This window comes from Vitis vinifera, chromosome 1 (assembly GCF_030704535.1).
Source record: "Vitis vinifera cultivar Pinot Noir 40024 chromosome 1, ASM3070453v1".
Lineage (NCBI taxonomy): Eukaryota > Viridiplantae > Streptophyta > Magnoliopsida > Vitales > Vitaceae > Vitis > Vitis vinifera.
In genome coordinates this window covers 25,251,349-25,356,453 of record NC_081805.1, presented here as the reverse complement: position 1 = coordinate 25,356,453, position 105,105 = coordinate 25,251,349, and the positions used below count along the sequence as shown (strand labels likewise).

At 33.9% G+C, this 105,105-nt stretch overlaps 6 protein-coding genes, 2 long non-coding RNA genes and 1 other non-coding gene across 16 annotated transcripts; 7 read left to right on the top strand and 2 right to left on the bottom strand.

Moving 5' to 3' along the window:
• Positions 1-20,277: 20,277 nt before the first annotated feature.
• Positions 20,278-21,717, top strand: LOC132252814 (receptor-like protein EIX1). Its single transcript, XM_059734123.1, has one exon. The coding sequence runs from the start codon at positions 20,316-20,318 to the stop codon at positions 21,711-21,713; it is 1,398 nt and encodes a 465-aa protein (XP_059590106.1). The 5' UTR covers positions 20,278-20,315; the 3' UTR covers positions 21,714-21,717.
• LOC100241971 (receptor-like protein EIX2) lies at positions 21,717-24,561 on the top strand. The gene is made up of 3 exons (XM_019223404.2): positions 21,717-23,343; positions 23,468-23,511; positions 24,207-24,561. The coding sequence occupies exon 1, from the start codon at positions 22,455-22,457 to the stop codon at positions 23,337-23,339; it is 885 nt and encodes a 294-aa protein (XP_019078949.2). The 5' UTR covers positions 21,717-22,454; the 3' UTR covers positions 23,340-23,343; positions 23,468-23,511; positions 24,207-24,561.
• Positions 24,562-28,454: 3,893 nt separating this feature from the next.
• LOC100259196 (hydroxyproline O-galactosyltransferase HPGT1) lies at positions 28,455-32,433 on the bottom strand. 8 transcript variants are annotated; one of them, XR_002030793.2, is made up of 5 exons: positions 32,079-32,433; positions 31,834-31,897; positions 31,395-31,480; positions 31,088-31,282; positions 28,455-30,092 (listed from the first exon to the last, which is right to left on the bottom strand). XR_002030793.2 is itself a non-coding variant. In XM_019222020.2 (4 exons), the coding sequence occupies exons 1-4, from the start codon at positions 32,188-32,190 to the stop codon at positions 29,908-29,910; spliced, it is 501 nt and encodes a 166-aa protein (XP_019077565.1). In that variant the 5' UTR covers positions 32,191-32,433; the 3' UTR covers positions 28,455-29,907. The 8 variants fall into 8 exon arrangements, 2 of the variants coding, with proteins under 2 accessions (XP_019077565.1, XP_010655709.1); XR_002030792.2 differs by lacking the exon at positions 31,834-31,897 and having other exon boundaries at positions 28,455-28,777; positions 29,254-30,092; positions 31,110-31,282; positions 31,395-31,425; XR_009464599.1 differs by having other exon boundaries at positions 31,110-31,282; positions 31,395-31,425; positions 32,079-32,432.
• A 6,444-nt stretch (positions 32,434-38,877) lies between these two features.
• On the top strand, positions 38,878-41,823 carry LOC132253824 (receptor-like protein 33). The gene is made up of 2 exons (XM_059737055.1): positions 38,878-39,138; positions 40,900-41,823. Exons 1-2 carry the CDS (start codon positions 38,878-38,880, stop codon positions 41,821-41,823), a joined length of 1,185 nt encoding a protein of 394 aa, XP_059593038.1.
• Positions 41,824-57,214: 15,391 nt separating this feature from the next.
• LOC100266020 (uncharacterized) lies at positions 57,215-58,108 on the top strand. Its single transcript, XR_009465594.1, has 3 exons — positions 57,215-57,310; positions 57,393-57,777; positions 58,054-58,108. It is a non-coding gene; the product is annotated as an uncharacterized LOC100266020 (transcript).
• Positions 58,109-58,189: 81 nt separating this feature from the next.
• LOC132252582 (serine/threonine-protein kinase ATG1c-like) lies at positions 58,190-60,080 on the top strand. The gene is made up of 3 exons (XM_059737050.1): positions 58,190-58,598; positions 58,713-59,080; positions 59,981-60,080. The coding sequence occupies exons 1-3, from the start codon at positions 58,190-58,192 to the stop codon at positions 60,050-60,052; spliced, it is 849 nt and encodes a 282-aa protein (XP_059593033.1). The 3' UTR covers positions 60,053-60,080.
• Positions 60,081-60,928: 848 nt separating this feature from the next.
• Positions 60,929-62,815, top strand: LOC104880525 (uncharacterized). The gene is made up of 3 exons (XR_786779.3): positions 60,929-61,176; positions 62,055-62,240; positions 62,362-62,815. It is a non-coding gene; the product is annotated as an uncharacterized LOC104880525 (long non-coding RNA).
• An 8,462-nt stretch (positions 62,816-71,277) lies between these two features.
• LOC109123127 (uncharacterized) lies at positions 71,278-75,245 on the bottom strand. Its single transcript, XR_002030798.1, has 2 exons — positions 72,080-75,245; positions 71,278-71,882 (listed from the first exon to the last, which is right to left on the bottom strand). It is a non-coding gene; the product is annotated as an uncharacterized LOC109123127 (long non-coding RNA).
• Positions 75,246-86,945: 11,700 nt separating this feature from the next.
• Positions 86,946-88,899, top strand: LOC109123485 (receptor-like protein EIX2). The gene is made up of 3 exons (XM_059737046.1): positions 86,946-87,846; positions 87,960-88,014; positions 88,737-88,899. Exon 1 carries the CDS (start codon positions 86,946-86,948, stop codon positions 87,840-87,842), a length of 897 nt encoding a protein of 298 aa, XP_059593029.1. The 3' UTR covers positions 87,843-87,846; positions 87,960-88,014; positions 88,737-88,899.
• The last annotated feature ends 16,206 nt before the right edge of the window (positions 88,900-105,105 follow it).

Genomic DNA, 105,105 nt, shown 5'->3' with positions numbered 1-105,105 from the left:
TGAAAACTAAAATTTTTGTCTTTCTTATTTTTTCCCAAATTAAAAATAAAAAAATTCATAAATTAATATCGACAATATTCATAAATCTGATAATACATTACATATGTATAAGTTTTAACTTAGAAAATTTCTAACATTTTCTTAACAACCAAGCATAATTAAAAATCTTAATAATTATCTAATTATAAATTTTTACTAATTACATAATTAATTATTATAAAATATTTATTATGGTGATAAATTATTATATTTTGAGATATTTGTAAATATATTAAATTACTATTTCTTAAATTATTAATTTTAAAATAAAAATAAAAATAAAAACAATTAATAATTAATTTTATAGTTATTTTTAATGTGTAGATATAAATAAGTTTAACCCATAATCCATTAAGGCTATGTTTGGTTCCCGGAAAATTTGAGGGAAAATGCGAGGGAAAGAAAATACAAAGGAAAAGTAGAAGGAAAGAAAAAATGAAGGAAAATAAAAAAATAGATTGAAAGTTGATAAATTATTTTTTTTGTTACTTCAAACTCATTTTATTTATTTTAACTCATCAATATAAAAATTAAATAATTTAAAAATACATAAGTTTTTAATTAGTTTTAATTATATTTGATTTTCTTTGATATTTTTCATAGGACAACCAAACATGAGAAAATCATTTTCCTTAGCATTTTTTTTCTTTCCTTTGTACTTTCCGGGAACCAAACATAGCCTAAAAATATTTATATGTTAAGAAAAAATAAATGGCCTAAGTATTTAATAATATTCAGCTCTATTAGATTTAAGTCAAATTTAGGTTTATTTAGGTTTTAGGCAAAAAATTAAATACCACTTAGGCTTGTTATGCAATTTTCCAACCCTTTAATCTCTCCTATGCAGCATTTGGTGGAATGATTCCTCCTCATCTTGGAAATTTATCTCAGTTACGTTATCTTGACCTTCATGGAGGCTATTACTACAACTTTCCTGCTCCATTAGTGAGGGTTCATAATTTAAATTGGCTTTCTGGTCTTTCTTCTTTAAAATACCTTGATCCCCACAGATTGGATGCAAGCTGTAAACATGCTTCCATTTTGGTCAGAATTACATTTTTCCGGTTGTGATCTCTATGAGTTCCCTCACCTTGTTCCGTTTGTTAATGTTACTTCTCTTTTGGTCATTGATCTCTCCTTCAACAATTTCAACACTACATTACCTGGCTGGTTGTTTAACATCAGCACCCTTACGGATCTTTATTTAATTGAAGCTAGAATTAAAGGTCCTATTCCCCATGTTAGCTTGCGAAGCCTTTGTAACTTGGTGACTTTAGATCTCTCATTCAATAATATTGGAAGTGAAGGAATTGAATTGGTGAACGGTTTGTCAATCTGCAGTAATAATTCCTTGGAAGGGTTATACTTGGGTGGTAATGAATTCAGTGGTCAGTTGCCACATTCATTAGGACACTTTAAGAATTTAAGATCCCTGTACATCCCTTCCCCAATTCAATTCAACACCTTACCAACTTAGAGAGTCTTTATTTGAGTGGAAACTCCATCTCAGGTCCAATTCCAACATGGATTGGAAACTTGCTGCGGATGAAGAGACTTGGCTTGTCATTCAATCTAATGAATGGGACGATTCCAGAAAGTATTGGACAACTTAGAGAGCTGACTGTGTTGTATCTTGATTGGAATTCTTGGGAAGGGGTAATATCTGAAATTCATTTCAGTAATCTTACAAAACTGGAATATTTCTCTTTAAGCTTATCACTCAAAAAGCAGTCTCTCCGCTTTCATCTGAGACAAGAATGGATTCCTCCCTTCAGTGTCAATTCTATTATGATTTCCAACTGCTATTTATCTCCCAAGTTCCCCAACTGGCTTAGAACTCAAAAGAGACTAAAAATAATAGTTCTTAAAAATGTGGGGATTTCAGATACAATACCAGAATGGCTTTGGAAACTAGATTTTGAATGGTTAGATCTTTCTAGAAACCAATTGTATGAAAGGCTTCCCAACTCATTATCCTTTAGCTCAAAAGCATACCTGGTGGATTTAAGCTTCAACCGCTTGGTGGGCCGATTACCACTTTGGTTTAATGTGACATTGCTCTTTCTCGGAAACAATTCATTTTCAGGTCCAATTCCCTTGAACATCGGGGAATCATCGAGTTTGACAGTCCTTGATGTTTCTGGTAACTTGTTAAATGGCAGCATTCCTTCATCAATTAGTAAACTAAAGTATTTGGGAGTAATTAATCTCTCAAACAATCATTTATCTGGAAAGATTCCAAAGAATTGGAATGATTTGCACGTGCTTTGGACCATAGATCTATCCAAGAACAAACTGTCTGGTGGGATTCCGAGTTGGATGTCTTCAAAATCTTCACTTGAACGGTTGATATTGGGTGACAACAATCTTTCTGGGGAACCCTTTCCAAGCTTACGAAACTGTACAGGGCTGTCCTCTCTTGATCTGGGAAATAACAGGTTTTCGGGTGAGATACCCAAATGGATTGGAGAAAGAATGCCATCACTAGAGCATCTGCGGAGATATTCCTGAGCAATTTGTTGGCTTTCTGATCTCCACATTTTGGATCTTGCACTGAACAATTTATCAGGATCCATCCCACAATGCTTAGGCAAATTGACTGCTTTAAGTTCTGTGACCTTATTAGAATTTGATGACAACCCCGAGAGTCATTTCTTCTATTCAGAGCGCATGGAGCTAGTTGTGAAGGGACAAGACATGGAATTTGATAGCATACTGCCAATTGTGAATTTGATTGATCTTTCTAGCAATAACATTTGGGGAGAGATCCCAGAAGAGATCACAAATCTCTCGACCCTGGGTACCTTGAATTTGTCCCAAAACCAATTGATTGGAAAGATATATACCTGAGAAGATCAGAGCCATGCAAGGGCTAGAAACTCTTGACCTCTCATGCAACCGCCTTTCAGGTCCAATTCCTCCGAGAAGACACCGAGCATGTCTTCTATAACCTCATTGAACCATTTGAACCTATCACATAACCTCCTGTCAGGACCAATTCCAACAACCAACCAGTTCTCGACATTCAATGATCCATCCATTTATGAGGCGAACCTGGGACTTTGTGGGCCTCCATTGTCAACCAACTGCTCCACTCTAAATGATCAAGATCACACAGATGAGGAGGATGATGAAGATGAATGGGACCTGTCATGGTTCTTCATAAGCATGGGATTGGGCTTTCCGGTGGGATTTTGGGCTGTATGTGGCAGTTTGGCTCTAAAGAAGTCTTGGAGGCAGACTTATTTCCGGTTCATTGATGAAACCAGAGATAGGCTATATGTCTTCACTGCAGTGAATGTGGCTCGTCTGAAAAGGAAGATGGAAGCAAATGGAGTTCATGGCTAAAAAGGTAAAATATCTTACATCACTTCCCATTCTTTTTCCTTCTTTTTTTCTTCCTTGTTTGTTTTTTAATTTCATTGTATTTTTGGTGTGTTATGATTATCATCACAATGAATTCAGCTATTTTGCAGAGGGTGATGTGGTTTCAAAATAATAAACATCATGCAAAACGAAGGTAAGATGAATTTCATTGCAACGTAATTAATGAAAGGCCATCCATGTTTACGTACATATTTGTTAGCTATTAATCTTTTTATGCTTATATTTTATTATATTATTTCTTAACTTCTTGAATTGAAAATAATGATTTAAATTTACAAAAAAAAATTGAATTGTTGTCTTGTTGGACTTAGATTTACTAAAAGTATATTGCTTTAAATGTTCAAATCATGTTATAGTAAGAGGCATATTTTTAGACCCTTCAACTATACATATGAATATAAGCTGTTTCTCTTCCCTTACTACAATTAAGTTCCTAAATACAATGCATAGGGTAATCAATCTCCTAGTTCAACTCTTTGAAGTTGCAGAATGTGATTTTCATAGGGAAGATTAAGATACGTGTGATTTTTTCCAAGGTTGAATTCCAAAAAAATATACAAGCAAGCAGCTAAAATTATAAATTGTTATAGGTTGTTAGTTGAAACTCTAAATTTATTGACAAATATACTCACTTGAGTATGGTTAAATACCACAAGTATGAAAACTATAGGAATTTAAACAATCTTTATAACCAAGTTTGTTAATATTGTGTTGTTAATTATATAATAATAATAATAACAATAATTGCAATAATAATATTGAACATGTTGTTTATATTCCATTCTGAAAATCTAAATGTTGCTTAAATTGGAGCTAATTATGTGTATTTACTTGTGATAAAACAAAAGCTATGAATAATTAAGGAAAATACCCAAAAGGGGGGGTGAATTGGGTTTTTCAAAAAACTTTTTCCACACAATAATATATGTACAAAATAAATAAAGGAAAGAGATAAAATTAGAGAATTCAAACTCGGGTTTATAGTGGTTCGGTACTCCTTTGCCTACGTCCACTTTCCTCAATCTCCTAACCGAGTGAGGGTTCCACTAACTTGAAGCTTCAATCAAGCTTTCAATCGTCTTACACTTGGATTCCGGCTCCAATGGGCTCTTACACAATCTCTTCAAGATTTGAACCACTTGAAGGCTTTCACACTCAGTTTACACAAGGATGAAACTCTCAACCTAGTTTAAGGCTCAAGTACAAGAGAAAGCTAGGATGAATTACAAGAGTGCACTAAGAATATGCAAGTGATGGTTTAATGCACTAAGAAAGAAAATGAGAGCTTTTTAAACCAAGAACAGGTAGGTAGGCTTTGAATGCAATTGTTCTCTTTGTCATAAATGAAGAGGAACTCTCAATTTATAGGTTTCTAAGCTCGGGAGACAAAAACAGCAGAAAGTAGCCTCGACCGGACGAGCAAAGGGTCGACCGGATCACTAGCCGTTGGAGCATTTAATGCATGACAGGTTACCGTTGCCTCGACCGGACAAGGGTGAGGCTCGACCGGGAAGAGAAAGCTATTGGGAGAGAGAGAAGGTTTTTGTGCCTCCCTCGACCGGACCTCGACCGGACAAGGGAAACCGGTCGATCGGTTCCCCAACCGGTTGAGCCGGTTGGCCATAGCCTCGACCGGATGAGCCTTTTGGCCCTGAAAACCTATCCTTTTTTATTTCTTTCTTTTCCAATACTTAGGCAAGGTCTTTAGGTGAGTTTGTATGTCAATTTTGAATCAATTTGCCTAAGGTATATTTGATAAAACTCGGGTTTTAAAGAAAATCAAGTTTTAAAGAATAAACCGAGTTTTCTAAGATGCATGAAAAGGTATGAACATCCTAAGTGCACTCATGCTATCATCTTACATTCATTTCCTATGATCACAAGTCTTCCAAATGATCTCGATCCCGTATTCATTTGGTCCTTGATGAATTTTTGAGATCATGCCTGAGATTCTTAACAATTTAAAACAATTAGTCACTTAACCATGGTTTGTTATCATCAAAACCTGATTAGGAGAACCCTTGGGCTAACAATCTCCCCCTTTTTGATGATGACAAACCTTGGTTATCTAGGAGACAGAGAAATCTCCCCCTCAAACCAACCATGGGATAATCAACACAAAATTTAGGAAATTTAAAGCGAGAAGACAATGTAAATCAATAAGAGTGTCATATCATATATAAGCAAGAGCAAGAGTACATGAAAGCATGAGTATGATATGCATGGAAATGAAAAAGTCTCCTAAGGTCCCTATCCTAACATATCTCCCCCTTTGGCAACATAAAAAAGAAACGAAGGGGAATCCCAAACACAGTCAAGGCTGAGGAAGTGGTGGTGGAAACACAGAACGGAGGTAAGCCATCATCTCCTCGTGCTGACTCTCCTGGCGGCTCTCAAGACGCTCAATCCTCTGTACGAGATGCTCAAACTGAGAGGTGAAGCCGACCTGATACTGATCGATGCGATCCTCCATGGAATAAAAGCGAGTATCATGAACTACTGCTAACTCCTCCATACGAGTCCCGAGAGAGCTAATCTGTGCCGACAAGTCCATCCAAGGTGGATGATCAAGAGTATGAGGAGCCTGAGAAGGTAGCTCGGTGAACGATGGCTGAGATGAAGGGCCTGCTGTGAAAGATGGCTCAGTCATCATAAGCTTTGAGAAGGTAGCCTCAACATGAATGCCCTCTGACTGATGTGGAGGCGGAATGTCAAGCTCGGGCCCTTTCTGCTCAAGGTCCCTCTGAGGGTCCAACCCATCCTCCATCTCTCTGATCTCATCCTCCTCCTCTACTCCGGGGTGTATCTGATCATGTCCCCGGGCCTGTCGCTCTGCCTTCTTAACCCAGGAGCCATCGGGGGCCTTCTCAAGCTTCATGCGCCCCAAAGAATGCTCGTCATACATGTCATAGATGCTGGGTGCCTCAAACTCTGTCTCTCTACTCAAGTCTACCCCAGCATCCTTGAAGACACGAGTGAGGAAGCGGCCGTAGGGAAGCACTCGTGTGGTGCTCTCACAGCAGGACATCATATGCCTCATCATCACATATCCTACGTGTATCCGCCTCCCGGTGAGAAGTGAGTCGACAAGAAAGGCCTCATAGTAGGAGACCTCGTCCCGATGTCCTCCCCGTGGTAATAGGATGGAGCATATCATATGGTGAAGGACTCGGCTAGGCACGGTCAGGCTATGTGCTGAAGGTTTGCCCATCCCATGGGCATCTGCAAGTTCGCACAGCCTCTGAATGGCCTCTCTAGGCTAGAACCCTGGGATAGTAGGCCATGCCTTGGCCTCATATACTCTGAGACCAACGGGGGGAATGTCAAGGATGCGGCAGATGCTCTCCGGACTCAGCTCAATCTCAACTCCTCGGACAGTAGTCCTAATCGGTCCTCCAAGTCCATAGGTCATCCTGGAGTAGAATGCACGCACTAAGGTCGAAAAGATAGGCTTAGAAACCGTCACAACTGGCAGCCATCCCATCCTGATGAAGAGTCCCTCAAACCCGAGGCTCTGAAGTTGGGAGAAATTGATGTTTCTACCTGGAACCACCTTTCTCTTGGCGAAATGCGTCTTGTACCTCTGATAATCCTCAACTGAGCCGAAGAGGGCGGTGTAGTACCTCGCCTTTCGGCAAGCCTCGGTCTGCTCAGGCTGCTGAGAGGGCTCAGCAGGACGCTTGCCCTGAGCCCTGGAAGTACCCGTCTCCTTTTGAGGAGCCATCCAAAATCCACAAATGGAGATAAGCTCCGAGAACTGAAGCGAGCATGCAAAGAGAGAAGACTGACCCGAATAAGCCCTAGGCGCGCGGGAAAGGAGCAAAACCAGAAGATGGTGCGCAAACAGAGAGGAACCCGTCCAAATCCGAAGTCCAAATCCGTCCAGAGATGAAACTCTAGCCTCAAAATCTCGTAAAAAATCACTCCAAAGCTTGAAATCGGTCCAAGGAATAGCCCAAACTGGTCTCTGAAGGCGGGAAGATAAAGAGTCTTCAAGGAATGGCAGAGAATAGTGGAAAAAACTAACGCGCGGGGGCCTTTTAAATTCCCAGCCCTGACGAACCGATCGACTGGTTCCCCAACCGGTCGACCGCCTGGTCAACAGTCAACGGTCACATTTTCCAAATTTTTCTTGCTTTTATTGTCTCGTGATCCTCCCCCTGCTCTTTTCAGTTGAAATCCCCAATTTTTGATGTCCAATGCCACGAGAATTTTGATTTTTGGTCAAAAATTGACCTATTTCCTAAGGGATTGCTATATGATGCGTATGAGATGAAATTTATGCAATCATAATGCATTTCCAACAATAATTCATTATACAAACATCAGATCAAAGAGAAATAACCCCTAGTTGTCTTCTAATATCGGAAAATTGTTCTTCACTTAGAGGTTTTGTAAAAATATTGGCAAGTTGATCTTTTGTGCTTACAAATTCAAGTGTAATGTCACCCTTTTGTGCATGATCTCTAAGAAAATGATGTCTAATTTCTATATGCTTGGCTCTAGAGTGTTGCACGGGATTTTTTGAAATATTTATGGCACTAGTGTTATCACATTTGATAGGAACATGCTCAAAAGACAAGTTAAAATCACTAAGTGTTTGTTCCATCCAAAGGATTTGTGCACAACACAAACCGGCTGCTATGTATTCGGCTTCCGCCGTTGACAAAGCTACCGAATTTTGCTTCTTACTATGCCATGAGACAAGTGAGTGTCCTAAGAAATGACAAGTGCCACTAGTGCTCTTTCTTTCAACTCTACAACCGACAAAATCGGCATCCGAGAAACCAATCAATTCAAAATTATCACCCTTAGGATACCACAAACCAATATTCATTGTCCCTTTCAAATATCTAAGAATTCTTTTAACGACACTTAAGTGAGATTCTTTAGGACAAGATTGAAATCTAGCACACAAGCATACACTATACATGATATCAGGTCTATTAGCGGTCAAATAAAGCAAAGATCCTATCATGCCTCTATACATAGTTGAGTCAATAGATTTACCTTTTTCATCCATGTCAAGCTTGATGGATGAGCTCATTGGAGTTTTCATCACCTTGGCTTTTTCCATGTTGAACCTCTTGAGAAGATCCTTTATATACTTTGCTTGATTGATGAAGGTTCCTTCCTTTAGTTGCTTGATTTGAAGTCCAAGGAAGAAATTGAGTTCTCCCATCATGCTCATTTCAAACTCACTATGCATACACTTAGAGAAATCTTCACAAAGAGAGTCATTAGTAGCTCCAAAAATAATATCATCAACATATATTTGAACTAGGAGCATATCCTTTTCTTTGGTTTTTATGAAAAGAGTTGTGTCAATTTTTCCCATTTTAAAACCCTTTTTCAAAAGAAATTTACTTAGTCTTTCATACCAAGCTCTAGGTGCCTTTTTCAAACCATAAAGTGCCTTTTTAAGTTTAAAAACATGGTTTGGAAAGTTAAAGCTTTGAAAACCGGGTGGTTGTTCAACATATACTTCCTCATTTATGAAGCCATTTAGAAAAGCACTTTTCACATCCATTTGATATAGAATAAAGTCTTTGAAACATGCAAAAGCAAGCAACATTCTAATTGCTTCCAATCTAGCTACGGGGGCAAAAGTCTCTTCATAGTCTATTCATTCTTCTTGATTATACCCTTGGGCTACCAATCTTGCCTTATTTCTTACTATGATGCCATTTTCATCCATTTTGTTTCTAAAGACCCATTTGGTTCCAATAACACTTTGATTTGAAGGTCTTGGTACTAGTTCCCATACTTCACTTCTTTCAAATTGATTTAATTCTTCTTGCATAGCAATCATCCAATTTTCATCAACTATAACATCTTTTATGTTTTTAGGTTCAATTTGAGAGATGAATGCAAGATTATTACAAATATTTCTAAGGGATGATCTAGTTCTTATCCCACTTGATGGATTACCAATGATTTGATCTTGTGGATAGTTGATGACAAACTTCCAATCTTTTGGAAGGTCTTGGCTTGATTCACCTTGCACTTGTTGAGGAGGAGGTAGTGCCAAAGGTGATTCTTCTTTCTTGGGATCCTCTCCACTTTCTTCTTGTTGTCTTTTGTCCTCAATTTGCAATTTTCCCATGGAGGTCTCCAATCTTAAATCATCATCAAAACTTTCTCTTTCTTGAAGAGAATTGTTAGATTCATAAAAAATGACATGGATGGACTCTTCTACAACCATGGTTCTTTTGTTGAAAACTCTAAAAGCTTTACTTGAAGTTGAGTAGCCAAGAAAAATTCCAACATCGGATTTTGCATCAAATTTTCCAAGATTATCTTTGGTGTTTAATATAAAACATTTGCACCCAAAGACTTTGAAATAGCTAATGTTGGGTTTCTTGTTTTTCCAAAGCTCATAGGGAGTTTTCTTAAGAATGGGCCTCAACAATATTCTATTTAAAACATAGCAAGAAGTGTTTACCGCTTCGACCCAAAAATACTTTGGCAAATTGTTTTCATTTAGCATGGTTCTAGCCATTTCTTGAAGAGTTCTATTTTTCCTTTCAACTACCCCATTTTGTTGAGGAGTTCTAGGAGCCGAAAAATTGTGATTGATACCATGCTTATTGCAATATTCCTCAAAGTCGAAATTCTCAAATTCTCTCCCATGATCACTTCTTATGCAAGTGATTGAAAAACCTTTTTCATTTTGAACCTTGTTACAAAATTTTGAAAACTCATAAAAAGCTTCACTCTTTTGACTTAAAAACAAGACCCATGTGTATCTAGAGAAATCATCCACAATGACATAAGCATAAGATTTTCCTCCTAGACTAGGTGTCCTAGAAGGACCAAATAAATCCATGTGTAGCAATTCAAGAGGTCTAGATGTTGAGATGAAATTTTTGTTTTTAAAAGAGTTTTTGATTTGCTTTCCCATTTGACAAGCTTCACAAATTTTGTCTTTTTGAAAATTAATTTTGGGAAGGCCTCTAACGAGTTCATCTTTGTTGAGTTGGGAAATGAGGTCCATGTTAGCATGTCCCAACCTCCTATGCCACAACCAACTTTGATCATGCATTCTTGAAAAACATCTATCATGGCCATCATATTTTGAAATATTTATAGCATATACATTTTCACATCTATGGCCCATGAAGATGGTTTTGTCATTTTGAATATCCTTGATGATACAATGAGATGCTTCAAAAATTACTTTAAAACCTTTGTCACAGAGTTGACTAATGCTTAAAAGATTGTGTTTTAAACCATCTACTAATAAAACACTTTCAATAAGGGAGGATGTACCATTACCTATGTTACCTTGACCAATGATTCTTCCTTTTGCATTGTCTCCAAAGGTGACATATCCTCCTTTTCTCTTTGTAAGGAAGGCAAACTTGGATTCATCCCCGGTCATGTGTCTTGAGCACCCACTATCCAAGAACCACTTATCCTCCTTTGAGCCCTACAAAATAGAATTCAAGTTGGTTTAGGTACCCATGTCTTTTTGGGTCCTTGAGGGTTAGTGACTTTGGATTTTTCAATCCAAACCTTTTTAACCTTAGCATTTGAATTCTTTTGAGCACCATTTCTTAAGGGACATGTACTACTAATATGCCCTCCTCTTCCACAAAAGTTACAAATAGTGGAAGGACATTCACTTGAGGATTCTTTTACAAAATAGTTTTTAAAATACTTTTGGTTTTTTGAAGATTTGAATCCTAGTCCCTGTTTGTCAAAAACACATTTTTGGCTTGCTAAGATCATTTCAAAGGACTTTTGTCCACAAGAGAAAATTGAAAGAGAGGAGGTCAAGCATTCATTTTTCTTTTTCAAAATTTCATTTTCATTTCTTAAAATCTCATTCTCTTTTTCAAGATGAGTTTTAGAGATTTCATCAATTGAAAACTTTTCTTTCACTTCCTCAAGTTCTTTTTCAAGTTCTTGAATTCTCTTTTTAAGAGAGTTATTTTTCAAACTAAGTTTTTCAAAATCCTCATATAGTTCTTCAAAAATAACATGCATATCTTCATCACTAGAGTTAGAGTTTACCTCATCAAGATCATCTATTGCCATGAAGCACATGTTTGCCACTTCTTTTTCCTTTTCTTCCTCGGAAGATTCTTCACTCTCACTCCAAGTGGCCATCATTGCCTTCTTCATTCTTCTCTTGGCTTCAATTTTGTAGAGAGGACAATCATATTTAATGTGTCTTGGCTTTTTGCATTTGAAGCATATCAAATCTCCTTTCTCTTCCCATTTTTCCTTGTCACCATGTGATGAGGATTCCCTTCTTGAGGGATTTCTTCTAGAGGTAAACTTTTTCCCTCTGAACCTTTCACCTCTCATGTACTTGTTGAGCTTTCTTGTGATGAGAGCTAAATCATCATCTTCTTCACTTGGTTTTTCTTCTTCAACGTCTTCTTCTTCCTTGGTTGTAGATTTGAGAGCTATGTTTTTCTTCTTTTTGTCTTCACTCTCTTGTAGTTGCTTTGTCAAACTGATTTCATAGGTCATTAATGACCCTAAGAGTTCTTCCATAGGTAGTTTGGTCAAATCTTTAGCTTCTTGAATAACGGTGACCTTTGTATGCCACTTTGAGGGGAGAGACCTCAATATCTTCATCACCTTTTCGGATTCATTTATGACCCTTCCCAATGCTTCAAGGCCATTGACAATTTCAGTGAACCTAGTGATCATCTCAACAATAGATTCAAATTCTTTCATTGAAAGCAATTCATAGTTATGGACAAGTATATTAATTTTTGACTCTTTCGCTTGATTAGTTCCTTCATGAGTTATTTCAAGCAATCTCCAAATTTCCTTAGCAAATTTACATTGGCATATTCTATTATATTCATTCCTATCCATAGCACATTGCAAAGTATAAACGGCTTTAGCATTTAATTGAAAATTTCTTCTATCAAGCTCATTCCATTCTTTCTTGGGTTTTGGAACCAAAACTCCATCAACTAATTTAGTGGGAAAAGTTGGGCCATCTTCAATGACATCTCATACATCTAAATCAGTTGATTGTAAGAACCAAGTCATTCTAGCTTTCCAATAGGGATAGTCGATTCCCGTAAAGAATGGAGCTCTATGTTTTGAACAATTTTCAGTTTGAGATGAGCTTGATGGAATAGCCATTTTCCTCTTAGACGATTAAGTCTTAAGCAAGAGGTCTAGCTCTGATACCAATTGATAAAACAAAGGCTATGAATAATTAAGGAAAATACCCAAAAGGGGGGGTGAATTGGGTTTTTTAAAAAACTTTTTCCACACAATAATATATGCACAAAATAAATAAAGGAAAGGGATAAAGTTAGAGAATTCAAACTCGGGTTTATAGTGGTTCGACACTCCTTTGCCTACGTCCACTCTCCTCAATCTCTTAACCGAGTGAGGGTTCCACTAACTTGAAGCTTCAATCAAGCTTTCAATCGTCTTACACTTGGATTCCGGCTCCAATGGGCTCTTACACAATCTTTTCAAGATTTGAACCACTTGAAGGCTTTCACACTCAGTTTACACAAGGATGAAACTCTCAACCTAGCTTAAGGAAGGCTCAAGTACAAGAGAAAGCTAGGATGAATTACAAGAGTGCACTAAGAATATGCAAGTGATGGTTTAATGCACTAAGAAAGAAAATGAGAGCTTTTTAGACCAAGAATAGGTAGGTAGGCTTTGAATGCAATTGTTCTCTTTGTCATAAATGAAGAGGAGCTCTCAATTTATAGGTTTCTAAGCTCGGGAGACAAAAACAACAGAAAGTATCCTCGACCGGACGAGCAAAGGGTCGACCGGATCACTAGCCGTTGGAGCATTTAATGCATGGCAGGTTACCGTTGCCTCGACCGGACCTCGACCGGACAAGGATGAGGCTCGATCGGGAAGAGAAAGCTATTGGGAGAGAGAGAAGGTTTTTGTGCCTCCCTCGACCGGACAAGGGAAACTGGTCGACCGGTTCCCCAACCGGTTGAGCCGGTTGGCCATAGCCTCGACCGGATGAGCCTTTTGGCCCTGAAAACCTATCCTTTTTGATTTCTTTCTTTTCCAATACTTAGGCAAGTTCTTTAGGTGAGTTTGTATGTCAATTTTGAATCAATTTGCCTAAGGTATATTTGATAAAACTCGGGTTTTAAAGAAAATCAAGTTTTAAAGAATAAACCGAGTTTTCTAAGATGCATGAAAAGGTATGAACATCCTAAGTGCACTCATGCTATCATCTTACATTCATTTCCTATGATCACAAGTCTTCCAAATGATCTCGATCCCGTATTCGTTTGGTCCTTGATGAATTTTTGAGATTATGCCTGAGATTCTTAACAATTTAAAACAATTAGTCACTTAACCATGGTTTGTTATCATCAAAACCTGATTAGGAGAACCCTTGGGCTAACAACTTATTTCAGATTGAATACAATGATGAATTCTTAGTGGTGATGAAGATTTCTTTTGGTACTAGTGTTTGAGAATTCTATCTTTGAAATGTTGGCAAACAATGATTTTTCTTTAGGTAGTTTTGTTATTTGTAAACTGTCATTTAAGTGAGAAAAGTTGTAATATTAAGTTGAATACTCAACCTACTTTTGATATTTTAGAGTCATCTATACCTTAAAATTGTCCTTTCAGCTTTTATGTTTATGTTAATTTGGTAGTTGATTATCACTATGTACCCTTCATAAATTTTGTCTGTTATTCAAATATATTTTTGGTATAAGCTTCAAGTGATTTAGGTAATTGTACATTGTTGAAACATATGGCAAACCTAATTACTAACATTAGTCTTCATCACCTCTAGTTGTAAAATATTTGCCAAATAATGTGTTTTCTTTTTTATTTTGTTTAGCAAAATATGGCCTAACAACATTAGTATAATATAATAACAATACTTTAAAATAAAATTATTGTAAATATAAGAAATGTTTTATTTAAACCATGGATCATGTGTGTGTATATATATAATCATTTTTTTTAATGAGTGTTGTATGCAAACTTATTTTTTGGAAACCCCTCTTTTGAGTGCTCAAGTACGAGATAAGTACACTACTTGAGTGCTTGTTATTGGGTACTCTCAAGCAATACTTGAGTGTTCCAAGCCTTGAAAGCTAGATTCAAGTGCTTGAGCACTAGATCTCCAAAATCTTTTTCAATTAAAAGTTATTGTTCTTTTCATAACTTTATACTTGTGCTATCCAGTATGTAGTTAACTCTAAATAATCTTGAATCTTTAATGGAATGTAAGTTACGGGAAAATATAAAAAGCCTCAAATTAGAATGAATTGAACAAAATTCCAACAAAATTGAGCTTATAAATATTTTTTCTATTAATTAAAGTCATGGACTAAGAAACTTATGATCATTTTTTAAGAAAATATTTAGATTTATATTATCCATAATATAAATCTAAATCTTGCTTAGATTGAAGTTAATTATGTTTATTTACATGTTTTAGATTAAAACAGGGAGCTCGTCATGGTTAATGAAAGTTTCTTTTGATACTAATGTTTGAGAAATCTGTTTGAAATATTGGTCCATAACTATTTAGGATATTCTAGTATTTATAAAGACTATTATTTGAATGAGAGAAGATTTAATATTAAGTTTTAGGATTAGCCCACATTTGAACCCTTAAGATAATCTATGCATTAAAATGTTCTTTCAACTTTTATTATTTGTATATTAACCTTTTTTTATACATTTTTTTTATCACAAAAGGTAGTAATAATTTTTATATAAAAAAATAGAAATTTTTATATCTTTAAAAATCACTATATAAAATTTTGAAATTTGAAATAATGTAAGTCTCTAAAAGTTTTTATATTTTATATCCAAGTTACTTTCATTTTCTATGTTTAAAAACAAAAATTAAGTACATACAAGTGCAGACTAGCCAATGCTAACCCAAAATCTTATAACATGGTTACCACCTATCTAACATGGTTAGGAGGCAAAATATAAAAACCCGTATAAGCCTCTAGTAAAGAGAATTAGAGTTTATTGAGTAATGATTTTAGGAAACGCTTATAATTTTTTTAACACTTAAAATTTTTTATCTTTCAAATATTAAAAAGATTAAAAATACTTCAAAAATCACTGTCAAACATATGTCAAACATACTTTAAGTTAGTTTGGAAATAATTTTGAAAATCATTAAAAAAAAATAGTTTTCCAAAATAATTCTGTGAGATTTATATGATAAATGTTTGTTTGAAAATTTGATATACTTTTAACGTATTTTTTGCTCTCAAATATTTTTCAAAAAAGTAAGTTTTATATATAGCATTTTATTTTTAATTATTCTTCATATTTATCTTATTATTTTTTTAAAAATAATCCTAGAAAACAATTGAAAACATTTTTTTTTAAGAACAAAACCTATTTTCTATTTAAAAAAAAATTGGTTTCTATTTTCTTATTGTCAAACAAGATTTTCTTATTTTCAATTTTCAAAAATAGAAATCTATTTTTAACAACCATTAACAAAGAGTTGTGCAGTACATGTGTTGCAATCATACACGAGGCGAGAGTGTTACACACTACAAGAAGTTGAGTTCATAGCTGCGAAGGCCATAGGGATGCAGATAAATCCTATAGTTGCAGCCACCAATAAAAAACACAAGTAGAAGTTGTGAAGCTATCCCCGTTGTCATGTTTTTTCCTCAACTAAAAGCTCCATATGTGGTTGGGACAGCTGATAGTTGCTGCTATAAAGGTGTGATATCTACAGAATTTAATACTATATGGTACCATATGTGGTTGGGACAGCTGATAGTTGGAGTAACAAAATTTTAATTTCCAATATTGCATAATCCAAATATATATATATATGTATGTATGTATCCAAACTACATAATCAAATAATAATCCCCAATTCAAATTTCTACTGCCAAAGAACAAGGAAACTTCAATAAAAAAAAACTAAAAAAATATCCTCCAATACTAAGCTCTAACTAAAATTCACGGCCTTCAGAGACTGATATGTTACCGTAGCCTTTGAACTCCCCAAATACCATGATAAACCCTTTCTTGAAACAACCAAACTTTGAAATAACTTAAAAAAATCAAATTAAATAAACTGCACCAAACTCAAACAAAGTTTGGTTTCTTTCTTGGGTTTCAATTTCCAGTTCCTTATCCTCGTACTATCTTTCCTTAATACTGTTCATTTTTTTCCTATCAAAATGAGAGAAGATCAAAGTTGAAACAAATTTAGCCTCAAAGCAGAAAAAGATAATAATAATAATAAAGAATTGAATATATATAAAATTTTAAATAATTTTCATGATAGGCCATATCACTTAACATGGAGTAGGAAGTTCCATCATTCAGTAACTTTCTTCAATTAATTGAAGTTGGTAAATGGTCCATAGGAGAAAATTGTATGAGTCTATAAATGCCTTTTGGAGAAAATATATTATTTATTATTTTATTATTATTTTCTTTAGACAATGACTTCACCGACTTTTGTGACATGTTGACTCTTGACTGGAGCAAAGTCCTTAGTCTATTGTGTGTGAGTTAGGCAAAAAAATGAAGCTTTATTTTTTATTTTTGCCCACGAGAAAAACTTGTAGTAGGAGTCTAAAAATGCATTTTAGAGAAAATATATACACCATTCATTAAAGCATTATTTGAATTTCTTTTCTTGGTAATTGTTCACAACGACTTTAAGGACTTTTGTGGCATCTTTGACTTTTGATCGAAGAAAAGTTCTTAGTCTATGTGTGTTAGGGAAAATAAATAAAAAAAATATTTTTTCTTTTTCTTTCGATGGGCAACAACTTCATGTTTCAAAAGCTTGATAATTATCTTAATAAATAAAATATCTTAAATTAATTTACTTATGAACAAAAGGGCTATGTGTGGTGTAATTGTGATTAAACCTTGATCCAATCCTTTTAAAAAAATTTCTTAAGTCTCAAACACTGGATTTGACATATTTTCCAAGTTTATGTTTGGTTTGGACAAAATTTTGGGGGAAATACAAGGGAAAAAATACCAAAAAAAATAAAAATAAAAAATGAAGGAAAATATAACATAGATTTAAAATTAATAAATTATTTTTATAAACTATTTCAAACTCATTTCACTTATTTTAACTTTTTAATATAAAGACTAAATTTAAATTAATAATTTTATTTCATTCATAATAATTTAGGACTATGTGTACTTTCTCGGGATTTATAATGCTTTATAAATACAATCAACCAAATATTACACAACAAAAAAAAAAGAGGTAAATTTCAAACATTTGCTTGACATTTTGGTAGATATGTTTATCAAGTGAACAAAATGGAGAAAATATAATATTTTTCTTTTACAAATTTATTAATTTGATTATTAAAAATTTAGTGAACCACAAATACATGTGAGATAATATTTAGTGAATTTATTTTGAAAAAACATGACAACTAAAAAATAACTTCATAAATTTATAGTATATTATGAGAAGCAAAATATGAAGTCGAAAAATAACTTCAAATTTTGCACCTTTTAAGTCGAATAAATAATAGATAGGTTTGATTAGATCGGTTTCTATTGGTTCGTTGTTTTGAAATGAATACCGAACCAATGTAATCGTTTTTATTTTTATTTTTATTTATAAATAATAGATATATTCGATTGGTTTAGCTTTGATTGGTTCATGAACACTAAACCAATGTAATCATTTTTTTTTAATAGAAACAAACATCTTTAAATGGAAATAAAAAGTAATAAGATTGGATTGGTTAGGTTTGAAGTCACTTTGGTTGGCTAATGTCCTTGAAGTTAGATTTCTAATTTACCCTCATTTAATAATTAACTAGAATAAAAAAAATCCAATTAATTTAAAAAATAAAATTTAGATTTTTACATTTTTCCCAAATTAAAAATAAAAATTAATACATTAATTTCAACAATATTCATAAATTTGAAGATAGTTATATAAAAATAAGTTTTAACATATAAATTTTTTAACATTTTTTAACAACCAAGCATAATTAGAAATCCTAATAATTATCTAATTATTATTTTTCTACACTTTGCATAATTAGTCATTATAAAAAAATTGGGGTTCGTTCATGTCCTTGAATTTACACTTATCTAATTATTAATTAGAATAAAAAAAATTCCAATTAATTTTGAAAACTAAAATTTTAGTCTTTCTTATTTTTCCCAAATTTAAAAGAAAAAAATAATAATTAATCTCAACAATATTCTTAAATCAGAATATATATTATATAAAAATAAATTTTAACTTAGAAATTTTTTAACATTTTCTTAACAACCAAGCATAACTAAAATCCTAATAATGCTCTAATTATTAATTTTCTATAAATTACATAATTAATTATTATATAATTTTTGTTATGGTAATGAATTATAATATTTTGAGATAGTTGTAAATATATTAAATTACTATTTCTTAAATTATTAATTTTAAAATAATAATAATAATAACAACTAATTTTATAGTTATTTTTAATGTGTAAAAATAAATAAGTTTAAGCCTTTATACATTACTAAAAACAAGCAATTTAACACTTAAAAATATTTAGCATTAATAAAAAAAACAATGACCTAAATACTTAATATTTAACCTTGTTTTTATTTTTGTTTGTTTGTTTTTTTTGCAAGCTAAACCACGTCTTTAAATGAAAAACTGAACTAATCAGGCTACAATGAATTGGTTAAAATCGGTTTGGTTAAATAAAGAAATTTTTTATTTAAAAAAAATGAATTTTTTTATTTAGAAAAAATAAAATTTTTCATTAAAAAAAATACAACTTCCTTTTTTTTTTCCTAACTCACACCAAATAAACAAGGACTTTGTTTCAGTCAACAGTCAACAATCAACATGCCACAAAAGTCCTTGAAGTCAACAATCAAGAGGAGAAATTCAAATAATGTTTTAATAGTTTCTCTAAAAGACATTTTTAGACTTGTGTGAAAATTGTTTTTCTTTTTAGATTCGTGTCAAAATTTTCTTCTATGGATAGTCACTAACTTTAAATAATTGAAGAAAACTACTTGAAGCTTCCTCCTCCATGTTGATTGTAGCCTATAAACGAAAATAAAATATTATGAAAATTATTTGAAAAAAATATATATATTGAAAATAAATGGCTTGAGTAATGCATAATAAGTGTAAGGTGGTATTTAATTATTTTTTGTTTGAAATTTGAATACGCATAACTTTGACTGACTTAAATATAGTAGACTGATTAAGTGTTTAAGTTGTTTATTTCTTATTATTATATAAATATTGTTAAGTGTTAAACTGCTTGTTTTTATTAATGTTTGAAATGTTATACTTATTTATGTTTACATGTTAAAATATCTAAAAATTAGTTATTATATTTTTTATTTTGATTTTAAAATTAATAATATAAAAATGGTAATTTAATATATTTTAAAATATACCAAAATATCATAATTTATTAGCATAATAAAATTTCATAATAATTAATTATATAATTAGTAGAAAATTGATAATTACATAATAATTAGGATTTCTAATTATACTTGGTAGGTAATAAAATGTTAGAAATTTTCTTAGTTAAAACTTATTTTTATGTAACCTATCTTGGGATTTATGAATAACATAGTTGAGATTAATTTATTAATTTTTGAAATTTTAATTTGGGAAAAATATTAAAATCTAAATTTTATTTTTTTAATTAATTGAAATTTTTTATTCTAGTTAATAATTAGATGAGTGTAAATTAGGAATAAAAAAAATTATTTTTTTCTTTGGACCAAAAACTTGGTAATTAATGTCTTGAATTAATTTACTCAGGGATAGAAGAGATATGTGATCCGATTGTGATTGAACTTGATAATTTCTTCTATATTTATGGCGGCCAAAAGACTTAAAATAGTTGACTAAATTATTTATATAGCACCCACTAATAACTTTGCAACTTTGCATTCATCAAATGGCAAGTTGGAAAACCACCCTTCTACTTCTTACTCTTTTTCTCCTTTCTCTGTTTCTCGAGCCTCTCCTAGCTGAAGCTACTATTATCAATTCCATTGATGGTGGTATGAACAAGGGCTGCATTGAGGTAGAGCGGAAAGCGCTTCTTGAATTCAAAAATGGACTGATAGATCCTTCAGGTAGGCTTTCTTCCTGGGTTGGTGCAGATTGCTGCAAGTGGAAAGGTGTGGATTGCAACAACCAAACAGGGCATGTTGTCAAGGTTGACCTCAAATCTGGTGGTGACTTCTCACGTTTGGGTGGTGGCTTCTCACGTTTGGGTGGTGAGATAAGTGATTCCTTACTTGACTTGAAACACTTAAATTACTTGGACCTAAGTTTTAATGATTTTCAAGGAATTCCAATTCCAAATTTCTTGGGCTCATTTGAAAGGTTGAGATACCTTAATCTCTCTCATGCACGATTTGGTGGGATGATTCCTCCTCATCTTGGAAATTTGTCGCAGTTACGTTATCTTGACCTTCATGGAGGAGATTACTACAACTTTTCTGCTCCATTAGTGAGGGTTCATAATTTAAATTGGCTTTCTGGTCTTTCTTCTTTAAAATACCTTGATCTGGGGCATGTGAACCTTAGTAAAGCAACCACAAATTGGATGCAAGCTGTAAACATGCTTCCATTTTTGTTAGAATTACATTTGTCCCATTGTGAACTCAGTCACTTCCCTCAGTACTCCAATCCGTTTGTTAATTTGACTTCTGTTTCGGTCATTGATCTCTCCTACAACAATTTCAACACTACTTTGCCTGGCTGGTTGTTTAACATCAGTACCCTTATGGATCTTTATTTAAATGATGCTACAATTAAAGGTCCGATTCTCCATGTTAATTTGCTAAGCCTTCACAACTTGGTAACCTTAGATCTCTCATACAATAATATTGGAAGTGAAGGAATTGAATTGGTGAATGGTTTATCAGCATGCGCTAATAGTTCCTTGGAAGAGTTAAACTTGGGTTATAATCAATTCGGTGGTCAGTTGCCAGATTCATTAGGGCTCTTTAAGAATTTAAAATCCCTGGACTTGAGCTATAATAATTTTGTTGGTCCCTTCCCCAATTCAATTCAACACCTTACCAACTTAGAGCGTCTTGATCTGAGTGAAAACTCCATCTCAGGTCCAATTCCAACATGGATTGGAAACTTGCTGCGGATGAAGAGACTTGTCTTGTCAAACAATCTAATGAATGGGACTATTCCAAAAAGTATCGGACAACTTAGAGAGCTGATTGTGTTGTATCTTAATTGGAATGCTTGGGAAGGGGTAATATCTGAAATTCATTTTAGTAATCTTACTAAATTGACAGCATTCTCATTACTCCTATCACCCAAAAACTAGTCTCTCCGTTTTCATTTGAGACCTGAATGGATTCCTCCCTTCAGTCTCGAATCTATCGGGGTTTGCAACTGCTATGTATCTCTCAAGTTCCCCAACTGGTTGAGAACTCAAAAGAGACTTGACAAATTGATTCTAATAAATGTGGGGATTTCAGATGCAATACCCGAATGGCTTTGGAAACAAGATTTTTTGCTGTTAGAACTTTCTAGAAACCAATTGTATGGAACGCTTCCCAACTCATTATCCTTTCGCCAAGGCGCATTGGTGGATTTAAGTTTCAACCGCTTGGGGGGCCCACTCCCACTTCGACTTAATGTGAGCTGGTTGTATCTGGGAAACAATTTATTTTCTGGTCCAATTCCCTTGAACATCGGGGAATCATCGAGTTTGGAAGCCCTTGATGTTTCTAGTAACTTGTTAAATGGCAGCATTCCTTCATCAATTAGTAAACTAAAGGATTTGGAAGTAATTGATCTCTCAAACAATCATTTATCTGGAAAGATTCCAAAGAATTGGAATGATTTGCACAGGCTTTGGACCATAGATCTATCCAAGAACAAACTGTCTGGTGGGATTCCGAGTTGGATATCTTCAAAATCTTCACTTACTGACTTGATATTGGGTGACAACAATCTTTCTGGGGAACCCTTTCCAAGCTTACGAAACTGCACATGGTTGTACGCCCTTGATCTTGGAAATAACAGGTTTTCGGGTGAGATACCCAAATGGATTGGAGAAAGAATGTCATCACTGAAGCAGCTGCGTCTACGAGGCAACATGTTCACAGGAGATATTCCTGAGCAATTGTGTTGGCTTTCTCGTCTCCACATTTTGGATCTTGCAGTGAACAATTTATCAGGATCCATCCCACAATGCTTAGGCAATTTAACTGCTTTAAGTTTTGTGACCTTATTAGACAGAAATTTTGACGACCCCAGTATTCATTACTCCTATTCGGAGCGCATGGAGCTAGTTGTAAAGGGACAAAGTATGGAATTTGAAAGCATATTGCCAATTGTGAATTTGATAGATCTTTCTAGCAATAACATTTGGGGAGAGATCCCAAAAGAGATCACAACTCTCTCGACCCTGGGTACCTTGAATTTATCCCGAAACCAGTTGACTGGAAAGATACCTGAGAAGATTGGAGCCATGCAAGGGCTAGAAACTCTTGACCTCTCATGCAACTGCCTGTCAGGCCCAATTCCTCCGAGCATGTCTTCTATAACCTCATTGAACCATTTGAACCTATCGCATAACCGCCTATCAGGACCAATTCCAACAACCAACCAGTTCTCGACATTCAACGATCCATCCATTTATGAGGCGAACCTGGGACTTTGTGGGCCTCCATTGTCAACCAATTGCTCCACTCTAAATGATCAAGATCACAAAGATGAGGAGGAAGATGAAGTTGAATGGGACATGTCATGGTTCTTCATAAGCATGGGATTGGGCTTTCCGGTGGGATTTTGGGCTATATGTGGCAGTTTGGTTCTAAAGAAGTCTTGGAGGCAGGCATATTTCCGGTTCATTGATGAAACCAGAGATAGGCTATATGTCTTCACTGCAGTGAATGTGGCTCGTCTGAAAAGGAAGATGGAAGCAAATGGAGTTCATGGCTAAAAAGGTGAAATATCTTACATCACTTCCCATTCTTTTTCCTTCTTTTTTTCTTCCTTGTTTGTTTTTTAATTTCATTGTATTTTTGGTGTGTTATGATTATCATCACAATGAATTCAGCTCTTTTGCAGAGGGTGATAAGGTTTCAAAATAACAAACATCATACAAAAAGAAGGTAAGATGAATTTCATTACAATGTAATGTAAGGTCATCTCCGTTTAGGTACATATTTGTTAGCTATTAATCTTTTTATACTTATATTTTATTATATGATTTCTTAAATTCTTGAATTGGAAATAATGATTTAAATTTACAAAAGAAATTGAATTGTAGTCTTGTTGGACTTAGATTTTACTAAAAGTATATTGTTTTAAATGTTCAAAGCATGTTATAGTAAGGGGCATATTTTTAGACCCTTCAACCATGCATATGAATATAAGTTGTTTCTCTTTCCTTACTACAATTTCTTAGTTGAGTCATTAGAAAGAGGATTGAGGAAGTTTATAATTGGGTTCAACTCTTTGAAGTTACAGAATGCGATTTTCATAGGAAAGATTAAGATACATGAAATTTTTTCCAAAGTTGAATTCCAAAAAATATACAAACAAGCAGCTAAGGTTATAGATTGTTATAGGTTGTTAGTTGAAACTCTAAATTTATTGACAAATATACTCATTTGAGTATGGTTAATACCATAAGTATGAAAACTATAAGAATTTAAATAGTCTCTATAACCAAGTTTGTTAATATTATGTTGTTAATTAATTAATTATATAATAATAATAATAATGAACATGCTATTTATATTCCATGATGAAAATCTAAATGTTGCTTAAATTGAAGCTAACTATGTGTATTTACTTGTTGCAGATTGAATACAATGATGAATTCTTAGTGGTAATGAAGATTTATTTGGTACGAGTGTTTGAGAACTTATCTTTGAAATGTTGGCAAGCAATTATTTTTCTTTAGGTAGGTTTGTTATTTGTGAATTGTCATTTAAGTAAGAAAAGTTGTAATATTAAGTTGGATACTTAGCCCACTTTTGATATTTTAGAGTCATCTTTGCCTTAAAATTATCCTTTCAACTTCTATGTTTATGATAATTTGGTAGTTGATTATCACTAAGTACCAGTCAGAAATTTTTGTCCATTATTGATTCAAATATATTTTTGGTATAAGCTTCAAGTGATTGAGCTAATTGTACATTATTGAAAAATATGGCAAACCTAATTACTAACATCAGTGTTAATCACCTCTAGTCAGTGATTGAAATGTCTTTTTTATCGACGAAATTTCCCCTATATTTCGGTTATCGGTGAAGCTCGATACGATATTGAGGACGGATAATCGATTGGAAGGAATTTCGCTCTTTTTCTGAAATTATCGCCGAAATATCGGTTTTTGCCGATTTTTCGGGAAATTTCCCGATATTTATGTTGGTCAACGCTGGCTTCGGTCAAAGTGTAGCTCCGCTCCCCTCAAAATTAATTTTTCAGTGTAGCATGGGCGTTGGGGTTCGATGAAATTGGGATCGTTGAAGAAGAAGAAGAGGAGATACGAGATCGCTTGCTCGACCAGGTGGTGGGTCCAGAAAAAGGGGCCGTTGAGGACGCCTCCGCCTGCTTGGGGCTCCAAGTTTCCATACAAAAGCCCCCACCCCTCCAATCGGATGGTTGTTTGCCATCGGAAAAGCGGCGATCAGATCACACCTGATCCACGATTCTCCACCATCTTCAAAACCCCACCAACAAAAACAATCCCCAAGATTCAATTTTTCCCTTCCCACCTCAACCACGCCAAAACCCCATATCACAAACCCTAGATTCCTCCCAACCCAGACACCAATCAGCTCCTACAATACCAAAACCCCTTAAATCACAAACCTTAGACTCTCCCACCCAAACTCCCCCCGATTCAAACAAACTACTGGGTAATTCTTAAGCTAATTGAGCATAGGTTCCGATTCACAAACAAAGGTAAGTCCCTAAGAAAGAGAAACAAAACAATACAGAGAATGAGAGACGAATAGAAACCCTAGCTATCGTTCTTCAATAAAGAACAATAGAGACTATTTTCCAACTTTTCATTCACACATCCACATGTATAAACCCATATATACATATATATATATACATAAGTTTAGTAGACATATATATAATATATGAAATTGTGAATAAAGATCAAAGGTGGGTTTGATTTGCATGGATGACGGTGAATACTTCTCCCACAAAAGGCGTCTTTATTGGGTAATGGTTTTGAATATTTTATATAAATCAATTTAATTTTTATTTAAAATATGATAAAACATCTTTCAATAAAAGTATTTTTAAAATTTAAAAATAAATAAATGCGAATATATTAAAGGAATTTAAGCATACAAAATAACTTTAATATGTGTATTATTCTTTATTTTATCATTTTTTTTAAAGTTTTTTTAAGTATTTTCATGAATTTTAAAACAAGATCTATATTTTTGTCAAAATATCCACCGATATTTATTCAATATTTTTTATATATCCATAAAATCTAAGTACCGATATATTTGTATTTATTGAGATTTCAAACTTTATCTCTAATTGTAAAATATTTATCAAATAATGTGTTTTCTCTTCATTTGATTTAGCAAAATATGGCCTAACAACAGTGGTATAATATAATAACAACACTCTAAAATAAACTTATTATAAATATAAGAAATGTTTTACTTAAACCATGGATCATATATATGTATGCAATCATTGTTTTTCTTAGGGAGTGTTGTATGCAAACTTATTTTTTGGAAACCCCACTTTTGAGTACTCAAGCACGAGGTAAGTGCACTTGATTGCTTGTTATTGGGTACTTCCAAGCAATACTTGAGTGCTCTAAGCCATGAAAGCTATATTCAAGTGCTTGAGCACTCGATCTCCTGAATCTTTTTAATTAAAAGTTATTATTCTTTTCATAACTCTCTATACTTGTGCTATCCAATCTCTAGTTAACTCTAAATAATTTTGTATCTTTAATGGAGGGTAAGTTACAGAAAATATACAAAGTCTCAAACTAGAATGAATTGAATAAAATTCCAACAAAATTGAGCTTGTAAATATTTTTTCTATTAATTGAAGTCATGAAATAAGAAACTTATGATCATCTTTTAGGTTTACTATATTGTCCATAATATAAATCTAAATCTTGTTTAAATTAAAGTTAATTATGTTTATATACATGTTTTAGATTGAAACAGGGAGCTCGTCATGGTTAATGAAATTTTCTTTTGATATTAATATTTGAGAAATCTGTTTGAAATATTTGTCCATAACTATATTTATTTAGGATATTCTATTATTTATAAATACTATTATTTGAATGAGAGAAGATTTAATATTAAGTTTTAGACTTAGCCCACATTTGAACCCTTAAGATAATCTATGCATTGAAAATGTTCTTTCAGCTTTTATTATTTATATATTGACTTTTTTTTATACATTTTTTTTACAACAAAAAATAGTAATATTTTTTAGTAGAAATTTTTATATCAAAAGTATAAACTCACCTTATATCTTTAAAAATCACTATAAATTTTCAAATTTGAAGTAACGTAAGTTTAAAAAAAAATTATATTTTATATCGAAGTTAGTTTCATTTTTTATTTTTAAAAACAAAAATTAACTACATACAAGTGCAAACTAGATGATGCTATCCCAAAATCTCATAACATGGTTACCACATGTCTAACATGATTGGTAGACAAATTATAAAAGCCCCTACAAGCCTCCAGTAGAGAGAATTAGAGTTTATTTAGTAGTGATTTTAGAAAGGCTTCTAATTTTTATAATTAATACTAAAAAATTTTCATCTTTTAAGTTATAAAAAAATTAAAAACGTTTCCTAAAATCATTGTCAAACGTACTTTAAGTTAGTTTAGAAATTATTTTGAAAACTATTCTAAAAAAAAAAAATAGTTTTTGAAAACAGTTTTAAAAAACAATTCTCTAATATTTATATGATAAAAGCTTGTTTGAGAATTTTGAAATATTTTTAATCTATTTTTTGCTTTCAAATATTTTTTTTTAAAAAAAAGTTTTGTAGATAGCATTTTATTTTTAATTATTCTTCATATTTATCTTATTATTTTTTTAAAAAATAATCTTAGAAAACAATTAAAAACAACTAAAATATGTTCTTATAAAAATCTTTTTTTTTTTTTTTAAGAACAAAAACTTTTCTGTTTTTAAAAATAAAAAATTGTTTACTATTTTCTTATTGTCAAACAAGATTTTCTTATTTTCAATTCTCAAAAATAGAAAAATATTTTTTATAACCATTAACAAAGAGTTGTGCAGTACATGTGTTGCAAGTTCATGCAATCGTACACGAGGCAAGAGTGTTACACGCTACAAGAAGTTAAGTTCATAGCTGCGAAGGCCATAGGAATGCAGATAAATCCTATAGTTGCAGCCACCAGTAAAAAACACAAGAAGTTGTGAAGCTATCCCCGCGCTCATGTTTTTTCCTCAACTAAAAGCTCTATATGTGGTTGGGAGAGCTGATAGTTGCTGCTATGAAGGTGTGACATCTACAGAATTTAATACTATATAGTATTATAGACATGACCTTTTGTCAGCCGCAATTATAGGGCTTCATATGGATGCCACTTTTTCTTGTCCGCTGCCATAGGTTATTAAGTGGACACAACTTATATTTGGCCAGAGCTGAAGTCTTGAATATTTTTTTTTCAAATATTTTAATTAAAATTCTCATTTCAAAATTGAAGAGGTCCTACCACTTTTTCCAGTATATATTTTCTATTACATATATAAAACTTTAGTTGAAGCAACAAAATTATTTTTCTTGATAGGCAGTTGAAGCAACAAAATTATAATTTCCAATATTGCATAATCCAAATATGTATATGTATCCAAACTGCATAATCAAATAATAATCCCCAATACAAAGTTCTATTGCCAAAGAACAAGGAAACTTCAATAAATAAATAAATAAATAATAATTTATCTCCTCCAATACTAAGGTCTAACTAAAATTCACTCTTTAGAGACTGATTTGCTGCCCTAGCCTTTGAACTTGCCAAATACCGATGATAATCCCCTTTCTTGAAACAACCAAACTTTGAAATTACTTGAAAAATCAAATTAAATAAACTGCACTAAACTCAAACAAAGTTTGGTTTCTTTCTTGGGTTTCAATTTCCAACTCCTCATCCTTTTACCATCTTTCCTTAACAAAGTTCCTTTTTTCTATCAAAAAGAGAGAAGATCAAAGCTGAGACACATTTAGCCTCAAAGCAGAAAAAGAGTGAAAAACTGTCTAACTAATCAAAAACCATGCTTCCATATCACATAATCAGAATTCCACAACAATCAACCAAAAACAGAAAATTCCACTAACTTGTCCCTTCCAAGGGCAGCATGGTGTTGTAAGCCATTGCAAGAGCCATCCTTGAAAAACATAGAACAATACAATCATAGATTAAGTTTGGATAAACAAATGACCTGAATCTAAGCATTTAATATGAAAACAAAAGTAAAGTCAGGGAAATGTTTGTTATCCTCTCAAGCATACTATAGCAGGATAGCACAAACATAAGACAGGGCTATGAAAGAAGTGGTCGATCCATTATTTTTGCTCCTAATAATGGGGTAACAAATGGGGTACTCTGAAGGATATGTACAATCATATGATTGTCATTTTCCATGTGTAAATGCAGAGGAGCTATATGCTTGGAGGAGTTTATACAAAATACATAGGGCAACAAATGATATGACTATGCATAGAACACAATTCCAATAAAAGCTAGTTTTGAGATTTCTTTTTTATTGTGGGATTGGGTAGACTAGGGAGGAGGTGGGATTAATTTGATTTCACTTGGTAAACATTTCTCAGTTTGAATGTGACCATGCTAAGAATGAAGTACCTAGTGGACAGGCATGTGTGAAATGGTAGTCTCTGGAGGGGAGCTTCTTAATGCATTTGATAGATTAATACACGCTGCCAAGCATTGAAAAGGATCCTCGACAGACAATCACCAACGTCTTCCTTCCAGAGGTTTATCTGCGGACTCAAAGATATCTTCCAAATGATTCTCAGTAAATGCTACCTAACCCTCATATGATAACTTGTCCACTCCACCAGCATATAAATTTGCTAAATGTATCTTCAACCAATGTAAGCCTGACTTCCCGAGAAGGCATCCCTATGCAGACTCTAGGATACCTCGACACAAATTAGAGTTGAGATGGTTAAAATATGGGTGCAAGGGTAGGCAAATTAAGTGTAATAGATGACAAGAATATGATGGAATGATAAATTGTTTGAATGCCTAAAAAACTTCTCTCTATCAAGCAAGCCTCTTATGGGACAATGCCCTAGTTGTTCATTGGGACTTCTATCACCTATCAGATGAATTCAGAGATGCTAAGAGACTTCTTGACTAGTTAACATAACTAGAAAGTAATAATTACTTATCCTAATATAAGAGACAAGATGAAATCAACACAGAAATACTCATGATTTTCCATCACCAAATTTCTACCAATCTGGTTCTTACCACTTGTGGATCCTACATAATTCAGACAATATGAAAAGATAATACAATATATGAAAGTAGAATATCATAAACAACTCGTTTTCTCATCAATAGAGAAAAAAAACTTTGATTATACTCAACTTTTGAGAAAACTTCGCCTGATTTCATACACCCAATATAAACTCGAGGCTTATTCAAATGAGTAGCAAGAGTTGCTTCCAGAGTATCTGTATGAAAAGGATGGGTAAGTCATCATGCTTTTGTAAGTGTTTTAATCGTCAACATTTAAACCATTAAACATTATAAGAGAATTGCTCAAGCTATTAGCCTACCTGTCAGTCGCCTTAATATCCCATTGCTGGCCTATTACTGCGTAACTTAAAAGTTTTGGGCAAAGTGGTGGTTTAACATTGACGTCTTAAGTTTGAACACGCTTGAGGAAGCGTATTAAGACTATTAGGAAATTCTGGATTCAAACTTCACCTCATGTGGGTGCTAAGGCTATTAACTTAAGTATCAATCACTCGATATGCATTGTCTTGGATAAGGAGAAAGAAAAAAAGATTAGTTATGGCAAAAGTGATGCTAACATATAAGGTTTAAAGTAATGTTCTCAAATGAAGAATAACATAAGTAATGTTCTCAAATGAAGAATAACATACTTTTGTGCCAAGCATGTAAGTGTAATTTAGCACATAAGTTATGTTAATATTATTTTTTGCAGTAGTGAATCACAATATTACATCATGTTCCATTATTATGCAAACTATTGTCTCCCTTATTACATTAAAGACAAACTCCAATTTTTTTGTAAATAGGGGTATAGAGGGTGCAAGGCAGTGGTAGGGCTTCTTGATAGTTTTCTGCTTTCCATTCATTTGAGCAACTTTAGAAAAATCCTAGAGAAACGAGATTTTAGTTTCTCATAATTTGTACTTGTTAGCTCCAAGGCTTTTCAAATTGGTTGATGGAGTTTGCAAACTATTGAAAATGACCATTGCAAACTGAGAAAATAAACAAGACAATGAAAAAAGAATAGATGAGAAATGGCAGTTCACTAAAAGTTTTCATGTTAATAAGAGTTCAGCCTACGAGCCTCCTATTTTTATCCCTTATATGCTTATAACAGAAATGTCAATGTGTTAAGTGCCAACTGGGTCATTCTCTATGTAAATAATACAAAGAATAAAGAGCGAAACTTATAAAAAGAAGGGCATTCTACCAGTTGGCATCCATGCCCTTACAGATTGCATCTCTATTGTTCTTGTGGCCAAACTTTGTAATAATTCCAACAACAGCTAAAAGCCTTTTCTTGGGAGGAGTCCCCTTATTTTCTAACAAGTTCTTTGAGGCAAAATCTTCCTGTTGTGATGCCGCTAGCTCCATCTCAAGGGCTGCTAACTTCTTGTGTTGTTCCCTATAAAATAAAAGAACCATCACCATGACCTTTAGATTATATTTTGTCTATTATAACAAAAGCCCCAAAAAAAGAACCCCACATAAAGGAAGGATAGGTATAAGTTATTTACCTGCATGCTATAATTTTCAGTGTGTCATTGGCTGATTGCACACAAAAACCATTAAAATGGAAAAACCCATTATCTAGTCAATTACTCTGAATGATTAATTTCAAAAAAAGAAAATAGGCTGGTATCATCTCAAATAGTTTCAATAAAAGAAAAAAAAAAGACAAAAACAGAAAGAAAGAAAGAAAAAGGCATGAGCTCATGCAAATCACTAATTTATTTGGCATTGTAATGTAATGCTATAGAACATGTAATTAATTTAAACCATGATGGACTGATTCTGGTTCCATACAATGTCAAGACCCCCTTTGTATCATTATAATTCTATAATTTAATCTCGATAACAAAATAGTCCCAAAAAATGCATTAACAAACTGTGGGGAAGAAAATTTGAAGCTACAATTGAATAACAAATGGTAATACATAAAAGTAAAGATAACACCTGACTAGTTCTCCTATCCAGCTCTTTAATCAAATAAGCCCCATTCTCATAATCCAGCCGTAGCCTACCGAAAACAGATTTCCACAAAAACAATTTTTTTTTTTGAAAAAAATAGACCAATTATAATCAAAATCAAAGCATCACAAAACAAAAACCTAAATAAATGAAATTAACCACACCATAAAGCACTATTACAGCTAAGAAACAAAAATCAATTCACAACATGAAACAGTGCCAGAACTCACCGGCCGACGACGTAAATCCATGCCATGGTGTCAACATGGCTAGCATGAGAACCGAAACTTGAGATCTGAAAGCCGAACCAGATAGCCGGTGATTCGGTCCCCGACTATGCATTTCTTCACTGTGAAGCGAAGAAGACTACAATCTTTAAAGACCTCTCATCAATAGCTGGTCGATCGGGCTGAATTTAGGGTTGTTGTTTCTCTTTGACCAGATTTTGGCTCCGAATTTGAAATACACAAGAGTATTTCGGAGAAGAAAAGAGAGAATCGGAGTCTAGGCCTCGTTAGTGATGAGGACGTCAGTGATGGTAGCAATGTAGTTGGAGAAACGATTTCATGTACTGTGAACTAGGTATATTGTAAACTATATTTGGTTGTGCATGGGTATTGTTTTGGGCCATAATCAATTTAATGTACTGTGAAGAGGCCCATGGCTTCACTTTGACCCATTGAGATAAATTATGGGCCTTTAGTCCATCAGGATTAAAGTGATATACCTTAAAACTATACTGTTGAGGGGGGATATAAAAGTTAAAAAGGGAGAGGAGAGCATAGGAAGAACATCACCCTCATCACTTTTGTGCAGTCAAGCTTGTTGTTAGATCAAGAAGAAAAAAATGGTAAAGATATGTTCAAACATTATAGGAACTAAGAATTTTTTGGATCTTCATGTTGCAAATAGAAAATCGAATAACAATTTTTGACAAACTATTAATGTTTTTTATCTTGTTTAAAATCAACAATCATCGCTTTGAAATGTCTAAGAGTACTTTTCCTATATTTGATTTCACGAAAGTAGAAGAAAACAAATTATAATATTATAATTTAATCATCATAAAATTAAAAAATACAAATAATCAAAATGCGTTTCTATCTTTGCCATATTATAACAATAAAACATAAATATATTAATATTTCTAAATTTATTAAATAATTATATTATAGTATTTATTATTAAATAAGATATACCATATATAAGCAAAATAAAATTTTACTTCCAATGGTTGTTTATTATCTTAGTGTATTTTTTTTCCTATATTATTTTCATATTTATTATCTTATATGAATGTATTTTATTTTAAATATCTATCTTTTTTTATAAATAAATGATGTAACAAAAGAAGAAATTGGCCTAATACACTTGCTTGAAGAACCTCTCATCTTAAAATAAAATAAAGTAATAATAATAATAAATTATATATTATATATTAAACCACCATTTGAATTTTTCATCATTTTCTTTTCTCGAACCTTTCCTTGGGACAGTGACCTTAGAGCTTAATTGGTGACATATGGATTCCTCATTCAAACAAGTTGTCCACAACATGTGGACAAGACAAGGAATTTTGTTTTTTCTCTCATGTCGGCAAGACTAAACTTTAAAGATTTGGTAACTAACTTGTTCAATTCTTCATTCATACATAAAAGCATGTAAGACTGATTTGATTTGATTTGATTTTATACTTAAAATTGAACGAATCAAACCAGGGTAATTGTCCACACTTTCACTCCTAAACTTTAATAATGGAAAATTTGTCTTCTTTAATTATCAAAATTGGTAAGTGCTCGATTAGAATAGAATCAAAACATTAGAAAATCCACGAGTGTGATTGCATTCAAACAATATAAAAGTTGAGTCTTTGTTTTTTCTTCTTTTCAATTGAGGGCCGTCATGTTTTGGACCTTTCTTTCTTGTCCATTTTAGGATTGAAGAGAGAGATAGAGAGACATAGAGAGAGATTTCTTCTTTTCAATTGAAAGCATGTTTTGGACCTTTCTTTTTTGTCCATTTTAGGATTGAAGAGAGAGATAGAGATTAGAGAGAGAGACAGAAAGGGTCTGCCCCCACACATAAAAATGCAAAACTTGACTCATGACCTACTTTTGGGTTCAGTTCATTGCAGTTGTCTCATACTTGCTTCAGTCGTCTTGTACATCAACAGAGAACAAATCGAAAGCAACATCTGAATTGCAAACAACCATCATTTTAGACACTACAAAAAAAAGGCAAGCAATTTGAACTGTTTAACTGGACCAACAAGGTGTTCTTTTTCTGGGTATATAAAAATACCCTAATCTATGCACATAAGGTACTTGTTAGATTAAAAAAACAAGAAGTAATATTTCAATAATTTTCATTACATTAATTAATTTGATAATTGAAAATTTGGTGAACAATAAACACGTGTGAAATAATATTCAATGGATCTATTCCTTGGGGATTTTGAACAAAATATAATATTTTTTAAAATATGATAATTGAAAAATAATTTCTTACTTTGTAGGAAATTGTGAAAAGTAAAATGGGAAATTTCTTCAAAAGATAATTTCAATTTAATTATCAAACTTTTAAGTTATTTATTAAAGAAATAACTTCAAAATTTGGAATTTATATTGATATTATTTCTTTAAAACATAACTTCCATGTAATATAATTAATATATTTTTATGATGGTTTGTTTTTTAGGTTATTACTTTTCAGAGATAATTTTATTTTAAGAGGAATAGTGAAATTTTTTGAGAAAATAAAATTTCATTTTTTTCAACTATTAAATTTATTATAATATTCAAATCTAATTCCTCCTTCAAAATAAACTAAATTTATTTTTAAAATTTTTAGATATTTCTTGTTTTTTAAAATAAAAAATTAAACTACTTAAACATTGTGTAATTAGAATAATAAATTAATCTACCATGAATTAGTAAATTTGTCATAAAAAAATATGAGTATGACTTAAATTTGTTTTTATTTATTTTCTCTATTGTTTATCAAGATAATTTAGAATAAAAATATTCTCATGAATTGCTATGAAAAGCCAAAATGAACAAACCCAACTAGATTGGACAGGTTTGAAGTTGGTTTGGTGGGTTATACATTTGAACTTACACTCCTAATTTACACTCACCAATTATTCACTAGAATAAAAATATTTTTATGAATATTTTTTAGGTCAATTTTTTAATTTCAGAATTTTGAATTTAGGAAAACGTATCAAAATCTAAATATATAGTTTTCAAATTCATTAAAACCTTCACCCCTTCTTTCTCCAAAGATAGGTTATATAAAAATAAGTTTTAACTTAGAAATTTTTTAATATTTTCTTAACAACCAAACATAACTAGAAATCTATTTGTTAATTGCCTACTAATTATATAATTAATTATTATAAATTTTTTATTATGGTGATAAATTATGATAGTTTGGAATATTTAAAAATATATTAAATTAATGTTTTTATATTATTAATTTTAAAACTAAAATAATAAAATATAGTAATTATATATATATATATATATATATATATATATATATATATTTAATATGTAAAAAATAAATAAGCTTAATACTTCAAATATTAGTAAAAACACATAATTTAAACACTTAATAACATTCAATTTTATTTAGATTAAGTCAAATTCAGGTGTATTCATATTTTAAACAAAAAAAAATGACACCCACTATATATGCATTTTTCTAGCCCTTTATATATATAATAAAATAAATTTTCATGATATATATATATATATATATTTGGCCATAATACTTAACGTGGAGTATGAAGTTTCATTTTGCTTCCTTAAGTAATTATACTTCGTACACAATCCATGTTAGAATTAGTAAATGATCCACAAGAGAAAATTCTTGCAAGACACTATTTTTTTTTTTTTAAAGATAAAATACATGCATCATACTTAAAACATTATTTAAATTTATATTTATTTTCACCATAATACTTAACATGGAGTAAGAAGTTTCATGTAGCTTTCTTCAATTAATTATTCTCATGTTTTTAAAAATCGATTCGGACTGGTTGGTCTAATCGGTTCGATCGCCAGTCAGTAACAATTTCTATTCGGTTTGGTCTATTAGGTTGGAAGGTAGTCAAATCAGAATTGGATCGATTGAACTGACAGTTTGATTGACAAACTGGACTAACCAAACGATTCCCTCCGAATCATCCGGTTCAATCATTTTTTTTTCTTCCCAACAACCCCTCTCGCACGGTTGCCCTAGCTACTACCTCCTATTATCATCGACACCGAGTTGCTGTCATCGGCCACTGGTCGGTTAGACGTCGCTCCCTCAGTGGCAAAACCCCCTATCCCCTTGCGGCGAAAACCCTTCCCCACTAGAAGTCCCACCCCCATCTGAAAACCACCTCCTCCCAATCCTTCATTCTTCCCATTTTGGGCCACCATTTCTTCCCTTCCTTTCTAGATTGATTTATTTATTTATTTACCTCATCTAATTATAATTTATTTTCTTTTATATTTATTATTTTTTTACTTTATGATTTTTAAAACTTATGATTTTAATTTAAATTAATCAAAACATCACAATTTTAAATAAATTATGATTTTAAAATAATTTTTTGATTTAAAAATAAATTTCAAAATTTCAAAATTAAAATTAAAATTATGATTTTAATTTGAATTTCTAATTTGAAACTAATTTTTTGATTTTCAAATAAAATTTTAATTTTAAAATGATATATAAATTATTATTTTTATTTTTATAATTATTTTAAATTTTAATAATTTATAAATTATATATTTATGACATCATCGGTTCGACCGTCGGTTTGACTAGTGAACCATGAATCGGTAACTTTTCTACTTCAATGGCCGATCTGATTTTGAAAATATTGATTTTTCTTATTACACGATCCATATTAAACCATGTAAATGGTCCACATGAGAAAATTTTGGCAAAAGTCAAAAAATGTTTTTTTTTAATACATACATCATACATTAAAATATTATTTAAAATTTTATTTTATTTTCACCATATATAATACTTAAAATAGGAAGTTTCATGTACCTTCCTTCAATTAATTATTCTTCCTACACGATCCATATTAGACTTAGTAAACGACATGAGAAAATTTTGGCAAAAGTCAAAAAATGTTTTTGATTTTCTATTTTTAATACATGCATCATACATTAAAATATTATTTAAATTTCTATTTTATTTTCACCATATATAATACTTAACATGGAGTAGAAAGTTTCATGTACCTTCCTTCAATTAATTATTCTTCCTACACTATCCATATTAGACTTAGTTAACGGTCCACAAGAGAAAATTTTGGCAAGAGTCAAAAGATGTTTTTTTTTAATACATGCATACATCATATGTTAAAACATTATTTAAAATTCTATTTTATTTTCACCATATATAATGCTTAACATGGAGTAGGAAGTTTCATGTACTTATCTTCAACATGATCCATATTAGACTTAGTAAATAGTCCGCATGAGAAAATTTTAGCAAAAGTCAAAAAATGTTTTATTTAATTTTTTTTTAATATATACATCATACATTAAAACATTATTTAAATTTATATTTTATTTTCACCATATATAATACTTAACATGGAGTAGAAAGTTTCATGTAGTTTCCTTCAATTAATTATTCTTCGTACATGATCCATATTAGACTTAGTAAACAGTCCACATGAGAAAATTTTGGTAGGAGTTTCAGAATATTTTTTTAGATAAATTATATACATCATACATTAGAATATTACTTAAATTTCTATTTTATTTTCAACATATATAATACTTAACATGGAGTAGGAAGTTTCATATAGTTTTCTTCAATTAATTATACTTCCTACGCAATCCATGTTAAACTTAGTAAATGGTTCATATGAGAAAACTCTAGCAAGAGTCTAAAAATGTTTTTTTAGATAAAATAGGTACGTCATACATTAAAATATTATTTAAATTTATTTTCTTGGTGATTGTTTTTCTTTAGACAATGACTTAAAGGATTTTTGTGATATCTTGACTCTTGACTAAAACAAAGCCATTACTCTTTAGTCTACTCCATGTAAAAGCAAATAAATAAATAAAGCTTTTTCCATTTAAATAAAAAATAAAAAAAGAATAAAAAGAAGATTCTTTTTCTTTTTCTTTGGACTACATTTTCATATTTCAAAAACTTGGTAATTAATATTGTGAGCTTAATTTACTCATGGACAAGAGAAATGTGTGATCCAATTGTGATTGAACCTTGATCCAATCCTTTAAAAAAATTTGTAAATTTGAAACACTAGTATTGGCCTAACATATTTTCTAAATCAATCTATTAGATCAATAAAATAGAGAAAAAATTATTCTTTGTTTAGATTATCGTGCATCATATATTTTTCAAAATTAAAAATGTATTAACATTGAGAAGGATTGAAACTGAATCCAATGTAAATAGAATTAGTGTGCCAAATGCTCATTGATTAATATAATTTAAGGATTAGCATGATAGAAAAAATGAAACGATTTCTCAAAAAAAAAAAAAAAATCACATTTTTGAAAGAGAGAAAAAAAAAAACAGTGAAAACATCCATTATTTGGATCACTTTCAAGTTTTAAGGTGATCATATTTTAACAAGTTTGTGATGATGGTGGCTCATTCAAGAAATATTTTTAAAAGATAATACTCCACTTACATAGCATAGAGCTTTAGACACTTGAATCATATAATATGCCATTACTTTGTGGGTATTTTTGGGCATAAATTATGCTTTTATTGCCGTCTAGATTCTTTAATAATACATGTTTCAATAGCCGTAAGATGTTATGAAGAAAGAGAAGGATAAAATTATGGTCAGAAGTGACATGTAAAATTAATTGCAGATATGATGGAGTACATGGGCCATATATGGCTGAAGGGTCTTTGTTGCATTTATTTATAGATGGCATGAAGACTTGAAATAGTTAAACAAATTAGACCAAGACTCTAATCTTATTTATTTATATGGTATCAATTCAGAATTGTGCAACTTTGCATTCATCAATGGCAAGTAGGAAAACCACCATTCCACTCCTTATTCTTTTGCTTTCTCTGTTTTTGAAGTTTCTCATGGTTGAAGCTCTTACAATCAATTCTAATGACAGTGATCTCAACATGGCTTGCATTGAGGTAGAGCGGAAAGCGCTTCCTGAATTTAAACATGGTCTGAAAGATCCTTCAGGTAGGCTTTCTTCCTGGGTTGGTGCTGTTTGCTGCAAGTGGAGAGGTGTGGATTGCAACAACCAAACAGGAAATGTTGTCAAGGTTGACCTCAGACAACATGACTTCTTACCGTTGGGTGGTGAGATAAGTGATTCCTTACTTGACTTGAAACATTTAACTTACCTGGACCTAAGTCTTAATGATTTTCAAGGAATTCCAATCCCAAATTTCTTGGGCTCATTTGAAAGGTGGAATGATTCCTCCTCTTCTTGGAAATTTATCACAGTTACGTTATCTTGACCTTCATGGAGGAGAATATCAAATGAGGGTTTCTAATTTAAATTGGCTTTCTGGTCTTTCTTCTTTAAAATACCTTGATCTGGGGAATGTGAACCTTAGTAAAGCAACCTCAAATTGCATGCAAGCTGTAAACATGCTTCCATTTTTGTTAGAATTACATTTGTCCCATTGTGAACTCAGTCACTTCCCTCAGTACTCCAATCCGTTTGTTAATTTGACTTCTGCTTTGGTCATTGATCTCTCCGGAAACAATTTCAACACTACTTTGCCTGGCTGGTTGTTTAACATCAGTACCCTTACAGATCTTTATTTAAATGGTGCTACAATTAAAGGTCCGATTCCCCATGTTAACTTACGATGCCTTCGCAACTTGGTGACCTTAGATCTCTCATACAATAGTATTGGAGGTGAAGGAATTGAATTCCTGAATCGATTATCAGCATGCACTAATAATTCCTTGGAAGAGTTAAACTTGGGCGGTAATCAAGTCAGTGGTCAGTTGCCAGATTCATTAGGGCTCTTTAAGAATTTAAAATCCCTGGACTTGAGCTATAATAGTTTTGTTGGTCCCTTCCCCAATTCAATTCAACACCTTACCAACTTAGAGAGTCTTTATCTGAGAAAAAACTCCATCTCAGGTCCAATTCCAACATGGATTGGAAACTTGCTGCGGATGAAGAGACTTAGCTTGTCATTCAATCTAATGAATGGGACGATTCCAGAAAGTATTGGACAACTTAGAGAGCTGACTGAGTTGTATCTTAATTGGAATGCTTGGGAAGGGGTAATATCTGAAATTCATTTCAGTAATCTTACAAAACTGGAGTATTTCTCTTTACACTTATCACCCAAAAACCAGTCTCTCCGTTTTCACGTGAGACCTGAATGGATTCCTCCTTTCAGCCTCTTGTATATCCGTATTTCCAACTGCTATGTATCTCCCAAGTTCCCCAACTGGCTTAGAACTCAAAAAAGACTTAACACAATAGTTCTTAAAAATGTGGGGATTTCAGATACAATACCAGAATGGCTTTGGAAACTAGATTTTTCATGGTTAGATCTTTCTAAAAACCAATTGTATGGAAAGCTTCCCAACTCATTATCCTTTAGCCGAAAAGCAGTCGAGGTGGATTTAAGCTTCAACCACTTGGTGGGCCGATTCCCACTTTGGTTTAATGTGATAGAGCTCTTTCTGGGAAACAATTTATTTTCTGGTCCAATTCCCTTGAACATCGGGGAATTATCGAGTTTGGAAGTCCTTGATATTTCTGGTAAGTTGTTAAATGGCAGCATCCCTTCATCAATTAGTAAACTAAAGGATTTGAACGAAATTGATCTCTCAAGCAATCATTTTTCTGGAAGGATTCCAAAGAATTGGAATGATTTGCACAATCTTGACACCATAGATCTATCCAAGAACAAACTGTCAGGTGGGATTCCAAGTTCGATGTGTTCAATATCTTTATTTAACTTGATATTGGGCGACAACAATCTTTCTGGGAAACTCTCTCAAAGCTTACAAAACTGCACAGAGCTGCACTCCCTTGATCTTGGAAATAACAGGTTTTCGGGCGAGACACCCAAATGGATTGGAGAAAAAATGTCATCATTGAGGCAACTTCGTTTACGAGGCAACATGTTGATAGGAGATATTCTGAACAACTGTGTGGGCTTTCTTATCTCCACATTTTGGATCTTGCGCTTAACAATTTATCAGGATCCATCCCACAATGCTTAGGCAATTTGACTGCTTTACGTTCTGTGACCTTATTAGACATCGAATTTGATGACAACCCCGGGAGTCATTTTGCCTATTCAGAGCGCATGGAGCTAGTTGTGAAGGGACAAGACATGGAATTTGATAGCATACTGTCAATTGTGAATTTGATTGATCTTTCTAGCAATAACATTTGGGGAGAGATCCCAGAAGAGATCACAAATCTCTCGACCCTGGGTACCTTGAATTTGTCCCAAAACCAATTGATTGGAAAGATACCTGAGAAGATCGGAACCATGCAAGGGCTAGAAACTCTTGACCTCTCATGCAACTGCCTTTCAGGTCCAATTCCTCCAAGCATGTCTTCTATAACCTCATTGAACCATTTGAACCTATCACATAACCTCCTGTCAGGACCAATTCCAACAACCAACCAGTTCTCGACATTCAATGATCCATCCATTTATGAGGCGAACCTGGGACTTTGTGGGCCTCCATTGTCAACCAACTGCTCCACTCTAAATGATCAAGATCACACAGATGAGGAGGAAGATGAAGATGAATGGGACCTGTCATGGTTCTTCATAAGCATGGGATTGGGCTTTCCGGTGGGATTTTGGGCTGTATGTGGCAGTTTGGCTCTAAAGAAGTCTTGGAGGCAGGCTTATTTCCGGTTCATTGATGAAACCAGAGATAGGTTATATGTCTTCGCTGCAGTGAATGTGGCTCGTCTGAAAAGGAAGATGGAAACAGATGGAGTTCATGGCTGAAAAGGTGACATATCTTACATCACTTACGATTCTTTTTCCTTTATTTTCTTCCTTGTTTATTTATTTATTTATTTATTTTATTTCATTGTATTTTTGGTGTGTTATGATTATCATCACAATGAATTCAGCTATTTTGCAGAGGGTGATGTGGTTTCAAAATAATAAACATTATGCAAAAAGAAGGTAAGATGAATTTCATTGCAACGTAATGAAAGGCCATCCATGTTTACGTACATATTTGTTAGCTATTAATCTTTTTATGCTTATATTTTATTATATTATTTCTTAACTTCTTGAATTGAAAATAATGATTTAAATTTACAAAAAAAAAATTGAATTGTTGGCTTGTTGGACTTAGATTTACTAAAAGTATATTGCTTTAAATGTTCAAATCATGTTATAGTAAGAGGCATATTTTTAGACCCTTCAACTATACATATGAATATAAGTTGTTTCTCTTCCCTTACTACAATTAAGTTCCTAAATACAATGCATAGGGTAATCAATCTCCTAGTTTGAGTCATTAGAAAGAGGATGGAGGGAGTTTATAATTGGGTTCAACTCTTTGAAGTTGCAGAATGTGATTTTCATAGGGAAGATTAAGATTCGTGTGATTTTTTCCAAGGTTGAATTCCAAAAAAATATACAAGCAAGCAGCTAAAATTATAAATTGTTATAGGTTGTTAGTGGAAACTCTAAATTTATTGACAAATATACTCACTTGAGTATGGTTAAATACCACAAGTATGAAAACTATAGGAATTTAAACAATCTTTATAACCAAGTTTGTTAATATTGTGTTGTTAATTATATAATAATAATAATAATAACAATAATTGCAATAATAATATTGAACATGTTGTTTATAGTCCATTATGAAAATCTAAATGTTGCTTAAATTGGAGCTAATTATGTGTATTTACTTGTTTCAGATTGAATACAATGATGAATTCTTAGTGGTGATGAAGATTTCTTTTGGTACTAGTGTTTGAGAATTCTATCTTTGAAATGTTGGCAAACAATTATTTTTCTTTAGATAGTTTTGTTATATGTAAACTGTCATTTAAGTGAGAAAAGTTGTAATATTAAGTTGGATACTCAACCTACTTTTGATATTTTAGAGTCATCTATACCTTAAAATTGTCCTTTCAACTTTTATGTTTATGTTAATTTGGTAGTTGATTATCACTATGTACCCTTCAAAAATTGTCTATTATTCAAATATATTTTTGGTATAAGCTTCAAGTGATTGAGCTAATTGTACATTGTTGAAACATATGGCAAACCTAATTACTAACATTAGTCTTCATCACCTCTAGTTGTAAAATATTTGCCAAATAATGTGTTTTCTTTTTCATTTTGTTTAGCAAAATATGGCCTAACAACATTGGTGTAATATAATAACAATACTTTAAAATAAAATTATTGTAAATGTAAGAAATGTTTTATTTAAACCATGGATCATGTGTGTGTATAGATATATATATGGGAGAATTGTGTTTTGGGCCCAGTTGGGCCCAAAAATTAAGAGAAGGTCCATCTAACTGACCCATTTAAGTTGAAAACCCATAGGAAGTGTCAAAATTAAAAAGAAGGATATGCACTTTTATTAATTCCAAAAATAACCTTTGCTGATTATGAAAAAAAAATAATAAACAAAAAAATCCAGGTTGGAATTTTGCCCTAATTTTGGTGTCTCTTCAGATTTCAAGCCTAGAAGCCGTTTTCTTCTCTTCATCCCGAGTTCCTCCATCGCTTGCATCTCAATCTCCGCGGCTCTTTGGAATTTTGCCCTAATTTTGCTCTCTTCAGCATTTCAAGCCTATAAGCCATTTTCTTCTCTGCCTAGAAGTCGTTTTCTTCTCTACCTAGAAGCCGTTTTCTTCTCTGCCTAGAAGCCGTTTTTTCTCTTCCTCCCGAGTTTCTCCATCGCTTGCATCTCAATCTCTGCGGCTTTTTGGAAATTTGCCCTAATTTTGGTCTCTCTTCAACATTTCAAGCCTAGAAGCCTTTTTCTTCTCTTCCTCCCGAGCACCTCCATCGCTTGCATCTCAATCTCTGTGGCTCTTTCATTTTTTTTCGCATTCGTCTCTCTCGAAAATTTGAATAAGGTATGGATTTCAGTTGGGTCTCTCTTGTTGCATATTTGAGGTTAGTAGATTGCCTAAATCTCGACCTAAAATTTTCTTAGTCCAAATCTCTAAACTGTGTTCAACTTGATCTCCGGAGTTCAAGTTACTATTCCCATTCAATAATTGACTTCTTGGTTTGCTACTATTATTCGGATGCTGAGAAAATAATGAGAAAAAGAAGGAAAAATTTTGAACCATAATTTTTTCTTTAAGCCTTGAGAATACAGAAAATGCACTTTACCTGCAACTCATGATTCATGGCTTAATCGATCTGATTTTATTTTTGTAATTTTTTTTAGATTTTTTTTTCATGCTATTTGTATATTTTAAATTCAAAAAAATATTTGTGAAAAATTGTCATATATACTTGAAAATAATTTATAATTGTTTAATTGGTTGCTAGAAACCAGGAGAGGAAAAATGGAAAGGGGAAATGGAAAACCTAAAAACCCTAAAGTTTTCTTATGGTGCCTTGGCTTGAGATGTAGGCACAAGTAACAGATTTATCTCTTTTTATCTATTAGTTTTTTTTACCCTTAAACCTTAAATGTGTTAAACTATTGCTTATGGTTTTGTATGAATCATCTAAAGTAGGACATGATAGTTTAGAAGAGAATTCTATATTTGTTACATTTTTTAGGCTATTATCTCTTCATATTATTTTGCAAAGCAACGCTTTATAATTAATATTTAAATATCTCCATTCTCTTTGAATAAGTTTGTAGGCATGTCTGATATAGTAGTACCAATAGAAATTGTCTAAGGGTTTGAGTGAGAATGAGAATTTGTTTTCTACCTAGTGTAAGTATAGGTCAGAGCTTAATAAAACGTGGGGGATTATTTCCTATTGAATGTCTTATAGTTCCATAATTCCAATATTTTTGGTGTATATATATATATATATATATGTTCTGGAGTATTATGTCAAATCAGACACAAAATCCTCCTACTTTACTAGATATTGTTGTGATGTTTTGTCTTAAAGTTCCAAGTATTGACACGATTAGATTATTAGCATAGGTAAGTAGTAGTGTCAAATTGGGTAGCACTAAAGTAGTTGGAGAGAGAGGTTTTTGCTTATAAAAATGTGAACTATGAATATATAAGTAAAGGGGAATGATAGGGAAAATAAGTTAGAGATTTTTTTTTAGAAGTAGGAGTAGAAGTAACATAGTTTTTAGTTGTAATCTTTCATTTTTTTTCCTTTTATAGCCTTTCTTAGTTTTTAATTTAATGATTTGTTTTAATCTATTAATTTCAATCTTTTAATTTCCATTCCAATTTTACATTTCTCATTTTTGTTTTTTATTTTTATTATTATTTTTAGTTTTGTTTAGGTTAGGTAGTATTTATCAGTCCAAGAGAAGAGAGAAGCTCGGTCTTCATATCTTAGTTCAACTCACTGTTTGTTTATTAGTGCCTATCTTAAAATAATCTTACTGTTGACAATGGTTAGAATAATCAAAAGGAGCAACAAAAATTATTTTTTAAGACTTTAAAGTTACATTTTTTTGTATATACATTTTTTAAAATATAACTTTTTCATATGGGAACATAGTATATTGTGAGATGAAAAAACTTTTAAGATCACATTGAATATGCATTATTGTTTGTTCAACAATATAAATTTGTGCTTTATTTCAATAGGTTGATGGATGCCACAAATAGAATATACTGTTATATTTTCGTGGGAGGCAAACTTGTCCAAAAAAATGATGGCCTTTGGGAATATGTTGGTGGAAGAAGCAAAGGTATTCACATTTATAAAGGAATGGCATTTGAAGAATTCACTCACAAGGTCTTAGAAAAATTCGACATTTCCCTTCATGTGAGGAGGATGCACTACACCCTCAAGTTTAACCCTAGAGTCATCCAAGATTTAGAAGATGAGGATGACTTGGATAACGTGGTTTCCCACAGTGATGACTTTGCAAATGTGTACATAGTCGAGTCACCCGATGTGGAAGCCATAGAGGCAAATATACCGAATACACAGTTGGCACTTGGGTAATGCGTTTTCACTTGGATGTCTATTTAAAATTTTATGAATATCAATTTTACGCATTATGTAGTCTAATTTTGGTTATGAATGTAAATGCAGAGGTCCACATCCTACGTTTCCTTCGTCTAATGCATCATGCGATGCAAGTCCTAATACTATGATGTTATCAAGAGGTTTTGCATCGCGTTGTGCAGATAGTGAGTACACCCCTTTGGAATCGAATCGGTTTCGTGAGGCAATATTAGGTTCCAGACATACATTTAAGAATGAAGATGAGTTTCGGAATGCAATATACCAAATGTCATTAGCTGGAAGGTTTCAATACAAGTACAAGAAAAATTCACCTACTCATATGTCAGTAAAGTGTTCGGTTGAGGATTGTCCTTGGAAGATAACAGCTCATGCTGTTGAAGGAAATGAAATATTGCGAGTTTATACTTACCAAGTTAATCATAATCATATAGCTCAAGATGAGTGTTCATCTAAGGTGCGGGTTTCTTCCAAGAGAGGTGTTGTTGTTGTTGAAGACGTGTTTAGAACAACTCCAGAATACCTTCCTCGACAAATTTGCAAGGATTTTGAACGTGATCATGGAGTTCAATTGACTTATAACCAAGCATGGCATCTTAAAGAGAAGGCAAAAGAGCGTTTATATGGATCTCCACGTGCGTCCTATGCGTTTTTGCCTTGGTTATGCCATAGGCTAAGGGAAATTAACCCTGGAACTATTGTCGAGTACACTTCTCATGAAGGCCACTTCAAGCAATTGTTCATTGCCCATGCATTTTCAATTCAAGGGTTCACCATGGGGTATCGACCGATATTGGCTATTGATTCTTGCCACCTAAGTGGTCCATACAAAGGAGCTCTTTTGTCTGCCATTGCATATGATGCAGATGATGGAATGTTCCCTCTAGCCTTGGGTGTGGTTGGTTCAGAAAATTATGAGGATTGGTATTGGTTCTTGGAGAAATTGAAGGGGATCCTAGATGGTCAAGAAGTAATTATTATATCAGATAGACATCAAGGGATATTGCGTAGTGTTTCGGAGTTGTTTGGGGTAGAAAATCACGCCTATTGTTATTGACATGTGAAAGAGAACTTTTCAAGCTTCTTCAATAGGCAAAACATTAGGGAAAAGAAAGGGAAAGAAGATGTTTTGCTGCTTTTAGACAACATTGCATATGCTCGGTTGGATATAGACTACAATGAGGCGTTTGAAAAACTTGTGCATTTTAATGGCGACCTAGCAAGGTGGGTTGCGGAGAATAGTCCGGAGCATTGGGCGATATCAAAGTTCCTTAAAAAACATTGGGATAAAATGACAACTAATATTGCAGAGTCCTTCAATGCGTGGTTAAGAGAGGAACGACACCAAACAATTTATATGTTGTTGTTGATGCACATGGATAAGCTTGTAGCCATGTTGGACACCCATATGCGTGGTACAGATAAGTGGAAGAGCGTGGTTGGACCTAAAACAGAGGAAAAGCTAATGTCAAATATCACGAGATCTGCTCCGATTACTGTGATGCCCTATTTGGGTGGGACGTTCAAGGTTTTTACTGGAGATGTTTATTTGGTTGTGGATATGCAGCAACATAAGTGTACATGTCTAACATGGCAAATGTCCAGGTTGCCATGTCCACATGTATGTGCTGTGATCCGCACATTGAGACACGATGTGTATGACTATATCGACCCATGTTTTAAAGTCTCCACCCAACATTTGATTTACTCGGGTCAGTTTCAACCATTACCAACACACAACATGCCTAAAGTTTGTGAGGCTGGGACTTTGCAAGATGGCCAAGGCAACGTATTTCCTAGTCTCCAACCCCCGCAAGTGAGACGTCCTCCAGGAAGACCCCGACAAAGGCGTATTGAGTCACAATTTAGCCATAAGAGAGCTATTCATTGCTCTCGATGCAATGGCATAGGTCACAATCGGTCTAAATGTAATAATCCATTGTCGTGACATGTTCATTTCTTTGCTTGTAAGGTTTTCATTTTGTGTACGATCCCTCATTGTTCCATTATTTGCTTTATGGTCATGGGGTTGTTGCTTTTGGATGTTATGTATTGTCCTTATTATAGACACGATGCACTACTTTTTTTTTTTTATAAGACTACTTTTTAATTTTCGTTATTTGGAGTTGCTTTCATTACTGATTTAATTTGAAATTGCACTTTCAATGTGGTATCTTTTAACTTGATGTATACTTTCACTTCCCTATTTTAAGTATGTCCTACTCACATCATTGGATGCGTGCATTTTTCTTGTCACTTAGCTGAACTTTCATAGTATTGTACTATACTTGCTGTTTAGTTATTCAGTTGGTCAGTTTAGCTGTGCATAACATTCTACTTTTCTATGCCCAATGATGCAGTTATAATATTAACAATGGCTGGTAATGACCTAGATGGTTCTGCTGCCAGTTCACTCCCACTCTCGGTATGGTTCATCATACTTGCTTATCTTTGTTGTTTTTTGCATTCTTCCGTTGCCAACATACTATTTGAGAGGTTTTGGCTTCTCTAGTAGAGTGCCACAAGAACTTATAATCTATAGTCATGCAATTTTAATGTATTGTGAGAACATAAATCAGAATGCATGTTGGTATCAAAATGGGTAAAATTTCATTTTATGATATTTTACATATTAGAATTGGTGTGAACAAATGACTCCCTTGTTTATATATAATCTGAAATCATTTTATGAAATTTTCATTTTGAGATACCTTTTAAGTTAGTATATATATATATATATATATATATATTATGCATGAAATTTCATAAAATTTCATCTCCCCTTATTATAGTTACCATGTATAAGTTATGTTGGAAAGTTCTCTAATATTGAAGTTTTAACAATTCAACGTTTATTTATTAAATACTATTATATCAGTTTTGTAAGTTGTCGGGTAATATTTGTGTACAATTTGGTAATATGGAAAATGTGGTTCACTAAATGATTACTACTCAAAAAGTGATATTTCATAGCTTGTAACTAACTCTTTTAAACACTTTTGAGTAGTAGTTACCACCTTTTAACTCAATTGGCATGTTAAGGACCCTTGCAATCAATTCTAATCAAAGTATGTTAAGTTTTGGTGTTTTGATAGCTTTTTGATCACCAAAGCAAATCTGAGATGGAGGAGAGTTCTTTGGAATCCATGTAAGGAGTATACCTGGACAGGGCGTCCGGATACACCATCGGAGGGCGTCCGGACCACATATCTGGATAGGATTTGCACCCGGCTGCCGCCATTTTGGACTCGGCTACCGCCAATTTGTACCCGGCTGCCGCCAATTTGTACCTGGCTGCCGCCACTTCCACCCGAATGTTCACGTCCGGAATTCTGACGCCGGATAGAAAAGGAGAGTGTTTCAACTTCTTCGGACGGACGTATCCGGATCATCTGATAGCCGCCTACCCGAATGGGAGAGCAGCCATTTTGCACAGTGCTGCGGTGTTCTCCTGAAGCTTCCAGATATTTACGACCGACACTTTGGGATATTTTGCTCTAAATATTTTGAGATATTTTGCTTTAGATATTTTATGTCTAAATTCCCAAAGTCTCCTTGTAGCCCACCAATTATAGGATTCCTTAGTTATTAAGTTTGGAAAAAGGGTGAATAAACCCTTATATATAGTTTGTAATTTCCTTTACATGAAATATATAAAAAATATATCGAATATATTATCGATCATAGATCCTAGGAGTTTGTTCTCAGAGATCAATCCTTTGTACAGTTTTGCAAGGAAGTAAAATACAGAGCACTTGCTCTGCTTTTGTTTTCTCATTCTTTTTCTTTCTAGCCAATCAAACTCTGAGGATTTTTCCTCAGAGGATGAGAGGCTAGACTCTTCGTCTCTTGGAGTAAGGAAAGTTGGGTAAGTTTCCACATGCATAAATTGGAAGTTTTGTTGTTTTAGTTTTTAATGAAGAGAAAGTGTGACCCGTTAATGGTTTTTATCTTTTTAGTTTAACTTAAAACGCCTTTAAATCACCTGGGCCAACACTTGATAAGGCAAGTGATCTCCATCCATTGAGATGCACTAGTTTATCTCTTGCGAGCCTTTGGGAGGTGGTTTGAAGGTAGGATTTTCTAGAATAGCCAACACTTGGTAAGCTTTTGGACTCTAAGGAGACATCCATTAGTTATCTCTTGTGAGCTTTTGACGGATAATCCAAGGTTAAAGATCACCTTGAATGGCAAGTGCTAGGTGAGAGGTATGAGCCATTGCAAGGTGCATAAGTGAGAGAGATTTAGTGTTTGAACCCATTAATGGGAAGCATCTGTACAATACCGATTTGGGAAATAACTATATGTTAAATCCCCAATGCGAGGAAAATAAACAAGTGACCGGAACTCCCTTTTTGTTCAAGGAATCTGATCCTAGTGATCTAAACTCCAAGAAACACTTTTCCTTGTAAGTAAAATCAGTTACTAATTTTTGGTTAGTTTAAAACCAAACCTTTTTCATTCAAACATCTTTATGTTTTCTTTTAAAGCTAACCTTGAAATGAAAAGACACCAATTCAGCTTTGAATTAATATCAATTGTGAAGTGAAAACCCATCCCAATGAACGATCCTAAAGCCACTATGCTTTAGTAGCTTTGTCTTTGCTACCCTAGTTCATGGTGTAATAGGTTATAAATTTTGTTGATTACTCCCGCAATCAAGGATACCAGCTGGACACGAATCAGTTGATACACCGACTGGGCACGAATCACTAACGCCATATAAAATTATGCTTTAGGGATCTAATGGTCTTCGCTATATAGCTGTGGGGATAGGCAAAAACCATGTCCTCTAGGAGGAGGGAGGAGGGTAGAGGAAAGGATAAAGAGAGGTGTTGTGGTAGGAATGGTGATGGGGATGGGATTAATGCTAATGGATATACTAAAAGTATGTTCGGTTGTGTCACCTCAAACCATATTTTATAAAACCTATAAAAGTTTTAAGTCAAAATGAACTTCCTTACCTAGTGTAATGCTTCACCACATAATAGTGCTTGCTCTAGCAGTTCCTCTAGATTTTGTGTATGTCAGAAGTATCAAAAGGAGCAGGTTAAACCCCTTTTAAATAGCCAGAAGAATGAAAAGAACAGGGAAAACAAAGAGATCTCTTTGAGTTTTTTCTCTTGCTCACATCCATGAATGCAAGACCCTTAGTAGCCACCATGTTGTTCAATATAGTGGAAAACACTTGGGGGAATAGAATTATTGTAAAGATGATTCCTGACACAAAACCCAGTGTGTGCGAGGGAATACGAATACAAGGCCTTTCAGTTTGTGAGCTTTTATTTCCACTTTCTCAAGCATTTTATTGTAAGCATGTTAAGGCAATGAAAGAAATCTGCTTTTCCATAGCATTTTCTGTTCACTCCATTTGTTAGTTGTTGTTGAAGATCACAAATTCATTACCAAGGATTTTTGTTCTATCAAGTTGTCTTACAATCTAAATGAGAATTAAATAGGATTATTCATTGATTTTTTGATGGTTTCTTTCTCTAATAGAATTAGTCAATTTATTTCCATAAATTGATTTGATTTCTTTCTTTTATATATCATGTAGTATTCTCATATTTAGTTTTGTACTTTTATAGTCTATTCTGTACATTTTTACTGTTATTGTCTATTCTATATAGGCTTATTCATAAATTTACAATCCTCCTTCTTACAGGATATCTCACTGTCAGTAGCACCCAACCCCATCTAATGTCTTACCCTGTTGTATATTATTTCTAAATACAAGCAGACAAGTCTTTGTAACTTTGAGAAATGACAGCTTTACTTTTTCACTTATTTTTTGCATTACCAATTGCAAAAATGTCGCTATTCCTAACATGTCCATGTTGTCAAACATTGCATGCAGGGCACATCAATGTTTACACGATGCTCAGCTGCAAGATTTAAGAAACTCTACAACCGGTTACCAGAGGAAAAAATACAAGCCATAAGAGACCTCCAATTTGGAGGTCTCTTAAACTTAGACTGCATAGAGGTGCGCCACAACATTTGTATCTTTCTAATCCAACATTTCAATGTTGGATTTAGACGGATAGAGTTCTCAGCCCAGAAACACTATCCTGTTACAGCCACCGATGTTGGCCTCATTTTCGGCCTCCCAACAGAAGGGCGGATTTTGCAGGTGACCTCTACATCATCAGAGCATCCATTTGGGACTATTCGGGCATGCGAGGAGAAACTCCTGAACTTACCTATAGGCGAGGAGTTCCGTAAAGCATTCATTTACTACGCATGTGCCACATTGTTGGCCCCCACATCTAGGCTCAATGGTTGCCGTAACTTGTGGCATACCATCCATGAGGATGGATTCCGAAATGACGTTAATTGGGCCCAGTTTGTGCTTGACCAACTAATTGAGGGAATTAGGCAATACCAACAGTCTAACACCTCTTGGGTACATGGCTGCGTTTTATTTCTACAGGTAGTGAACTTATTCAATCTTTGTCTTCCATTTTGTTATATAATTTTATTGCACAACATAGTCACATTTGCCTACTGATGTTTGTATTTATTATGCAGCTGCATTATGTCATTAAATTCCAAATTCCTTCAGTCCAAGTCCCCATTACAGTGCCCCCAGCATTGGCATGGACCGATGATTTGATTAAGCGATGACTAGTCGCTGAGATAAAGGAGTTTGGAGCATTCGGACATGCTGAGATTGATTTTGTAAGTGATGCATGCATAAATATATTGTCATTACCAGCATAACACTCATTATTTAAGTACTAATCTTCAGTGCTAATTATAGGCGTCCTAGAGATCTCCAACCGTAGAGAGAACTATGGAGCCAGAGACTAATGTGGACCATGACACAAATGTTGATGCTGAAAATAGTGATGTAAGTTGTTAATTTTTTAAAAACTTAATAAATGTTCATTTCATTGTCATTGTAATTTATTTTTACTTCTTAACTACAAAGAAATATGTTGTTGTCACATTTTGTTCTCAAAAATTGACATCAATATCATGTCATAGGAAATATGGCATCAATATCATGATGCAGAACGAGCAATTGACCAATATCAACGGGGCATTCAGCAGCAGCTGAGAATAATGTGTGGCCTTATGCATAAGTTAGGGACTCGAAGACATAGTGGGGTAAATTCAGATGTGGGTGGTCACTCTAGCTATGCACCAGCCAACACTCCCACAACCAATGACCATGCATTTCTTGGTGATGAGTACATGGCTTCGCATGCTGCAAACCATGTGCTAGACACACCAGATCGCGTTGTCGCCCCTGAGTATGAGTTGCAGTCCAGTGTACCCATTAATGTAGTAAGCAGTAAGTGATAAAATTTATGCAAACACCCATATGGTTAACAACCCAAGTACCCAATCATAATGTATACCTTTGCTGACTAGTTCTAAATCTCGTATTGCAGATGGTGAAGAACAACCAGAAGGTAATGTTGTCCCCACAAATAGGAACGTCCGAAAACGTCGAGTGTGTCGAATGGCTCCAAACCTGTTGTCCCCATACATATCCCAACCACAAACCAAACAATCTGCCATCAAAATCGACCTAAAACAAGCAGTTGCACTGGTATTTGGAGAGGATTTGGATGCTAGGTAACATACTTCAATGACACTCCTCTCATTGTATGATCGTGAAAACATAAAAACTAAATTGTATGTGTTTGTAACAATGAGGAACTAGTGTCTATGCATGACACTATCCTAACCAGAGGTAATTTGGGCTGCTTCGAAGGGAATGGGTGGATAGGAAGCGACGTGCATATCACTTCTTATCCCTCTTTATGCATTATTTTAAGTTTGAAAATGAAAGTGTGGTTCTAATATAATTAGTTGCTTACACTTTTATGATATATGAAATCAGGTCGTCGATGCCTACTGTAGATTGTTGCAGTATGAACATGAATCGAAGTCGAAACTGTTTCTATCCCCCTACATAGCTGTAATGATTACTATTCCATTAAATCCTTGCTTAACTTTATTTTTTGTCTTGAACCAAGCATCACCTACAATGACAAACCTGATATTATCCCCTATTTGACATGCAGGAAATGATAATCCACTCCCAAGCAAAACACTTAGTGAGGGAGGTAGTTATAGGACACTTTGAACCACATCTGTATCAGATGGATATTCCATATGTCAATGTTAACGAGGTGGATTCCTATGTTTAATGCTTGGATTTGTATTTTTATTGCATGAAGGTACAATATTTAGATGTATGTTTAATGGCAGTCTATTGGTGCAGGTCTTCTTACCGGTTCTCATAAAGAACCATTGGACATTGTACGTATATGACCTAGCAAACAAGAGAATCCAACTGCTAGATTCTCGTCCTGGTAGGAAGAAGACAATGTTGAGTGGAGTTCAACAAAATCTGGTAAAGTAACAAGCAACAACTAATAATTTGTTAGGTATGTCTTCCCATAAAAATTTCAATTGTTGCGTTAATAAATGTTTCAGGCCAAGGTTGTCTTGTGGTTGGCTGCCCACAAAAAAGAGGTATCACCTTATGATTTGAGGACATTGAATTTCATAACACCTGATGTACCCCTCCAACCTAATGAGTGAGTGTTGACCTTGCAGTCCGGGATATTGTATAGGATTGCAACTTATTTTAAGTTCATCTCTTATTTATAATTCCACACTTAATAACGTTTTGGTAATTATATTGACGTAGGCACGATTGCGGAGTTTTTGTAATGAAATTCATGGAATTGTGGTCAATGGGGGGGTTCTCCAAATCAATCGATGTGGTACGTAGGAGGAATTATCTATGACTATCTCATTAATGTTAAAATAGTTAGAAAAGCCTAATTAATTAATTTGCTGATTTGTTGCTATCAACTTGAATGAATGCAGGGGAAATTGAAACATTACAGGTTGAAGATTATGGGGAGTATGTTGCTTTCAGCACAAAATGCACACCGAGACCATGTCCGGAGAGATTAAAGGGGATTGTAATTTGTGATAAAACTGTATAAAGTGCTAACATTTGTATGTAATTTATGGTGGACAAATGTAGTTCTTTAAATTTTTTTTTGGTGTCATATGCGGAAATGAACACTGGGATTATGGGATTAGTCAGAGTTTGATTGTTTTTTAACTTAAGTTGATTGTGATTGCATAATAAGTAAATAGAGAGAATTAAATATTATTAGAATGAATCAGGAAGAGACTTGATGTCAGGAACTATTCTTCGTGGCTGTATGCATCTTGTTGATCAGGCCGACAGTGAGAGAGTAGACAAATTTGAGGTCAATGGAGATAGACTAAAGGAGGCACAGCATATTAACAGATCTCTCTCTGTTTTAGGGGATGTCATCTCTGCCCTTGCCCAGAAGAGTCCACATGTCCCTTACAGGAATAGTTAAGTAACAAAACTTCTTCAAGACTCACTTGGTAAGAATAAACTAATGCATTTTCAGAGTATGAACCTCATATTTGATTCTGTTTTCTTTAATTTTATTTTTTAAATTATAATATGGCTTTTGGATTGTAATTCTCTTTAGGGGGGCAAGCCAAGACACTAATGTTTGTTCACATTAGCCCTGAACCGGATGCTGATGGAGAAACAATTAGCACAGTTAAATTTGCAGAGCGATTTGCCACTGTAGAACTTGATGCTGCTCGTGTAAACAAGGATAGTGCAGATGTGAAAGAGCTGAAAGAACAGGTTCTGAATGCTCTCATTATTTATCATTCTTCTCAATTCTTATTTATTATTCTGAAAACTTTGAACTATTATTTCAGATTGGTACTTTGAAGGCAGCTCTGGCAAGGAAAAAGGAAAACCAGAGGACATTCAACATTCATTTTCCAACAGTTCTGAAAGATAGAGAACAAAAACCAGTGAGTTATCACCTTTTCATTGTAACAAGCAGGCTGGAAATATGTTAGATGATCAAAATAGCTGCAGGCAACCAATGTGGGATGTAGGCAACATCGAGGTAAATATTTTTGTTAATCATGATGAGATATTCCCCTTTCTTGACCCCAATCATTGATATTTGGCTGTGAATAATAACATAAGTGTATTTAAACTTGAATGATAGCAAATTGCTGATGGTGAGGGAACCTTTATTTCTTGATAATCATGACACGCCATGCTTAAGTTTGAAGATGATCATAAACTAGGTACTATATAACATTCATTGGAAATTTTCATAAAAAGTTATTTCTAGCTTAAGTATGATTAGGTTCCACATAGATGTGGTCTAGGTAGACGTCAAATAATGGCTTCATTTTAGTTGACTGATTATTATGCATCCAAGTTTTTATGAAACCAGAATTCAAGTTTGATGTTCTGATTATGTAGGCACGCAATAATTAGGTTTTCTTTTTCTTTTTCCCTTATTCTGTTTTTAACATCTTGTGTATGAGATTGGTGACAACCTGTGCCAATATTGGGAAAGTTTCTAATGTGGTTTGTCATCCTTGAAACTGTCGAAAGAAACTCTTAGGACATCTGAAAGTTTTGACCCTTGTATGATGTATCCATATTGGACAATCACTCAAGTCTATTTCATAGGCACATGTTTAATGCTTGTTTAATAATATATTGCATTCTAAAAAATATATTTTAGCTAACCTCATTATCTTGTATTCATTGTCATCACAAGAGAAGAGAAATCACAGCTATTGTTTGGTGTGAGGCGTGCAAACCGTCAACAAACATCATTGCCATCATCAGTTCTGTCCACTGATAGCCTGCATATTGGAGTTCTTGCAGCTACATCTCATGCTGCGGCTAACCGAAGCCCATTTACCATTTTCTACAATCCCAGGCATGCTTTTTTTCTTGTCTACTTTTTCTTTTTAATAAAAAAGTTATAAATATATATATTGGCTCTTGTTTTGTGTTTGACTTTGTCATGATTTTAAATTTTCTATAGGGCATGCCCATCAAAATTTATATCCTCTGCAAATACGATGGGAATTTTAGTGATGGGTATTCTTTATGTTGTACATCCTGTGCAAAAGAGGCATTGCATAAGATCTAATTCCATTTGGCATATGTATTACTTGGAACAAAATCTTCTTCTCTCCACAAATGACAACAATTCAGTATTGAAGATTGCTGATTTCAAAGGGTGTAAATATTCATTGAAATGAAACCTGTTCTCTTTCATTTTAAAAATCCTTTTGTTTAACGTTTCTAGTTTCTAGTACAGCTAAATGGGTTATATAGTTAAGGTCCTTTCAATAAGTTTATATGTTCCGATTCTTTTTTGGCAGATCTCTACAACCTAGAGGTCTTGCAGAAACATTGTGTGGTTCACCATTGTACATGGCGCCAGAGATAATGCAACTTCAGAAATATGACGCAAAGGTGATATTTACTTTCTCCATCTGTAAGAATCCATCCATTTTCTCGCATAACCTTCTCCTATTAACTTCAACCAAATACGCAGGCAGATCTCTGGAGTGTTTGTGCCATTATCTTTCAACTTGTGACTGGAAGAACACCGTTTACAAGAAACAATCATATACAGGTTTTTTTTTTCTTTTTATTTTTTTTAGCACATCTGAAATAATCATTTGTAGTGGTTGGGTTTTCAACTTGGTTTAATTATTGATTCTTTTTGTGTTTAATTTAAGTAGTAATAATTCTGTAGCTATGTTTAATTTGTCTTTCTTTGTGCCCTTAACTTTTCCTTGATTAACCTTTTGTCTTGTTTCTTGAGCAGTTGCTCCAAAACATTGTTAAATATAGTGAATTGCATTTCCCTCCTGATAATAATGCTTTGAGTGCTAACTGCAAAGATTTGTGTCAGAAATTGCTGCGCCGCAATCCAGGTATTTCACAGAATTTAGCTCGAAACTGGCAGCATTTATATATATATATATATGTGTGTGTGTGTGTGTGTGTGTGTGTGTTTTATTGGGGAAACCTGTTTGTTGCTAGGAATTCTTAATGGCACCAAGTGAAAAGCCTAAAACAACTAAAGATGATACAAAAGTGAAACATATATGATATCTGATTGTGCCAAAAAGAAATCACTGTAGTTCTAAAACTAAAGGCTTATTGAGGTTGAATAGCTCTTTGACCCTTCTATGTCCTTGTATATGCAGTGGAACGACTAACATTTGAAGAGTTGTTTAACCACCTATTCCTTTCTCAAAAGCAACCAGATGAAGCGTTAAGGTAAAGGAGAAAATTTTTTTTACTCTTCTCGATCTTGGCATATGATATTTTCATTATTTACTCATGTTAAAATCCTTCGTGGCATGCAATAGTAGGAGATCATCAAGAATAAATGATGGGTTTCCTTTTTCTGAATGCAATCCTGTGAGAAAAACAGAGGCAAGTTCTCAAGAGGATTGTATGTCTTTTCCTCTAGATGATGATTCTAGTGGTGCTGAAGGGAGCCCATCATTTTTGAGGAAGAGGTCCTCAATGAAGTCTACCTATGGATTTTCTCTTGATAACAAAGTTGATATAAGGGAAACAATATTTAACACTTCGAACAACACGGATCCTGCTTTTAAATACAACAGTACATCACATAAACCAGAAATTACTGGCTTTAGGATTGACAATCTTAGGCCTTCAAATGAGAATGTCAAAGAACCTCTAAAATCCATGGAACAAAGACCAATGAGAAGTTGTTCAAGAGGTACCAATGTTTTCAATAATATTTCATTGCTCATTTTAATATTCTATTATAAAAAAAAACGTGTTGCTAAAATTTATGTTCTTTTTTATTATCTTATTTGTATGGATTCCACAGTTGTGGATTCATTGGAGGAGTTGGTTGATCAAGATTATGTTTTTGTATCTGGACCCCCAATGGATGTATCATCTTCCTCAGCTATTGCTTCCAAGCCAAGTCATTCACAATGCAAATCAGGGAGTGCCCCTCTAACATCTGTAAATATGAAGACCAAATCAAGTGCACCAATGCCAATTGCTGGTGCAGGAATCACTAACACATGTTATACTGGAAGCTTGGAAAGTCATAGCTCGGCATCTTCTGGGACTTCACAAGGATCCATGGATATAGGAGATGCTTTAGAGCAACCATCAACTCACTGCATGACAAGGATTAAGTCATTGCAGCAATGTGCATCTGTCATCACTGAATTGGTAAATGAGAAGGTAACTTATCAATCCTACTATAGAAATCAACTCTCCTTATTTTGTCCTGTAATAAATTATTTTGTCGGTTAAAAGTGCAAGCATGGTTTCTGGGTGGCGCTGGACTAAATCTGCCCCAATACTGAATAACTCTAGATCACTTGTTCTAATTTGTTTCTCCTGTAGGTCTTTTTAATTTAGGATATTGTATAGGAATCATCAGCTAAATAACCATTGGCCAATCATTGTAGAGCCACAATCCTGGCTCCATATAAATGGATTGGGATCCCCATAAGCTTTGGTGTGACTTAGTATCTGAGGTTGAATATTTTCTTGCCTGATTGGAAGTGATCAGTATATTTAGCATCGGCAAATTTTGTTTTTTGTTTAAAACATAAAAATTTGTGTTAAGAACAATGTGTCAAGTAAATTCATAGATGCAATGTCTCATGATAGAGTAGTATTTGAGAGCTCATTTCCATATAGACATTAACTTATTATTGATTCCTGGTCTCTATATGTGTGCCACATGCGTACTGGTTTGTGGTAGACTCACCTTGTGGTATGTTTTACAGTACCATGTATTATTTCTGCTGATACAAATTTTTTTTAACTAACAATTTGTATATCTTTAAATGACTACATTGTCTCTTTTTCATCAAAAAGATTGAGGCATGCCCATCATTACCACCTGAAGTATATTGAAACAAGTCAACAACACTCCTACATGCCTCCTTGATCCAGTGTGTGCCCAGTTTAGTTTTAACATATTGTTACTACCATAATGTCACTGCAAACTCCATTTCGCTACACATTGACGTTTCTATGTTTGCCAACGAACTGTTTTACATTCTTTTTTGGTGGATTTTTTTCTTAGAAAACAGGGAGTTCTGGTTTTGATGGCATTTTTTGCTATGGCAGGTTCAAAAAATGGGATCAGTTGGGAGGTCAATTGATGTTGCAAGTTTTAAGAATTATGAAGAATTATGCTAGGCAATTGAATGCATGCTTGGAGTTGAAGATGTGCTCAACGACGAGAAAGGCTCAAGTTGGAAAATGGTGTATGTGGATTATGAGAATGATGTACTTCTTGTTGGGGATGATCCCTGGAAGTAAGTCTGTTCTGTTGTTTTGTGCATGCATGCACTGATAGAACCCAGATCTACTGAACCCCCACTATACCATTATAGTAACTAGACCAATACATTATCATATTAAAATTAACCAGAAATAAAGTCAGTATATACCTACATTTTTAGGATCATTTTGCTGGCATTCTGGTGGGGACTGTTTATAGTTCACTTTCTTGCTATATCTTGCTTTCACAGCTTATGTTTTTAGTAGTTTGTGTTTTCATTTGGAACAACTAGCACTATGGGTTCGATTTTGCAGTTAGACATATTTCCAATGCTTATCAATGTTACTCTGCCAGTGAGTTTGTTGGTTTTGAATCTATTACCCATCACCACAAAGGAACTTCTGTTACAAATCATAATGCTTTAAACGAAGCCTTAAGAATATATTAATGCTCATCTCTAGACATCCATATTCTAGCCATGGTTGGGTCTATGCGTTGTTCTCTCCTTACCCATTGGGGCATAGGTTACTTCCATATTTCACCTAATGCAAAAGGCACTTTTTAATCACCACTATGCTGTTTCTTGTACAGGGTTGCCATTCTCCACTATTTAGATTTCTTAACGAAAATTGAGAATTGAAACTGATGAAAGAAAAATGTGATTGATGAGAAATTCAACCAAGTGGAATGCTATATCTTGTGGTCCTAGACTCTGCAATGGTTCATCCCTAGACAAAAACATGCCCTTCCCATGTGCTTTTGAAAGATATATCTTCAGCTTTTAGATTCTCTCTGTTTTCGTATTTATTGCATCTTTTGCATTTCAATAGCCTATACTTTGCTGTTGCATATTGTGCATTTATATGGGTTTCCATGATTCCTTTTGCATGTTTACACCTCTACTTCCACTCTTCTATAGATATTTTTTTCTCAGATTTAGGCCCTATCTTCTTTCAGATGAATTATTTTTAATGAAATTACCTCTGTATTTCAGACCATTGAGATTCTTTTCAGCAAAAAGATATTATTGAACATGGAGGTTAGTTGACACTCTCCTTTTATTGCTATGCTAATTCACAGATGATAGAATGTTTCAATTTTTTTCCCATTCAATTTTTTGTTCATTGCTATCAATTTGAAGATTTCTGTTTGATTCTATTGGTACATCATTGTTAATTGTATGAAAGAATGGTTATTGTAGAGGCATTTATTAAAATATTAAAATTTAATTTTTTTTGTAATAGGATCTATCATTTCATCCAACCAGAAGAGTTTCTCCAATTCTATGCATTTTTCTATAATACACAGACAATCCTGACCTTTCAAGCCATTAAATTGAAATCTGGCTTACTGATGCAAAAGAATTACTAATTTAATCAAAGTAGTTTTTTGATCACTTGCATTATTTTTTCTTTTCTAGATCTTATCAGCTCAGTTTTTGTGCTGACATATAGACTGGTTCATAAATTCATGATTCCCTAGAATATTGAATTCAGAAGTCTCAATTTCTTGAGATGTGAAAGCATGCCAGATAAATGGTGTCCCTTGTCAGGCAATGTTAGTGGAAAATTTATCATTTCATTCAAGAGAACTTTATATTTGTTTTGACTTCCCATGTTGGTTGAATGCATTCCCTGGACTTGGTTAGTTTATTTTCTGTTCTACTTCAATCCATACCAAGACCAAAAAATAGAAACAAGGTGAAAATGACAGGACAGTTAGATGTTCCAGGACAACAATGAACCCTTCATGCAATTCTGGAATTGTTAATAAAATTTTCTATCCGACTAAATTCTTGTAATCAGAAAGATTAAGCTAATATTGGTTTTTGCATGATCCTGATTCCTTTATGGAATTATATGTCAGTAGTTTTAATTCTTTGGTGTCAACACATTTTTAAGATATCTCAATTTCCAGGGCCATACTCCAATCTTCTATGCTGGTGTTTTGGATTCTCTGGCAGTGGAATTGAAAGCGACAAAGGATTTCTCCAAGTTATATGCTGGCATTGCAATACTTGGGTATATTGCTTCCGTTCCAGAATCCGTCAACACCTGAGCCTTTTCTCATCTTCTCACTTTCCTGGGCCATAGATATCCCAAGGTATGTGGTGCACACAAAATATTATCACTTTTACTGAATTTTAAACCTTAAAAATTTTGCCTCTCAATTATATAATAAATCGTCCTTTGCTGATGGATTGGTTTTTTGCTATCTCCCTTAGATCCGGAAGGCTTCTGCTGAACAAATTTACCTTGTCCTCCTGCAAAATGGAGAGCTTGTGACAGAGGATAAGATGGAGAAAGCGCTTGAAATTATTTCCGAAACTTGCTGGGAAGGTGATATAGAAGAAGCAAAACAGCGACGATTAGAGTTGCATGATATGGCTGGTCTAGAAACAGGGCTGCTTCCCAAAATTGGGAATGGAGCATCAAACAGGGATGGTGAGAAGAGGCCAACAGCCAGTGATGAGAATGCATCATACTCTTCCTTAGTTGGGTCAACTGGGTTCTGATTGACTTGAATTAAACCATCCTTCATGTTTGTTGTACATTTTCATCACTTCTCTTCACCTTAGACATCTACCTCTCTAGCTTTTCCTGCATGTCGCACAATTTGCGTGACATAAGTCTTGTTTGGATATACTTATTGGAAGCGCAAGGTATTTTTTTTTTGTGTTATACAAAATATTTTCATGTGCCCGTTTTAGCTTCTGCTGTTCAATAGAAGTCGGTGAAAGTTTCGAAGGGAAAGTTATATCACTTGAAAAATTCGTCTAAAGCCTCTAGCGACTTAGGGAAAGTTTCAGAGTGTCGGAGCCCGTAACTTAATTGAAGCACATGAGCATGCCATCACATGTTGCCAGTGTCACACGACGTGCCCACAAGTCATGCAGTGCCTGTTGGTAGTGTCGTGCCCACCCGATTTGCCATTGAATATCTGATCACTTGCTGTTGGTTGTTCCAATGGTGAAGATGGAAACCTTGGCTTCATCAGGGGCTCATCATCAATCCTGGCAACCTTGGGTGTACACAGCCTCAATGCAGGCTTAGGCAATCTGGGTGCTGAAATGCAAATGGCTCTAGCTTAGGCCTTTTGTTTTAGCTTTTGTTTGGTTGAAGTTGGAATGTAGTGTATGAATTATAAATGCAATTCTACATGTGAAACTAGAATAGGAACCCTTTTAGTAGATGTAATGCTATGGAGGTTGATGTACGACTGTCAGAAATTAAATCAGTTGATATTTCTGCCAGAGCAATTACTTTCTTCATTTGACAAAGTTCTTAAATTAAACTGGATATCTCTGTTTAGTTCATAAGGCCTTCGGTGGTGGCTTTATATAAGAGGGCAAGATGTGTGGGTGAAACCAGGTTGCGTGCTTGCATTCCTTAATTGGAAGGGAGAAGGAAAAGGATTACAATTCAGGAATCCAAAGCCCCGAAGGGAAAGCAAAAGGATCTCGGCGAAGAATGATCTTGCAATAAGGGTAGAATTATGACTAATTGATCTCATCCATCAACTGTCTACAGTCATAAGAAAATACGCCATTATTCTTTTAGAAAATTGCACTAGAAAATATGCCATGAATATCCATTCCTTTCATTTCTCTACTCTTATGCCTTGTACATCATCAGACTGCATGTTCATGGGGGTTTTGAACAAAAATAACTTGTTTTAAAAAAATATTCTATAAAGTAAATCCCCTATCAAAATAAATTCTAAATTGGTGTTTCTCAATCATGTGGATGCCATGTGGTTTGAGATCTTTTTTTTTTTCATATATATATATAAAACATTTTTTCGTGTGGCTTTTTCCCTTTTTTGTCCTAGGTTTTTTTTGTGGGCAAAATTGCTCATGGCTTGGTAATAAGAACCCACTTTGCCCTTGGGTTAGTTGGGTGGATATTGGCTTGATTGATTATAGTAATAAGGTTTTTCAGAGACTTATAGTCAATATTTGTGTTTAAATTATCAATGGACTCCTACTTTAGTATTGGGAACTAGCAAGTTCAGACAAGAGAAAAGGGAAACTCAAGAATAATCCACAATCACTTGAAAATTATTAGTCTTTATTTTGGAAGTTATTATGTATGATTTTAAAAATTATTATTAACCATTCTCAGAATGCAGTAGCTCCACACCTTAAAAGTAATCATTCAACACATCGAAAAATGGCGATCATCATCCCAAAATTTTGGACTAATGGGAATGACACCGTTCAAGCACAAAACACATTTTCATCACTAAGTACTTGGTTAAAAAGCTAATCTATCAAGTCAATTCTCATTAGATTACAGGCAGGTTACCTCTATAATTCATAATTTACAACTGTTACAATTATTGAAGGACGTGTTTTTCATACAAAGCAAGATGTCTCTCTTGCTGGGATTCCTGAACTAAAGCAGCTCAACCCCATAATGATGTTTTGTGAGTTCTTCCATAAGTTTCAGCACAATGAATTTTGTATAGTCCTCTGGGTTCGTATGTTGGCTGTTGTTGTTCCTCATGTTTGGAAAAAGTAAGATAGACACCCTTGTACACCCTTGTACTTTTAGTACATTGGCCTTGTACACTTAGTGTAAATGCCTTGTACAGTTGCAGAAATTCAACCTAGATACAACATAACTAGTGCATATGGCTATGTTAACCACGTTCCAATGTCATGGCTCACCAAGTTGGGGAAAAATGACACCAAATCGAGGTTCCTATTCATCATAAACGCGCTATCTCATCCAATGAATGTGTACGAAGGGAAATGAGGAATGTCCTTCTTAGAAAAAATAAACGAGCAAGCAATTTTTTCAAAAGCATTTCAAATCCTTCAAGATAGGCACCCCTGTATACACTTGTATAGTTAGCACATTTGCTTTGTACACTTAGTGTAAATGCCTTGTCCAGTCACCAAATCCCTAATAGGTACATATTTTCAAGTGAATATGGGTAGGTAACCAATGTTTCCATTACCATGGACTAGGGAAAATGACACAAAAGTTTACCCTAATTTCGGTTCATATTCATCATTACTAGGGAAGCTAATAGGATGAATGAACATGGTAGACATCAATTAAATTGCATGCAATGCGTGTGTTATCAAGCAGCATGTGTGAGGATTGTTCCCCACGTTTGGAAAAAGTAAGATAGACACCCTTGTACACCCTTGTACTTTTAGTACATTGGCCTTGTACACTTAGTGTAAATGCCTTGTACAGTTGCAGAAATTCAACCTAGATACAACATAACTAGTGCATATGGCTGGGTTAACCACGTTCCAATGTCATGGCTCACCGAGTTGGGGAAAAATGACACCAAATCGAGGTTCCTATTCATCATAAGCGCGCTATCTCATCCAATGAATGTGTACGAAGGGAAATGAGGAATGTCCCTTTTAGAAAAAGTAAATGAGTTTGACATTTATCTTTATTACTCTTTAATTAGTAACTGTTTTATTACATATTCATAATTAAAGTTTTGCAAACATATAGTACTACACAATATTGACTATAAAAATTATGTAATAAATATGAAGGTGTACATATAAAATGATATAGAGATATAAATAGTAAATAATTAATGAAATGAATTTAATATTAAAAATATGGGCTATGAAATTATCTTAACAAACATGATTAATGTATTTAATGACTTAATAAAATTATCAAGTAAAGAAATTCTTCAGCAAACTTGGAGAACGACATGAAATGAGAATGAGTCATTATTTGTCCAACAACCAATATAAACGGAGGAAAAACAAAATTTAAAAACAAGAAACATGTGCTGATAAACTGCGAAATAACCAAAATTTAAGTTCAATACATTGGAATTTTAATTGGAATGAAATGCATAATTACATGTCCCGAAACGTATATGATACTATTTAATGAAAATAGTTACAATGTAAAAACTTAAAAGAAGGTTGGTATCTTATTATCCAACTCTTAACATAGATTGGCTTCCTATAAAATAAACTATCTTGATCATCTAGACTTCTCTGTTTTTCTCTTCTCATCTTTCATCTGATGTTAAGCCTCTTATTTTGAATTATTTGTATTAATCGTGACAAAGTTCCCACTTCAAGAATCAACCCACCTGCACACATAAAGGGAAAAACAATTAGTTCAAGGATAAAAGATCATTTATTTGCTTCATCTAAAAACGAAAAGGAAAAGGTGCAATTCGACACCCTCATGTAATCGTTTAAGTTCTCCTATTATCCGTCACTCCATATTGTGCACATAATTTTCCATTGATGCAGAGTCATAAATCCGTCTTACAAACAAAAGAAGTGAACATACTCATAATTTAAGAATATTGGAAGGATGAAAATTAAGAGAAAATAAACCTCTAAAGCCATAGAATGTGAATTAACTATCTGATTTTGCATGAAGCTGTTGAATTAAATACCTCAAAGATATTTGTCCTCACATCAACATCAAATGAGAGTTTTTCATAAAGGCAACAAACTGGTCTATTGAAATTATGTGTTGTTACCCAAGATAACAAGGCGAATAGAGGGAGACAGAAATTGTTTGTCATAACACTAACCAACAATAAGTAAACACCACCATCAATGAATTTTTTTCAAAAAAAGTTGAAATCCTTCAATGTAGGTAGGGTTGTACACACTTGTACAATTAGCACTTTTGGATTGTACAGTTAGTGTAAATGGCTTGTACAGTTATGCAATCCACCAAAGGGACAACCGAACAAGTGCATATGGGTGGGACAACAATGTTTCCATTATCGTGGATAAGGGAAAAGGAGGAAAAACTTAACCCTCATTTCGGTTCCTACGCCTAAGTAATGTGGGGGAGCTAAAACAATGAACTAACATTGTACAAATAAAATAATATACATGGAAGGAGTGTGTTGTCAACCGATATGTGTGAGGAATGTTCACGACGAGTGGAAAATATTGATGACTAAGTTCTTCAAAATCACTTGAAATACCTTAAGATACACACCCTTATACACTCTTGTACATTTAGTACATTGCCATTGTACACTTGGTGTAAAGGCCTTGTACAGTTGGAGCAATTCCACTTAAATACAACTGAAGGAGTGCATATGGGCGGGTTAACCACATTCCAAAGAAATGGCTGAGTGAAAAAGGGGAAAATGAAACCCAATTTAGGTTCCTATGCAACATAAGTGTGCTACCACAAGGCATTTGAATGTGTACAAAGGGAAATGAGGAATGACTGTGAGGGATGCCCCCCTAGCAAAAAAATAAGGAAATGAGCAATGAATTTTTTTCAAAAAAATTGAAATCCTTCAATATAGGTAGGGTTGTACACACTTGTACAGTTAGCACTTTTGGATTGTACAGTTAGTGTAAATGGCTTGTACAGTTATGCAATCCACCAAATGGACGATCGAACAAGTGCATATGGGTGGGGCAACAATGTTTCCATTACCATGGATAAGGGAAAAGGAGGAAAAACTTAACCCTCATTTCGATTCCTACGCCTAAGTAATGTGGGGGAGCTAAAACAATGAACTAACATTGTACAAATAAAATAATATACATGGAAGGAGTGTGTTGTCAACCGATATGTGTGAGGAATGTTCACAACGAGTGGAAAATGTTGATGACTAAGTTATTCAAAATCACTTGAAATACCTTAAGATACACACCCTTGTACATTTAGTACATTGGCCTTGTACACTTGGTGTAAAGGCCTTGTACACTTGGAGCAATTCCACATAAATACAACTAAAGGAGTGCATATGGGCGGGTTAACCACATTCCAAAGATATGGCTGAGTGAAAAGGGGGAAAATGAAACCCAATTTAGGTTCCTATGCAACATAAGTGGGCTACCACAAGGCATTTGAATGTGTACAAAGGGAAATGAGGAATGACTATGAGGGATGTCCCTCTAGTAAAAAAAAAGAAGGAAATGAGCAACGATTGTTTTCAAAAAAAGTTGAAATCCTTCAATATAGGTAGGGTTGAACACACTTGTACAGTTAACACATTTGGATTGTACAGTTAGTGTAAATGGCTTGTACAGTTATGCAATCCACCGAAGGGACAACCGAACAAGTGCATATGGGTGGGGCAACAATGTTTCCATTCTCGTGGATGAGGGAAAAGGAGGAAAAAATGAACCCTCATTTCCGTTCATACGCATAAGTAATGTAGGGGAGATAAAACAATGAATTAACATGGTAGATATCAAATAAAATGCATGCAATGAGTATGTTGTCAACCAATAAGTGTGAGGAATGTCCCCCACGATTGGAAAAAGTAAATGAGCAAGTTCTTAAAAATCACTCGAAATCCCTTAAGATACACACCCTTGTACAGTTGGTGTACATGCCTTGTACAGTTGGTGTAAATGCCTTGTACAGTTGCAGGAATTTGACCTACCTATAACTTAAAGAGTGCATATGGCCAGGTTAACCACATCCCAATGTCATGGCTGACTGAAAAGGGGGAAAATGAAACCCAATTTACTTTCCTATTCATCATAAGTACGCTAACTAATCCCCATAGCTCACCGTCTCCACCATACCCATTTATTGCCTACACTATAAAGCCAACAACCAGATTATAAAGTGAAGAATTTTCAAACAGGTGAAATGCCATTTAATAGGAGATCTTTTCGAAAATATTCATTGTAAGTTTCTTCAATTTACTTACCTCATGCTTCATTCCTATGACCCAAGATGGATATGATCAAATCAAAATGTGAGAGAAAATAATTTACACCCACTGTCATTTGGATTTTGAAATGATGATGATGATAAAATAGATGCAAGGCTTTTCTGATTTTTGACTTGCTCACAACCCTCGCCTGCCGAAGAAATCGGTTGGGGGACATTCACAGTGGCCATCCTCTTTGATCATGGTGTTTACGAAGAGAGATAAAGGGGTAGGATGGTGGTGACCCTTTTTGTAGTCAGGTGACATGGCATTTCACATTTAACACAATTCTCCCTTTTAATTTACAGCAATCTGACTTGGAAATTTGAAGGGTATATAGGTCACTCAATATCTCATAGCCTTTCTATTAATTCTGTAACATATATGGACCATTTGTTAATTTTTGGGCCCAGCTGGGCCCAAAACACAATTCTCCCTATATATATATATATATATATATATATAATCATTTTTTTTAATGAGTGTTGTATGCAAACTTATTTTTTGGAAACCCCTCTTTTGAGTGCTCAAGTATGAGATAAGTACACTACTTGAGTGCTTGCTATTGGGTACTCTCAAGCAATACTTGAGTGTTCCAAGCCTTGAAAGCTAGATTCAAGTGCATGAGCACTAGATCTCCAAAATCTTTTTCAATTAAAAGTTATTGTTCTTTTCATAACTTTATACTTGTGCTATCCAATCTGTAGTTAACTCTAAATAATCTTGAATCTTTAATGGAGTGTAAGTTACCAGAAAATATAAAAAGTCTTCCAACAAAATTGAGCTTATAAATATTTTTTCTATTAATTGAAGTCATGGACTAAGAAACTTATGATCATCTTTTAAGAAAATATTTAGATTTATATTATCCATAATACAAATCTAAATCTTGCTTCGATTGAAGTTAATTATGTTTATTTACATGTTTTAGATTAAAATAGGGAGCTCGTCATGGTTAATGAAAGTTTCTTTTGATACTAATGTTTGAGAAATTTGTTTGAAATATTGGTCCATAACTATTTAGGATATTCTAGTATTTATAAAGACTATTATTTGAATGAGAGAAGATTTAATATTAAGTTTTAGGCTTAGCCCACATTTGAACCCTTAAGATAATCTATGCATTGAAAATGTTCTTTCAACTTTTATTATTTGTATATTGACATTTTTTTATACATTTTTTTATCACAAAAAGTAGTAATAATTTTTATATAAAAAAATAGAAATTTTTTTTACCAAAAGTATAAACTCACCTTATATCTTTAAAAATCACTATAAAAAATTTTGAAATTTGAAATAATGTAAGTCTCTAAAAGTTTTTATATTTTATATCCAAGTTACTTTCATTTTCTATGTTTAAAAACAAAAATTAAGTACATACAAGTGTAGACTAGCCAATGCTAGCCCAAAATCTTATAACATGGTTACCACCTATCTAACATGGTTAGGAGGCAAAATATAAAAACCCGTATAAGCCTCTAGTAAAGAGAATTAGAGTTTATTAGGTAATGATTTTAGGAAACGCTTATAATTTTTTATTTTTCAAATATTAAAAAGATTAAAAATACTTCATAAAATCACTGTCAAACATACTTTAAGTTAGTTTGAAAATAATTTTGAAAATCATTAAAAAAAAATATTTTTTGAAAATAGTTTTCGAAAATAATTCTATGAGATTTATATGATAAATGTTTGTTTGAAAATTTGAAATACTTTTAACGTATTTTTTGCTTTCAAATATTTTTCAAAAAAGTAAGTTTTATATGTAGCATTTTATTTTTAATTATTCTTCATATTTATCTTATTATTTTTTTAAAAATAACCCTAGAAAACAATTGAAAACATTTTTTTTTTTTAAGAACAAAACCTATTTTCTATTTTTTTAAAAATTGGTTTCTATTTTCTTATTGTCAAACAAGATTTTCTTATTTTCAATTTTCAAAAATAGAAACCTATTTTTAACAACCATTAACAAAGAGTTGTGCAGTACATGTGTTGCAATCATACACGAGGCAAGAGTGCTACACACTACAAGAAGGTAAGTTTATAGCGGCGAAGGCCATAGGGATGCAGATAAATCCTATAGTTGCAGCCACCCCACACAAGTAGAAGTTGTGAAGCTATCCCCGTTGTCATGTTTTTTCCTTAACTAAAAGCTCCATATGTGGTTGGGACAGCTGATAGTTGCTGCTATAAAGGTGTGATATCTACATAATTTAATACTATATAGTACTTATAGACATGGCCTTTTGTCAGCCGCAACTATAGGGCTTCATATGGATGCCACTTTTCCTTGCCTGCTGCCATAGGTTTATTCTCTTGACACAACTTATGTTTGGCCACAGTTGAAGTCTTGAAATTTTTTTTTCAAATATTTTAATTAAAATTCTCATTTCAAAATTGAAAAGGTCCTACCACTTTTTCCGGTATATATTTTCTATTACATATATAAAACTTTAGTTGAAGCAACAAAATTAAACAAAGTTTGAGATGACTTAAAAAAATCAAATTAAATAAACTGCACCAAACTCAAACAAAGTTTGGTTTCTTTCTTGGGTTTCAATTTCTAGTTCCTTATCCTCGTACTATCTTTCCTTAACAAAGTTCATTTTTTTCCTATCAAAATGAGAGAAGATCAAAGTTGAGACAAATTTAGCCTCAAAGCAGAAAAAGAGTGAAAAGCTATGCCTAACTAATCAAAAACCATGCTTCCATATCACATAATTAGAACTCCACAACGATCAACCAAAAGCGGAAAATTCCACTACCTTGTCCCTTCCAAGGGCAGCATAGTGTTGTAAGCCATTGCACGAGCCATCCTTGAAAAAGATAGAACAATACAATCTCAGATTAAGTTTTGGACAAACAAATGACCTGAATCTAAGCATTTAATATGAAAACAAAAGTAAAGTCAGGGAAATATCTGTTATCCTCTCAAGCCTACTTCAATAGGATAGCGCAAACATAAGGTAGTGCTATGAAAGAAGTGGTAGATCCATTATTTCTGCTCCGCAACAAATGGGGTACTCTGAAGGGTCTGAACAATCATGTGACTGTCATTTTCCATGTGTAAATGCAGAAGAACTATATAGTTACCTGGAGGATTTTATACAAAATACACAAGGCAACAAATGATATGCCTATGCTTAGAACATAATTCCAATAAAAACTAGTTCTAAGATTTCTTATTTATTGTGGAGTTGGGTGGAGTAGGAGGGAGGTGGGATTAATTTGATTTCACTCGGTAGTAAACATTTCTCAGTTTGAATGTGACCATGATGAGAATGAAGTACCTGGTGGACAGGCATGTGTGAAATAGTAGTCTATGGAGAGGAGCTTCTTAATGCTTCTGAGAGATTAATACATGCAGCCAAGCATTGGAAAGGATCCTCAGCAGACAACCACCAACGTCTTCCTTCCAGAGGTCTGTCTGTGGAATCAAATATATCTTCTAAATGATTCTCAATAAATGCTACCCAACCCTCGTATGATAACTTGTCCAGTCGACCAGCATATAAATTTTCTAAATGTATATTCAGCCAATGTAAGCCTGACTTCCCGAGAAGGCGTCCCTCTGCAAACTCCAGGATACCTCAACACAAATCAGAGTTTGAGATGGTTTAAATATGGGTGCATAGGGTGGGCAAATCAAGTGTAACAGATGTCAAGAATATGATGGAATGATAAATTGTTTAAATGCCCAAAAAACTTCAGAAATGGTGCTCTAACTCTCTATCAAGCAAGCCTCTTATGGGACAATGCCCTAGTTATTCATTGGGACTTCTATCACCTATCAGATGAATTCGGAGATACTAAGAGACTTCCTGACTAGTTAACAGAACTAGAAAGTAATAATTACTTATCTTAATATAAGAGACAAGATGAAATCAATACAGAATTACTCATGATTTTCCATCACCAAATTTCTACCAGTCTAGTTCTTACTACTTGTGGATCCTACATAATTAAGACAATATGAAAAGATAATACAATATGTGAAAATAGAATATCATAAAGAACTCGTTTTCTCATCATTAGAGAAAAGAAAAAAAAAAAACCCTTTGATTATACTCACAACTTTGAGAAAACTTCACCTGATTTCATACACCCAATATAAACTCAAGGCTTATTCAAATGGGTAGAGCAAGAGCTGCTTCTAGAGTATCTGTATGAAAACGATGGATAAGTCATCATGCTTTTGTAAATGTTTTAATTGTCAACATTTGAACCATTAAACATTATAAGAGAATTGCTCAGGCTATTAGCCTACCTATTAGTCGCCTTAATATCCCATTGTTGGCCTATTACCGAGCAACTTAAAGGTTTTGGGTAAGGTGGTGGTTTAACATTGATGTCTTAAGTTCGAACACACCCGAGGAAGCGTATTAAGACTATTGGGAAATTTTGGATTCAAACTTCACCCCATGTGGGTGCTAAGGCTATTAACTTACGTATCAATCACTCAATATGCATTGTCTTGGATAAGGGGAAAGAAAGAAAGAAAGAAAGATTAGTTATGGCAAAAGTGATGCTAACATATGATGTTCAATGTAATGCTCTCAAATGAAGAATAACATACTTTTTGTGCTAAGCATTTTAGTGCAGTTTAGCACATAAGTTATGTCAAAATTACTTTTTGAAGCAGTGAATCACAATATTACTTTTTGTTCCATTATTATGCAGACTATTGTCTCCCTTATTACAATAAAGACAAACTCCAAATTTCTGTAAACAGGAGTATAGAGGGTGCAGGGCAGGGGCAAGGGCAGGGCCTCTTGATGGTTTTCTGCTTTCCATTCAATTGAGCAACTTTAGAAAAATCCTAGAGAAACAAGATTTTAGCTTCTCATAATTTGCACTTGTTAGCTCTAAGGCTTTTCAAATTGGTTGATGGAGTTTGCAAACTATTGAAAGATGACTATTGCAAACTGAGAAAATAAACAAAACAATGAAAAAAGAATAGAAGACAAATGGAAGTTCCCTAAAAGTTTTCATGTTAACAAGAGTTCAGCCTACAAGCCTCCTGTTTTTATCCCTTATATGCTTATAACAGAAATGTCAATTTGTTAAGTGCCAACTGGGTCATTCTCTATGTAAATCATAGAAAGAGTAAAGAGAGAAACTTACAAAAAGAAGGGTATTCTACCAGTTGGTATCCATGTCTTATGGATTGCATCTCTATTGTTCTTGTGGCCAAACTTTGTTATAATTCCTACAACAGCTAAATGTTTTTTCTTAGGAGGAGTTCCTTCTTTTCTGACAAGTTCTTTGAGACAAAATCTTCCTGTTGTACTGCAAGTAACTCCATCTCAAAGGCTGCTAACTTCTGCTGTTCCTATAAAATTGAAGAACCATCACCATGACCTCTAGATTATATTTTGTCTATTATAACAAAAGCCCCAAAAAAAGAACCCCAATTACTCTGTAATTTTCAGTGTCATTGGCTGATTCCACTTGAAAACTATTAAAATGGTAAGTATAGATATTTACCTCTTTTACTATGAATGATTAATTTCAAAAAATGAAAATCGGCTGGTATCAACTCTGATTGTTTCAATAAAAGAAAGAAAAAGGCAAGAGCTTATGCACATCACCAGTTTATTTGGCATTGTAATGTAATGCTATAGAACATATACCATGATGGACTGATTCTGGTTCCATTCAATGTCAAGACCCTCTTTGTATCACTATAATTTAGTCTCAATAACAAAACAGTCCCAAAAAATGCATTAACAAACTGTGGGGAAGAAAAGTTGAAGCTACAATTGAATAACAATATCAAGCTCTTTAATCAAATAAACCTTATTCTCAGAATCCAACCACAGCCTACCAATAACAGATTTCCATAAAAACAATTTTTCTTTTGAAAAACATAGACCAATTATAATCAAAATCAAAGCATCACAAAACAAAAACCTAAATTAACGAAATTAACCACACTATAAACACTATTACAGCTAAGAAATGAAAATCATTTCACAATACGATACAGTGTGAGAACTCACGGGCCGGTGACATAAATCGATGCCATGGTGGCGAACATGGCTAGCATGAGAACCGAAACTAGAGATTTGAAAGCCGAACCAGATAGTAGGTGATTCCGTCCCCGGCTATGCATTTCATCACTGTGAAGCGAAGAAGACTACAATCTTTAGAGACCTTTCATCAATGGCTGGCCAACCGGGTTGAATTTCGGGTTATGTTTCTCTTTGACCAGATTTCGGCTCCGAATTTGAAATACACAAGAGTATTTCGGAGAAGAAAAGAGAGAATCAGAGTTGGTCGTTGATCTAGGCCTCGTCATTGATGGTAGTAATGTAGTTGGAGAAACAATTCTTTTCGATGCCCCAGAAAATGAACAATCACTAGACATACAGAAGGGTTTTAGGATCTTACCATAATACTGAAAGGTACTTTTTCTCCGATAGATATTGAAAAGACATCACCAATCGGTGTCTTGGTCACCACTTGGTACCTTTATTTATTCATACATTTATACTTTGACCTTATTTCTTTATATCTTGGTCCAACAATCTAAATTAATTTTGCCAAAGTCAACAATCAAGATGGAAGTCAATAGTTACCAATTCAATTCCTTAATATTTTCCAATTTTTTAACATGGTAAGGTTAGCTTAACATAATTGGGTAATGAACTATAAAGGTCCGAACAAGCTCTAGCAAAGAGAATAAGCTTCGATCATCTATCATATTCTCTCACCCATATTCCCATATTTATTTTTGCATCTACTCTCAACACTTCATTTTCTTGTTATCCATTGACTTGACCATAGGTGATGTGCTGGATGACCACTCAACCATCTTGTGTTGCAAGTTTGGCAAATTGGTTTGCCAAGTAGTTGATAAGGGCATCAATAGGCGAGAGCTTTTTAGACAAGCTCAAAATCTACTGCACCATTAGATACATAACAGTTGGTAAGACTATTTTAACTTTGAGATAAAATGTATGTGAATTTTGTTCTTATGGAATTTCTACTATTCTATAACCAATAATTTTTGGGTCATATAACAGCATATATACTCCCCAAATCCTCATTTATATTACTAGGAAAGATAACATTGAAGGAAATTAAAGTAAAAAAAATTAAAGGAACTAAAAAATATCAACCTCAGCAAATTTTAATAAATTTTTTTATTAATTTCCCATTTTCTATACTTCTCTTAAAGATTAGTAAATTTTAATAATTATTTTCATTACTTCTCTAACTTTATCCACATTATTTATAAAGGGGAATCAAGAGTTTGAAAAATATATAAATTTTCAAATAAAACTTTTTGTTGTTTCATGATTGGTCATTTAACATTAAAGGGAGAGTAAAATGTAATCATATGTTGAAATTATGTTATTGGACTAGCATAATCACCTAAATTCACCTATTAATGTCAAATGTTTTTTGTGGACTACGTATATTGTAAACTATATTTGGTTGTGCATGGGTATTGTTTTGGGCCATAATCAATTTATGTATTGTGCAGAGGCCCATGGCTTCACCTTGCTCATAATATTTTAGTTGACCCATTGAGATGAATTATGGGCCTTTAGTCCATCAGGATTAAAGTGTACATACCTTAAAACTATACTGTTGAGGGGGGATATAAAAGTTAAAAAGGGAGAGGAGAGTATAGGGAGAACTTCATCACCCTCCTCACTTTTATTCTTTTATTCTCATTGTTGACCAAGTTTGTGCAGTCAAGCTTGTAGTTAGATCAAGAAGAAAAAAAATGGTAAAGATAAGTTTAAACACTATGGGAACTATAATGGTAAAGAAAAAAATATTACTTTCTTGGGATTTATAATGCTTTTAAAAACACAATCAACCAAAGATTACAAAAAAAAAAAAAAAAGAGGTAAATTTCAAACATTCGCTTGACATTTTTGTAGATTTGTTTATCAAGTGAACAAAATGGAGAAAATATAATATTTTTCTTTTACAAATTTATTAATTTGATTTTAAAAGTTTAGTGAACCACAAATACATGTGAGACAATATTTAGTGAATTTACTTTGAAAAAATAAAATATTTTTAAAAAATATGACAACTAAAAAATAATTTCATAAATTTATAGTAAATTATGAGAAGCAAAATATGAAGTCTCTTCAAAAAATAACTTCAAATTTTGAAAATTCAAATTTTGCATCTTTTAAGTCGAATATATAATAGATAGGTTCGATTAGAATCGGTTTCTATTGATTCATTGTTTTGAAATGAATACCGAACCAATGTGATCATTTTTTATATATATATATATATAATAGATAGATTCGATTGGTTCATGAACACTGAACCAATGTAATCATTTCTTTTTTAATAGAAACAAACATCTTTAAATGAAAATAAAAAGTAATAAGATTGGATTGGTTAGATTTAAAGTCAGTTTGGTTGGCTAATGTCCTTGAACTTAGATTTCTAATTTACTTTCATTTAGTAATTAACTAGAAAAATCCAATTAATTTAAAAAATAAAATTTAGATTTTTACATTTTTTCCAAATTAAAAATAAAAATTAATAAATTAATCTCAACAATATTCATAAATTTGAAGATAGTTACATAAAAATAAGTTTTAACATAGAAATTTTTTAACAACCAAACATAATTAGAAATCCTAATAATTATCTAATTGTTATTTTTTTACACTTTGCATTATTAGTCATTATAAAATGTTTATTATGATAATAAATTATAAATTTTTTTTATATTTATAAATATATTAAATTAATATCTCTTAAATTGTTAATTTTAAAATTAAAATAAGAAAAAATATAATAATTAATTTTATAGATATTTTTAACATGTAGAAATAAATAAGTGTAACTCTTTAGACATTAATAAAAGAAAGCAATTTAACACTTAACAATATTTATACATTGATAAAAAGTAAACAACCTAAAAAACTTAATAATATAAGTAGATTTAAGTCAAACTTAGATCTACTCAAATTTTAGACCGAAAATAAATACCACATTAACCTGTTATACATTTTTCCAACCCTTTATATATATAATAAAAAATTTGAATATATATAAAATTTTAAATGATTTTTATGATATTTTATTTTCCTTTATAGGCTATAATATTTAACATGGAGTAGGAAATTTCATGTAGCTTTCTTCAATTAATTAAAGTTAGTAAAACATCCGTAGGAGAAAATTCTAACAAGAGTCTAAAATGCTTTTTGGAGAAAATATACACAACATTTGAATTTCTTTTCTTTTTGATTGTGACATCTTGATGCTTGACTAAAACAAATTTCGTGTGAGTTAAGCAAAAGAATGGAGGAATAGAAATAAAAAATAAAATATTGTATCGTTTTCTTTGGACCATGACTTCATGTTTCAAAAACTTGGTAATTAATATCTTGAATTAACATTAGTACATGACATATTTTTTTTGAATCAATGCATAAATGAACAAAGTGGAAATTAAAAATATATTAACCTTGAGTCGGACTAGAACCGAATCCAACAAAAAGAGAAGTGTCTCAAACACTCATCCTACTTATTTATATGTTAATTATTAGTTTGGTGAAACTTCTTCTATATGCTAAAAGGTCTTCATTTCTTCTAAATTTATAGTTGTATCAAAATTTGAAATAGTTTCAAAACCTGTCCATCATCATTCCTAAATTTTAAACATTTGGTTACTAAATTTTCTTTGATTAAATTTTGAAACCAAAGGTTCAAATTGTGAACTATCTAACCCAATCTAGTCATTATAGCTTTACAATAATTGTTAAATGAGATGTAACAGAAACCTAATTGTTGTTGCTTACAAGATTTTTTAGGTATTTAGATAAATTTATAACAAAAATTCCACTTCGAAAAGAGTTCAACAAAAAGTACACACAATGTTAACTAAGCTACCTTTAAAATCATAATTTTACTCGGTGTTTATTTTTGTTTCCTTGAAAGTGCCAAGAAAAGAAAAAATAATAATAGGAAAAATGATTATGTTATGGATTGTTATATCATCGAAAATATCAATAAAAATCAAATATAATTAAAATTAGTTAAAAATTTATATATTTAAAAATCTCAATTGCTATTCGTAACACCATTTTTACTAATACGACATTTTGCATTCCTAAATTACCTTTCCTTATTTCTTCCTCCTCTCTCTCCTCTCTCCTCTCCTCTCTGTCCTCCCCAATCTCACGTCCCGCACCCCTTTTTTATTTTTCTTTTCTTTTCTTTTCATTTTCCCAACCCCCACCCCATATTTTAACATTCTTTTTCTTTTATTTTTATATTCCTTTTCATCTCTACCTACTCAACCTCCCATCCCACGTAAACTTTGTGTTTTTTTTTTCTTTTCATTTCTTTTATTTTTCACACTCAATTGTTTTTCATATTCTTCTTATATTTTAAAACAAAATAATTTCTTTAAATAATAAATTATAAAATTATTTTTTTCACCAAAAGTATATTATGTAAAATGATTTTATTATATTCAATGTTTTAATGTGAAATTCATAACTCAATTTTTTTAAATAAAAATTATTATTAAAATTTTAAAATAAACAATATTTAATTGGAATGGTTTTTTAAAAAATATTTTTTTTAGTGTTCAATATGATTTTTTTTTGTAACCCAAACAAAAATATTGCTGTGGACCCCGCATTTCGGCTCATGTGTTTCCCACTCGATGGCGAACTCGACTTTTATTAAAAAAAAATGATTTATTATTTATTAGAAAATGACTTGGAGTCCACTTATTTTTATTTTATTTTTAAAAGGGTAAACAAAATAAGAAAGAAAAACCCTAAATGTGACTCCTTATTTAGGAAAAGGTGGTCTGTGAGAAACCGGATCGGGCTCGGGGGTCAGGTTACTTATCGGGAAGGTACGGTAAAGATCGTAACACCCTTTTAAGCCCCTAAAGTCGGGTCTCTACTAATAAAATAAAGCTGATGTGGCAATTGATGCGTAAATCAATGAATACCCAGACCGATGATGCACGTATGAGAGTTAGAGCATGCATATAGAAAGACTAGAAGGGTAATAGATACGTACCTGGGCGACGAGCCATAATATGCTATCAAAAAGCGAGGTTAGTGCACAATTAAGAAATAATTTCGAGCATGTTATAGAGTAGAATAAAATCAATCATGCGGGACAATTAAATCAATCAATCCATAAATCAATTATAAAGTCACTTATGTGGGGCCCCCACCAAAGCCCATTTATTTTGCATGAATTAATTCCAATAACCCCATTATTTTGGAATTACAAAATTGAATCCTTGCTTATCTCAAAACCTTCTAAGAATAGAGAAAATGTGAAAATTGCTCGCCATGAAGAAAAATGGTAGCAGAATTTTATTAAAAAAAATGGATTTTTGGAACCTAAAAATAATGCTAAGGAGGAAATATAAAAGAGTCTGAAATTATTTTAAAACAAATTAAATTTAGAAAATTATTTGAAAAGAGGGATTTAGAAAAAGTTATTTTCGAAATTAAAGAAGGGATGTAAGGGTGCCAAAGGGCGTGAAGACTTCACCTCCAGCTCTTGGAAGATTTGATCCTCACAATTTTGATACGCTGCAATCTAAAGCATCAACAAGGAAATCAGCATCATCTTTGCAGAAACACATAGGTGGCTTTATTCTGAAGACGTTTCCATGGAGTTCTCCCTTTCTGATAAGAATACCGAGCTCTCGAAGATCCTCAAACAGGACTGCAGTTTCTGCTTTGGCAGGAGTTTTCTCTTGTCTGTCAGTTACAAGTTCCACCCCTCCATTAGCTGCGTGACTTGGGAGGTGATCCATGCATTTCGTTCCACGTGGAATTGAGACGACACTTTCTAAAGATCGAAGGGCAGCAATAGCATTGTCGCATTCCAGAAAAGCATTACCACGCTCAGATATTGCAGCATTTTGTTGCATTAGTGCCTCATATCTTGGGATTTTCGATTTGGAAGCTATTGTCATGAGGGTCCCACATAACTTTGTAAAGCCTCAATGTGGAGACAAGGATTTATTATTTGAGCAGCAGAAACAGTGACAGCTGATAAAACAGGGTGGTTCTCTCGCTCGCCACTTTGTTTCAAGCAAGTTAGTACAATTGGCAAAGCAAGAGTTGCATTCCAATAGCTCATCAACTGCATCTGTGCATAGCCCGAAGGTGAGTCTCCTTCAAAGCCATATGTATCGAAAGCTTCATGATGGTTACTAGCATTCTCCACCTCTTTTGTACTCCAGCTGTTACAGAAATAGCGATGAGAAAGCCACTAACAGCGCAGTGTAGATCGCCATTGACAGCACTCTACAGAATTATCTCCAAGGCAAGCAGTCCCCGCAGCACCAATAATTCCTTCCCCTTCTCCTTCAAGATCTCTATCATGCCTTCCTCTGAATTAAGATGGTGGAGCTCATTGAAGAGGGTGATGGGGTACCATTACCATCTCAAACTATAGCTAATATTGGGAATGATAATTGGTGGCAAGAGGGAGTAAGGAAGTGGATCTCCTGATTTCCCTTCAACATTAACAGGTAAATTTGCCAAAGATCCAGAAACTTTCTTCTCTGACAATGTATCTGCCGATGCTGAAGAAGAATGCAGCACCTTACCAGGTCCTTCGTTTCCTGGTATGATATAACCAAAAGGTTGGTGGTCTGCCTCCAATGTATCAAACGGAGAGCAAAAGGAAACGGCAATAGGCGAAGCCAAGCCATTTGTACTGTAGGATGAAGAGAAAGCAACCAGGTCATCAACAACCCTATTCATGTCTGCTTCGTGCCAAGCCCACTTATTATTGAAAACACCTTTATTTTAATCACTGACAACTCCAACCACTTCTCCATCATGAATACAAAGTTGTTCCAAGTTGAAGTAGTCAACTGTTCGAGGACCACCTTCTTGGCCACTGTCTTTGAATCTTTCTTCCCTTTAAAAAGCCTATCCAATAGTGTATGCAGAAAATGTCCGAAGGGCCTAAGATAACCAGATCCAAGAAGCACTTTGAGAAGAAGACGCTTCAGTTGAAGTTTCTGCATACCAGATAGCTTTGGAGAAACTATGTCACTGACAACTGACAACATAGCCGCTATAATGGTCTTAGTTCTCAAAGGGTGACACTGAAGTTGTCAAAGGTACTGCTGCAAACCCTTCTTCGCCAATGATCCCATGCTTCACCTCTTCTCAACCCGTGATTTCTTGATAGAGAAAGAAAGGGAGAGTGAGACTCTGTCCTTGTCACTTTTGCAGATGACGCCTCTGCTTCTAACTTCCATAAATGGCTCTTATAATCAGCCAATTCTGATTGCAACTGACTAATAACAGTCCACAATTGAAACATTCTGTGCTGATTGATTTTCCCAGAGTTGATGGTGCTTCTGAGAAAGCTTCGCTGGTAGCTGGATAGTTCCTCGTTGAAAGTGTTGTTCAACAGTTGCTGAGCAGCCTGGCAATGGTGGTGGCTGTGAAGAAAAGTAGTTGCATGCTCCTGGGTAAGCATAGGAATCAAGTCGGTGGGGGACAAACAGTGGGTATTGAAGGATAATAAAGGAGTGAAAATTGGCTATTATGGAATGGGATTTACGGGTAGATGGATATGGTGAAATGGGATGGATGTGAACGTATACAAGCGATGGGTATAGGAGATGTGATGATGGAGTGATAAAGTAAACGGGTGTGAAATATAGACATGCAGATGGGGAAGGAGAAATGAGGCAAAGAGAGCGGGTATAGGGTATGATTGGAGAGAGGTTTGAAAAGATAGATGGGGTACATAGATATGTGGTGTAGAGAGATAAACGAGTAGGAAGTAGATGGTAGATGAAAAACGAAATGGGATGGTAGGTAGGCTACATGGGTATGATGATGATGAAATGCATGGGGGGGGGGGGTGTTGTGAGATAATGGTATAGAAATGATGGACGGTCACACTTGCATGGTTCTTGTGCATGTGGATTAAGACGGTACTGCTTTCCATTTGCCATTGCTCTTCCCTGTAACTAATGGTTCACGCTGTAGGATCAGCTTCATTTAGGCCATGGTCGATACAATCGACTCAACTATCTCCACTTCTAGGCACGGTGACCAACACAGAGGAAGATGGCTTCCCGACAGCCCAATTTCCTTTGACATAAGATCTACATGGTTCAACCAAGAATAATGGGTCAAAATAGCCTTCCGCTGAAACATAATGTTCAGAATGACCTACTTTTCAAACAATTGTTCAAAATAACCATTTTGAGTCCGCATACAAAGTAATTTTTTATTCCTTTTATTTTTTACTTTCCCAAACTTCAGCTGCATTTTTTCTTTCCCAATCCCAAACTTCCATCCGAGTTGCTCTCTTCCCCTGTGCTCTGCGTGTGGTTTTTTCATTAAAAACCCTAGCCCCATCAATGGGCCACTGAGGGAGACGTTGGAGCTACAACTTCCATCCGAGCTACTCTCTATTCCTAGCCCGTGCTCATTTTTCCTTAAAAATCCTAGCCCCACCAGTGGGCCACTGAGGGAGACGTTGGAGGTTGAGGTTAGTGTTAATTTTTTTTAGATCTGAGCTTTTTTTTATCATGTGTTGTTAGTATTTTTATTTTTCCCGTTGGATGCTGAGAAAAGTGGGAAACGAGAATGAAAACAGAAAGAAAAAAATTCTTGATTTTTCCCGTTTCTCAGTTTTGATTTAGGGTTCTTGAAATTTAAATCCAATGGCACAACAGCAAAGAGACCCCTAAAACGGATCCAAAAAACACAGAGAGCAAAAGAAAAGCAATTTTTTTGGTTTTCCTTGGGGGTTTTGCATGGATTTTCTCGGAAATCAAACGAGGATGAATTTTCGCGGAAATCGAATGGGGCATGGATTTTATTGGGAATCAAAGGGGGGTTGCAAATAATAATAATAATAATATGATTAGATTAGTACCTGCGAGGATTGAGAGTGGCAGAGTGAGAGAAGGGCTTTTTTAGGGATTCTCCCGGCTGGAGGGCAACTTCAGAAAAGGGGTTCTTCATGCCCGAGTGAGAGAAGTGGGTAGCCTTTTGATTTTTAGATTTAATAGAGTTAAAAAAAAAAAAAACAAATCATGAGAACAATTTTATCTCATCTTAATAGAATATATTATAATTTTTAATAAAATTAAAGATTAAATAAAAAAGATATTAATAAAAATAATTTTATCATATTATTATTATGAAATTTTCCTGTGGAATTATTATTATGGGCTTGCTTTGGTATTGGTACATCAGCTTATCACTTTTCCTAGGGAATTAACTGAATTTACTAAATTTATATTAATATTACTAAATTTTCCTATTGATATTAAGTAAATTACTAAATTTATAAAATATTTATATATTTGAATATTTAAATGAATAAATGAATATAAGAATTAAAGTTTGAAGGTGTAGTAGAGTCATTTTTATAAATATATCATATTTAAATACTTCACTTTTAAATAAATTTTATAAAATATAGTGTTATTTATTTTTATTTTCATATTTTCAATTGCTAATTTACTTAATATCTTGTTTTTGTTAAAAAATATTATTTAATTTCATAACAAGTCAACATAATACCACAGTTATGCATGATGTTCATTAATCAATTATCAAATTTCAATTAGAAAAATTTCTCTTTATTTATCAAAAAAAAAAAATTCAATTAGATAATTGTTGGCTTTTGAATAAGAAAGGGGACCCACCCTAGTAATTGTTAATTATTCAAATCAAAAGGGTAGTTGGTTGGTTTGAAATTTGAAACTTTGGAATTGGAATAGTTGTTTTATTGTTTGTTTTTTATATTGATTGGAAAAGTCAAAGTAAATACTTAATAATGGATGATAATAATATAACTATTGAAACCTTGGAACATCTTGATTCACTTGAGGTAAGCTAAGTTGCTAACTAGTCATGGTTTCACTTTTTATTTATTTTTCATCCTGCTTAGAACTCTTTGATAGTGTTAAGTTCATCAAGAAACTTATTGTATCATCATGATCATTATGAGCCATTCAAAAGATGAAAATACGTACTTTCATTGACATTAAATTTCATTTGTGATTTGGTTGGTGATCTTTTGAATGCTGTGATTACATTTTGTGTGTAATTGATTGCTTGATATTTGACAACACTAGGATGGTTTTCTATAATCAAATAGGCGGACTACTCAGCTAGATTTACCGCCAGTCATTCCGAGGGGTAGGCGGGGCTTACGTCGACCTAGATTGCTACCTCCACCACCACCTCCATTTCCAGCTCTAGCCCCATCACAGACAGATGTTATTCATGTGTCACATGCAGTACCTGCTACAGTTAGAGAGGGGCGTCCAAAAAGGAAGAGAGTATTACACATAGGTTCTCTCTTTGTGGAGGCATGTGAGATTATATATGTTTTTTATTTTCCACTATATTAATGTTTAGTGGATATTTTTTGTGACTTTAATTAAACTATTAAAAATTACATTTTGTAGTAGACTTTTTGTAATTAATTTCATTAACTAATTTTGTAAAAAAATCTATATATGACAACTACGGCTTAAGAGTATGTTATTATTTTGTTAAAGATAAATTTGTCATAATACAAATAAATTAATATCTTAAAAATTAACAAATTAAATATCTTAAATTAATAAATTATACAATTTTATATATTATTTATATGTTATATAAATTTATTATTTTAAGATTATTAATTTATTAATAAATCAAATATTCATTTATAATATCTTTTATTTATCAATTTATGTTTGTTGAAATAATACTAGATTTTTAAGTTTAAATATAAATAATTTTTTATTTAAGTATATTTTTAAAATTTCAATCATAAATTGTCATTTAATAGTTTTTAATTAAATTTGAAAGTAAAAAAAATATTATAATTAAAATCTCAGTTATTAACTACTATACTATTATTTCGAGAAAGATAAATTTATCATAATATAAATAAATTAATATCTTAAAAATTAACAAATTAAATATCTTAAATTAATAAATTATACAATTTTATATATTATTTATATGTTATATAAATTTATTATTTTAAGATTATTAATTTATTAATAAATCAAATATTCATTTATAATATCTTCTATTTATCAATTTATGTTTGTTGAAATAATACTAGATTTTTAAGTTTAAATATAAATAATTTTTTATTTAAGTATATTTTTAAAATTTCAATCATAAATTGTAATTCAATAGTTTTTAATTAAATTTGAAAGTAAAAAAAATATTATAATTGAAATCTCAGTTATTAACTACTATACTATTATTTCGATAAAGATAAATTTATCATAATATAAATAAATTAATATCTTAAAAATTAACAAATTAAATATCTTAAATTAATAAATTATACAATTTTATATATTATTTATATATTATATAAATTTATTATTTTAAGATTATTAATTTATTAATAAATAAAATATTCATTTATAATATCTTCTATTTATCAATTTATGTTTGTTGAAGTAATACTAGAATTTTAAATTTAAATATAAATAATTTATTATTTAAGTATATTTTTAAATTTCATTCATAAATTGTAATTTAATAATTTTTTAATTAAATTTTAAATTTAAATAAAAATGAACTAAAGCCGCGGTTGCCAATCGCGGCTTTAGTTAAAAAATGAAGCCGCGTTGCTTTGGAAACAAGATTTTTCGTGGTTAGATCTTTCTAGAAACCAATTGTATGGAACGCTTCCCAACTCATCATCCTTTAGCCAAGACGCATTGGTGGATTTAAGTTTCAACCGCTTGGGGGGCCCACTCCCACTTCGACTTAATGTGGGATCTTTGTATTTGGGAAACAATTCATTTTCAGGTCCAATTCCCTTGAACATCGGGGAATTATCAAGCTTGGAAATCCTTGATGTTTCTTGTAACTTGTTAAATGGCAGCATTCCTTCATCAATTAGTAAACTGAAGGATTTGGAAGTAATTGATCTCTCAAACAATCATTTATCTGGAAAGATTCCAAAGAATTGGAATGATTTGCACAGGCTTAGGACCATAGATCTATCCAAGAACAAACTGTCTGGTGGGATTCCGAGTTGGATGTGTTCAAAATCTTCACTTACTCAGTTGATATTGGGTGACAACAATCTTACTGGGGAACTCGCTCCAAGTTTACAAAACTGCACAAGCTTGTCTACACTGGATTGGAGATACCCAAATGGATTGGAGAAAGAATGCCAACACTGGAGCAGCTGCGTCTACGGGGCAATATGTTGACAGGAGATATTCCTGAGCAATTGTGTTGGCTTTCTGATCTCCACATTTTGGATCTTGCAGTGAACAATTTATCAGGATCCATCCCACAATGCGTAGGCAATTTAACTGCTTTAAGTTTTGTGACCTTATTAGACAAAAATTTTGACGACCCCAGTGGTCGTGCCGCCTATTCGGAGCGCATGGAGCTAGTTGTAAAGGGACAAAATATGGAATTTGATAGCATATTGCCAATTGTGAAGTTGATAGATCTTTCTAGCAATAACATTTGGGGAGAGATCCCAAAAGAGATCACAAATCTCTCGACCCTGGGTACCTTGAATTTGTCCCGAAACCAGTTGACTGGAAAGATACCTGAGAAGATTGGAGCCATGCAAGGGCTAGAAACTCTTGACCTCTCATGCAATTGCCTGTCAGGCCCAATTCCTCCGAGCATGTCTTCTATAACCTCATTGAACCATTTGAACCTATCGCATAACCGCCTGTCAGGACCAATTCCAACAACCAACCAGTTCTCGACATTCAACGATCCATCCATTTATGAGGCGAACCTGGGACTTTATGGGCCTCCATTGTCAACCAACTGCTCCACCAACTGCTCCACTTTAAATGATCAAGATCACAAAGATGAGGAGGAAGATGAAGATGAATGGGACATGTCATGGTTCTTCATAAGCATGGGATTGGGCTTTCCGGTGGGATTTTGGGCTGTATGTGGCAGTTTGGTTCTAAAGAAGTCTTGGAGGCAGGCATATTTCCGGTTCATTGATGAAACCAGAGATAGGCTATATGTCTTCACTGCAGTGAATGCGGCTTGTCTGAAAAGGAAGATGGAAGCAAATGGAGTTCATGGCTAAAAAGGTGAAATATCTTACATCACTTCCCATTCTTTTTCCTTCTTTTTTTCTTCCTTGTTTGTTTTTTAATTTCATTGTATTTTTGGTGTGTTATGATTATCATCACAATGAATTCAGCTCTTTTGCAGAGGGTGATAAGGTTTCAAAATAACAAACATCATACAAAAAGAAGGTAAGATGAATTTCATTACAATGTAATGTAAGGTCATCTCCGTTTAGGTACATATTTGTTAGCTATTAATCATTTTATACTTATATTTTATTATATGATTTCTTAAATTCTTGAATTGGAAATAATGATTTAAATTTACAAAAGAAATTGAATTGTAGTCTTGTTGGACTTAGATTTTACTAAAAGTATATTGCTTTAAATGTTCAAAGCATGTTATAGTAAGGGGCATATTTTTAGACCCTTCAACCATGCATATGAATATAAGTTGTTTCTCTTTCCTTACTACAATTAAGTTCCTAAATACAATGCATAGGGTAATCAATTTCTTAGTTTGAGTCATTAGAAAGAGGATTGAGGAAGTTTATAATTGGGTTCAACTCTTTGAAGTTATAGAATGCGATTTTCATAGGAAAGATTAAGATACATGAAATTTTTTCCAAGGTTGAATTCCAAAAAATATACAAACAAGCAGCTAAGGTTATAGATTGTTATAGGTCGTTAGTTGAAACTCTAAATTTATTGACAAATATACTCATTTGAGTATGGTTAATACCATAAGTATGAAAACTATAAGAATTTAAATAGTCTCTATAACCAAGTTTGTTAATATTATGTTGTTAATTAATTAATTAATTATATAATGAACATGCTATTTATATTCCATGATGAAAATCTAAATGTTGCTTAAATTGAAGCTAATTATGTGTATTTACTTGTTTCAGATTGAATACAATGATGAATTCTTAGTGGTAATGAAGATTTCTTTGGCACGAGTGTTTGAGAACTTATCTTTGAAATGTTGGCAAGCAATTATTTTTCTTTAGGTAGGTTTGTTATTTGTAAACTGTCATTTAAGTAAGAAAAGTTGTAATATTAAGTTGGATACTCAGATGGTGTTTGTTTTTTGCTGAAAGCAATTTGTTTTCAGAATTTAGGTTGTTTGTTTTTCTACTTTTTCATGACTTATAGACTTTTTACTAAATAGAAAAAGCTAAAATATATAGTTTTTTCTAAACGGAAAAAATAACATATTGATTTTTCTTTACTTTTTAATACTTAATAGAAATAAAATATTACAAAATCAAACAACCTAATATTTAACACTATTAAGTATTAAGGTTCTATTTAGAATTAAGTAAAAAAACAAACACCACCTCAGCCTAGTTTTGATATTTTAGAGTCATCTGTGCCTTAAAATTATCCTTTCAACTTCTATGTTTATGATAATTTGGTAGTTGATTATCACTAAGTACCAGTCAGAAATTTTTGTCCATTATTGATTCAAATATATTTTTGGTATAAGCTTCAAGTGATTGAGCTAATTGTACATTATTGAAAAATATGGCAAACCTAATTACTAACATCAGTGTTCATCACCTCTAGTCAGTGATTGAAATGTCTTTTTTATCGACGAAATTTCTCCGATATTTCGGTTATCGGTGAAGCTCGATACGATATTGAGGACAGATAATCAATTGGAAGGAATTTTGCTCTTTTTCTGAAATTGTCGCCGAAATATCGGTTTTTGCCGATTTGTTGGGAAATTTACCGATATTTCTATCGGTCAACGTTGGCTTCGGTCAAAGTGTAGCTCCACTCCCCTCAAAATTAATTTTTCACTGTAGCATGGGCGTTGGGGTTCGATGAAATTGGGATCATTGAAGAAGAAAAGGAGATACGAGATCGCTTGGTTGACCGGGTAGTGGGTCCAGAAGAACGGGCTGTTGAGGACGCCTCCGCCCACTTGGGGCTCCGAGTTTCCATACAAAAGCCCCCACCCCTCCAATCGGATGGTTGCTTGCCACCAGAAAAGCGGCGATCAGACGACACCTGATCCACGATTCTCCACCATCTTCCAAACCCCACCAACAAAAACAATCCCCAAGATTCAATCTTTCCCTCCCCACCTCAACCACACCAAAACCCCATATCACAAACCCTAGATTCCTCCCAACCCAGACACCAATCAGCTCCCACAACACCAAAACCCCCCAAATCACAAACCTTAAGACTCTCCCACCCAAACTCCCCCTGATTCAAACAAACTACTGGGTAATTCTTAAGCTGATTGAGCATAGGTTCCGATTCACAAACAAAGGTAAGTCCCCAAGAAAGAGAAACAAAACAATACAGAGAATGAGAGACGAATAGAAACCCTAGCTATCATTTCGATAAAGAACAATAGAGACTATTTTCCAACTTTTCATTCACACATCCACATGTACAAACCCATATATATATATAGCTATAAACATACATAAGTTTAGTAGACATATATATGATATATGAAATTGTGAATAAAGATCAAAGGTGGGTTTGATTTGCATGGATGGCAACGAATACTTCCCCACACAAAAGACATCTTTATCGGGTAATGGTTTTGGATATTTTATATAAATCAATTTAATTTTTTATTTAAAATGTAATAAAACATCTTTCAATAAAAGTATTTTTAAAATTTAAAAATAAATAAATACGAATATATTAAAAGAATTTAAGCATACAAAATAACTTTAATATATATTATTCTTTATTTTATCATTTTTTTGAAAGTTTTTTTTAAGTATTTTCATGAATTTTAAAACAAGATCTATATTTTTGTCAAAATGTTCACCGATATTTATTCAATATTTTCGATATAACCGTAAAATCTAAGTACTAATATATTTGTATTTACTGATATTTCAAACCTTGCCTCTAATTGTAAAATATTTGTCAAATAATATATTTTCTCTTCATTTGATTCAACAAAATATGACCTAACAACATTGGTATAATATTGTTAGGAATTTGAGGCTAATCCAACCTATGGTAGTCACCCTAGAGGGGGGGTGAATAGGGTGATGGTCTCTTTTTCAAATTTAAACTAAGTAAAAATAAGAGACAATTTATATGCAAGTATATGATAAGCAAAATAAAGACAATTGCATATAAATTAAAAGAGTTAGGGAAGAGAGAGTGCAAACACGAGAGTTTATAGTGGTTCGACACTTCCTTGCCTACGTCCACTCTCCTCAACCTCCTAACCGAGTGAGGGTTCCACTATCTTGAAGCTTCAACCAAGGTTTCAATCTCTTTACAATTGGATTATGGTTCCAATTCACCCTCTTGGACTTTTGGCTTCCAAACACCCTTTACAATTCTCAAGAGATATCCCTTTCTTGAAACTTCCTCTCAAGGTTTACAAATGATTGATCTCACAAAATCCTAGTATTAGCTTTAAGCTCAAATGATACAAGAAAAACTAGGATTGAATGGTGCACTAAAGATATGCAAGTTATGAAACAATGGTGCACTCAAAAACACTCTTCCAAGGCTCAAATATAATCAAGAATGATTTGGGAAGGTTAAGCTCATGAAACAATGAAGATTGGAGCCTTTTTATAGAAGAAAAAAGCTAAACTAGCCGTTGGAGGTTCGACCGGTTGAGATATGGGTCGACTGGTTGACTAGCCGTTAGCATTTAATGTTGGCAGGTGACCGTTAGGCCTCGACCGGACCTCGACCGGACCTCAACCGGTTAGGGTTCAACCTTAACCGGTTGAACAAGCATTCTGGAAGAGAGAGAAAATTTTGTACCGGTCGACCGGGTACCGTTCATGGGTCAACCGATTACTGTTCATACCCTCAACCGGTTGAGCTAGGGGTCGACCGGTTACTGTTCATACGGTTCACCCGATTTAGGCAATTGAGCCGTTTTTTGCTCAACAACCAACTTTTCCAATTTATAACCTTTTAAACAAGTTTGAAACAACATTTAACACAAGGTTTTAGTTGAAAACATGAAATCATCCAATTTTAAAAATATTTAAAACAAAATAACTCTTGGATGATTTAGGTGCATAAGTAAGGAAAATAATGCATGGAAATCCTAGTGCACCAACAACCTTACAAAGAGACTTAAGAAGCTTTGGTCTTGAAAAACTCTTCTCTTTGAGGTGGTCTTCTTCTTCATGATTTCTCCTTGACTTGATTTGTCTTTGGATTTCCACTTTAGAAGTCATCTTGCCTAATCACACTTAAAATGTAGTCATTAGTTCTAAACCTTGTTTTGTTATCATCAAAATCAAGATTAACCAAACCTTGGTTTCACAAATATAATAACAACATTCTAAAATAAATTTATTATAAATATAAGAAATGTTTTACTTAAACCATGGATCATATACATGTATGCGATCATTGTTTTTCTCAAGGAGTGTTGTATGCAAACTTATTTTTTGGAAACCCCACTTTTGAGTACTCAAGCACGAGGCAAGTGCACTTGATTGCTTGCTATTGGGTACTTCCTAGCAATACTTGAGTGCTCTAAGCCATGAAAGCTAGATTCAAGTGCTTGAGCACTCGATCTCCTAAATCTTTTTCAATTAAAAGTTATTATTCTTTTCATAACTCTTTGTACTTGTGCTATCCGATCTCTAGTTAACTCTAAATAATTTTGTATCTTTAATGGAGGGTAAGTTACAGGAAAATATACAAAGTCTCAAACTAGAATGAATTGAATAAAATTCCAACAAAATTGAGCTTGTAAATATTTTTTCTATTAGTTGAAGTCATGAACTAAGAAACTTATGATCATCTTTTAGGTTTACTATATTGTCCATAATATAAATCTAAATCTTGTTAAATTAAAATTAATTATGTTTATTTACATGTTTTAGATTGAAACAGGGAGCTTGTTATGGTTAATGAAATTTTCTTTTGATACTAATATTTGAGAAACCTGTTTGAAATATTTGTCCATAACTATATTTATTTAGGATATTCTATTATTTATAAATACTATTATTTGAATGAGAGAAGATTTAATATTAAGTTTTAGACTTAGCCCACATTTGAACCCTTGAGATAATCTATGCATTAAAAATGTTCTTTCAACTTTCATTATTTATATATTGACTTTTTTTTACAACAAAAAATAGTAATATTTTTTTATATAAAAAATAGAAATTTTTATATCAAAAGTATAAACTCACCTTATATCTTTAAAATTCACTATAAAAAAATTTGAAATTTGAAGTAACGTAAGTTTCTAAAAGTTTTTATATTTTATATCGACGTTAGTTTCATTTTTTATTTTTAAAAACAAAAATTAAGTACATACAAGTACAAACTAGCCGATGCTAACCCAAAATCTCATAACATGGTTACCACATGTCTAACATGATTGGTAAGCAAATTATAAAAGCCCTTACAAGCCTCTAAAATGGAGAATTAGAGTCTATTTAGTAGTGATTTTAGGATGGTTTCTAATCTTTTTAACACTTAAAATTTTTTATCTTTCAAGTATTAAAAAAAAATTAAAAAACGCTTCATAAAATCACTATCAAGTATACTTTAAATTAGTTAGAAAATGATTTTGAAAACCATTCTAAAAAAAATAAAATAAAGCTTGTTTGAGAATTTGAAATATTTTTAACTTATTTTTTACATTTAAATATTTTTCAAAAAAAATAAGTTTTGTATGTAGCATTTTATTTTTAATTATTCTTCATATTAATCTTATTATTATTATTTTTAAAATAATCCTAGAAAACAATTAAAAACAACTAAAATATGTTCTCATAAAACATTTTTTTTAAGAACAAAAACTTTTCTGTTTTTAAAAATAAAAAAATTGTTTACTATTTTCTTATTGTCAAACAAGATTTTCTTATTTTCAATTCTCAAAAATAGAAATTAAAACTATTTTTTATAACCATTAACAAAGAGTTGTGCAGCACATGTGTTGCAAGTTCATGCAATCATACACGAGGCGAGAGTGTTACACACTACAAGAAGTTAAGTTCATAGCTGCGAAGGCCATAGGAATGCAAATAAATCCTATAGTTGAAGCCACCAGTAAAAACACAAGAAGTTGTGAAGCTATCCCTGTGCTCATGTTTTTTCCTCAACTAAAAGCTCTATATGTGGTTGGGAGAGCTGATAGTTGCTGCTATGAAGGTGTGATATCTATAGAATTTAATACTACATAGTATTATAGACATGACCTTTTGTCAGCTGCAATTATAGGGCTTCATATGGATGCCACTTTTCCTTATCCGCTGCCATAGATTAAGTGGACACAACTTATATTTCGCCACAGCTGAAGTCTTGAATATATATATTTTCAAATATTTTAATTAAAATTCTCATTTCAAAATTGAAGAGGTACCACTTTTTCCGGTATATATTTTCTATTACATATATAAAACTTTAGTTGAAGCAACAAAATTATTTTTTTTGATAGGGAGTTGAAGCAACAAAATTAGAATTTCCAATATTGCATAATCCAAATATGTATATGTATCCAAACTGCATAATCAAATAATAATCCCCAATACAAAGTTCTATTGCCAAAGAACAAGGAAACTTCAATAAATAAATAAAAATTTATCTCCTCCAATACTAAGGTCTAACTAAAATTCACTCTTTAGAGACAGATTTGCTACCCTAGCCTTTGAACTCGCCAAATACAGATGATAATCCCCTTTCTTGAAACAACCAAACTTTGAAATTACTTGAAAAATCAAATTAAATAAACTGCACTAAACTCAAACAAAGTTTGGTTTCTTTCTTGGGTTTCAATTTCCAACTCCTTATCCTTTTACCATATTTCCTTAACAAAGTTCCTTTTTTCTATCAAAAAGAGAGAAGATCAAAGCTGAGACACATTTAGCCTCAAAGCAAAAAAAAAAGTGAAAAACTGTCTAACTAATCAAAAACCATGCTTCCATATCACATAATCAGAATTCCACAACAATCAACCAAAAATAGAAAATTCCACTACCTTGTCCCTTCCAAGGGCAGCATGGTGTTGTAAGCCATTGCAAGAGCCATCCTTGAAAAAGATGGAACAATACAATCATAGATTAAGTTTTGGATAACCAAATGACCTGAATCTAAGCATTTAATATGAAAACAAAAGTAAAGTCAGGGAAATGTCTGTTATCCTCTCAAGCGTACTATAGTAGGATAGCACAAACATAAGACAGGGCTATGAAAGAAGTGGTCAATCCATTATTTTTGCTCCTAATAATGGAGTAACAAATGGGGTACTCTGAAGGATATGTACAATCATGTGACTGTCATTTTCCATGTGTAAATGCAGAGGAGCTATATGCTTGGAGGAGTTTATACAAAATACACAGGGCAACAAATGATATGCCTATGCATAGAACACAATTCCAATAAAAGCTAGTTTTGAGATTTCTTTTTTATTGTGGGGTTGGGTGGACTAGGGAGGAGGTGGGATTAATTTGATTTCACTCGGTAAACATTTCTCAGTTTGAATGTGACCATGCTAAGAATGAAGTACCTGGTGGACAGGCATGTGTGAAATGGTAGTCTTTGGAGGGGAGCTTCTTAATGCATCCGATAGATTAATACACATTGACAAGCATTGAAAAGGATCCTCGATAGACAATCACCAACATCTTCCTTCCAGAGGTTTATCTGCGGACTCAAAGATATCTTCCAAATGATTCTCAATAAATGCTACCTAACCCTCATATGATAACTTGTCCACTCCACCAGCATATAAATTTGCTAAATGTATCTTCAACTAATGTAAGCCTAACTTCCCGAGAAGGCATCCCTATGAAGACTCTAGGAGTCACCTTGGTGCCATGGTGCCCCCTTGGTGCGATCAAGGCTTTCCCTTGGTGCTCTCCCATTTGAGTCACCTACCCCCCCTTAAAGGCAAATACGGGCTGTTTTCATTGTTTATGGAAGAGATATCAATATGTTTGAGGAGACATAATGGAATAATAAATAAATATAAATTAAAATTCCAAAAGTCCCTCAGCCTTTATCTACACCACCTAAGTCTAATGCGCGCACGATGCCCATCTGGTGCGTACGCGGTGCATGTCTGGCTCGCCCGCAATGCGCGCGCACGGTGCACGTTTGGCCCGCTCGTGGTGCGCGTTTGACTCGCCCACGGCCTCCTCACTTAGCCCCTGGAGTTTGAACCACCAAATCTCCAGGCTTTCATTGCTTTCTACCTAGGCTCTCATGGGTGCAAGGCCTACCCATGAAGCCTTTTCCTCCATGGTAGAGTCAAGTGACTAAGGAGCTGACAAACCTACCCTCGCTTGTGAAGTCGATGCCCTCGTTGACTTAGTCTGCTAGTATGCCTAGACCGCCATCTCAAATTGCCACAAGGTAACATCCCTCTCCCAAGTAGCTTATGCTTCTGAAGTTCCTTTCCACTGAACCAAGAAATCAGTTCGCCGGTTCTTTTTGTTATGTCTCATGGTCCTATGATCCAAGATCTTCTCTATCTCTCGATCAAACTACTTCATGACCAAGGGAGGGGCCCGCTTTGTCTGCACCATCTCTGCATCCAGATCCTCATGGTAAGGCTTCAGAAATCTAACATGGAAAGTTGGGTGAAGCTTGAGCCTCTCAGGCAACGTCAACATGTAGGCCACCTGCCCAACCCGTTTTATCACCTCGAATGGTCCATCATACTTAGGAATTAGACCCCTCTACCTTGTCTTGCTGCTAATTTTCTTCCATATCTGAGGAGTCAATTTCAGGAGGACCTTGTCCCTAACCTGAAATTCCAAGGATCTACGATCACAATCCGTATACTTCTTCATTCGTCTAGCTGCCTTCTCTAGACTGTCCCGGGCTTCATCAAACATCTCCTGTCGGAACTAAACCATCTTGTAAGCTGCAGGACTACTTTCTCCTGCTTTTTGCTTAGCCACCTCCAAAGGCATCCGTGGTTGCACCCCAATAGCCAGCTCAAAGGGACTCATCCTTGTTGCTGAGCTCCTTTGTAGATTATAGCACAACTGGGCAATATATAAGAAATCCACCCAATTCTTTTGTGTTGCTATCACATAATGCCTGAGATATTCTTCCAACAAGGCATTTATCCTCTCGGTCTTCCCATCAGTCTGAGAGTGGTTGGTTGTAGAAAACTTCAACTCTGAACCCAAGAGTTTGAACAGCTCAACCCAAAATCGGCCTGTGAATCGTGCATCCCGATCAATGACTATGTTCCTAGGCAACCCAAAGTGCTTGACAACATTACTGAAAAACAACTTAGCTGCTTCCTCCACAGGGCAAGCATCAGGGGTAGGTATAAACACAACATACTTAGAGAATCTATTTACAACAACAAAGATAGACTTAAAATCACGAACCTTCGGAAATCCAGTGATAAAATTCATGGAAATGCTCTCCCAAGGTCTTTTTGGAATGGGGAGGGGCTACAGCAACCCTACAGCCTTCTTCCTCTCAGTCTTGTCCATCTAACAAACCAGGCAGGATTTCACACATGCCTGAACATTCTCACCCATCTTAGGCCAGTAGTAGGATCTAGCTAGTAGTGCCAGAGTCCTCTCTTCACCGAAATGGCCTGTCCACTTCGCATCATGAGTTTCCCGCATTAACTCCTTTCTTAGGCCGCCTGCAGGAACATACCATCTTCCTCCTTTTGCCACAAGGAGGTCTCCCTCTAGCCAATACCTCTTGATCACACCCTCCTTAACTTTTTGCTTCAGCCTACTATATGCAGCATTCTACTCTACAGCTTGCTTGATTTTCTCATTGAAGTCAAAGATGACTTTTGAGAGGGTCATGATGTAGGCAATCACCTCTTTCCTACTCAAGGCATCAACCACAGTGTTATGTCTTCCTGGTTGATGCAGCCATTCAAATTTGAAGTCGGCCAGGAACTCCTGCCATTGTGCCTGTCTGGGACTCAGCTTCTTCTGAGTTTTGAAGAAGGTGTTGGCCACATTATCAGTGACCACTGTAAAAATGCTTCCCAATAAGTAGTGCCTCCACTATTGCAGGCAGTGAACCACAGTCGTCATCTCCTTCTCGTGAGTGGAGTACCTCTACTCAGCATTGTTCAGTTTCCTACTTTCAAACACCACAGGGTGCCCTTCTTGCACCAAGACTCCACCTAAAGCTCTATCTGAGGCATCTATTTGGACTTCAAAGGGTAAGTCCAAGTCTGGTAACCACAGCACAGACTCAGTGGAGATGGCTTCCTTCAAGCCTTCAAAAGCCATCTGACACTGCATGCTCCAATCCCATTGGTTGTCATTCTTCAATAGGTCAGTAAGGGGAGACACCCTCTTTGAATATCCCTTAATGAACCTTCTGTAGTAATTGGCCAAGCTAAGGAAAGACCGCAACTCAGTCACTTTGCTAGGGACTGGCCACTCCATAATAGCTTGCACCTTGCCTTTATCCATCCTGATCAGGCCTGCACTGATCTTGTGTCCCAGAAATGTGATCTCCTCCTGAGCAAACTCACATTTCTCTGGCTTCACATAAAGCCTATTCTCCCTCAATCTCTGGAACACCAATCTCAAATGTCTCTCATGTTCTGTTAGGGTTTTATTGTAAACCACAATATCATCTAGATATACTACCACAAATGCATCTAAATAGTCAAACAAAACATCATTCATCAAATTGCAGAATGTAGTAGGGGCATTAGTCAGTCCAAAGGGCATTACCAGAAACTCGTATGATCCATACCGAGTTACACAGGTGGTCTTCCCCTCATCTCTTTCTACAATTTGCACTTGCCAGTAGCCCGATCTCAGGTCCACTTGGTGAAGTAAAAGGCTTTTGACAGTCTGTCAAACAGCTCAACAGCCAAGGGGATCGGGTACTTGTTCTTGATGGTCACCTTGTTGAGAGCTCTATAATCCACATACATGTAGAGAGAGTCATCATGCTTATTCTGGAACAACACTGGTGCACCATATGGGGCCCTTGAGGGCTGGATCAGGCCTGCATCCAACAATTCCTTCAATTGCTTACGTAACTCCAACAACTCTGTAGGAGACATCCTGTAAGGGGCTTGAGCTGGGGCCTTTGTTCCAGGCAGCAGTTCAATCTTGTGGTCAATAGGCCGTCGGGGTGGCAATTCCTTGGGAAGTTCTGCAGACATCACGTCTCTGAACTCCTTAAGGATTTTGACCACTAAATCAAGGACTTCCACAAACTGTCACTCCTTGATCTTGATCAAGGCTGTAACATATGTCTCCTGACCCCTCTTCAATCCCTTCTTCAATTGGATGGCAGACAACATCTCAGGCTGACCTTTGCCACCATCCTTTGCCCTTAAGGCCTTCACGAAGCAAGGCTACTTTTCTTCTAACACCATCAGTCGACCAAGATGTGGGATCAAGGCCACCTTAACCCTCAAGAGGAAATCTACACCAAGGATCAAGTCAAAGTCATCTAAGGGTACACAGAGTAGGTTGCACGTGCCCTTCCAGTCACCAATTTGCATGGGGACATTCTTGGCTACACCTTGGATCTTCTGGGCTTTACTATTGACTGCCTTGATCTGACTGGTATCCTTTTCCAACTTCAATCCCAACCTGGTTGCTTCTCTGGTGGCCACGAAGTTGTGAGTGGCACCACTGTCCACCAAGGCCTTCATCTGCACACCATTTACAACTGCATGGACATGCATCAAGGACTTTTGGACTGGGGTCTCACCATTAATCCTGTTCAGGAGTTGCAATGGGTTGACTCTAGGAGGGGTCTCTAAGTCAAACTCTCACTTGTCGTCTGCAGTCACAAGGGTTGAGAGTTTCTCTCTTTTAGAGCAGTCTCTGGCTCGATGAGGGCCATTGCAGATGAAGCATCTTGCCATCTAAATGGTCTGTTGCACAAACTTTATGGTATTTTCCACTGGTTTTCCCCCTGTAGTAGGCTTTTTGTTCTGTTTCTTCTACCTAGACTTCTTAGAAGTCTTACCCTCAGCCTTAGCCTTCTGACTTGGGTCTCTGCATGGTGGAGATGGCGCCACCCATTTTGTAGTCTACCAGACAATCTGTTATAGCCATGGCAGCAGGGAGATCACGAACCCCTTGTCTCCTAGGTTCCATCTGAGCCCACCCTTGCAATCTAGACATGAAATTGAAGACTTTGTCCTCCTATGACATGTTCTTTATGTCGAGCATCAAGAAACTGAATTCCTTGACGTAGTCCTTCACAGATTCGGTGTGTCTGAGCCTTTTCAGTGTTTCCCTAGCCACCCAAGCAGTGTTGGTGGGAAAGACTGATCCTTCAATTCTTTCTTCAGAGTTTCCCAAGTGGTGATTTAGGGCCTTCCAGACTCTGCATCATCTTCCATCCTGTTTCGCCACCATAGTTTGGCATCACCAGTCAAATACATACTAGTGATGGACACCTTCTCGCCATCAGGAATGTGAGCAACTTTGAAGAACTGTTCCATGTCCCACAAGAAGTTCTCCAACTCCTTCGCGTTCATGTTACCGTTGAAGCCCTTAGGCTCTGGGACCTAGACTTTGGAAGGGGCTTCAGAACCTGACGAGGACCCCTACAACATAGCCTTCTTAAGGGTTGCAATGTCCTCTCCATAGGACTGCAAGGCGCCCTTGAAGTCATCCATTAGGGACTGCATCTCTGATTTCAACCCAGCAAGTTTCTCCTCAAAGAAATTGTCATGGGTCTCCAACAGACTCCTTTGCACTTGAATTTCTCCCACGGTGTGTTCTGCCCACGAAGCCACAGTGTCATCCTCACGTGGCCATTCTCCCAACCCTTCTTCCATCCGAGTCATCATTTCCCGCAGGGCGTCCATTGCACTACCACCAACCATCTCTGATGTGAGCTCTGATACCAATTGTCACACCTCTGAAGATCACACTAAATTTTTCACGAGTGTGTGGTGCTAAGGACCCTTCCTTAGCCAACCTTCCTTCCCAGCTTTTAGAAAAACAGAGTAAAAGCAAAGTAAAAGCACAGTAATAGGAACACCAACGATTTACAGGAAACCTTTCCCAACTTGTATTAATTCACTCTACAAGATAAAATTAGTCCCCTGAGTCAGAGTACAATGCTTCACACCCCAAGCATTAAGAGAAGAACCCTATCCCAATCTCTGACTCTCTGTTTCAAGGATGCAGGAACCCTTTTAAAAGACTCAGCCTGCAGTTACATATTTGAATTTTCCAAATTCAAAGGTTGGAGCCAACCTAGTGGTTATGCAACTGGCCAGAACTGCCCATAACTACCTTGCATAACCACCCACCACCCAGATAATAGCCTGCTCGTGAACCACCCACTTGCACCAACCATCAACACCTCAACCAATTGCAAGTCAATTGTAGTTGACTACTTGACTTGGCCACTTGCTGTTCTAGCTAGCTGCCACTAGCTAGCTGTATTGCCATCTTCTCAAGCCTTTCTCACCAAGCTGCTGGAGAGTCCCCCTAGCAAGCTGTTTCCTCCCCGCAAGGTACCTCTTGTGACTTGGTGACTACCAGCGTGTCTTTGATCAAGACCTTCTGAACCAGGCAACGTGCACCAACCAGCTGACCAAGTGTCTAGTGCATCGGTGTGCCTTCCCCACACTGATGTGTGAGCCCATGCCATGTCTAGGTGCCCATGGCTTGGGCGTGTTGCTTACTTCCATTGTCAGGTCCAACTCCATAGCAATGAGCCATGGCATTGTGCTCATGGCTGATCCCTCTTGGTTCACAAGGCATTACGCCCCTGTGCTGTGCGTAGGCATCATGGGTGTGAGTTAGTTGTTGTCTGGTGCCTCATCAAGCCATGGCATTGTGCCCATGGTTTCCTCAACTGGCTCACCGCACAAGGTTTAGGTGCCCTCGTGCCTGCGCGCGGAGGAGGTAGGCCGCACCAGGCCCCGTGCAGTTGCGGTCACGGGGTGCATACTACACATGTCGTGGAGCCCATGTGTGCATGCTCGAGTCCCGTCCATGTGTCCTAGGCACGCCCAAGGTCGTGCCATGGTGGCCCCTTGGTGCGGTCAAGGCTTTCCCTTGGTGCTCCCCCCTTTGAGTCACCTATCCCCCCTTAAAGAGCAATACGGGTCATTTTCATTGTTTCTAGAGGAGACATCAATATGCCTGAGGAGACATAATGGAATAATAAATAAATATAAATTAAAATTTCAAAAGTTCCTCAACCTTCATCTGCACCACCTAAGTTTGGTGCACGTGCGATGCCCATATGGTGTGCACGTGGTGCATGTCTGGCTCGCCCGCAATGCGCGCTCGCGATGCGCATCTGACCCGCTCGCGGTACGCGTCTGGCTCGCCCGCGACCTCCTCACTTAGCCCCTGGAGTTTGAACCACCAAATCTCCAGGCTTTCCACCTAGGCTCTCATGGGTGCAAGGCCTACCTATGAGGTCTTTTCCTCCATAGTAGAGTCAAGTGGCTAAGGGGTTGACAGTAACTACTTACCTCATAATAGTTAGCTTAACATCATTGGGTAATGAAATATAAAGGTACGATCAAGCTCTAACAAAGAGAATAAGCTTCACCTATCATATTCTCTCACCCATATTCCCATATTTATTTTTCCATCTACTCTCAACACTTCCTTTTCTTGTTATCCACTTACTTGACCATAGGAGATGTGCGGGATGACCACCCAACCATCTTGTGTTGCAAGTTTGGCAAATTGGTTTGCGAAGTAGTTGATAAGGGCATCAATAGGCGAGAGCTTTTAAGACAAGCTCAAAATCTACTGCACCAATAGATATATAACAACTAGTAAGACTATTTTAACTTTGAGACAAAATGTATGTGAATTATGTTCTTATGGAATTTATAGTATTCTATAACCAATAATTTTTGGGTCATATAACGGCATATGTACTTCCCAAATCCACATTTATATTACTAGGGAAGACAACATTGAAGGAAAATAAAGAAAAAAAAATTAAAATAAAGGAACTAAAAAAGATAATAATAAAATTCTCATTAATTTCCCATTTTCTATACTTCTCTTCAAGATTAATAAATTTTAATAATTCTTATCATTACTTCTCTAACTTTATCCACATTTATAAAGAGGAATTAAGAGTTTGAAAATATATAAATTTTCAAATAAAATTTTTTACTGTTTCTTGGACTAGCATAATCACCTAAATTCACCTATTAATGTCAAATGTTTTTTGTGGACTACGTATATTGTAAACTATATTTGGTTGTGCATGGGTATTGTTTTGGGCCATAATCAATTTAATGTATTGTGCAGAGGCCCATGGCTTCACCTTCCTCATAATATTTTAGTTGACCCATTGAGATGAATTATGGGCCTTTAGTCCATCAGGATTAAAGTGTACATACCTTAAAACTATATTGTTGAGGGGGGATATACAATTAAAACGTGGAAAGTTAAAAAGGGGGAGGAGAGTATAGGGAGAACTTCATCACCCTCCTCACTTTTATTCTCATTGTTGACAAAGTTTGTGTAGTCAAGCTTGTAGTTAGATCAAGAAAAAAAAATGGTAAAGATAAGTTCAAACACTATGGAACTATAATGGTAAAGAAAAAAATATTTCTTTCTTGGGATTTATAATGCTTTTAAAAATACAATCAACCAAAGATTACAAAAAAAAAAAAAAAAGCAAAAAAAAAGAGGTAAATTTCAAACATTCGCTTGACATTTTTGTAGATTTGTTTATCAAGTGAAAAAAATGGAGAAAATATAATATTTTTCTTTTACAAATTTATTAATTTGATTATTAAAAATTTAGTGAACCACAAATACATGTGAGACATTATTTAGTGAATTTATTTTGAAAAAATAAAATATTTTTTTTTAAAATATGACAACTAAAAAATAATTTCATAAATTTATAGTAAAATGTGAGAAGCAAAATATGAAGTCTCTTCAAAAAATAACTTCAAATTTTGAAAATTCAAATTTTGTATATTTTAAGTCTAATATATAATATATATGTTTGATTAGAATCGGTTTCTATTGGTTCATTGTTTTGAAATGAATAAGATTGGATTGGTTAGGTTTGGGTCAGTTTGGTTGGCTAATGTCCTTGATCTTAGATTTCTAATTTACCCTCATTTAGTAATTAGCTTGAATAAAAAAATCCAATTAATTTTAAAAATAAAATTTAGATTTTTACATTTTTCCCATATTAAAAATAAAAATTAATAAATTAATCTCAACAATATTCATAAATTTGAAGATAGTTACATAAAAATAAGTTTTAACATAGAAATTTTTTAACAACCAAGCATAATTAGAAATCCTAATAATTATCTAATTGTTATTTTTCTACACTTTGCATAATTAGTCATTATAAAATGTTTATTATGATAATAAATTATAATATTTTTGTACATTTATAAATATATTAAATTAATATCTCTTAAATGGTTAATTTTAAAATTAAAATAAGAAAAAATATAATAATTAATTTTATAGATATTTTTAACATGTAGAAATAAATAAGTGTAACTCTTTAGACATTAATAAAAGAAAGCAATTTAACACTTAACAATATTTATACATTGATAAAAAGTAAGCAACCTAAACACTTAATAATATAAGTAGATTTAAGTCAAACTTAGATCTACTCAAATTTTAGATCAAAAATAAATACCACATTAACCTGTTATACATTTTTCCAACCCTTTATATATATGATAAAAAATTTGAATATATATAAATTTTTAAATGATTTTTATGATATTTTATTTCCTTTATAGGCGATAATATTTAACATGGAGTAGGAAATTTGGTATAGCTTTCTTCAATTAATTAAAGTTAGTAAAGAATCCGTAGGAGAAAATTCTAACAAGAGTCTAAAATGCTTTTTGGAGAAAATATACACAACATGCATTAAAGCATTGTTTGAATTTCTTTTCTTTGTGATTGTGACATCTTGATGCTTGACTAAAACAAAGTCCTTAGTCTATTTCGTGTGAGTTAAGCAAAAGAATGGAGAAATAGAAACAAAAAATAAAATATTGTATCGTTTTCTTTGGACCATGACTTCATGTTTCAAAAACTTGGTAATTAGTATCTTGAATTAACATTAGTACATGACATATTTTTTTGAATCAATGCATAAATGAACAAAGTGGAAATTAAAAATATATTAACCTTGAGTCAGACTAGAACCGAATCCAACAAAAAGAGAAGTGTCTCAAACACTCATCCTACTTATTTATATGTTAATTATTAGTTTGGTGAAACTTCTTCTATATGCTAAAAGGTCTTCATTTCTTCTAGATTTATAGTTGTATCAAAATTTGAAATAGTTTCAAAACCTGTCCATCATCATTCCTAAATTTTAAACATTTGGTTACTGAATTTTCTT

Coding starts and splice junctions, on each gene's coding strand:
- LOC100241971 (XM_019223404.2), top strand. CDS start 22,455: ATGTCATCACTGAAGCAGCTGCGTCTACGAGGCAACATGTTCACAGGA.
- LOC132252582 (XM_059737050.1), top strand. CDS start 58,190: ATGTTAAAATCCTTCGTGGCATGCAATAGTAGGAGATCATCAAGAATA. Junction 58,599..58,712: donor AATGAGAAGTTGTTCAAGAG/GTACCAATGTTT, acceptor TGGATTCCACAG/TTGTGGATTCATTGGAGGAG. Junction 59,081..59,980: donor CTGAATTGGTAAATGAGAAG/GTAACTTATCAA, acceptor TTGCTATGGCAG/GTTCAAAAAATGGGATCAGT.
- LOC132252814 (XM_059734123.1), top strand. CDS start 20,316: ATGGCAAGTTGGAAAACCACCCTTCTACTTCTTACTCTTTTTCTCCTT.
- LOC109123485 (XM_059737046.1), top strand. CDS start 86,946: ATGCCAACACTGGAGCAGCTGCGTCTACGGGGCAATATGTTGACAGGA.
- LOC100259196 (XM_019222020.2), bottom strand. CDS start 32,190: ATGCATAGTCGGGGACCGAATCACCGGCTATCTGGTTCGGCTTTCAGA. Junction 31,426..32,078: donor TGGATTTACGTCGTCGGCCG/GTGAGTTCTGGC, acceptor GTGTGCAATCAG/CCAATGACACACTGAAAATT. Junction 31,283..31,394: donor CTGAAAATTATAGCATGCAG/GTAAATAACTTA, acceptor TTTATTTTATAG/GGAACAACACAAGAAGTTAG.
- LOC132253824 (XM_059737055.1), top strand. CDS start 38,878: ATGGCAAGTAGGAAAACCACCATTCCACTCCTTATTCTTTTGCTTTCT. Junction 39,139..40,899: donor AAACAGGAAATGTTGTCAAG/GTTGACCTCAGA, acceptor TGGAAATAACAG/GTTTTCGGGCGAGACACCCA.